The 121,896-nt window shown below is 43.6% G+C and overlaps 1 protein-coding gene and 1 long non-coding RNA gene across 4 annotated transcripts; both read left to right on the plus strand.

The window, feature by feature from the left end:
* The first annotated feature begins 4,703 nt into the window (after nt 1-4,703).
* On the plus strand, nt 4,704-118,084 carry LOC308480254. Its single transcript, XR_013987955.1, has 2 exons — nt 4,704-4,937; nt 114,152-118,084. It is a non-coding gene; the product is annotated as an uncharacterized lncRNA (long non-coding RNA).
* Nucleotides 64,043-112,470, plus strand: PTGIS (prostaglandin I2 synthase). 3 transcript variants are annotated; one of them, XM_081011323.1, is made up of 10 exons: nt 64,043-64,184; nt 80,154-80,277; nt 84,438-84,616; nt 90,477-90,620; nt 92,411-92,565; nt 94,739-94,920; nt 98,447-98,615; nt 103,147-103,328; nt 107,663-107,814; nt 112,141-112,470. In XM_081011323.1, exons 1-10 carry the CDS (start codon nt 64,099-64,101, stop codon nt 112,286-112,288), a joined length of 1,521 nt encoding a protein of 506 aa, XP_080867449.1. In that variant the 5' UTR covers nt 64,043-64,098; the 3' UTR covers nt 112,289-112,470. The 3 variants fall into 3 exon arrangements, with proteins under 3 accessions (XP_080867449.1, XP_080867450.1, XP_080867451.1); XM_081011324.1 differs by lacking the exon at nt 64,043-64,184 and adding an exon at nt 64,499-64,539; XM_081011325.1 differs by lacking the exon at nt 64,043-64,184 and adding an exon at nt 70,338-70,358.
* Nucleotides 118,085-121,896: the final 3,812 nt, after the last annotated feature.

The raw sequence follows: 121,896 nt of genomic DNA on the forward strand, positions 1-121,896 counted from the left end.
ACAGCTAATGTGCTCAACCCATAGCCCTTGCTGAGCATATGGGGCACCACCCTGGAAGGAATGAACATTCTTTATTAATCTCTCCTCCTCCATAGTAACTCTTGTATGTTTGATTCCATTTTAATATGTCCTAATGTTGTGAGTTATCCCTAAAATCCAGCTTTTGCTATAAAAATGTTGGGATCAGCATCTTGGAAAACCATGGCAAGTCTGAGTAAACAATATTCTGTGTAGGTGGGCATAAATCTGCCTTTACAAGTCACCATTAAACTATTGGTCCAGGGTGGTGTAGTGGTTGGAGCATGGGTTGGCAAACTAAGGCCCAGGGGTCGGATCTGGCCCAATTGCCAGACGGTCCGGGCATCGCCACGTGGATCTGATTCTGATTGTTTGGGCTGCGCCATTTCCCCCCCTCCCTCTCACACACCGTGGCGGCACCACCTCCCTCTTTCCTCTTGGCTTCTCCCTGCCCTGTGGAGGAAGGGGGCTGGGCTTTGATTGGTGCCAGCAGCAGCGCGATCGCTCGAGCGGCCACCATTTAACGCAGCCCCTCTCCGGAGCCCTTTCGCGTATCGCTCACTGTCCTTCCTCTGCCGCCACCAGCCCCTGATGCTCGCAAGACACAGGAGCCACAGTTGGCTGAGCGCCCCTCTTGAGTGGCCCCCATTTAAAGCAGCCCCTCTCTGGAGCTCTTTTGCGTGTCACTCATCGTCCCGCCACCATTCGGCCCCCCCAGAAGGTCGGAGGGACAGTGGACCGGCCCCCTGCTGAAAATTTTTGCTGACCCCTGGGAGACCAGAGTTCAAATCCCCACTCAGCCACTGGAGCTCACTAGATGACCTTGGGCCAGGCACAGTTTCTCAGCCTAACCTACCTCACAGGCTTGTTGTGAGGATAACATGGGGAGGAAGAGAACCATATATGCCACCTTGAGCTCCTTGAAGAAAAGGTAGGATCTAAATGCAAACAAACAAACAAACAAACAAACAAACAAACAAACAAACAAACAAACAACTCAGGATCAGAACCTGTGAGCTACCTGAAGGTTATAGAGAGGATCCATCTCTCTCTTATCCAAAGCAGCATGTTTGATGCTCTGAGCTAAATGTTCGGAAATGGTTTCTTGATGTAGAGATCTCTGTGAAATGCTTGAAATGAAAACAAAGGAATAAAAGAAATCAGAGTTTGGAGGAAGGGTTGTGTTTGTGTGTGCATATTAACAAAAAAACAGGTTTGAATGTGATTAAAAAACCTATTTTTGCTTAAGTCAAGATCAGACACCAGGTGTGAGTTGAGCATGTTAGCCCTCTACCCCAACATCACACCTGTCACCATTCATGGTTCTTTCTATACTTTTCAATGCATTTCCCAACCACTTTCCTAACCGCAAAAGTCACCTTCTTTTTAAAAGCAGATTGGTTGTGCTAGGGAGACAGGGGGTTCATCTGTACTGTCAGTTAATGTAGATAGTGAGCTTCCGGTACCTCCTCCATTAATTCCCCATTGCTCATGTGATGTTCCCCTCCAAATCACAGCCTCCTCACACTTTCCCCTCCTGATTTTCTCACACTGGGGATACTCTGAAAAGGAGAGGGTGTGAGAAAATCCAGACTGAGGGTGGGGGGAGGCCATGATTTGGAGGCGAATGTCATCTGGACAATTGAGAATCAATGGGGGTACAGGAAGCTTGCTATCCACATAAAACAACATTATGGATGAGCCCAAAGTCTTTCGTTCCATTCTAATTGTGCAAGCATAATTTCCCCAGCATGCGCTTGAGTCTGGAGGCACTGCAGATACTGCTAACTGTTGAAGGACAGCTTCCAGGCCCCTTCTCTCCTGTCCGATGGCTTTTTATCTTTAAACCAGATGTGGACTTCTAGAAGGATCTTCAAAAAGAGGATGTCCTCTGACAAGTCTTACTTACAGAGGATGGTCCACTGCAAAGAAGGATGCATGTCCCCCTAATTTTAGAAACCTGATTTTCCAGCACACTTGTTCCTGTGCTCACACATGCACCCAAAATGTTACATGGAAAGAACCCCTGAAGAACCCCTATAGGGACTGAAAGAGGAAGAGGTGAAGGAAAGAGAGAGAGAAAAATGTGAGCTAGAGGCTGGGTCCCTCTTTTCGGATAGAATACCTGAGGCTGCAGATTTGCTGGTTGGAACAGTGCTCTCTTTGCTTTTCTCTACATGTAGATTTGTCAATAAACCAAATCCTACAAAAATGCCAGAGGTTTATTCACAAAGAGAGCCCAACTTTGGCACGGCTGCTTCTGGAACTTTTCACCGCCTGGGGAGCCTGCAGCAACACTATTCAGCCTTGTCAACGTTGGAACTCTTCTACCTCTTCCCAATATTAGTTAAGTCTGTTTCTCACTTGCCAGACAATCACCCTTTATCTTAATGAGACTCTAATAAAGGCTGGGGGTGGGTGGGGAGAGAAATACCCACCAAGTGCAAATCCACTAAGCTTCAGATTAAACTACTGCACAATAGTAAACAGGACCTGAGCTACTCATTTACCTGTGTTAACATTACGGAAGTGCCACTGTCCACATTCTTTCCTCCTGTATCAACAGCCACACAGCTTTTCATCAAGGCTATTCACTTGATGCGGATAGGGGTGGCGGTTTTGTATGCAAAAGGATCTCCAGCAAACAGGTATATCCGGACTGCCTCCGAGAGGCCAAGGAGAGATTGAAATGCTGTTGAGACAGATCTGAAAAGTATTCTGTCTGTTTTCCCTGTTGCACAGGTTGTTATCTGCCCAGGCTTAATGAAAAGTTGCTGAGCCCGGCTTGTCTCACAGGTGAATGACCTCGGATAGCTGCTGAGGGAAGTCTTTTGCTTCTGCCAAAGGAAGAGACCGTTCCATTCTTGGGAGACATTTTGATATATGTCTTCCCGCTGCTCCGAGTCAGCCAGGGGCAAAGGAAGTAAGTTCAGAGAGAAGAGAGAGCCATAGTTCAAGGAAAGAACACATAGGACTCAGGTTCAGTTGCCAGGATTTACAGCAAACAGGTTTCAGGAAGGAGGGGAGGCCCCCCAGCTCAGATGCCTTGGTGAAGAGACACTGCTATATTACTGAGTCAGTGTGGTGTAGTGGTTAAGAGCGGTAGACTCGTAATCTGGGGAACCAGGTTCGCGTTTCCGCTCCTCCACATGCAGCTGCTGGGTGACCTTGGGCTAGTCACACTTCTCTGAAGTCTCTCAGCCCCACTCACCTCACAGAGTGTTTGTTGTGGGGGAGGAAGGGAAAGGAGAATGTTAGCCGCTTTGAGACTCCTTCAGACATCCAAACTCTTCCTCCTCCTCCTCCTCCTCCTCCTCCCTCCTCCTCTCTCCTTCTTCTTCTTCTTCTTCTTCTTCTTCTTCTTCTTCTTCTTCTTCTTCTTCTTCTTCTTCTTCTAGACCAAACTTCCCTAGCCTGAAGCCCTCCATCCAACACGGAGGGGGGGTCCTCATTGCTTGCGCATGATGTCACATGTGTGATGTTACTGTTGGGATACTGCCAGGGAGACAAAGTCCATCATGCCCCAACGCCGATGCCGGACGTCAAAGACTCTTCCGCGGCATCGAAAAGTCTTACTTTTCTGCACATACCTTCACAGTCTCTTTCTCAGTCTTACTCTCCTGTAAGTGCCGTGAATCTGGGCCCATAACCTGTTGTTGGGATACTGCCAGGGGGACATGTGCCATGAAGCCCCCACGCCGTCTCCAGACGATCCATTGATCTCTCATAGAAACGCAGTATCAGTCAATTAGCGACAGGAGCCCCAGAAATAGCTTGCCACATTCCAGAGCTCGTGCACGCTCTGTCAGCAGATACGTACAGCAAAAGGTGCACTCAGGAGAGCATATTTACAAGTTTATTCAGCGTTGGTCAGAAAAAAGAAAAACATGACTGCCTGTGTTGATGTCTCAGGCACAGAGAGAAAATGAAAGCAGAAACAAACAGAAACTTCCTGTGAACAGGAAATACGCAGACTCTGTGACTCACAAAGCCTGCTCCCTTTTAAGGTGGAACGGAAATATCCTAACAGTTACATGTGTCAGGAGAAGGCTGTGAGGCCCTCAATATTTTTTTTGAGAGGGGGCTCAGTCCTGTCACCACATATTTGGGGGGTGGGTAGGCTGCGTTGTCCTCAGCTCCATAGAGTTGGTGCCTATGCCCCCTTCTGTTGCTGGACTACAACTCCCATCAAACCTGATCATTGGCCTTGCCGGCTGAGGCTGATGAGAGCTGGCGTGCAGCAGGCTAAGGAAGGCTAAGCTATGCAGATGAACAGCATGGCTTTGCAGAAGTCAGGTCCAGCCAGTGCAGTGCAGTTGTGATGGAGATGGAAACTTTGACCTTCCAGGTGCTGTTGGACTCCAACTTCCATTAACCTCAGTAAGCACAATTAGTCATTAGGGATTATGGGATAATCATAATCATAATAATTTATACCCCGCCCATCTGGCTGGGTTTCCCCAGCCACTCTGGGCGGCTTCCAACAAAAGATTAAAAAATACATTAAAACATCAGTCATTAAAAACTTCCAAGAGATCTGGACAAGATGTGGCAGGAATGCTATTCAACAGAACAGGGGCAGTCATATTAAGAACACTGCTCTGAGTTACTGCAGAGCGGGCTTCTGCAATATTTGGAACTTTGGCGAGAAACTCTTCCACAGACTGGAGCGATCCACTGGGTATACAGTGGTACCTCAGGTTAAGTACTTAATTCGTTCCGGAGGTCTGTTCTTAACCTGAAACTGTTCTTAACCTGAAGCACCACTTTAGCTAATGGGGCCTCCTGCTGCTGCTGCGCCGCCGGAGCACAATTTCTGTTCTTATCCTGAAGCAAATTTCTTAACCTGAAGCACTATTTCTGGGTTAGCGGAGTCTGTAACCTGAAGCGTATGTAACCTGAAGCATATGTAACCTGAGGTACCAATGTATTAAGGATAAGACAATCTATAGCTCCTGAATTGTATAGGGCCTTATATGTTAATGTCAACTCCTTGAACTTGGTGCAGTAGCAGATTGGCAGCTTGTGGAAACACCCTAAGCAGGGTGCTATATGCTGGGAGTAGTTTGCACCCAAAGGCAACCCACTAGCTGCAGCCTCTGGACCAGCCTCAAAGATAGCCCCACATACAGTTCATTACAGTAATTCAGCCATAGGACTACCCATGCACGGTCAAGCTATCCTGATCCAGGAATGGCCATAACTGTGTTGCCAACAGAAGTTTCATTTACATTCTTTGTTCAACAGAAACTGTCTTTCCTAAGCCAGCCATTTGGGAAATGGATGGCAAAACAGTGGCTTTCTTGGGTTTGTAAATCCACTGCCCCATTTGAGACACACACTGACCTGTGGCTGGTTTACTGCAGGTTCTTGAGTGCCTCTCCTGTAAACTAATCTACTCAACTTCAGCCCTCTCGCTTTGATTGAATTAAGCATTTAATCCGGTTATCCATGGGATCACCGAGAGAAGCATCACACTGCAGCTAAAGCAGGATACAGCTTTTTCAATACCTATGACTCAATGAGAAGTGAGAGCTGGACCATAAAGAAGGCTGATCGCTGAAGAATTGATGCTTTTGAATTATGGTGCTGGAGGAGACTCTTGAGAGTCCCATGGACTGCAAGAAGATCAAACGCATCCATTCTTAAGGAAATTAGCCCTGAGTGCTCACTGAAAGGACAGATCGTGAAGCTGAGGCTCCAGTACTTTGGCCACCTGATGAGAAGAGAAGACTCCCTGGAAAAGTCCCTGATGTTGGGAAAGATGGAAGGCACAAGGAGAAGGGGACGACAGAGGACGAGATGGTTGGACAGTGTTCTTGAAGCTACAAACATGAGTTTGACCAAACTGTGGGAGGCAGTGGAAGACAGGAGTGCCTGGCGTGCTCTGGTCCGTGGGGTCACAAAGAGTCGGACACGACTAAACGACTAAACAACAACAACAACAACATGTCTCAATAGCCATAATCCTCTTTTTGTTAGCCAGGATATCTCCACCAGAGATTGTGTGCTTCTAGTCACAGAGCTGGCTGACTCTGCTAATTATGCAGAATTCAGCCAATTATTATCTAATAATGCACAGCACCGAAGCAGTCCATGTCTTCTCAGCCCTGCCTGGCGATGCTGTGCCAATGAGCTACAGCATTTGAGATAAGATGCCTACGTCTACCTAGTTTGATCAAATAGGTCTTTGTCACTCATTACTTTTTTTAGAACAGGGGTAGAGTGGGGAGCCTGTGGCTGTCTCTACAATGTTGGACTGCAGCTGTGATCATCCCGCAGCACTGAGCATACTGGCTGGGGTCAATGGGAGTTGGAACGCAGGGATATCTGGAGGGCCACAGGTTCCCCAACCCTGTTTCTGAAGTTGCTTCATGGTAACACAGTAAATCTAAATTATGCAAATTTGCAAACATTTTCATACTTGCATAATTTATTCTGATTCAAGGGAGAGTTCATGAGTTTTGCAGAGCCTTGAAAGGCGTGTGCTCTTTCTACTTGAAATCGTGTTGAGCTCCACTGTGACTCTGGAGAATAGCAAAATAAAATAAAATAAAATAAAATTTCCCCCCACATTCAAAAGCATACCTTGTAGGGCACTAAGGGCTAGAAACTTGCATTTAAAAAAGACAAATAAACCCAAAGCCTTGGGCCCTGGCATAAGAAAAACTTTCATCCCCTGCCCACACTACAAATCTGCACAAATGCTAGTGAGCATATTGGTATTGAGCATGGTAGAGTGTAGATATTGAGTTTGGTATTCTCAGTAGCAGAGCACATTCTTTTCATTCCAAAGTACCTGGGCTCAACCTCTGACATTATAATAATATATAATATTAATAATAATTTATTATTTATACCCCGCCCATCTGGCTGAGTTTCCCCAGCCACTCTGGGTGGCTCCCAATCGAGTGTTAAAAACAATGCAGCATTAAATATTAAAAACTTCCCTAAACAGGACTGCCTTCAGATGTCAGGATAGCTGCTTATTTCCTTCACATCTGAAGGGAGGGCATTCCACAGGGCGGGTGCCACTACCAAGAAGGCCCTCTGTCTGGTTCCCTGTAACCTCACTTCTCGCAGTGAGGGAACTGCCAGAAGGCCCTTGGCACTGGATCTCAGTGTCCAGGCTGAACGATGGGGATGGAGACACTCCTTGTTCCCCTCTTCTGTCAAACATCATGCAGTGAGTTTCTTTAATTGTAGACAGTAGAGTGTGCATGCACATGAAAGCTCATACCAATAAGTAACTTAATTGGTCTCTAAGGTGCTACTGGAAGGAATTTTTTAATTTAATTTAATTTTGTTTTGTTTTGACTACGGCAGACCAACACGGCTACCTACTTGTAAATAGAAAGCTGTTTATCAATTTACCTGTCTCTACTGAGTGCTGGGCAGAGAGCAGAAACCATTGGGGCACAGCTAGATATAAGATAGAATCTGGGTGTGATGCGCAGAGAGATGGGGGAATCTCAGTTTTGGGTTCTCTCACTTTCTCTTTTCCCCAATCTTCAGTTATCCACATTTCCACATCAGTGCATGATTTATTTATTTTCACAGTGTTCATGCCAATGCACCAGAATTTTAGTGCAAATTTGTTTCGGAACAGAATCATAGATTTGGAAGGGACCAGAAGGGTCATCTAGTCCAGTGTTTCCCAACCTTGGGCCTCCAGCTGTTTTTGAACTACAATTCCCATCATCCCTGACTGGTCTTGCTAGCTAGGGATGGTGGGAGTTGTAGTCCAAAAACAGCTGGAGGCCCAAGGTTGGGAAACACTGATCTAGTCCAACCCTCTGCAATGCAGAAATCCTGTCCACAGCTATCCCTGGTTGGGCTTAAACCACCAATCTTCTGGTTAACAACCAGACACACTGACCCATCGCACCACCTGAAGGGGAAGAAATGTCTCAGGATATAAGTCAAATTCAGAACAACAGAAGAAAGGAAAGAGCACATACAACCTCTAGATATGGCCTCTCTGTGTATTTAAATGATGCAAATAGTTCCACCTGTTAAAATGTCAAAGCTGTTACTGGACATGCATAGTATCAGTATGGTTTTTCCAGTAGCAGCAAAAGGCTTTTTTTAGAGAGAGAGATGCATGTTTACCAGTCTCTCATATATAGAATAAGCAAACAAACCTCTTTCATAAAAGAGGACCTCTCCAACTTCTGTGTTGCTGACACTAGCACTACTCCTAGCAACAAACTATTCTGATCACTACAATACTTGTTTGCACCCAAAGAGGAGAAAACACGGCGTGTTGTTTATTAAGTGTTACTGTAATGAAAACACGTTGCATGGTTGGGTGAACTTCCATCAAACTTTGTTTAGTAGCAGAAAAGGCGAACTATTTCCTCAACCTTATGAATACCACCAGAGCCACTCCTTTCGTACAGAGACTAATCTGGAAGCAAAGCTCTAAGATGAATGATGTGTTATTAGTGTAAATCAGGTAAGTCCATCTTTAAAGGGAACTGAGTCTTAATTTCCCCCCCATCCCTAGATGTGGTTGAGTTGGGTGGGTGTTCCATATTGTGTGTCAGGAGGGTGTGCCTTGGCAAGGTGAAAAGGGACACAACGTCTCCTGAGACTGATGGATGCCAACTCAGTATAAGACAGCCTCCTATGTTTCTAAATAAAGCCAGGGCACGGGTATACCTCTAATGACTGTGTGGCCTGTGGAAGACATTTTGGCAGATGCCATGTAGGTGCACCTGTGCTGAAGACACTCTCTTCTAAATAGCAAAGCAGCCCTGTGCCTTTTTGTATATCATCTCCCAAAGCATTATACATTGGTACCTCGGGTTAAGTACTTAATTCGTTCCGGAGGTCTGTTCTTAACCTGAAACTGTTCTTAACCTGAAGCACCACTTTAGCTAATGGGGCCTCCTGCTGCTGCCGTGCCGCCGGAGCACGATTTCTGTTCTCATCCTGAAGCAAAGTTCTTAACCTGAAGCACTATTTCTGGGTTAGCGGAGTCTGTAACCTGAAGCGTATGTAACCTGAAGCGTATGTAACCCCAGGTACCACTGTACCAAGTCAGACTGTTGGTCCATCTAGCTCTCTATTACTGTGATGCTAGCTCAATAATTGTCCTGGCCAGGGGCAAAAAACAGCAACAAACCAAGCAGTTTCAAGTTCTTTCGGATCCCAATTAAATGGAGGGCAACAGACCATCAAGAAGCAGAAGGTGCCAACATAGACTTATAATACAAAGCAATGATAGGCAAAGATACAGTTATGAGGCAAAGCATCCCATTGAATCAGCTGCTGGAGATCCTGGTAGCAGCCAACAGTTCCCCACATAGAGTAGTTAGATGGTGCCAGGCGCTCTCGGAAAGCCCATGGCTGAGATCTCGTAAAGCTTCTGGAATTATATACAGTTCTGTGAGGCTTCATGCCAGCTCTCCTCCTTCCACTGTCCTGTGAGTCTGCAAAAGTTCATGCTGTCAGCTCTGAGGACGAGCCAAAGTTTGGCAATCTGCCAGTTCATGGCTAGTTCATTTTTATTTTTATACCGGTTTTCCTTGACTGACAGCCAGAGGACATAGTTAACCAAAATTCACAGTTTACAAACAGAAATTAACTAAGAAAGCAGGAGCGCCCCCTGCTGGCCATTCCCTGGAAATACAATTGTCCACACTGGCTGGCAGAGAGTCTCTCCCAGGCCTATTTGGAGATGCTGGGGACGGAACCTGAGAACAGATGCTCTAACACTGAGCTGCAACTTTCCCCCAAACAACCCAGACATTGCCTTCTACAATCTTTGCAGCCCTTGCTTCTCCCACTTGTTCCATTCAACACCCATGAGTCATACCAGCTCTCCATAGCAGATGAGCAAGTGTGGTAGATACCAGAAGCAGGGAGAGTACCAAGGAGCTATGGCTCCTTTAGAGTTTAATAATAATAATAATAATAATAATAATAATAATAATAATAATAATTTATACCCCGCCCATCTGGCTGGGTTTCCCCAGCCACTCTGGGCAGCTCCCAACAAAATATTAAAAACATAATACAGCAATAAACATTAAAAAATTTTCCTAAACAGGGCTGCCTTCAGATGTCGTTTAAAAGTAAGGTAGTTGCTTATTTCCTTGATATTTGATGGGAGAGCGTTCCACAGGGTCCACTACTGAGAAGGCCCTCTGCCTGGTTCCCTGTAGCCTCATTTCTTGCAGTGAGGGAACCGCCAGAAGGCCCTCAGTGCTGGACCTCAGTGAACTGATGGGGGTGGAGATGCTCCTTCAGGTATACAGGATCAGGGCCGTTTAGAGCAGGCATAGGCAAACTCGGCCCTCCAGATGTTTTTGGCCTACAACTCCCATGATCCCTAGCTAACAGGACCAGTGGTCAGGGATGATTGGAATTGTAGTCTCAAAACATCTGGAGGGCTGAGTTTGCCTATGCCTGGTTTAGGGCTTTAAAGGTCAGCACCAACACTTTGAATTGTGCTCGGGAATGTACTGAGAGCCAATGTAGGTTTCTCAGGACTGGTGTTATATGGTATCGGCCACTCCCAGTCACCAGTCTAGCTGCCACATTCTGGATTAATTGCAGTTTCCAAGTCACCTTCAAAGGTAGCCCCACACAGAGCGCACATAGCCAAGAGCTGTGTAATAGCCTGCTGATTACAACATCCAGCACGCTCTGGCATGCTCCAGCACATGGCTAGATCAATCAAGGCATGCGAAGTCTGTGTTGCATGATGCTCAAGACAGGTGGGTACCACACCCATAAACTAGGGATGGGTGTACTCTGCACCTCAAAGATGCTGGCAGAACATTCTTGAGCAATTAGAGAGACCTCTGTTCAATGCTCAGGCATGGAGTTCAGGAGGGTTGGACATACAATCTACTGTGAATCAGATAGTTTGCAATATCAGATATGTGTAAATAGTTCTCCAGTCAGCACAAGCCATTGGGCTCCAGAAAATCATACTAGTTTTCTGGTTTGCTGCTTAAGGAGTGGTGATGTCACTGACCTTTGCCTGTAGAATAAGGTGCCACTCCCAACTCTGTGATTTTCTGGCCTGTGAACATGGTGCTTTTATGAGGGTCACAGGCCCAAAGGACAGGCCCTTGCCCCAAGGTGGGTGCCGCTGAGAAGGAGCCAATCATAACAGAAGAAAAGGGAAAACAAATAAGAAGAGAGGCAAAACAAATAAAGTAATACAAGCAGATCTAGTGTATGTGCTCTTAGGTGTTGTCGTGAACAAATATGAAGGTGTGAACCAAATGTTTCACAGGAATCTGTTGAGGTAATGCATGTGAAGTACTCTGAAAGGATTCTTCACACTCTCTTGCTCTCTTGCACGCCGTTTTTTTTAAAGACAGATTTTGAAAAGCAGGTCGGCTTCTTTAGCTTAAACACAGAGTAAACGCACCACCTGCTGGTAAGTTTGAGCTATGAAAATCTGGAGCAAGTCAGCAACTTCGTAACATAGGGAGTTGGCTGAAGCAACCCCAGTTCCTGTTTTCCTTATCGTGAAGCCATGGCTATCTGAGTACTTTTAAGATGAGCATTTAGCACAACCACACAAACCATTGGTTGTGTGAGGGTGGCACGAAGGTTTGCAATCTGTGCTCATGAAACTGGAGACAGCTGATATATTTCCTGGCCAACCTTTTGTGCAGCAACACAACAAGCATACATTCAGCAGGTGCACCCCTTGGCTCAGCGCCCTGATCCGGCGCTGAATGCAAGTTTCACAAGGACACCAAGGCAACTCCAGTTGCCTCCTTCCAGAGGAAACCAAACCTGCATCTCTGGAACTGTTCACTATTCAGAGGAGTAGTGCAGAGTGTTACTTTGGGAAAGGAATAGGAGCTCTTCAATAGACCAGTTGATGCATGCATTCACCACTAGATAGAGCCAGAAGATGGCTATACAAAACTCATGAAACTCAGAATGTAACATCAATCAATCAGAAAGAGGATGAGGGGAGGGGAACAGAGTCCAGAAATATCTCAAGTCAGGGAGGCAAGAACAGCAAACTTTTTCCAATGTCCTTAAAAAAAAAAAAGAGCAAAATAACCTCACTTGAACTCAAGAAATTGCACATTGAAACAAACAGAGTACTTGTACGCCTCCTTCCTTCCATTTAACACTCCAGCTTAAATGGGAATTCTGTTTACTTTAATACCACTGAAAGGTCCATGCGCTGAGTCTCAGTCTTCTCCGGGAGCATCTAATAGGTGAAAATGCAATATGTGACAGCAAAGTGTGTTGCCATTCCAGGGCCAGGAAAATGCAAAGTGCAATGATGTCACATGATTACACTTACTCGAGATTGTGGGCAGAGAAACTGTTTTCAGCAGCCAGCTATGCATCTGTTGTAATATACAGTTCTGCCATGAAAACATTCACTACCTTCATCAAAACAATATCCTCAGCTGAACCCAGACAAGGTGGGTCATGTCAGTTTCAAACAATAGGATCAAATGTGGGGAGTGGCACTTCAGCTACCCCAGTGCAGCCCAGAAAACTGGGCTTTTTAACATTAAAAATGATGATCTAGTGACATAGGAAGTTGCCTGAGTCAGACCCATTGGTCCATATAGCTCAGTATCATACACAGTACTTGACCGGCAGCCGCTCTCCAATGTTTTCAGGCAGGGAGTCCTTTCCACACCTGCCTGGGTATGCCAGGGATTCAGGGCCAGCGCAGTCACTGTTCTCCAGGGTGGGAGTGGAGACAGAGAGAATAATAAAAATACAGTGGTACCTTGGGTTAAGTACTTAATTCATTCCGGAGGTCCATTCTTAACCTGAAACTGTTCTTAACCTGAAGCACCCCTTTAGCTAATGGGGCCTCCTGCTGCTGCCGCGCCGCCGGAGCACGATTTCTGTTCTCATCCTGAAGCAAAGTTCTTAACCTGAAGCACTATTTCTGGGTTAGCAGAGTCTGTAACCTGAAGCGTATGTAACCTGAAGCATATGTAACCAGAGGTACCACTGTATATTGGAAGATCTCTGAAAATTGTATTCTGAGACACCACCCCAATCTCTGAGCAGTGTGAGATTCCAGGGGTTCTGGGCACCTACCCTGGGTTCATGTTTCCTTTGAGAATGAGGCACAGTGGAGAATGTGGTGTCTTAGCAGGTTGAGATAGACTTGCTAAGATGTATAAGACTGAATCGGATAAGTGCTGGAGATGCAATGAGGTCGAGGGCATGTTCTTTCTTATGTGGTGGACTTGTAAAAGGGTAAAAGAGTATTGGGAAATGATTTATAATGAATTGAAAAAAATGTTTAAAAGCACCTCCCCCCCCCCAAAAAAAAACCCAGAGTCCTTTTTGTTGGGGATAATTCAGACGGAAATTCCCAGGCGTCAGATAAGGTTATTCATCTACACCACTATGGTGGCCCAGGTTTTATTAGCCCAAAAATGGAAAACAAGCGAGGTCCCAACCAAAGAAGAATGGCAATTTAAACCAGGGGTCAACAAGGTTTACCTCGCCCGGGCTGGTTTACTCCAGTGGAGATCCCTACGTGGGCTGGATTGCGCACATGCGCCCGCAATTTCTGGCATCTGCGCAGACACGATTTTCAGCGTCTGTGCATGCACAGATGTGATTTCCAGCGCCGTGGAAGCAAGTCCCCGTGCGCTGTGCTGGTTTAGCGCAGCGTGTGGGGACTCGCTGAGCAGGCGGCTTGGTTCATGGGTGGCTTGTGGGCCAGTTAAATGACCCCCATGGGCCGCTTGTGGCTCATAGGCCTTAGGTTGCTGACCCCTGACTTAAACTGTTGGAATATGCACAGCTTGAGGATCTAACTTACAGAATACGAGAACAAGAAGAACACTCATTTAAAGAAAATGTTTATTGAATATATAGGGGATATATGTACACTTGAAAACATTGGCAGCATTAAGATAAATTCAACAGTGTAAATAAGTTTTGATGGAAGTAACAATGGAATACTGAATGGTTTAGTTTATATAAAATATGCGGGGATTTATGTTGTGCAAAATGAACCATGGAAAGAGAAGAAGGGAAGTCACTGATATTTTAAGGTTGTCTAAATGAATACAGTGGTACCTCGGGTTAAGTACTTAATTCGTTCCGGAGGTCTGTTCTTAACCTGAAACTGTTCTTAACCTGAAGTACCACTTTAGCTAATGGGGCCTCCTGCTGCTGCCGTGCTGCTGGAGCACGATTTCTGTTCTCATCCTGAAACAAAGTTCTTAACCCGAGGTACTATTTCTGGGTTAGCGGAGTCTGTAACCTGAAGTGTATGTAACCTGAAGCGTACGTAACCCGAGGTACCACTGTATTGAAATTGTAAAACAGAAAATGTAATACAAATTATATATATAAAAGAGAGAGAATGTGGTGTCTTTATGGTTTCTTTACACAGATATACAACCTGATCCTACAATGGAGGGGTTCACAGCATCAACACCCCAAGAGGTTCTTGTTTCCCTCATAGCCACAGCCTTGGAGTCAAGCAGACATCAAACATCGTTCTGCCTCTCTTCTTCCAGTTTGTTGCTTTACGTTTCACCCACTTCACTGCCACCTCTGCCCTAAACTGGCTTTGTCTGTCGAGGGCCCACCCATTTGCCATCTTACAACAAGCCCCTTAATCACCCCATCACCTCACCAGGAAGCTAGCTTGGCTAATCCGAGAATTAGAAGGCTTGATTAGCTTTTAACACATGCTGGATCCAGGGAGTAGATGGGGTCTGGTGTACAGTTTAACAACCCCAAATGCACAACACAAGCAACAGTTAATTATAAGCAGCAACCGTTTGAGAGAGCTGCACACATAAACCCAACAACAGATTTTCATCTAAGCTACTACTGCTGAACATCGCACTGAGCTTTGGTTAGCAAAACTCAAAGATTTGCTTTGAGCCCTCCCAGTAAGAACCGATACAGAGTTGATACCCTGACACACACATTCATATCAGTAAATGCACTAGAACAAATATTTATAGACATCGAAAATGAAGATACATTCAATATGCAGTTAAACACAGAGGGGAAGCACATTCTTTGGGCGGTTATCCTGAAATTTCTCATTCAAAAAATTAATGAACAGAGACCATTTTCCTAAAATGCGTCATTTTGTGAGTTATACTGACCTCTTGGGTAACAGGTCAGTTTTGTTAGCTTTTTTAATAATTCATTCTGCATCCATTGATTTCCACTGTTGAGCAAGACACACTTTTAGTCCAACAGCCTGCAATGCAGGAATCTTTTGCCCTATGTGGGGCTCGAACCCACAACTCTAAGATCTCATGATCTTCCAACTGAGTCATGATTACAGCAAGCCTTCTGGGTGCAGAGCCAGAACATTCCCCCCAGAACACTGAAGCCCGTCCCCACCCTTCAGCTGGCATCACCCAGAGACACCAGTGGATTGACAAGTGGTTTGGACAGAAATGGATTTGTAGGCCAAGACTGGCTTGCAGACCAGAAGTTCCCCATCCCTGGTTATTGTCTCTTCTCTCCTGTTCTGGCCCTGTAAAGGCAGCAAGTGCACAACTGGCTTTAACTGAGGTCAAAAGCAAACTCTGTCTTCAGCCTACCTCTCTCAGGCTCTTAAAGGGCCAGCCCTTTGGCTTGACAGTGAGCACAGCTCCTAGACTCCACAGCCCCATGGCTGGTGCGCTCCATGCAGCACTGAACCTGTGAGATGCTGTGGAAGACACCTGGGAGGGTCCTGGCTGTGGCTCTACAGACCCAGTTGCTTTGGGAGGTTGTTCCATAGACTCCTGACTGACAGCCTCGCAGCCAGTGGCCTACCAGCCTCAAGCAGCAGGCCCAGAGCTCTGAACCTGGCCTGGCCCACCAGCTGGTAACACACACTGGGGCCTTGAGCCCTGCATCCCAATCACTGCTGGACTCCAGGATCACGACATCATCCCACTGCATTCCTGAACCCTAGTCCAATTACTGCTGATGAAATGGCAAGCTCATACTCTCCAACATTTCACTGTTGAAAATAGGGACGTCCCTCCCGTTGCTCGGTCCCTGCTCCTGCCAACCTAGCAGTTCGAAAGCACGTCAAAGTGCAAGTAGATAAGTAGGTACCACTCTGGCGGGAAGGTAAATGGCATTTCCGTGCGCTGCTCTGGTTCTCCAGAAGCGGCTTAGTCATGCTGGCCACATGACCCGGAAGCTGTACGCCGGCTCCCTTAGCCAGTAAAGTGAGATAAGGGCCGCAACTCCAGAGTTGGCCACGACTGGACCTAATGGTCGGGGTCCCTTTACCTTTACCTTTATTCCATAATGATGTTTTTACTATTTATACCCCACACATCTTCCTGAGTTGCCCCAGCCATTCTGGGCAGCTTCCAACACATACAAAAACATAATAAAACATTAAACATTTTTTAAAAAACCTTTCCCTATACAGTATTGCCTTCAGTCAGCTGGGGGGGGGGTCAGATAACTCCATACCCTCCAACACTTGCCCTTTGCTACTGGGAGGCCCGCATGCCATATTGAGTGTGCTTGCGGCTGACGCTGTGAACAGATCGCCTGCGATGAAAGTTCTCTTATCAAGAGAGATAACAATAATATTTAGTTCCAACAAAGCAGCCTTATTTAGATGGATTCCAAGGTCAACCCACACAGTTGCGAGTTTCCTGGTGCCTGGAGCCCATATTTTCTCCTACGTAATAGCTGGAATACCTCTGATCCTCCCCCACAGCAAACAGTTTGGGAGTGGAGTCCAGACCATAAACTACTGATGACATAAGGTTGCCGACAGCCAAGGGGGTCACATAAATCTCCCTGGCTGGAAAGTGGGAGAGGACTAAAAAGTTTCCACTGCTAAAGATTATTTAAAGCCCATTTGCTTTTCTCCTAGCAGACCTCTAGTCCTCAAATGTTTTTCCCTCCTACTTCTTGCAGTTGCCCTGAAGCTTACTCGAAGGCGATGCTGCCAGCTATCAGGAAAGAAACAAGCTGAATTAGATTAGCCTGAAGGCAACAGAATCCCAACAGAAGCCTAGAGATGCACTCGAAGTGAAAAAAAAGTGTAGGGCTGCCTGTCTATCAGAGACAGTGCCAGATGCTGGAGGACAATAGCTTTTATGTACTTGGTTGTGGGCTCTCAGTCATTATGCAGTTGGTCAGTGTAGAAGGCAGTGGCGGAGAAAGAGGGTGCAGTGAGGGTGGTGTGCCCTGGGTGTCATCCTGCCTGTGTGATTCCCAAGCCTCCCCTGACTCCTGAGATGTCAAAACGAAGCAGGAAGCCTGGGGGATGGGGGAGCTGCGCCGCTTTGCTGGTGTCATCCTTGAGGGGGGTGTCATCCCTTGGGGAGGGTGTGACATTCGGCACACTGCCTGCCCACGTGACTCCTGAGCCCCCCCCAACTCCTGAGATGTCAAAACACCCCATGCTCCATCCTTACCCTATGGGCGCCGCATGCCCACACCGTCCTGTCCCTATGGGCACCAAGCACCCCATCCCGATGGGCGCTGAGCACCCCGTCCTGTCCTTATGGGCGCCATGCGCCCTGCTCCTATGGGCGGTTCTCCCTGCCCCAGCCGCGCCACCCCAGGTGCCTGAGAGGCTTCCTCCGCCGTGGGTAGAAGGCAGGATGCTGAACCCTCAGTGTGGTCCATCAGGGTAATTGTGAGAATGCCTGATTATCATTTTCCAAAGCAACTACTCTATTCTGAATTTAAAAAGCGTAATGCTAGGGGTCAACAAAAGAGGTTTAAAGACTCTCTCAAGACAAGTCTTTAAAAAGTGTAGTATAAACACAGACAACTGGGAAACACTGGCCTGCGAGCGCTCCAGTTGGAGAACAGCCTTTACCAAAGGTGTCATGGGCTTTGAAGATGCTCAAACTCAGGACAAAGGGGAGAAACGCGCTAAGAGGAAGGCATGTTTGGCTTCCTTTTAGCACGTTTCTTAGCACCATGATTAACTCCTGCCCGGAAACCTATGTCCCCACTGTGGAAGGATGTGTGGATCCAGAATTGGCCTCCACAATCACTTATGGACTCACTGTGAAAACCATGTTTATGGAAGACAATCTTACTCGGCTACGAGTGATCGCCAAAGAAGAAGTTTCCTATGTCATATGAATAGAAGCTGTGTATAATTTTGGATATTGGACTGCTTCCTCTTTCTAAGTGAGTGGAATAGAGACACCCTCACTATGGACTTGGGCATGTGTCCAATTAAAAAATGTTTGATAAATGGACCGATCAAGTATTTGTAGTTCCCCTATTGTGATAGCCCTGTGTGGGTGTTCTAGCTCGTCTTGATGAACACAGAAACAAAAAGTGGAATCTCACTGAACAGGGCTGCCCCCTATCTCTTATTAGAATTTATATCCCCCCCATCCTTCCCAGGGAGCCCATGGCAGCAAACAGATACACAATTGAAAAGCAAAAGCAAAACAAAATCTAAAGGTAGTTACAGTTAAAAAACATTCTCCTACCCAATGATTGCCAGGAACAGTAATGCCAAATGCTTGGGTAAACAGGAATGCTTTCAGATTCCTCCTGAAAATTGAGGATGATACTGACAGGTGCACCTCACTAAGGAGGACACACAACCAGGGGACCATCACTGAAAAGGCCCTGCCATGGGTTAGTGCCAGCCAGGCAAATCCCAGTGGCAGCTCCACCAGCTAGGCCTTCCCTCAACATATTGGAAACATCTAATGTCTTTGCAGTTGCGGTATGTTTCTAGTATGGATGATGGCTAGCTCAAAGGCATAGCATATTTTGGACTCAGATCACTGCTGTGGTCCAGGCCCAGTGAAACCTTTGTAGAGTTAAAGCTCAGTAACCTACTGATCATCATCAATTAGTCCTCAGTTTTTTTGGCAGACAATAAAAACATCTAACCCCCCCCCCCCTCCTCGCCATGGCACACACTCAGCACCATTAAAAGGCTATGCACTCCAATTTTTGCAGCTTGTAACTAACTGCTAATAAACCATAACCACTTAGTGAAATTTATGGCACTTTCTTGGCAAGCAGCAGAAGTGATGTACATTGGAGGTCATGTACTTAATGCCAGCAGTGCTGGGTGGAGGAACCACATTATACTTCTTGTTGTATTCACTTGGCATTGGGCAGATTTATGAGCCCCAGAAAGACTGACATTACATGAAAGCAGACAGTAACTGTCAAATATTGTCAGTAATAGTCATAAATATATTTAAAGACATTAAAAGAAAAAAGCCTCTTGTTGTCTTTCCAAAACTCCTACGGAATATATTCATCTATGGAAAGAGTCCTATATTTTAATTCTTTCTTTCTTTCTTTCTTTCTTTCTTTCTTTCTTTCTTTCTTTCTTTCTTTCTTCTCAGTGAATAGATAGCTGGAGTGGTATTCAGTATCTTGTTGGGGGCTAAGCTACAGTTCAGCAGCTGTGAAAGGGGAGCAATAGTGACTCACTCACCTCAACTTTTGCCAATAAACAGCACTACATTAAAATTTCACAGCTAAATTGTTGCATGATACGTTTTCTTCTAGGCTGGATCTTAAGAATCTTGCTGAGTTGTATACCCTCCTAAACCAGGATGCTGATCCTGGGGAATTTTCTTCCTCCAAATTCAGCTGGGTAGCAGTGATTTATGATTGCAGATACACACACACAACCCAAAGTAGTAAACAGATGTGACCTAACCCCTTTAAACTTCAGTAGCTTGTAAGCAGGCTCCTATTTTTAAACCAGTAAAGAAAGCACAAGTTGAGTCTAAATGAAACATTTGCAACGTATTCAATTACACTGTAAGCGGAGGTGGGGACAGTTTGAAAGCCTCTTTAAAAAATAAGCAAACAGATGAGGAAATTGTCATTCCAGAAAGAGGGAGGGAATATTGTCTTAACAAACAATAAAGAATGACTTTACATACACATAAATATGTTTCTTTTAAAAAAGAATTACTGGCCATGTCACAACATATAGAAATTATAATAGATGCTCCCCTAGGCTTTGACAGCTGAGATGCATATTTTCAGGACTCACCTGGCATTTTGTGATTGCATTGTAAGTGTTTGAAACTGTTTTTAGTATCATATTTTAAGTTGCTGAAACTCACTCTGTGACCTTAGGATGAAGGACAGGTAATAAATTAAAAAAAGTATTAACAGCACCAATGTTTATTAATTTGTGAATTGTTTTTCATATATAAGTCCCAAGAGATGTCTGTCCGAAGATGTACAGACATATCATTAAGAAAAGTACAAAAACAACAAAGTATAGATTGAACAACAACACAAAATGAAACCTAAGGCAGAGAGACCTTTTCATCTACTTGTCAAAACAAAAATGTCTTCAGGTTTTCTTTGGGAAGTACAGGAGATGGGGACCTTTCACATCTTGACAGGAATACTTTTCTACACAACAGGGGAGCCACACTGAAAACCTTGCTCTGAGGTACTGTGAGGCAGGCTTCCGATATTGTGTGAATCTTACAAAGAAAATTTCCTGCAGAATGCAGTGACCTCCTAGATATATAAAGGATAATTCAGTTTCTCAAGGAACCATCTTGGGGCAATTTGGAGAAAGGCCTTTTCCATGGTGGTACCTAGTTTGTGGAAAAGTCTCGCTGCTGAGATAGGACAGGTCCTTAACTTAATTGTCATGAACTGGCAGGACAACGGGGAGGATGAACAGGTTCCTGGTGAGGGGGGAAGCTGGGACTCAGACACACCATGGCAAGCAGGAGATGAGGAAGGAAGTTCTCACAGGGGGATGGAGGATGGTGAGGGGATGGGGTGGGGGTCAGTGCACAGGTACCAGAGTAGCAGGACTCATCACCAGAGCCAGAGGAGCCCCAGTCTCCACAAAACAGCAGGCTCTAAGGCAGTCTTTCTCAACCTGTGGGTCCCCAGATGTTTTGGGACTACATCTCCCATCACCCCTAGCTAGCAAGGCCAGAGCTCAGGGATGATGGGAGTTGTAGTCCAACAGCATCTGGGGACTCATAGGTTGAGAACCACTGCTCTAAGGTATTTGGGCACTTTAGGAGGCTGAGGCAGGCAAGGGCCCACAGCCCAGCTCTCTAGCTGGCCAGGTGGGGCTCGCTAGCTCTGGGAGGAGGTGTGTGATTCCTCAGCTGGAGTAGGCTTGAAACAGGTGAAGGTCACATGTCTCATCAAACCCAGATGCTGCAATCAGCATGCAAAGTAAATAGTGGTACCTCGGGTTACGAACCTAATTCGTTCCAGAGCTCCGTTCTTAACCTGAAACCGTTATTAACCTGAGGCGAGCTTTCACTAATGGGGCTTCCCGATGCCGCTTCACTGCCGGCACATGATTTCCGTTCTCATCCTGGGGCAAAATTCTCAACCCGAGGTACTACTTCCAGGTTAGTGGAGTTTGTAACCCAAAGCGTTTGTGACCCGAGGTACCACTGTAAAAGGGAAGCAGAGCTGCGATTGTACAACTACCATGTTGATGGACCTTGACTTGGATGTTCCTGGACCTCTATAGCAGTGTTCCCCAACCTTGGGCCTCCAGCTGTTTTTGGACTACAATTCCCATCATCCTTGACCACTGGTCTTGCTAGCAAGGGATGATGGGAGTTGTAGTCCAAAAACAGCTGGAGGCCCAAGGTTGGGGAACACTGCTCTATAGGACTGTGCTTCAGGTGTGACTCTTGACTCTATCCTGATTGCTGGACCTCAAACTTGGACTGCATTTCCTAATCTTTGGACTTCGTGTGGACTGACCCTCAGATTTTGAACTTGGCATATTGCCTTGTTGCCAGGTAGGCCAGGGGTTCAGGACATTAATGTGCTTTTGGTGTCTATTAAAAAACTATCTATTCACTCAGGCACTTTTTGAAGACTCCCTGGAAAATACCCTGATGCTGGGAAAGATTGAGGGAACTAGGAGAAGGGGACGACAGAGGACGAGATGGTTGGACAGTGTTCTCAAAGCTACTAACATAAGTTTGACCAAACTGTGGGAGGCAGTGGAAGACAGGAGTGCCTGGTGTGCTCTGGTCCATGGGGTCCCAAAGAGTTGGATATGGCTAAACGACTAAACACCACCACACCTTCTTGTAACAATTTTTCTACTTACTGTAATTAGGCAGTGCATTTTATTTTCCTGTAGTTTTATTGCATGGTTTTTGTTAAGGCCATTCACAGCCTATATTGCTGATAGGGGATACATTTGTATCAGGCCCCAAGATGGCATGGGCCCTGGACCCTAAGCTTTCATTTTAAGAAAAGTAAGTCAATTGGACATCTGTAAAGAAAGTTAAAAAGGAAAATGTGGAGACATTCTAAGGCTTATTAGAGGCAGATGCAGAGAAGGGGCTGTTGCTAAAGGTGCTTGCAATCACTTAATTACCGTTGCTAAGCAATCACAGGAAGAAATGTTGGAAACCCCACCTGGGATGTGGAAGGGGGATTTCTAGAGCAATGGGGGAGAATCTTGCAGTGATTATTGCTAGCATGACACTAGACGCAGAAGGAGAACCTGACTGTGAACTGGGGTATGTTTGTTTAAACTCTTTCCTCCAAGTCCACATTCTTTTATGTACTCCCCAGGTGTGGTGTCTGTATAATATAAACCACAATTGGCTGGCTTGGGTATGTTTTACTTGGAAGTAACTCCTTGGAGATAAATGAGGCTTCCTTCCTATTGGGCGAAAAAATGTGATATTGCAAAACCTACCACTACATATTTTCCTTATCCCCCCCACAGCTGCCATCATCACTAGGCTGTTATTTATCAATATACAGCAATTATTTTAAAAAATGCAAAATGAATTGGCACATAGCTTGTTATGGCTTGGAAGAAAAGGACTTTAAAATTGTGTCAGCTTTCAGACTTGGAAGATTTATAAAGAAGGAGAGGCCCAGAGACTGTTTGATAACATTGAGATCAAAGGAGGAAAGGGATAAGATTTTGGGACTACACTTTGTAAAATCACTGGAGGTGTTGGATAGAAGAATTGAAATTTATAAAGATATCCCAAGACTACTGCTTGATCTTAGAGCCGCCTATTCTGAACTTGTTAAACTACTAAGGAGCAACGCAATTCCATTCAGGTGGGAATTTCCCCAAGGATTATCTTTTACCTTTAGAGGGAGAAAGGTCAAAGTGAGAACACTTGAAGAGAGAGACAAATTTCTGTCTACATACGGAGAGGACCTTCAAAAAAGAATTGAACTACCTTCTGGGCCTGAGGCAACGCCAGTACCAACATCAGCATCTGTGGAACCTGAAGACCCTGAGAAGATACCACCCCTTGAAAAATAACCAGATAGTTCAGGATGTCTCTGCAACTGTTAAGCTGGAATATTAATGGTTGTAACATTCCGGAAAAAAGGAAGAAAATATTTCATATATTAAAAAAAGAACAATTGGACATTATTTGTTTACAAGAAACACATGTGACGAGGCTCCACAGAAAAGTGTTAATAAATAAAAGATTGGGTCAGGAATTTGTATCTTCGGACAAAGTTAAGAAGAGAGGCGTGGTGATATATGCAAAAGAGAGCCTGTCACCTAAATTCCTGTTTAAAGATGAACATGGAAGAATTTTGGCTATTGAGATACAATATCAAGGAGAGAAACTGCTGATATTAGGAATTTATGCACCTAATGAAGGGAAATCGGAATTTTACAAGAAGCTGCAGGAGACAATGCTGGACTATCTAGACTACAACAACATCATAATGATGGGAGATATGAATGGGGTCGTATCAACTAACATGGACAAGTCACAAAGTCAAAATGTTACAAAAGACGGCAGACTACCTAAAACCTTTTTTGAAATGATTGACAATATGGATTTGATTGACATTTGGAGGACAAAGAACCCACTAGGAAGAGAGGGAACATTCTTTTCTGAAGCCCAACTGACCTGGACAAGAATCGACCAAATATGGATTTCTAGAGGCCTGGCGCCTAAGGTCAGAAAAGTGGAAATCTGCCCAAAGACCTGCTCCGACCATAATGCAGTAAAGATGGATATGACACTATTACCAACTGGATCCTTCAGATGGAAGATGAATGACAATTTGTTTAGAGATCAGGAAATTACCAAGAAGGCCCAAAAAGTTTTGAAGGACTATTTTGAGATAAACATGAATAATATGGTGGAAAAAAGAATAATCTGGGACGCAAGCAAAGCTGTAATGAGGGGATTCTTGATACAACAGAATGCAGTGAAGAAAAGAACACAAAATGAGAAAAAAGATAAGATTTTGGATAAAATAAAAGAATTAGAGAAGAAATTAAGAGTGAATTCGAAGTCACAGCCAACTCTGAGAGAAATTAAACTTTATCAAACACAATATTCTAAATTGATAAATCAGGAAATTGAATGGAAGGTTAAATTAATGAAACAAAAAACGTTTGAGTCGGCGAATAAATGTGGAAAACTGCTAGCTTGGCAGTTGAAGAGAAGACAAAGATTAAATACTGTTACAAACTTAGAGGTTGATGGAAAAAACATCCAGAATCCAGTGGACATTAGAAAGTGTTTCCAGAGATACTTCAAAAAACTATACACCCAAGGGCCACAAGATGAGGTTGAGATTAAACAATTTTTGGCAAAAAACGGACTATCTAAATTGTCACAAGAAAATAGGACAACCCTGAATTCTAAAATAACACGACAGGAGATCGAACAAGCTATCCAGAACATGCAACTTGGCAAATCTCCAGGACCAGATGGGCTGACCTCCAAGTACTATAAGACATTGAAAGACTATTTGATACAACCTTTGATGGAGGTCAGCAATGAAATTATGGAGGGGAGGAGGGCACCGGAGTCGTGGAAGGAAGCGTTTATCACATTAATACCAAAGTCGGAAGCTGAAAAGACACAACTTAAGAACTACCGTCCCATCTCTCTTTTAAATGTGGATTACAAAATATTTGCAGACATTTTGGCAAATAGATTTAAGAAAGTTTTAAATGAAGTAATTCATAAGGACCAGGCTGGCTTTCTCCCAGGAAGACATCTGTTTGCTAATACAAGGAACATTATTGACATTTTGGAACTTTTGCAAACAGACATAAATACAAAAGCAGTTTTAATTTTTATAGATGCGGAGAAGGCCTTTGACAATATCTCCTGGAAATTTATGATGGGAAATTTGAAAGAGATGGGAGTGGGACGGGGTTTTGAGAATGGGATTGAGGCGATATATTCAGAACAGAAAGCTAAACTGATAGTTAATAATGTGGTTACAGAAGAGTTTAAAATTGAAAAAGGGACACGACAAGGTTGCCCTATCTCCCCTTTGTTATTTATTTCGGTTCTGGAAGTGCTATTGAACATGATTAGAAGGGATCGGTTGGTGGAAGGAATTCAGGTCGGTCAGAAACAATATAAATTAAAAGCTTTCGCAGATGACCTGGTTTTGACCTTGCAGAAGCCAGAGCCCAGTACGAAAAGAGTATTACAATTGATTAATGACTTTGGTCGGGTGGCTGGATTTAAATTAAATAAACAGAAAACTAAGGTTTTGGGGAAAAACTTGACTAATACAGAGTCAGAACGGTTTCAGAATGAGACGGAACTTAATGTGGTTAAAAAAGTAAAATACCTAGGGGTAAACATAACAGCAAAAAATCTAAGTCTATTTAAGGACAATTATGAAAAATGTTGGACAGAAATTAAGAGAGACTTAGATAGTTGGTCAAAATTGAAACTTTCTTTGTTAGGCCGAATTGCTGCTATCAAGATGAATGTATTGCCAAGGATGTTGTTTTTATTTCAAACACTTCAGGTTTTGGACAAAACGGAGTGCTTTCAGAAGTGGCAGAGAGACATTTCTAAGTTTGTCTGGCAGGGCAAAAAGCCCAGAATTAAGTTTAAGATATTAACCGATGCAAAACAAAGAGGGGGCTTTGCCCTGCCAGACTTAAAGTTGTATTATGAAGCCGCAGCGTTCTGCTGGCTAAAAGACTGGCTACTTCTTGAAGACACTGATGTGTTAGATTTGGAAGGGTTCAACAATACCTTTGGATGGCATGCATATTTATGGTATGACAAGGTTAAAGCAAATAAGGCCTTTAAGAACCATATTGTCAGAAAATCATTGTTTAATGTCTGGACAAAATATAAAGACTTGCTGGAAAATAAAACACCAAGGTGGCTTTCACCTTTGGAAGCCAAGGCCCGAAAAAGACCCAATATGGAGGCTAAATGGCCAAAATATTGGGAAATACTAGAAAAGGATGGAGACAATTGGAAATTGCAGAGTCTGGAGAAAATGAAAGACAAAGTGCGAGATTGGTTACATTACGCTCAGATTAAAGAAGTTTTTAAAAATGATAAGAAACTAGGGTTCCAGGTGGAGAAATCGAAATTAGAAACAGAATTGTTAGAACCAAAGATTAAGGTACTTTCAAGGATGTATAACTTGCTGTTGAAATGGAATACACAAGACGAAACGGTTAAATCGGCTATGATAAGGTGGGCACAGGATATTGGGCATAATATCATGTTTGAGGACTGGGAGAGGTTGTGGAGTAATGGATTGAAATTTACTGCATGTAACGCCCTGAAAGAAAATGTAATGAAAATGATTTATAGATGGTATATGACCCCAGTCAAACTTGCTAAAATTTACCACCTGTCTGATAATAAGTGTTGGAAATGCAAAGAGTGCGAGGGAACGTTCTTCCACCTCTGGTGGACTTGCCCTAAAGTGAAGGCGTTCTGGGAAATGATTTATAATGAACTGAAAAAGGTATTTAAATATACCTTCACTAAGAAACCAGAGGCTTTCCTTTTGGGTATTGTCGGCCAAGGGGTGGCAAAGAAGGACCAGACATTTTTTATGTATGCAACAACAGCAGCAAGGATACTTCTCGCAAAACATTGGAAAACTCAAGATCTACCCACACTGGAAGAATGGCAGATACAACTGATAGACTACATGGAACTGGCTGAAATGACCGGCAGAATCCGTGACCTGGGAGAAGAGAGGACTGAGGAGGACTGGAAGAAATTTAAGAACTATTTACAAAAGTATTGCAATTTGAGTGAATGTTAAATAAGATGCTAGATCAAAATAACTGAGCACCACTAAATTTAGAAGTTTTTAAGAAAATAAGTAAGACTGTGAAATTTAGCTTCTTCTGAGAATTATAAGATTAGGAAATATAGAAGGGATATAAGAATTTAAATAAGATGATAAATTGCTGACAAAATGTTTTAACGATGAAAATGGGAGCGGGAGATGTGAGGAAGTCCAAAGAAAATGTGAAAATATGTTAAGATCAATGTTACATTGTTTATCATGTTTATTTTTATTGTAAAACTTAATAAATTGCTTTAAAAAAAAAAATGAAATTAACACTGGACTAATTCAGGTTTCCCACTTCTGGACATATACATTTCCACAGGTCTGCAATTATTATCTACATTCCTGGTTTTGTAATTTTCTAGTAGTTTGTGTTGGTCAAGTGTACAAATCTGACTGAGGAAATAGCTACTTGTAAGCACTTCACACTGGCAAGTTGTGTGGGAGAAATCTCCTCTTGGGCTCTTCTCCAGTTAGTCATTTCAGGTTTGTTCTCGACTGAATCATTGCAGGATCATAGACATCATGCTACTTTTTTCTATGAGTGTTGATTTTTGTCTGGCTTGAAGCAAAGCCATTCAGGAGGCAACATCTGTGCAATCCTTATGAGAGTCTTTACAAAGAGCGAAACCAAGGCAGACACTACAGCAAATTGGTGAGCTCAGTTTCTCACTAGAGGAAGAATCCTTACCACAGCCTCTTTTGTGTGATAACATGGCTTGCATAATCTGAATTAATTTTGGGGGGAGGCACAATGTTCCATTGTTTCTGATCTTCATATGCTATTTCCAATGGCTATATAGGCTTGATATGTCTCCATTTACCAGGAGACAATTGTCCCCTGCCAACACATACACACACCTGGCTAAACTAACATCACTATTTTGCCCCTGTCTTGCCATGACACCAGGTAGGCAAATGGGTCGTCCAAGCTGTGGGAATGTTCAGGGTGGCAGGAGAGGATATAATGTTTATTGATATCCTTCCTAACTTGTGCTAGCAAGTTCCTTCACTTAGCAGAGTGCATTCCCCTTTACACAGCAGAAAACTTGTTGCAAACTCGTGTGAGCTTCTTAAGACAATACGCAATTCAGTCTGGCTTGTCCAGATTGAACTGTGTTCTAATATTTTCCTGGTAAGACCCCTTGAATCCCTCATAAAAGAATAAAGACACCACAGTCTTATTCATAAGTAACAAAAAGAAAGTTTACTCACGATCAGGCAGAGCACAGTGTGATCGAACAGTGTGTTCAACAGTGGAATTTGCTGCCAAGGAGTGTGGTGGAGTCTCCTTATTTGGAGCTCTTTAAGCAGAGGCTTGACAACCATATGTCAGGAGTGCTCTGATGGTGTTTCCTGCTTGGCAGGGGGTTGGACTCGATGGCCCTTGTGGTCTCTTCCAACTCTATGATTCTATGATTCTATGATCCCTGAAGGCAGGCTTTAGGCTTAAAGTTTGAAACATATACAAACAGGTTTACCCCATAAGGGAGATTTACCTAGTAACTCAGGCTAGCAGTCCAGCAGTTCATAGGATGAAAGGAAGATGGAAAAGGAGAGATAGTGGCCACATGCCTTGGCCTTTTACTAGGTCTGGAAAGGTCACACCCATCCACTAGTCACATGCAAGGAAGGATGCTCCAGGCCAGGAGGAAGAGGAAGTTTCGACTGGCTGGACCAAACATTCCCTTGCATGTCGACTCTAGCAAAATGTTGTATTTGACTGCTCCCAGTGGATTACATCCAAACCACCTGGCAATGTTGGCTTGTCAAGTAGAGACAGATAAGGATCTGGCCTGCCCCTTCAACTCCAGCGAATCCTCCTGCACCGTAGTCCTCTCAGAGCACATTTTCCTTGGTCTCTCCCAGTTTCTCTGTTTGGGGAGTGGTAAAAGCAACTTGCTTTGTTTCCATAGTGCTCTGATTGTTAAAGGCCCATTTAAATAATCTTCCCTGCAATTTACCCAATTACTTCTTATCCCATCTTCAGGGCGAGCTGAAGAATGGCTCCCTTTCTCTTTAAAACACTTTTGAAACCGACAACATGTCAACACACTTTCCCCTGAGGCCTTCATTGCCTTCTGAGCCTCTTAAACTTTTCCTTTTAACTCTCCTTTCAATCCTGAGGAAGTTGTCAACATCCACATTCTTCTCAAATTATGGCAACTAGAACTGAACCCAATTCTTTGAAGCAGTGCCTTTCTAGGACAGAGTCTGCCACATCTGCTTCCAGGGCCTTGGCTTCCTTTGTTTATGTTCAGAAAACCTAAAATAGCATTTTTTTTATTTGCTCCAATGTGCCGTGCTATTGAATAACTCATTTGTTATGCCCCAAAATGCCTAGATCCCTGACAGCTGTTCTAGGGCACAGACAGTTGGCCTCCATTTTAGATTTCTGCACTTCCCATCCTCGAAAAAGGTCTCTTGCTGCTGGGGGTGGCTGAATCTGACCATTTCGGGTTCTCTTTTTTCCAGCCTGATGTTCAGTTTTCTACAGTTCAACATCATTTGTGCAAAAAATTGCTTAAAGTCCTTCTGAAAATTCATCCTCATTTTACTGCAATTTTCTCCTGATTTATACACTTTTGTTTTGCAATTTTGCCTAATATGCACATTTTTGCAAAGGAATGATCCATAGTATAATGCATCTTTTGAATGTTATTTTCACTAACATATGTCTTTCTAGGCACACTTTACCCCTTGCATGATGTGCAACTAGAGAATTAGATCTCAAAACATGGAGAGGTGAAGGATGGCTGTGATTCAGTTCATGTATTATTTTGGAAAACGCAAAAGAGGTAGATTTGCCTTCAAAAGAAAACTGAACTGAATTTTTCCCCAATTACGAGTTGCCATATTGGTATAGCAAATGGTAGTCCTTGATAATGTGGCTAAAATGAAAGCATCTCCTGCAAAGTCTTATGGGGGATTGCAACTATAGACTCATTCTATTCCATTTGGCACAACTTTATCATCTTTGTGAACCACAAAAACGACAGGACACAAATATCAAGTTGAGGGTTGTTGTTTTTTTATGAACAAGGTGATTGAATAAATACTATGGTGGCTGTGGATCATCATTGGTGGTGCTCTGGAAGTCATCCTGAATGAGAATTCAACGCCACCTGAGAAGGAACTGTTGGAAGTACAATAGCAAGGACCATTTAATTAATAACTGTACTCTTTTTTGGCACCTGCGAAATGCTGATGTGAATTTTAATCAGTTTTAGATCTTAACATTTGTTTGTTGTTGGCATCCATCTTCTCCGGAGACAATGGAGGAGTGCACCTTTGGGGTGAGGTGAAACCGTTGGAGGGTTACAGCGCCTGTTACAGTGGCTGTAGAGACCGATGCAGGAGAGATGCAGGAGAGACATGTTTTGTTGCAGCTGGGACAGATCAATGCGTCCTGTTGTGCTGCTTCAGATGCACCATGGCATTTCTGTTGGGATACTGCCGGGGAGATGGGGGCATCAGGCAGGCACCCAGCTGGCTCCAGCCACCGGTCTCTCTTGGAACAGCATCAATCAGCGACACGAGCCTCAGATACGTTTAGAGACCCGTAGAATGAATATATCTTCTCACAGCAGAAATGGCGGACAGAGAAATGTGTAAGCATATTTACAGCATTTATTCAACATAGTTCAAGAACAAAGGAAAACATGTCTTCTTCCCTTCGTATCCAGCAAAACAGCTATAAGCAAAAGCAATATACAAACGGAAGTTCCCAGTAGACAGTGCTGGAAGTAAACAAGCATGTGACACACAACAGTCATGCCTGTACCCTTTTAAGATGGAATGGAACTATATCCTAACAATTTCTTCTCCCTGTGCTCCTCCGAGTGGTCATTTCTCCTCTGGTCACGGCTATGGATGCATGACCTAACTGCATGTTTCCAGGCACTGCAGTCATCTGCAATGGATTCCCACAGGGCAGGGTTGATGTTGCCAGCCTTCATGTCACATTTGTAGATATCTTTGAGGTGCGGGCAAGCACTCCATACATTAGCATTGTTGACCACACGCTTGAGGCGGTAGATGATTTTGTCTACCAGGTCTCCATCATTACCGGCAACCTCTTCATCGACTCTGCACTGGACAAGTATATTAGCAAGGCAGCTCACCTCTCCAAAAAGGTATGGGACAATGTGATGCTAATGCCCAAAGCCAAGATGGTTTACCAAGCTTGACTGTTGAGCATGCTGCTTTATGGAAGTGAGTCATGGGCAACTTACAACCTCCAGGAGTATTGTCTCAACATCTTCCACCTGTGCTGTCGGGAAGATTATGGGATTCAAGTGGCAGGACAAAGTCTCAAATAAAGATGTGTTCTCCCAAGTCCACATTCCCAGCATGTTTGCATTAAATTTTGTATGCTTTAAAGTATTTTCCTTTTTTATTTTATTGATTTCATCTTTTTGTAAACCACTTTGAGGGTTTCATTTCTACAATCGAGCAACATATATCTTTTATTAAATTGCCTAGCAACCAGTCAGATTGGCATGATCGTTGCTGAGGTAACTCAAGTTTTTATTGGCTAGTTTGTGCTAATTGCATGCTTCAATGCCCACCCTAGCTAAAAGACAAACTCTCTTTTGGTCATTTCTCTTCCCATTATGTACTGTTTTTCTTCAGTTTATCCACTAGTAAAGTATTATCAAGTTTTTGTGCATCTGCATTGCCCAAGTGACTTTGCAAACAGGAAACAAAACAATTATTCCGGATAAAGTGTAATGATCTCCTTCTCGATACATATTCTGTAATTCCCATTTGCAACTATACATATTTGTTACATCTGTTAGGAAGTTTGACTGGGAAAAGGGTTTTTGCAGTGAGGCATATGCCTGTTATCAGTCCCCACTGTCACAAAGAAAGCTAATCCACACTTCATTATTTCCTTTTATTTTGACAGTTGGAATCGTTCTAGTTCTGGAGTGGGGAGTCTCAGGATTGGGGGTTGGATGCATCCCTCTAGGCTTCACTGTCCAGCTCTTGGGACCTTCCTAAGGTATCCCGTAGTTAACCATCCAGGGGACCTTTTACCTTACTCCCCACTTCCAGGCTAAGCTCCTCACTATCCTGCACCAAACTGTCTTCCAATGTGCTTGTCTAGTTGGAAAGTGTCCCTGAATAATGTGCCTTGTTTACCTGGAGAGACAGATGAAACCTCTGATGTTTGCATGGCTGGAGTATAGCCTATTTTGCAAAGAGTCTCAGCTGTTGTTCCTTATACTTTTGCCCCTGGCCCTCTTCATCACTGTCATGGGGCCCTTGGAATGTTTTGCATGAGGTTCCCCACCCCTGCTCTCGATAGTGTCACTGGGGTGGGGCCAGATTTGGCCAAATCAGTTCCAGATGACAACTCCTATCTCATTGAATCCAGAGCTTTCCTGAAGATCATATGGCTTGGCCTCATTGACTGGTCCCCTTTTAATTCCTTTCTTTTATCTAAAACACTGCAACGGTACATGGAATGAATTTCTCCCTGATGTGCTTAAGAATCATGACCGAGAACTGAAACTGGTCCAATGTGCAAACAGAGAATAATTTTGAGATCTCTGACCAGTTTTCTTAATGCCAAACAAATGTCTCTGGCATTTTTGGTTATAACACGCCTACAGACTACCCCACCCAGAATACCAGTTCTGTTTTCAGCCTTCAGTGTTTCAAGAACTATTCATTTCCCTTCCAGTAAACACCATAACCCGTTAATTTACAGCCAACCTTGGAAAGCTTGGAGGCATCCCGTACTTCCAATCCACAGTGATTAAACTGCAAGATCGAGAATCCCTAAAGCAAGGAGAATTCCAAATTCCAATGGCAGATCCTCACAGCCTATAAATGTCACCACACTGATAAAATTGCTTCAAATGAATTTGGGTTTAAAATGTGCAATTTCATTCCCCCCCCCCCCGCAAGGTCTTGCCTGTTTTCTTCTGGATGCAATGTAGCTGTTGAGTTTAATATTCAAAGCTCTGGTGGTTATCTCCCAGTTATGGAAGTTCTCATTGAAATCTGTAGGACTCAAACGATGGCTAAATTTTCGCACTGATTTCAGTGGAACCAATTTTTAGCTAACTTAGTCTGGACGCAATCTTATGCATATAATGAAACATATTCAACCTTACAGACTCAGAAGTACCTTGTAATGCTAACCTGCTGCATGGAGACCACTATTCATTTCAGATCTGTATGTAGTTGGCCAATAAGATGCCTTGGGAGTCGGCAATCCAAACCTACATATATCAGTGTGGAATGCAATGAGAGTGGATCCTCTGACTTTTGTCTTTGTCCTGTGTGGGATCGTCTGCGTGCTCCACAAACATTTTCTTTGCAAAGGTGCTGGCTTTTTATGGAGACAAGGATGGTTGCAGAGCACAGGGGGCTTGGAGGTTGCATTGGAGGAAGTGGAAGACCACATATGGTCTGCAGGCTGAAGGTTGCTCATTTGTGCTTTATAGCACAAAGAGTGTCTTACGGAAACTCCAAGGTAGATAACTGGACCTTTGGAAACCAATATGCCAACAGGACATGGACTTCAGTAGCAACCATGAAAAATTAAAAACTTATACCTCAATCTTGTGCTTGTGAATTTTGCTTGGAGGCAGGCAATAGCTTTTAGCTAAAGCTGTGAGTAGTTTAAGAAACGTTCCACTCCCTGTGATGTACACACCTTGCTTTTGCCCCACTGTTGCCCCCTGCTCAAACATGTTTTTGAAAGAATATGAAAACCTGCCATTCCTGTTTACTGGAGGTGAAAGTGTGTCAAACACATACGCAACAGGCAGCAATCTTGGCTGCAAGCTGCCTTCAGCTCCCTAAAACAAACACCACCTGACTCTTAACATAGCCACTGTCGACTCACATCAGCAAAAGGGGAAATTGAAGTCTCTTGAAATCTGACTCAAACCAAAGAAATAGGAAATGTTTCATGGAAAGGAACTATAGGGAGAGAAGAGTAATAGCCATTGGCAGTGAAGGGAGAATTGTAAGGATTGGGAGGATAACTGGGCTGGAAAGAGATGTTGAGCAAGCGGGTGTGATGTCAGAGGCATATAATAGAACAAAGCCACAGAGGGATTTGAACTTCAGAGCTGAGCAGGAATGGTAACCCGAGAAAGTGACAAGGGAGGGTGTGGTAGTGTTAGTTTCCTGAAGTGGAAAACCCACAACATTCCATATTACCTTACTATTAGAAACGAAAATAACGCAACAAAGGTTATTTAAAGCATGAAGTTTGGTGAAGCTCGGGGTAAACTATAGCAGCATCCTGGAAAGAATCCCCACCCCCAGTCATTCTGAGGGCTGCTTTTCAATGGCGTCACTGGAACTGGGCTACAGAACAGAGATCTGGGACCCCACATTCCCAGAAGGCCCTCAAATGATGGTGCCACAGCAGTTTTTCTTCCTTGTGGGTTCCCCATAGGCATCTGGTTGGTTGGCCACTGTGAGAACAGGATGTTGGACTTGATGGGCCTTTGGACTGATCCAGCACCAGACACTTATGAATGGGACATCTAGGAACCTCATGAACACTCCCCACTTATGATTCAGGCAACTGATATTCAGAGGCATAGTGCCTCTGACTACGTGCTGCCTTGTGGGACATCTTCAGAAGAAGTAAATCCTACCCAAATCCAGAATGGAGTTCCCAAGACATATTGTACACCCTTTCTGCCAACTCCTTCAGCTGAGCTGGTGCCAAACATACTGCTCTGCTTTCCTTTGGACTACATCAGCAAGGCCGAGAGGGGAGTCTTAGCATCTGGGCAGCCCAGAACCTCCATACACCTTGTTTAGGCTCACATCCCAGGGAGGTCACTTTGGTGCTGCTAATGCAGCAGCAACAATGTGGGAGGCAGCTGTTATAATTTACCAGTGTCTGCAGCCACAGCAGGCACTGCGATTCTCCAGTGGTTTGGCTTCACTTCCGGAAGTGCTCTCCATTGTCTCTTGAACAATGCTTTGGACAGTGGTGGTAGAACATACCCATCAAGCTTAGCAGCTGTTGATGGCCTTATCCTCTATGAATTTGTCCAATCCATTGGGCACAGACCAGATCCAGACCTTTTTAATTTCAGCAAAGCTGCCGCATCATGTGCAGGCTGCAGGCCAGGCCCTAAACTCTGGCAAACAGTTGTGACACTACCTCAGCCCTGAAAAATATTTCGACTTCAGTGCTCATACGTTTTCCCCGGGCAGAATCTGAGTTGTGAATTGCACCGGGGAAATGGTGTGCTGGGAGGTGGTCGGGAAGAGTCTTGTTTTATTTACATAATTTATACCATATTTGGTATAAATATTTGGTAGAGGAACGAGTAGCCTACCTCTTGATCTGGATTTCATGTCTTGGGCCAGAAGCTGGGGCTTTGACTAAGGCTGTGCCAAATTTTCATAATGTTCCGTTTAAAAAACAACGCACACAAAAACAGAAAAAAATGTTTTCTTTTCAAAAGAGAAAACATTTGAGCCCATTGTTTCCTTCACATATGAAGTCACATCCTAGCTAAGGAAGGTTGTGGGAAGAGCAGATATGAAGCCTCATTTATGTCCTGCAGCAGACAGCATTTTCATAACCAAAAACTTGGGGCTAATCTGTCGCAGATGTAGATTTTTAAGAGAAGGGATATTTCCATTCTGTCTTTTGGTGCAAAGCAATGCAGTTGATTTCCTCCTGCATGGGACAGCTTTGAATAACGTTTGCACTCAGAACATCAACAGTGCTTTTCATCTGATCATCTTGAGGCATTCTGGAGATTGAAAGCAGGCCTCTTAAGTTTTCCTGTGTGGTGGGTGCTTAACCACTTTCTTGTCTGATTTCAAAGTGGATGGGTTGTGGTAGACAAACACACACAATTATCTAAAGTAGATGGCATGTTCTTGTTATACTTTGCAGCTTATATCATGCAACCAGCTGCTGTAGATGACAACGGTTAATGTTAGTACTGCTCAAACCTCGAATCTCGTCTGCTGCTGAAATGAGTACTTAGAAGGGCATAGCTGAGAAACAGAGCAACATTCCCTAACTCAGGGCTCAGGCCAGGCTGACCTCCTTATCCATAATTATTAAGTCATGGATTTTATTATGAACCAACCTGGCTTTCAGTAATGGCACCAGCAATCCTGACGGCAAGTTGGTAAGGCAAGTAAGTAACTTTTAGTTGAGAGACTTACATAGGCACAGTTTTCCATAGACTTGTAGAACTGTAGACTTGGAAGGGACCACAAGGGTCATCTAGTCCAACACCCAGAAATACAGGAATCTTTTGCTTGAACCCATGACCTTAAGATGCAGCAGCAAAAAAGCTAATGCTATTCTAGGCTGCATCAACAGAGGTATAGTGTCCAGATCAAGGGAATGAATACTACCACTCTGTTCTGCCTTGGTCAGATCACACCTGGAAGGGCAACCAAGATGATCATGGGTCTGGAAACCAAGCCTTATGAGGAACGGTTGAAGGAAAAGAAGAGACGGAGAAGAGATAAGGTAGCAGTCTTCAAATACCTCAAGGGCTGTCAAATGGAAGAAGGAGCAAGCTTGGTTTTTTCCTGCTCTGGAGAGTAGGACTCGAACCAATGGCTTCAAGTTACAAGAAAGGAAATTCTGACTAAACATCAGGAATAACCTTCTGTGACAGTAAGAACACTTTGGGAGGTTGCGTACTCTCCTTCTTTGGAGGTTTTTAAACATAGGTTGGCTGGCCATCTGTCATAGATGCTTTAGTTGAGATTCCTGCATTGCAGGAGGTGGTGGAATTCAGTGGCCCTCCTTTCTTGAAACCATTGGTTCAGATCCTACCTCTGGAACAGGGGGAAAACAGCTTGCTCAGTGTCCTCTTATGCAGGCTAAACATACCCAACTGCCTCAACCATTCCTCATAAGGCTTGGTTTCCAGATCCTTGATCTTCTTGGTGGCCCTCCTCTGCACATGTTCCAGTTTGTCAACTATCTATTGCCAACTATATATTGCTACTATATTGGGGTGTCTTTTGTACTGTTTAATTTGGATTTGTTACTGTCATTTTCTTGATTTTATTGGTGAGCTGTTTTGAAGTCTCCAAAGTAAGTAATCAGCATATTAATGCTTAAAACAATGCACATCTCCTAATTTTATTTTTAAAATAATCTTTTGATTGAGGAAAGCCAGTTAAGCTTCCAAGGAATTTCCGGTGTTCTTAGAAAATGATGCATTAGAGCCAAAAAAGAGAGATAAAGATGAAAGTATCATATTATTTCAAATGATCTAATAGGTGCTGAGGAGAACACCCAGATCCCATTGCTTCATGTCCAGGAACAACACTGGAAGAAAAAGTTAACAGAGTCTGTACTACGAAATGAAATAAACCATGGGAAATTCCCCAGGCTAAGCACTTAAGGAAAGAACATCTACAGAAGGACAGTTGTTCCTTGGGCTGAACTTCTGATCCTTATTTCCCTCTGGCACATTTCTTCAGTGCATGAACTCTGACATCATTCATCTCCGTCAGGGCTTTACTTACAAATGCATTAGTCAATAGTAGTAGTAGTGGAGTCCAGGAAGTATTTTCAGATCATTTCTTTCCCTAGAAAGTATATACGGGCATAAGAAGAGCCTTGCTGAATCAGGCCAGTGGCCCATCGGGTCCAGAATCCTGTTCTCACAGTGGCCAACCAGATGCCCACAAGCAGGACCTGAATCCAAGGCCACTCTGTCTACCTGTGATCCCCACCAACTGCCTCAGACAGTGGAGGCAGAACACAGCCATCCTGGTTTGTAGCAGTCATAGTTTCAACCCACTCGCCTCATCCTGTTTCAAAGCCCTTCACTTTGGTGTCCTCTTGTGGGAACAAATTCCTTAGTCTGACAATGTGCTGTGTGAAGAAGCACTTTCTTTTGTACGTTTCAAATCTTCCTGCATTCAGTTTCATTGAACAGCCCTCAGCCTAGCAATGAATAGGAAACTTAGCGGCATGTTCAACCACAATGTCCCAATCCCTGGGTAAGGGGTAAGCAACGAGATTCGGCCTCCTGCAGCCTGGTGCTGCCCTCCCGATGTTGCTGGGCTACAACTCCATCACCCCTGACCATTAGGCAGGCTGGCTGGGGCTGATGGGAGTTTGAGTCCGACAAGCATACCTGGGATAGTCAGATGGTAGATCATGAGATTCTTAGAATCATGAAGCTGGAAGGGGAGGAAGGGAATGGAGAATGTGAGCTGCTTTGAGACTCCTTAGGGTAGTGATAAAGCAGGATATCAAATCCAAACTCCTCCTCCTCCTCCTCCTCTTCTTCCTCCAACCCTACAATTCTATGATCGATTCTCACCAGCAAATAGCAAGAGTTTGGAAGCACCTTAAGGTTTCCTAGAACAGAAGTATGGAAACAACCCAGGGTCCCTTCCAACTCTACATTTCTATGATTCTAATATGAAGGATTCATCAGAAGAAGACAATGCAGAAAAGATTTACCGTCTGGAGAAAGTTTTAATATCCCGCTCTTGTGTATCTGTTTTCCATGCAGGCATAACACTATAATTTGAGGGAGACAAAACCCTTTTGTTGCCATGGGATAGTTTGTTAGTGAACCGCTAAACCTGCAGATCTTGCTACATGTCCCTGCCAATGTGTAGTACAATAGGAAGTGTGCTTAAAATGTCCTACAAACGAAAACTGACACCCCTAGGTTGGAAATACTGAACTCAAAAAGTTACACAAATTTTTCCATGAAGATGATTTCATAACTAGCATGCAATGCCAAAGGTGTGTCTGAGCCTCATCCAGATTTTGAAATAAATTTTTTTACCTTGTTCATACCATCCTTCACAATAGTTTAGAGCTTGCTATGATTACACACAAGATAAGCGAGGGAGAGGTTGAGTGAAGCTGGCATGTGGTGTAGCCTTCTCCGTATAGGAGCATAGATGTTTGGCATTCAGCTTTCTTGGGGGTTACAGCCATAAGAGAGCATATCAAATTTGCACCTGTTTAAAACTAAATTAGCACCTCCTATTTGTGAGGACAGGATTGTGTTGAGATGGCAAGCCTCAGATTGGGAATTCACGAATGCAAGATTGTTTCAGAAACGTCAAGTGATGAGAGGTCAAAGTAAGATGGACATGTTTTTGGCAGTCAGCCTAGTATTTGTTTATTGGTTTTATAAACAGCCAAGAACCTGGTGGAGCAGTTTCAGCTACACATAAAATGGTTTGTGCTTTAGTTGAGATTCCTGTATTGCAGAGATTGGATTAGATGACCCCGAGAATCCCTTCCAATCGTACAATTCTATGATAGATTCTCACCTGAAAATAGCAAGTGTTTGGAAGCACCCTTAGGTTTCCTAGAACAGAAACTTTGCAGAACAATGGTGCGTGAAGCCAGAGGCAAAAACGAGGTACATATTGTTGGCAAAACACTCTTGGGGAGCCAGTGACCCCCCAGAACCTCTAAGCATCTCCTGGTACGCACATCTCTGGAAGGGCATGTCCCTTCACTCCAGAGTGCCTCTCTGTGACACTTTTCATATGAGAAGTGCACACAAGTCTTCTGGCATCTTGCAACAAGAAGAAAGAAACATCCATAGATCTAAACTACGTTTTATTTACATTCTGTACAGGCAATGCATAATCATGTCTGTGTTCTCCAAGCTATGGCAGAACAATTGTTGCATACTGCAAAACTGAAAGTACAGTTCCAATAACACGCTCAGATGGAAGAGATAAGACAGTCTTCCATTCCCACACTCTTCTCAGACATCTCATGTGATTTATACTAATCACTCTAGCAGCATCAGCTGCATAAAATCCCAACATATATATCCCATTACCTTTCTATGGTAGGTTACACTCCAGCCACTGTAAAGTCAGAAGCTTCTGCAGGCAAGACAGAGATGCTACCATAGTTGAAGAACACACTTTAGCTGAGCTAAAGCACTTGGCGGGAGAGCCAAGTGGGGCGGTCCAAAGGGCTAGATAGAGAGAAGAAGAAGAAGTGTGTGGATTTGAAATCCCGCTTTATCACTAGCCTAAGGAGTCTCAAAGCTGCTAACAATCTCCTTTCCCTTCCAGAGGTCTGGAGGTGAAGTCTTCCCCTCTTGGGGAACAATGCTCATGTGAAGGGAAGGATTTTTATTTTTTGCAAGGGAGAAGACAGTAAAACAAGAAAATCACAGGGATCAATTCTGAGACCTGCTATATAGTCTAGAAGATCTGGGAAACTGATCAGTTTGAGCGGCAGACTGAGCAATCATGGCTATATTTTTAAACTACAGTGGTACCTTGGGTTAAGAACTTAATTCATTCTGGAGGTGTGTTCTTAACCTGAAACTGTTCTTAACCTGAGGTACCACTTTAGCTAATGGGGCCTCCCGCTGCTGCGCTGCCGCACGATTTCTGTTCTCATCCTGAAGCAAAGTTCTTAACCCAAGGTACTATTTCTGGGTTAGCGGAGTCTGTAACCTGAATTGTCTGTAACCTGAGGTACCACTGTAATTAAGATGGGGGTAAGGGGCAGGGGAGAAGTGGCAAGGAGGTGAGGCACTTAACCTTTTTATTGCCCACTGTTTTGCACAGCAAATCAACCCCAAATGGCGACTACCCAAATGTGGTATCAAATTGTGTTTTGAATTTGAAGTGGGGGAGGTGGGCGAAACGGATGGGGTGACATTTGAGCTGCCAGGAGGGTAAGGCTTTCACCCTGTCCCGTTGTTCCTGTTCGATTCAATGTAAATTTAGATATCCTGCCTGCCTTTGCTACTGGTCTGGTTACAGAGGAAGTCAATGTTGTACTTTTTTTTTTTTAAAGAGCCAAAATAAAATAAACTTACTGAAATTAACAAAAGATGGTTTCTGCAAAAGATGTGCCTCCCAACCAGAAGCAGGATGTGAGATATTTGATAATAGTTTTTAAAAATAAATGGTTCCAAGAATCTGCTCAGAGAGTCTGGACTTCACATGAAGCAGGAATGAAAAATGGTCCCAGCTATGGTCAAACATTTTGTCTGGGTGTATGCTAACTGCAGGAACAGTCTTTGTTCCTAGTGGTCTGCCTGATGCTAGAGATAACCACCATTTCAAAGAATTTATCTTGGCTGCTTATGTTTCCTCCTAAAGCCAATGGACCATTTGTGTTTTACCTAATTCCCCTCAATCTTTACAAAACAGACCTCCCCATACACATTTTCAAAACAGAAGTGGATTCTAGCATACTTGGAATAAGGCTCAAAGAACTGCCTTACTGGGTCAAGCTAAGGATGGATGTAGTCTGGGATTCCAGCTGTTGTCCCCACCAGACTGGTAGTTCTCTGAACTTCCTTCCAACTGCTCATTAGAAGGATAATTAAGTAACTTTGAGCCCATCCAGGCTTGGCAGGGGGGAGGGGGTTGCAGGTGTATTCTGCAACCTGTCATTGACACAATAATAGTGTGTTTGTGGTGAAGTTATAATGGACCATTCACACACCATCCCTCTTTAGTCATTGTTTTGCAATGCTTCTCCAACGTTACTGCATTATTGCTGTCTTGAGGGACAGTCTTGCACTGAGGCCCATTGGCAGACCAGCTCTGTGTTACAAAGATGTCTGCCAATGTGGCTGACAAGAAGATGTGGAACGACCACTGGGAGGTATGCAGAGAGAAGAAACACCACGATGCATCTTTAGCAGCACAACCAGATGCCTTCATTTGCCCCAGCTGCAACAAAACATGTTCTTCCCTATTGGTCTCCACAGCCACAGCAGGTGCTGTAACTCTCCAATGGTTTGACTTCATCCCTGAAGGAGCACTCTTCCATTGTCCCCTGAGACAGATTGATGCCAACCAACCAATCCCATGCCACTAAAAGCTACCACATCTCCATAATTTTCAGCAGCTTAATGCTGAGGGAGTCTACCAGGTTATTACTGCTATTGTTATTTACTATTCATCTGCTCATCCCAGCCACTGGACCTTTTGTGTTCTTGACCAAGTCCATCACCAAAGGCTCCTGAGTAAACTTAGCAGTCAGGAGATAAGAAGCACAGGTCCTCTTGTGGATTGGTAACTGATGATCAAAGATAATCAAAGAAGCATACAGCAGTAATAAATGGGTCTCACAGTGGAGGTACCCAGAAAATGGGCTCCTGAAGAATCTGAATTGGGACTGGTGCTTTTAAACTTATATATCATCTGAAGTAGGGGCCTGATGGAATTTTTTTGCTTTCAGAACTTTTGTCATTTGTAGCTCTAGGAGGTTTTGATTTTCAAAATACGCACACTAGTAAAATATCAGGGATCTATCACACTGCAAGTAGAAATCAACTGGAGGTGAATGCAGACAACAGTTACTATCTCTGTAACTGTGTAAGTTTCACCCCACTATTATAAGAATAATACCTAAAAGACAATTGCCCAATATATCTCATTTTTAAAATGGCACAGTCTGAACAGGGAAATCCAACCAAGTACTCAGGGTCTGTCTGACCAAAATTCTGGATTACTAAAGTATTTTTATTTTTAGTCAAAGGAGAGTTTCTGCTATAATTGAAGGTCTGATGGAGACAAAAGGATCACAGTTGTCTAGGACAAGCTCTGGAAATTTTCACTGTCTTTGATGGCCTAACCAGACCCTCCATATGGAAGTATTTTCATGTTAATTGCACAAAGAGATAGTGGTTTATGTTCACTTAGAACCACCAAGTATTTCATTTTCTCCAAAGGAAGTTTGATCCTTATCCAATATAAACCTCTTGGTTTTTAAGATTATTATTCATTCTTAGTGTATGCTGTTAGTTGTATGTAGTGACAAACTGAATGGAAGGACAGGGGCCTATTCCCTGCAGGATACTGTTACACTCATTGAAAGTGTCTAAGTGGTGAAACATTCCAGGGCCTAATTTCCTTTGTGAAGAGGTCAATGGAGACTTTGTAGGCATTTTAAACTTTCTGGAAGTGAACGGAGCATGGAGTACAGCCACTGGCGGAGGAAGAGGAGTGTGGTGGGAGCGCACCGCCCCTGGTAACGCGATCCCAGTGGGGTGCCATCACGGCTCCTCCCCGCCTGTGCTGGGTGCCACACCCCCACAGGTGGCATGCCATGCCCCCGGGACTGCGCCAGCCCTGCCCCTGCTTGCTCTCCGTCCCCGGTGCCGGAGCATGAAGCTCAGCCACTGAGTACAGCGGCCAATCACTGATGTCCAAAACTAGCTGGTGAACCAGCTGGAATAGTAAAAAGGTACTCTTAGCCATCAGGGTCACCTGAGCATCCAGTAACCACATTGGATTCATGAGCATCCCCAGGCAATGGACCTGTTCCTTCCAGAAGAATGCACCCCCCCCCCATCCAGGACAGCCATTTCCTCATTTCCTGGACTTGAGCAACACCCTTCTCTCTTCAGGATTCTGCTTCCATTTATTAGCTCACAGCCAGGTGATTACTGCTTCCAAGCATTGGTCTAACAATCCAGCCACTTCTGATTCAAATGGAACAGTGGGATGAAGATAGATGCCATCTGCATAGTGATGCCACGTCACTCCAAATCTCCTGATGACAGCTCCCAGTTGGCTTCATACAAATATTAAATCACACAGGGGACAAGATGGAGCCCTGCAGAACACCACTGGACAGTGGCCTCCCATAACTACCTTGTGGAAATAACCCTGGAAGCAGGAGTAGAAACACATAAGTGCAGTCCCCCAATCCCTGCCTCCATGAGATGCTTCAGAAGGATACCAGAGGCCATAGTATTGAAAGCCTCTGAGAGATCAGGGAGAATGTGCATAGTTGCAGTCCCCCATTTCTCTCCTGAAAAATGCCCTTAAGCAGATTATCAACACAGTTTCAGTGCCATGGCCAGGCTTGAAGCCAGACTGGATCAAAGTAATCAGTTTCCTCCAAGCATGCCTGAAGCTGGGCCACCACCACTGTCCTGAGCATCTTGACCCCAGAGGGGATATTAACCACGAGGGAATAGCTGTTCAGCCCTTCTGAGTCCAAGGAGGTCCTCTTAAGAAGGGAAGGCATCACCACATCCTTCTAAGCAGAAGGTACTTCCCCCCTCCCCCTGATGGTTCGCTGAGGCTTTTATTGCTTCCTTTTTTACAGTGGGAAATTATTGCTACTTTTAGTTCTGAAAATGATGACTAATGTGGAATATGATGGAGGTTTATTGTACCATAAATGGCAAGAAGTGCCACTGAAAAGAGAGAAACTCTTTTGTCACACAAAATGTTAGAACTTGGGAGCATTTGGCAGAATGGGTTAGTAGCCGAAAGATGCTAAACAACAAGAAATAGTTCTTTGTGGAATGTGCAAGCAACAGAATAGCATCCCATGCCACAAAATGTTACGACAGGCAGTAGAGATGACTTTAAAAAGGATTAGGCAAATTAATGGAGAAAAGGCTTATCAATGGTGATTCACTATGATAATAAAGGAATGAACTTTCATATGGGGTGGCCTCTCATCCATCAGAGAGTAAATGCATTGCCTCAAAAGAGGCTAAAAGAGGTCATGGATTTGCATACATATTTCACGTGCTAATTTATATGGATAGATGCAAATTAAGCCCAGCCCACATCTCAGTGTTGGCCCCTGCAGGGTGGTGGACAGAGGGATGTGTCCCACTGGTCAGATCCAGTTCCCTGCCTCCAATCTAGCCTGGCATTTTCTACTCTGGTGGGCAGTGGGACATCACCTGCTAGCTGACTCTTTAAGCTGGAGATGCCAAAGCATCTTCTCTACCTATGCTTCCTGGAGTGACACCTGTCTGGTTCATGGGACTTATCGCCAGAAAACCAAAAGTGACTGTGAAGCCCATCTGTGGAAGGAGGCATCATGATGCAGCTTTAAATCCCTTGAACTGCCCAACAACATAATTTTCGCTAGGGATGGAAGATTGTACCCTAATCCAAAACAGACTTGCCTAATCTGGTCCAGAGGGAGCATGATGCAGATCAGATCAATGGTCTAGTTCAGAATCCACCAGATAGCCAATTCTATTGTGTGGCAGGTAGTCTGAAAGGTTGCTTTTCCTCATCATTCTCCCTTCCCATCCTGCCCCCTTTCAAAACTTCTGTAATAGTCTATCCAGCTGCCCACAGTCTGGATGAAAGAATCAGGACATTCACAGGAGAACCAAAATGCATGTTTACAAAGCTATTGTACTATCAACCTTACTATATGCTTGTGAAATGTGAACCATTTATAACCACCATCTCCAACTCCTCCAAATATTCAATCAACAGTGTCTCTGAAAAAATTTACACATCACCTGGGAAGACAGGCAAATTATTGTATTCCTGATTATTGTCTTCCAAAGCAACTACTCTATTCTGAACTTAAACATGGAAAGTGTAATGCTGGTGGTCAACAAAAGAGGTTCAAAGACCCTCGCAAGGTGAATCTAAATAAATGTAGTATAAACACAGAAAATTGGGAAACACTGGCCTGCGAGTGCTCCAACTGGAGAACAGCCTTTACCAAAGGTGTCATAGGTTTTAAAGACACTCAGGACGAAAGGGAGAAATGTGGTAAGAGGAAGGCATGCTTGGCAAACCCTCACCATGATCAGCTCCCACCTGGAAACCTATGTCCTCACTGTGAAAGATGTGTGGATCCAGAATTGGCCTCCACAGTCACTTACGGACTCACTTTTAAAACTGTGTTTATGAAAGACAATCTTACTTGGCTACGAGTGATTGCAGAAGAAGAAGAAGAAGAAGAAGAAGAAGAAGAAGAAGAAGAAGAAGGAAGCTATGTGCTTCGCTATATATACAGCAAGTCTCTCTGGGAGTGTTTCCATGGGGGCAGGCCTGTTTGTTTGTTTGTACTTCCCCTGTGAGTGACAGGGTACCATAAGGTACCATAATTCCCAGGGGAACTTGCTCTATGTGCACTGGAAGTGCACAGTGGCAAGGAGCTCCTGGCAACTAGGTGTACTATTTAAAATGTTCTAAAAGGGGTGGGGGAGGATGGCGGAAAGAGGCAGAGGTGGTATGCAATCCTCAGACTACCTCATAAGTACTTTAAAATGTGTGTTTTTGTTTTAATTATATGTTTTCAATGTGTGTTTCTGGGTGGGTTTTTTTTTTTAAAAAAAGGGTTTCCCATTAAAAATCCACCTGGAAACAGAACAAAATGGACTTAGCCCTGTCGCCTTTGTGGACCATAATGGACCAAATTTTAATGGGTTCATCCATCCCTAATTGTCACAGTCCCCAAACTTGGTATGCAAGAAGTTTGGCACAGTGCTCGGCCCTCTGGGCACACCCTGACTCCAAAATCTGCATCACTTCTGCACAATTTTTCCAGTTTAAGTCTGTGCCAACCAAAATAACATCTGGATTATGTTTCAACATCAGAAGCAAAGGAAGGGGGGGGAGAGATGTATTTTCAGAAAAGCAACTGTTGGTTCAGGGAACATTGACCGACTGTGTCCTTAGGATAAATAGCTTCAAAATCATGTGGCTTTTGATTAAAAACAAGAAAAAAGGGAAAAAATGATTTATGCAAGTGACCATAAAAAAGAGAGATAAATTATTTGCTAGGGTTAAAGCTTGCCTGCAACTAACCTCTTCTTACTTAGAAGCTTCATTGTCAATGGCACATTATGAAGAAATGTGTGTGTCTTACTGAGCCCCGTCTCCCTTCCATCTTTTTGCAAATGTATGGCTGGGGATGGAAGGCACAGTATGAACCAGCATTTAGCATTTCCTTACCCATAAAAGCAACAGCCAGTGAAGCAGAGCAATATGACACAGAAATGCTAATATGATGATGTTACGCTATGCAAGTTCCTGCCCCCTTCCTGCCCCTTCAACTGCATGTTACCATGAAGGTGCAGATTAATGGAACCCAGTCATGTCTCTATAATTTATAGTTTGGGCCTGGGTGCTCCTGAATCTCAATCGTTTGGGAATTGGTAATGATTTTACAACGGGAAGAGGGAGACTCTGTGAATATGCTCAGAGGCACCTTTCTTTATTAATATTGCACATGTTTAGGGTTTGAGTGTTTCCTCTTCCAGATCAATTCCTGATTCAGTTGTTTAGTAATGGGAGCAAGACTGAACAGTAAATACATAAATATACAAGACTAGCGACGGAGGGTAATGTCTGCTCTCAGCATTTTTCCTGCATCTGATGCAGTGAGAAAATCATGTTGACCTCTGAGCTCTGAAGCCACATTGTGACTTGGGATAGACACTGTAAGAGAGCGACTGTAATCCGTTGAGAACTCCACGGGCAAAGGCTTTCCTCGCAGTATCCAGCAGGGAGATTCCATGGTAGTTGTTACAGTCATGGCGGTCACCTTTGTTGTTGTAGAGGGTCACAATATTGGAGTCATGCCCAGGTGTCAAAAAAGACTATTTATGCATGCTACTACTGTGGCCCATGTTTTGTTAGCCCCAAAATGGAAAATGAGCGAGGTCCCAACCAAAGAAGAATGGCAACTTAAACTGATGGAATGCGTGCAACTTGCAAATTTAACATATAGAATTAGAGAACAAGAAGAATGTACTTTAAAGAAGATTGGAAAATGTTTACTGAATAGATGGGTGAAAAATAACATATAGAATAAGAGAACAAGAAGAATATACGTTTAAAGAAGACTGGAAAATGTTTACGGAATATATAGGTGAAAATTGTGTTCATTTAAAAATGCTGGTAGCATTAAGATAAATTCAACAGTGTACATAAGTTTTGATGGATATAACAATGGTTCACTGAATGGTTTAGTTCATGTAAAATATGCAGGGATGTTTGGCACGCAAAATGAACCATGGAAAGAGAAGAAGGGAAGTCATTGGTTTAAGGTGTTTAAATGAATATTTTCAAATGTAAATTAGAAAATTTAATTAAAAAATTATGTATATAATGTTGAAGTCATGCATGTATCGCAGCATAAATCCTTATTCAAAACCCTGCAAGAAGAGGCCATGGAGGTGGGACATGAGGGAGGAACGGAAGCTGGATTTCAGCACTTCCGTTGGGCTTCTGTCCTCTCCTGGTTCTTTACCACATGCCTGGGAGTGGATGGCATTCTTCTGCTAATGAAGAGCTCTTTATTAAAGATACCTGATAATGGATCGTTTTGTGAACAATACAATAGCTTATTTAAACAGAGCTTTAAAGTAAAGGAATTTGACAAGAAAACTTTAGTTCTTGGGTGACTGCAGCATGAAGTCACTAATTAACGGTTCTTCCTTCAACAATTGGACAGCTGATGACACTATAGTAACATTTTTATTTAAAAAAATGAAATGAGAAGTTTATTATAAATATTCTGACAATGTCGCTGGCTTCCTCCCCCATAGCTTTTTAAAGCTATTATTATTGTTACGTAATCCTCAGTGATTTTGGGTGTGAAGTATAACTTTGGATTTTCAAGGCCTAAAAGACATTCTGGCAAGAAAAGGTGAAGAAAAAAATATTCCCTGTGGTTTGGTTGATTCTGGCCATAACATGGTGTTAATGGTTTGCTGTTCAGTCCCTCTTGGAGGTTTCATAAAAAACCTCAGATGGGGTGGGGAGGTAGCCGGCAAACCTACATGTAGAATCAGAGTCACAGCTGGAACTCAATCCTGCTAATCTAAAGGATTAACAGAGAAAGTGGGGGATTTGTGGGAGCTATTGGGAATATAGGGATGCAATGGCGCTGTGGTCTAAACCACTGAGCCTCTTGGGCTTGCCGGTGGGAAAGTCGGCAGTTCAAATCCCCGCGACGGGGTTAGTTCCCGTTGCTTCGTCCCAGCTTCTGCAACCAAGCAGTTTGAAAGCACACCAGTGCAAGTAGATAAATAGGGACCGCTGCGGTGGGAAGGTAAACGGTGTTTCTGTGCAGTCTGGCACTCATCACGGTCCTCCATGTGCCAGTAGCCATTTAGTCATGCTGGCCACATGACCCGGAAAGCTGTCTGTGGACAAACGCCAGCATCCTCAGCCTGAAAAGTGAGATGATCACTGCAACTCATAGCCTTTGACTGGGCTTAACCATCCAGGGGTCCTTTACTTTTACCTTACCTATTGAGGAGCTATTTATAGTTTCAATCTGGGGGGAAGTGTTGGGCTTCCTGGAGTTGGTATCCCTGTCCTGAAGGAACAGGTGCTTTGCTTAACATTTCAGTTGCTAAATTGGGGACTTTTAGCTAATTTTGTAGGTCAAATATTTCTTAATGGACCATTAAAAAAAATCAGCACTAATGTCAATGAAACAGTGACTCAAATAACTTTCTTTCACCCACCCAAATGTTTTGCAACCTTTACACCCAGAAGAGCTGGCAAGTAATCTGATTGCATCAGACACAAAAACTGAGAATTTGTCTGACGGTATTATTCTTACAGTATACAGTACTGAGGAAATGGATGCTTAGCTGTTAAATACAGCAATTTCTCAGGAAAGACTACAATCCCTTTCCCCCCTCTCTTGGTGAAGTATTTTCAAATGGGCTAAAGAGGGCAAGGAATACCAACTAAAGAACAAGGGCAAGAAAAATTGATGGAATACGCTGAAATGGCAAAGCTAACTGAAAGACTAAGAGACAAAGACAATAGAGAATTTAAAAAAGAACGGGAACCATTTAAGTTGTATTTACAGAAACAATGCAAAGAAGTGGACTCACTAGTAGGTTTTGAGTAAACACTTACAATGGGCAAAATAAATATACAAAACACCAATAACATTAGAATGATAAGAGGATAACAACATTTAAGTTAAGGAATTTAATATTAAGATTTAATAAAACAAGCAGGGGAAGTTTATATGCTAAGAAACCAGAAGAGGAAGTTGAAGGAAGTCATGGGGGGGGGGGGAGGAATTTGGGAATTGTATGTTTTGTTATCTGATATTATTATGATAAAAAATGTAAAACTTAATAAAAATTATTTACAAAAAAGAGGGCAAGGAATGTTCTGCGGATTGTGCAGTTCAATTGGCAGCATTAACACACACACACCCTTCTAGCATGGATAGGGGAAAAATTTGGGTCACTTCAGATTTTAATGCAAACCTACCCAACTTGCACTTTACGAAAGAAGTTGCAAGCTGAAACACAACTGAGATTCGGAGTTTCCCAAATTTTGTGATGTAGTTCTCCAACTAAATAATGTAAACAAATATGTGATTATTAATGGAAAGTGTGTGTAACATATAGCAATGCACTTTATTTTGGGAAATGGTTAAAAAAAATCTGTACATTGGACAAAATTGCATTTCGAAATATGTGGCAAATATATATATTATATACAGTATATTAGTGGTGATAACAGTGTTTAAATGCCTTCTGCGAATATGCTACTATTTGCAATTCTTAGTAAGTTCTCAACTTACTAAGACCTCGAGGACAATATCCTGATATTTATAAATAAAACAAATATTTTTAAAAATCTTACTATCCCCCACCAAAACACTGACAAGATTAATCAATATTTTCCAAGGAATGTGCATGAAGCAACCCAAATTTGTATTTTTAGTGTGAATGCTGAATTTCCATTTCCATTCTTTTTCTCTGTTTTCTTTTGTTCTTGCGTGTTATTTTAAGTGTATGTTGATGTTTAAATAAATAACAATACAATGTATATATGAGGAGATAATTTACTGCAAAATTATGAAGAATTTTTATGAGGACTAAAAAAAAAAAAAGCAAGCAGACTCAGAACTGTGGAGAACTGAACTTAAGACTAAAAAAATAAGAAAGTGAGAGAAACTAAAATTGCCAGATTTCTCCATTCCTACTTTCAAGGCCATTTGCAGGGCGGTGTGTGTGTGTTTGTGTGTGTGTGTGTGTGTGTGTGTTCCCAAAAGGAGAAGGATTAAGTTGTGCATTTCAATGGCAGAGTGCTTTCTGACTGAGGGCATTCTACAGAGTGATTCCTTCCCTATCCCTTGGCAAAGGACTCACAAATTTATTAGAGGGTTTGAGGAATTGTATGGTGAATAGTTGTGTCCCCTTTAATAAACAATTTGAAGAGAGGGTGGGTTTTTTTGTAACTGGCTATAATGTTCATGAACAAAGCAACTACTGGGGCCCATTATCAATGCCTTTAAAAATGTCACTATCACTTAGTGCCAGATGGCCAAGCAGCTGCCATTTTATTTTCCCACAATGCCCCTGGTGCAGTCTCTCTCTGATGCCACCTCATGCTACCTAGAGGAGCACTCTCTACCATAACCTTGAGGTCCAACTTCCCCTGTCTGGGGTACAATATATAGTTCTCCCCCTCCCATTTTACCTTAACAACAACACTGTAAAGTCAGTTAGGTTGGTAGACAGTGTTTGGCCTAAGTTTGTCTTGTGAGCTTCATGGATGAGTGGAGATTTTAACCCAAATCTCCTGAGCCTTCCTTGGGCAATGCAAGGCAGGGCTGGGGAGCCTTGGGGGGGGGGACAGGCTCTCTGATCCTCAAGAGCCTCCCAGATCACACTCCCATCTTTTCAGGGCACACGCCCCACCCCCAACCAGTGTGGGACAGGCTGAACTGGGCGCTCTCGGTGCTGTAATTATTTCCCATCCAATACAAAACTATCATTGGATCCAGAAGACTCTGTACCATACAGTGGTACCTTGGGTTAAGAACTTAATTCGTTCTGGAGGTCCGTTCTTAACCTGAAACTGTTCTTAACCTGAGGTACCACTTTAGCTAATGGGGCCTCTTGTTGCTGCCGCGCCGTTGGTGTGTGATTTCTGTTCTCATCCTGAAGCAAAGTTCTTAACCCGAGGTACTATTTCTGGGTTAGCAGAGTCTGTAACTTGAAGTGTCTGTCACCTGACGCGTCTGTAACCCAAGGTACCACTGTATTTCAATTTCAGATGTGAATTTGCACAATTCATGAGAAAGCTCCTGTGTTAACCAGAGGTACTTCAGTTCCCCTTTGTGTGTAGATCCTTTAGTGACTCGTGTCTGAGACTGCAAGCTGGAAACATTCCATGAATTATCTGATTCAGTACACTGGTTTCTAGCCTGTAACAGAATCGCCAGTGTGGTTTATGTTTTTTGGTTTTAAAAAAGGAAATTCCCTCCATACAGCTCAGTTCAGATACAGCAGCAGCCACCTTTACACATCCTTATGCAAAATGTGGCCGGGAGAGGCGCATCCGCTTCTGCTTAGCAGGATGCTTGTAGAATCAGATTCATGGTCTTTATGGGGAAAGAACCACCACAAGACCAAAACACAGACAACCTTGTGTAGGCAAACATTTACTCTTAGGCTTTTTCCCGTCCAGTCACGGACTGATACATTAACCCATCCAATGACTATAACTAGCAATTAGTGCCAAACATGATTTCTCAGGGATGGATTTCTCGGATGGTTTCTTTATTTATAACATTTTATGCAAATACATTTGTGCTCAGAGCTGTCCACAGAAAACACTCTAACTACTATCAACCGCTGGGAAAGTAGAGGGCAGAAAATGAATAACTTCCAAGCGCCCTAATGAGGACTGAGCATGTTTGGGGATAGTAATTGCTGGCTTAAATCCACTGATTTCATTTTTTAAAATATTATTTTTATTGCTTTTCCAAATAATTACAAATCAGTCCAAATTATTTAAATTTAATGCAATTTCTTTAAAACATCAGGTTTCCTGCTCCTGTTGCAAACATATGTCCATTACTTCCTGATGTAGCCACTTCATTCTTCTTTAATCTCCTCTTCATCCTTCTCTTGATGTTAGTCCATTCTAACATTCTAACAACCTTTATAGTTTCCTTACATGCAGCGCCTCTGTTGCTTTTCATAAATATAAAATCCATTTCACATGTGCAGTCCTTCATAAATGTTGTTTTCAGACCCTTTGAAATCAAAGGGTCTACTCTGATTATGACTTGGTTGAATGCCACCCATAATATTTATCTCAGGAATGTTCCTATGAAGGCTGGGAATCTGTGGCATTCCAGATGTTGTTGCACTCCCAATTGCATGAACCCTTTGCCAGTTGGTGATGATGGGAGATATAATCCAACAACGTTCGGAAGAACCTAAGCTGTTTGAGAGTGGAATGAACTACCTTGGAAGGTGGAGGTTTTTAAACAGAGGTTGGATGATCATCTGTCAAGGATTATGTAACTGTGGTTCCTTCACTGCAGGGAGTTGGATTGCCCTCGAGGTCCCTTCCAACTCTACAGTTGATTTTGTGAACGAATAAGGAGCCACAGGGTCTCTGGGTTACAGTATCATTTCCTCCCAGGAATGGTCAAAAGCAGAGGTCAGCAACCTTTTTCAGCCATGGGACAGTCCACCGTCCCTCAGACCATGTGGTGGCCTGGACTATATTTTGGATAAATAATAATGAACAAATTCCTATCCCCCACAAATAACCCAGAGATGCGTTTTAAATAAAAGGACACATTCTACTCATGTAAAAACATGCGATTCCCGGACCGTCTGCGGGCCAGACTGAGAAGGCGACGGGTCCGCATCCAGCCCCCAGGCCTTAGGTTGCCTATCCCTGGTCAAAAGTCTATAAAGGAATCTGGGTGAGCTACCAAAAATTTTAAAAAACAGGCATGTCCTCAGTAAGCTTGGAAACAAAGGATTTTCCTTAGATGACTTTTCCTCTATTAGATGAACTTTAAAACTGGTCTAGTAAAAAAGAAGAAGAAGTGTTGACAAATATTTACACTTCTTGGTAATAGGGTCGTAGTGCTCCTTAAATCATGGGATATACACTACGGGGGTGTGCAGTGTGTGGCCGTTTACGATAGGCAGAACTGAAGAATTCAAACAAAAATGGAAATAACTTTGATAGGGGGTGGGAAGTCTCTATTAACATCTTATGTATATTTATCTGCAGCGTACCAGAAACTAATCTCCCAAAGCTTCCATTCACTTCTGTACAGTTCTTGACGTCTTGGTGGTTTGAATCTCCATCTTCAGTGCAACCAGCACCTTATGAATAATGGTTGGGACCTTGCTCGTTTTCCATTTTTGGACTAACAAAGCATGGGCCACAGTAGTAGCATGCATAAATAGTCTTTTTTGACACCTGGAATTTCCCTCTGAATGATCCCCAACAAAAAAAGACTCTGGTTTTTTTGGAAAGGTACTTTTAAGCATTTCCCCCCCAATTCATTATATATCATTTCCCAATGCTCTTTTACAGTCCACCACATGTGATAAAACGTACCCTCAGCGTTGTTACAACTCCAGCACTTATCTGATTTGGACTTACACATTTTAGCAAGTCTATTCAGAGTTAAATGCCATCTATAAATCATTTTCAGGTAGTTCTCCTTCAAAGAATAACATGCTGTGGTCTAACTCCTTCTTAAATATATGGAGCCATCAGAACAGAGGGCAGGAGGGGTCTGAAGTTGCCCCTGGACAGCAGATTGAGCCCATCTGGGCACAGTCCTCTCCACTGCGGTGAGAGGTATTGCACTTCTATTTAAATTATAATGATTCTTTTATTCTATTAGGAGAAATCTCAATTTTAAAAATCTAACCATAAATTATAGTGGTTCTTTCTAAATTAGCAGCTAGACATATAAATTAATGTATGCAAATTTATGCAAATCTTTGACCCCCCCCCCTTATTTGTCAGCTCACCCCTTCTTTTTTTGATGTCACCTCAGTGGCCATCTTAAGAAACGTACATTGCGGGCATTGCTGGTTGTTAAATTGGCCTTGAAGACCCACCAATTCTGAGCTGCTTTTAATTTAGACAGTTGGCTTTGGATTGTTCTTGCCAACTGCTAAGGCTAATTTTATACACGTGTGGTGCTGGCTTTTGAAAGCTCCTGGTTTAATTTGGGTTGTATTTTATTATTATTTTTAAGTTCAATCCTTTCCATGAAAGCCACATTGTCCTTTAAAAGAAATAATAATAATAAAAAACTAGAATGATTTTCATGAACGGCTTTAGAGTTTTTAAGATCCATTCATATCAACACTGTCTTCTTAACAGGTTTATAAAATGTACCCTGAAGAGTGTTGCATCAAGCGCACAAAAACATTGGCATTTTTCTTGAAGTCTGGGGTTCTTATGGGTTAGATTCAAAGGACGTTACAGAGGAATTCTAATGTGGGTCCGGGAAGATACAGAGTGGCAGATTCACCACCACAGCCAAAGCTCTGCTGGCCGGGATAGAAGTCTCCCTTCCTTCCCTTCCTTCCCACTTATACCAACTCTAAGTTGAGGGGCCCAATGATCCCAAGCCTCTGGCAGCCCACTCTAGTATGCCCCATTTTGAGGTCATTTGGCTGACTACTTACAGTAGAAGGATCACTGGTGGTAGCTCAGGACAAAGCTCAGAGCTTCCATTCCAGCAGAGTCGCAGCACCGCCTCTACCACCACAGTGGCAGTGTTCCTCTCGGCTAACAGCGAGATGACTGCTGTTTCATCGAGAGTCATTCTGCAATGTGTTCTTGATGCAGCAATACGGTGTGGCCGCCGCTCCACTTTAGTCTCACAACAACACTGTGAGGTAGGTTAGGCTGAGCAATAGAGGATGACCAAAGTTCACCCAGTGAGTTTCATGGCTGAGTGGAGATTTGAACCCTAGTCCCCCAGGTTCTAATCAGAAACTCTAACCACTCAAGCCCCTCAAGCCCTTCTAAGCCTGGGGTTGGGCCAGGCAAAAGCTACGGTCAGGCAAAGGATCAAAGACACTGAGCGACAACATGACTGCTCAAGGTGCCCCGACTACAAAATTGGCGAAATCGAGAGATATATATCTGCACCGGCAGCATATCTCTTCTTTCTCGTATCTAAAAATGCAAGAAGGGCCTTTACACTCACCAGAAGCTCGGCTCTGCCCTCGCCGGTCCTGGAAGGAGCCTTTAAAAAGGTCCCATATGCTCAGAGACTTTGCGCTTCTTCATTGGGGGCAGATAGGAAGCCCAGAACACTTGTTCCTTAGATGTCCCTTTTATGAAGAGGCACGTAGTGAGACCACTGATCTCCTACTGATGAGGCTCGGTGACCCCCCGGAAAAGCAAAAATCTGACCTTTTCCTGTTAGGCAAAGATCAGAAGACGACCTGGATGGTTGCCAGATTCTGTGTACAGACCTGTAGGCGCAGACCATCTCCCAACTCAAACTAATTCGTTAAGAAAATCCCCAAACTTGGTTCCATGGGTGACTCTGGGTCAACTCCCTGCGGTAGTTTATTGTTGTACATTGTTTTTAAATTTATTGTTGTACATTGTTTTAATGGTTTATTTTCCTTCTGTGACTATACCCCCAAGTGTGTTTTATAATCTGGTCTCCAACTGTAATAAAAAATTATCTATCTATCTATCTATCTATCTATCTATCATCTATCTATCTATCTATCTATCTATCTATCTATCTATCTAACCACTATACCACACTGGCTGCACTACACACTACTCTAACTCCCCCTCCACCAGCCCCCAAGCCATCAATACTGGGAGGTTGGGATTGTGATCCTGGTCACACTTTAGCACCAATGAAATCCATGGGATTCTATTATCCATAGTTAATGTTTCCCACGTTATTCCACTGGAACTAAAGTGTCACTACTTCGGGATGCAGCGCTATGACTTTAAGAATTTATCTTGGGTATCTATGCCTGTCAGTTATAAAAGAGGCTTCTGGCTGGCCACTGTGAGCATAGGATTCTGGGCTAGATGGGGTATTGGCCTGATCCAGTGGGCTTTTCTTGTCCTCTTAGGATGTTGCAATTGCTTTTAAACGATGCTGGAGTTACAGGACTGGGTCAATAACTGGACATTAAAACCAGAACCACAGTTATTTAATCTACCCTCCCTCCCCTCCACAAATGGGAACCTTATGAGAAAAATCAAGGGAAACTACTATTAAAGTGAAGCAATATATATTTCATCTGCTAAATTGTGCAGTAATTTAAAAACAAAGAAAGGAACCACAGCAGCCAGCATGCACTCTGGGAAGGAGTCCACAACAAAACACTGTTAATTTCAGCATCACTTTTTCCATTCAAAATGACTCAAACATTTTGATCCTCTGAACTGCATTTGCAACTAAGCCAAGAAACAAGTGAATGCGTGCGTAGTGCCTGCAGTTTGAAAAGGTGAAATGTACACAGACAGAGGAGTTTGCCATTTTGTGGTTGTTGTTATTTTCTCTCCAAAGGCAAAATCTCTCTCTAAAAATACTTCAGAATGAAAATTGGTGTCGTTGGCAGACGTTTTGAAAAAGTTCCACAGTTGTGTTACATGGCAGCCATTTTGAAATGGTAGGAATTCTGGATAGCAATCAACAATTATTCTTGATGTGTTGATTATGCTTGTCCATGTTCCACCTGCCCCTTCTGCTAACTGATACTCTCTGTTTCCAGCACTCCCTCCATTACAGATCCCCCCCTTTCATCCACTTAGAGAGAGCCAATTGGCAGGTGGATGGATGCAATCAGCTGTGGGATGCTATGGAGTGATAACTGCAGGATAACCAGCCCCATATAACCAACATGCTTAAGTCTAGTTAAGGTATGAAGGGGTTAAGATAATAGAGTAAGCTGTCCTGCCAGGCTTAGCTCACCTTGGGAGGAACTAGGCAACCAGGCCTATTGTTTTCTCCCAATCTACCAGAGAAGCTCAGTGTGTAAAGAGGTCTGAGCTTGGAGCAACCAAAGGCACTGATAAGCCTTTATTGAGTTCCTATACCAATAATTTAGGAACTTTCACTACCGTAACCAAACCAAGTTTTACTTCCTGTGCAGCCTATTCTGAATGCTGTATGGAAAACTTTGAAACTCACAATGGCATATTTTAAAGGTCCAAGAACCTATATTTCCATGTTTTGCTTTGCTGCATATCTTGAGATTTTTAATCTCTGCTGGGTTTCTTTCGCCAAAGAGTGCTTGCCCCAAACCTGGATCTTGGCATCCAGGAATTCTCCTTTTATACCTAATTTTTTTCCTTACCACCAACAATTATAAGGCAAGTTCACTTGCAGAGCAGAATCACAGCTGGAATGCAGCTGGCAGATGTTGGTGGGTGGAAGCCGGTGGAGTTAGCATTCGGAAACCGGTGGATGCCACAAGGCTGAAGCAGGCTAATATTTGTGGGTGTAAGCTGGTTGAGATTCACCTCCAGAAGCCAGTTTACTGCATTTAGTTTTGGAGATGTTTCTGCGTCTGTCTAACCAAAAGCTACTGCATGACCTGGAGATGGACTGCCGTGCTGAGGCCCACCTACAAGTGAGCTGAGCCTCACTTAATGGTCCCTAGGCTTCAGTATGAGAAACATTGATCTATGCTATATAGTTTTGTTCTGCTTTTATTTAGCTGTTTGCAAGTTTAATTTCACTGTAGTATTTTTATATGGATTCAAATTGATTTCTTAAATTTTATATTTTATGTAAACCACTTAGAGATTTCTTTTTTATATGAAGTAGCATATACATTTATGAATGATAAAGCAAGTAATGCAGGAGTGGGGAAAAGCTGAACTGGCTAAAATTCTTTTAAAGAGACAACTGTAAAAAATAATAATTACAGGCATCCTCTGTTCTGCCTGCTTACCTGGAGATAAGTCTTTATAAAAGTACTTTTGAGGGTGGAATCTGCTTTCAGTGCAGGGCTGCTTCATGTTGTTTTGCAATTTCTGAGCAGTGAATGGGATTTTTAAAAAGATATTTTATTGCTGAGCTATCTGCACATGCCAAATTCCCCACATTGCACGTTAAAATTATTATCCTTTTTAGCTGCCAAAATATTGGGGATGCCAGTTGGCTGCATCTATTATTTGCAAATCTGCTATTCAAAGCAAAGCAAAATCCGAGAGCATGAATGTGCAAATGCACTATTTGTGTTACAAATGTCTCAGTGAGGCTGCTGCTTTATTTTTATAACACCCAGTAGCTAACTGTGTGAGGCAGAAATGAGATAGATGCAGTTACCTCATACTGCTCTATCTTTAGTCTAGGAAAAGCCATAAGTTTCAAATTGCTGAATTTTGGGAAGACAAAACACAAGTTGCAAAGCAAAAATAAAAAAATAAAAAATAGAAATCAAACAAATCAAAATGACAATAGATAATACCATATACAAGAAAACGATCTATTCTATACAATACAGTAACAAGGCAAAAGTTGGGGGATTCCCCCCCCCCATTAAGATACTTTTCCAGTTTGCACACCTGGATGACAGCATCAGAATGTTAAATACTAGTAAATCATTTTGATCTTATTGCTTTTAACTGTTTTAAGTCATCTTTAGCAATGCAAATCCATGAAGAGGGCAGAATATAATTTCTTTAAAAACACACACAAATAAATGAATCTGTACAGGAGAATGATTTCAGACCTTCAAGTTTCAAATAGTACTTTTCATATCTACCACAGCAGGCCTGTCCATCAGAGGGGAATGGGGCTCTGCCCCAGCCTACCCTCAGCCAGCCCCTATCTGCCTGCCTTCTTACAACCAGTCCAGAGGGTGGTACTGGTTGTCGGCATCTTGCTCCTTCATAGAACTCAACAAGGAAGGGGATGGGGACAAAGCTAGAATGAGTTGGTTCCAACTGTCATTGGCTCTGGCTCCCCCTACTGTTGGCCTCCCTGCTTTGTATCCTACTAGTTTCAGCGTGCAACAACAACCATGGCCATAGTCCAGTCCTCTACACTCCAGTTTCCTGCTGAACCAGGAAGTCTCTTCTTGCTCACCTAAGTGGGAATGATCAGAAAAGGCATTGAAAGGAAATAGAAAGAGAAATAAAACGTTGATGTTTTAAAAAAGTAATAACTGAGAATAGAGAAGAAATTGATAAGATAAGGAAGCTGTTATAGGAGGAAGAAGTGAATGTAAAAAGAGGAGGAGAAATGAGAAACTGGGAGTTTGGAGGTGGGCATGGAAGTGCAAGTGAAATGTAATAAATAGAAAGAAAGGAAAATGGAAGAAGTTGTAGGAGAGGAGTAAACAGTGTGAGAAATCAGCAGGTTGCAAGTGGGAATAGGGTGAAAATTAAGCATGAGAAGAAAAGGGGAGAAGAAACAGCAGGAAATGAGTGAAATTACTTTGAGAGAAATGTGGCATGGAGAGGAAATATAAAACCAAAAGCCTCTGCTTACTGTAGAGGTCAGGTGGCCAGTCCTCTTTTTAGCTCATGGACAAAAAAATTGGTCTCATCCATCCTTGATCAACACTTGGGTCAACAGGAATGGGGTGGGAGGTGTAGCTAAGGAGAAGGTTATTGCCCTCTCACTGATCAAATGACCAATCTGATGACTAGAGAGGGCAGTTGCCATCCATATCACAGACAAGTTTAAAACTCCATTTTAACCTTTCCATAAACTCCAGCAATGCTTTACATTTCCACCTGCCCCTTTTGCCACTGTACAAAAATTGGTGGGTTCTGACCAATGGTCCAGGGGTTAGCTACCACTGACCTAAACTATCTGGATCAGGAATTTTTGCCTAAATAGGATGGCTGAGTATTAATACCACAAGTAAAGAAAAATTGGGACCAGAAGAATATATACAAACTAATGCATATGCTGTACAAAAATATCTTAATGGAATATGGCACCTACTAAAAATAAACAATATTTATGCCTCTTTTTATACAAATAAAAAAATTACCAAGTTGTATAATATAAATACATCTAAAATCAAGAAACGGAATACATGTGACTCATGAAATAACACAGAGCACACAAAAATGTGAATAAACTGAAAAATTAAAACAATGAACGCTAACAAAACCCTAGTGTTATTTATTACTTGCATCATAAAACTATTAGTGCCCATCCTAATTAGTTCAGGAAAAGTGAAACATTGGAACTCTCTGCTACAGTGAAAATCTGTAAAATAAATTAGTAATTGTTTAGTCATTCTTAAAGAGAAGTGAGATATACCTGAAGGAGCGTCTCCACCTCCATTGTTCTGCCCGGACACTGAGGTCCAGCGCTGAGGGCCTTCTGGCGGTTCCCTCGCTACGAGAAGCCAAGTTACAGGGAACCAGGCAGAGGGCCTTCTCAGTAGTGGCGCCCGCCCTGTAGAATGCCCTCCCACCAGATGTCAAAGAGAAAAATAACTACCAGACTTTTAGAAGACATCTGAAGGCAGCCCGGTTTAGGGAAGCTTTTAATGTTTAATAGGTTATTGTATTTTAGTGTTTTGTTGGAAGCCGCCCAGAGTGGCTGGGGAAACCCAGCCAGATGGGCGGGGGTATAAATAATAAATTATTATTATTATTATTATTATATATTGATATTGAGAAAACACCAGTCATTGCCCACTAATTATGCCAATCTCAATCTCCATCCTCTGCCATTTTATTACTGTCTTTGTCCCTGCACTACTGTTTTGTGACTGGTGAGCTTCAGACCTGACCCTCTCAAGTGCTACCTAAGGGTGGAAAGTTTGAGAACCTTTGCAGTAAACAATACTGGACTAGGTGGATCATTAGACAGTTTCCTGCATTCCTGTACTTTTAGTTGAATTATCCTGTAATATCCATGTACTGCTAAGCCAGTCCTGAACATCTGGACATGCTTACACAAGGAACAACTTGCAACCAGGACATTGTCACAGTTTGCATTTGGCAAGAAAGGGAGGACATTAACTCAAACGGAGACTGGGGTTTTTTGGTGGTCAGGTATTTGTTTCTACAACACACACTGGTGCCATCATATCAAAATATAGCAGTGATTGTAAAAATAAATAGAGAGAGGAATATATCAAGATACTGTATATAAAACCAGGAATTGGATAACAATGTAAAATCTCTGAAATGCATCTGAAATCACTTAAGTCAAGTGCAAAAATAAGGAATGGGTGAATGGTGAGCCAGCGCTAAACATCTGTTCTGCAGACGTTAAACAAACAAACAAAAAATCTAAAAAATAATGGGGAGGGAGGATTAACTGAATAATGACTTTCTCTGTAATTCATCCACTGCACTGCAAACAAGGCTGCAGTCTGGTAACCTGCTTGCTTCTGAACAAATCTCACTGAATTTGTCAACATCTGCAAGTGAAAGTCCATAGAATCAAGCAACACAATAATTTAATAATAATAAAAAAAAAGTCCAGTAGCACCTTAGAAACCAACTAAGTTTGTTCTGGGTATAAGCTTTTGTGTGCATGCACACTTCTTCAAATACGAAAGCTTATACCCAGAACAAACTTAGTTGGTTTCTAAGGTGCTACTGGACAATTTTTTAATTTATTTATTTATTTTGACTGTGTCAGACCAACACAGCTACCTACCTTAATTTTTTTGCTATAAGCTTGACTAATTTTCTTTTAAAGCAATCCAAATTGGTGGCCATCAAACTTGACTACCTCACTCAGGGGCAAACAATCTTTCTGTAATATGTCACCCTGTGTGAGGCCAAAATTTGGCGCCCTCAAAATGGATCTGATCAGTTATATGAATCTTCTCAATTTTACACCCCTTGGCTCAGCTCCCTGTGTGTGGGTACTGCCTACGCCATCCTAAATCCGCTGCTGGCTCACTGCTAACCCCTAACTATAGATAAGCAAGATAAAAAGCACAAGTCCCATTCCCAATACTGTTCCTTGAAGGATTCCACCGTCTACATTCAGCAAATTGTCTGTTCCTATTCTCTGCTTCTTGTTTCTTAACTTAATCCCTATGAGAACTTCTGCTCTTACTCTATAACTGCTAAGCTTTAATCGAGAAGAGACTTTGCTGAAGTACCTTGTCCAAAGCTTTCTTAAGGGCATGTTCACAGTACTACTTCAGAAAGCAGTGCAGTTGCCCCCCACCCCACCCTGCATTTCACAGCTCTTACCCCATTAAAGGGATGCAGGTGGCACTGTGGGTTAAACCACTGAGCCTAGGGCTTGCCAATCGGAAGGTTGGCGGTTCGAATCCCTGCGAACGGGGTGAGCTCCTGTTGCTCGGTCCCTGCTCCTGCCAACCTAGCAGTTCGAAAGCACAAAGTGCAAGTAGATAAATAGGTACCACTCCGGCGGGAAGGTAAACGGCGTTTCCGTGTGCCAGAAGCAGCTTAGTCATGCTGGCCACATGACCCGGAAGCTGTACACCGGCTCCCTCGGTCAACAAAGCGAGATGAGCGCCGCAACCCCAGAGTCAGACATGACTGGAACTAATGGTCAGGGGTCCCTTTACTTTTACCTTCACCCCCATTAAGGGTTCACATCAGCATGGCTTCATTAGGGTCAAAATCGTTTCTGTTTCTTTACACGCTAGGGAACATTGACAGGCATTGATGTTTTTACCCTATACATAGGTATTTTCACCCCTTGGCTAGAGATGACTGAACATGAAGCTGGTTTGAGAAACAGTAGTATTTTATAATAAAGCAGAGAGAGAGAGAGAGAGAGAGAGAGAGATGCATTTTGGATAACGTGGTCGTGTGAACAGGGATTGAAAACCCAGCGCTGGAAATGCAGTGAGCTCAGTGCAAACGGGAGTGTGAACCCAGCCAAAGAGGAAAGTGCCAACTCTGGGCTTAAGGACACTCCCAGAGACCTCTGAAGGCTTACCACGGTTACGCGTTTACGCAGGGAACGGTGCACCAACGGTGCGTCCTGCGGTCCTGGCACTGTTGTTTGTTTGTTTGTTTGTTTGTTTGTTTTTGTTCTTGGAGGCCTGAGAGGGCTCCAGTGCGACCCATACCCCAAGAGCGATCCAACCACTCCCGGGAAGAAATCGCAGCCTCGCACCCGTCCAATGGGCGAGGCTGGAGGTTGTTCGTGTGGCATCCACGCGCTCTGGGCGCGCGACGCCCACTGGAACCGTTGGCTCTTCTCGCCGAAATGGAGACGAAGTGAAGCCCGGGAACCGACGTTGCCTGCCCCACCTGGGATCGCGGCTGTGCCTTTCTCCCTTTTCTGGAGCTTCTGGAGGGAGGGCGGGGGTCGGCGAAGGCGGCTGCCACCAGCACCTGCCTTGGCGAGAGCCAAGGGAAGAGAGAGCGCGGCCTCTTTTGGAGAGGCAGGCAGAGCTACGCTCCCAGGCGGTGGGACGGCTTGAAGGCGCTGCTGCTGCTGCCGCCTTCGAGGAGGGCTTTGCGGTCTGTCGGCCAGCCAGGCTGCGGTTGGACGGGTGGGGGCAGGCAGAGAGGAGCCTCGGGGGCGGGGATCGAGGGACTCAAAAGCGCGTGCAGAGGCAGCGTGCGCGCAAGGCTGAGCCCGAGAGCAGGAAGGTCTCCATCGCGGCGCCGGCTTCTCCTGAGCTGCCCCGACGTGCCATGGCCTCGCTCCTCACCGCCGGCTTGCTGGGGCTTCTGCTGGTGCTGCTGCTGCTGCTGCTGGCTTCTCGCTTCGGCAGAGCGCGGTGAGTGAGCGGTTGGGGTTCGCGGCGGCTTCCACCTGTTCTGGAGGAGGCGAGGTATGGGCTGAGGACGCAGGAGAGCGCCACTCGGCTTCGCTGGAGCTCGCCAGGTCTGGATGTGGGACATTTCTCCTGGGAGATTTATAAACATCTTACCTGCGAGGTCGCCTTAGACCCATGGATGCCCATTCAACTGCTTAAAACGGGCACTGTTACATGTGCCCCTTAATACTCCATCAACATTTGTAAGAAGACGGTATTTTAGGGTGACAGCGTGGCGGTCTACACTTTGGAACTCCCGGCTTATTGACTCTTTGGCACCTGTTAGAAACATGTTTGTTTCAGCAAGCCTATCCAGGCATGTAGAATGTTGGCACGTGTCTTAGCCTAGTTTTTAGCTTATTTTTTATCTTAATTATTTTGGAATGCTTTAAATAGCCTTTTTAAAAAAAAAAACTGCTTTCACTTATAATTTCATTGCTTTATTCTTTTTGTGAACTCCTTCGAGAGTTGCGTGTTTTCTGTTTCATTTTTTGCTTTTGTATATAAAATATGTTTGCAGTATTGGGTTCCATAATGGAACAACGTGGCATAATAAAGTAAAAGGACATAAGGAAATACATAAAATGGGATTGGACCTGAGGCAGGATTGAAGAGGCAAATCAAAAAGTTGGTCTATTATTGAAGGGGGAGCATTTAGTGTTGGTCATTCGTTTTGTATCTTTTTTTAAAAAAATAATTTTAGTGTGTTTTAATGCTTTGATTGAACACCATTAGGATAGCTCAGCCAGTAGTGCATGAGACTCTTAATAATGCCATAATCTGTGGGTGCTGGATGTTACTCCTGTGTTTGCATGTGTTTTAACAGATATATCTATCATCTGAAGATAATGCTTAATTAATCTGATGAAGCTGCTCTGGTCTATGACAGTTTATGCCATAAACCAATCTGTCAGTCTTTACCATGTGGCAAGAGTCATCATTTGAGGATCAATAAACGTGCATGACAAAGTAATAAACAGTCTTGTGGTACCTTAAAGACTGTGATGAGGTGGGCTGTAGTCCACAAAAGCTTGTTCCATAATACTGTACAGTTGTTAGTCATTCAGATGCCACAGTACAGTGGTACCTCGAGTTACAAATGCTTCAGGTTACAGACACTTCAGGTTACAGACTCCGCTAACCCAGAAATAGTACCTCAGGTTAAGAACTTTACTTCAGGACGAGAACAGAAATCGTGCTCCGGCGGTGCGGCAGCAGCAGAAGGCCCTATTAGCTAAAGTGGTACCTCGGGTTAAGAACAGTTTCAGGTTAAGAACGGACCTCCAGAACGAATTAAGTTCTTAACCAGAGGTACCACTGTACTCTGTTGCTTTTGCTGCAACAGAGAAACAGGGCTACCCCTCCAGCATATGTGTGCTAGATTTATTTGCCGGCATGGAACCACCTAGAGAACTCAGTTTTATGTTTGTTTTTTTTTTTTAAATAATATTTATTAAAATTTTCAAAAATACAGAAAGTAAAAATTAAAATACATTCAGATCCTTTTTTTCATATATCCACTTTCTGGGACTCCCCCCTTCCCCCACCCCTATCATATTCCTTTTTCATGTTGTTGGCTCCACAAGCTCTCGGTTCTAATTAAAAACTTAATTTGTTTAAACCATTATTCGAATTTAAAATTTCTACACTCCTCATCAATACCCTTAATAAAAAACCAAAAACTTCTTTCCCAGGGCCCACCCCATTTTCATTCCACAATTTCCCTTTTTTTTAGTAATAAAAACACCCCACATAATAGAAATATCAGAAATAAGAAATAAAAGATATAATAGATAAAACAAAGCCAGTTCAAAAAAAAAGAAGTTGACAAGCCTTTGGATTTTAGTTCTCCCCCTCTGTCCCCGGTTTAGTTTCCCCCTGACCACCAAACCATGTTATCCGCCTGGAATTCTTACAATCCATAAATCGCCTATTTCCCCCAACTCCTTGCTGGCTTTTTTTTTTTTTTTTTTTTTTTTCCTTTCATAATTATTTTTTAAAACACTTAACTTCAGATCTTTAATAAAACTCCCCCCATTGTTCTTTCCAAATTGTAGTCCAGTTTCCTCTTGTTCCGCTGCTGAAACGTTCTAATTCAGAAGCTTAGTAAGTCTGCAGGGATTATTGTTATTCAGGAACAAAAACTTGCGTTCAGTCCCTTCCTTTCTTCAATAGAAAATTCTATTGTCTCCTTTAGCTGAACACCCTGTAGACAAAATATCATTTCCGTTTTGCAGCTTTCCCAGAAGATAACCAGTTCTGTAAAATTCCAATGGTATTTTTCCACTTACGACCATCTTTGTAATGTCCCGAAACTCCTCTAGGGGGATTGTTGTAACTTTGTTTTCTCTAGTCCAAAAGTCCGATTGTTATCCATATTTTCGCCATTTTGTATCCAAATTTTAACAAGTTGTAACAAATTGTATCAAATTTAGCCAGCAAAGTTCTCATAATAAAATCCTCTCTGCTTTCCGACTTTGACAGCTACTTTGACAGCTGTCAAAATCTCCGACTCTTTTCACCAGGCTCTCTCTTCAATCACCCCGGTTCCCGGGGGGGGGGTTACGTTTCTTCTCCCTCAGTTCGTCCTCCAGCACAGTTCTTATAATTCCCCATCGTGGAATTCTTAGTTTTTATCAGCAATACCAATCTTTTTGGACCTTGGTTTCCCCGTCCTTGTCTTGGAAGGTTTACAATAGGGGGGGGGACTGACTTCCTTTTTGGATCCCCCCCCGCTCGTGTCCAATTCAAAAAGAAATTCTTTTTTTTTTTCCTCCTTTTAAACCCAGTTTCCAAATTACTCACGGGTTGTTGTTAAAAAGTCCGAATTTTCAATGGAAGAAGTCAGCGCTCTCCGCCGGATGGCATGCGGCTGCGCTCGGCAGGGATAGCAGAGGACTCAAAGCACCACGCTTCTCCCCGGCACCCGATCCGTAGCCTTTAAAAAGGCTCCTTCACGAGTCGGGAGGGCGCTGACGGTGCCAGCCGAGTCTCCATGTCCACGGCCCTCGTGGCCGTGGTTTTTAAGGGTCCCCGCATCGCCGGTGCGGTAGGACCCAGCCCCTGCCGAGCAGGCTCCCTCCGGAGCTCGGAGGGAGTCCGCCATTCGGCGATGGCGCCAACCCGGAAGTCTGAGAACTCAGTTTTATGGGTAGTATACAAATATAGGTTTGTGGATTTGCATTGCGGACATGCCGTCCAAATGTCATTTCCAAGTTTTCTAGATAATATGTACATTTGAGCCGCATTGTCTTCCTGGCCTGCATTTAGCATGTTAATGCATGCATGGAAATAGGATAGAGGCGCAAAGTTATGTAGGGTTGTAGTCAACTAAGTTTTACGCGGGATAGACTCATTGAAATTCATGGACCTAAGTTAGCCATGCTCATAAATTCCATGGGTCTATGCTGAGTAGGACTAGCACTGAATAAAACCTTTTGAGTTTAAAATGCCCAGGAGTCCACTTTTATATATAGAGGGCATCCCTATCCCATCCAGTTCCGTTTCACACCTTGAAGCCAGGGATGTGTCCAACCACCAGCATAACAGACAGAAAGACCCTCTGCAAACCATTCGAAATATACCATAGTTGATAAATCTGCTGCATGCAAAGCTTTATCAAGAGGGAAAGAAGTGATCTCTCTACTGCATGCTGTATATGATGGTGTCCTGTATTGTGGATTTATAGTAAGAAAGAACATGTAAAATAAATATTTGTTTACTCGGATAAGTGGAGGTTCTCTAGGGTCTTAGGAGAAAGGTTTCCCCGAGCTGTTTCTTGATGTACATTTCAGCAAGCCTGCCAAGGATTAAGCCTGGAATGTGCTTTCCCACTGATGTGTGGTCCCCCCAGAGTATTCTTACCTATCCACAATTCTAAGAGCATTTTGTTCTGGAATTATGTGTCGAGGGAGCTTCTGGAATTTCCTTTCCTGATGCTTCCAAGGAAGCTCAGGGCAGGCAGACGCCAGAGAAGATTTAGATAGGGACACCTGTTTTCTTATGTTCCTCTGTAAAGTGCTATTTACATAGGTGGTACTATACAAATAAATAAAAATCATTTATTAAAACAACTCAAAATCTTAGGGCTCCTTTAAGACTCTTCCTTAGTTTTCTTGCAACAGGTTAACAACGTTAAACCCCTGGAAGAGTTTGCTATTACTATTTTCCTCCTCCACCACCACCTTCTTTAAGAAAATAGCTTTCAGGGTAATGGGTAGCCTAATGCTCTTACAGTGCAATCTCTGCATGTATACTCAGAAATAATTCCCACTGAGTTCAATGAGACTTACTTCTGGGAAAGCATGTTTAACACAGAGCACACCCATTGAAATTAATGGCTCTAAGATAGTCATATTCATTAATTTCAGTGGTTCTACTCTAAGCAGGACTAGCATTGGCCACAACCCATAAACCATAATTCTCTTCATGTCTACTCTGTGGCAGGTCCAACCTAGTTCAGTAGAGTTTACTTCCAGGTTAACAGTGTAAGGCAGGGGTGCCCAAACTTCTTTCAAAGAGGGTCAGATTTGGTAAGGGAACATGTGTGAGGGCTGAGTGAAGTTGGGGTTTTTTAGGACTGAAGTAGTTGAGCTTTTTGGGGGATTTTACCCCAGGACATATACTGCCACAAGGGATGGATTAAATTGAACGGCAGGCCAGATTAGGCCTCCAAAACGGACTTTGGACATGCCTAGTGTAAGGGTGCAATTCTATATTCAGTAAGTCCTATTAAAGTGAATGAGACTTAATTCAGAGCGGACGTGAATATTGTTACTTCCCACCCAATTTTCAAGCAGATACCTGCACTTACTGAGGTCTTGATTTCCTTGGAATGAATAGCTTTATTTTATACAACCTGAGCATAGGAAGAAGGGTTCCCAGCATTAACGCTCTCATAGATCTTGCTTCCCCTTTGGGTTTTCAGCCCACAGTCCACCACCGAGCAGCAGCGCACTCACTCACAATTCTGGCTGTTGTTCTCCTATGTAGCAGTTAGGTGAGGAGTGTGGGGGGAAGGCCTACCCCAGGGGTCGGCAACCTTTTTCAGCCATGGGCCGGTCCACCGTCCCTCAGACCATGTGGTGGGCCGGACTATATTTTGGGGGAAAAAATGAACGAATTCTTATGCCCCACAAATAACCCAGAGATGCATTTTAAATAAAAGGACACATTCTACTCAGGTAAAAATACGCTGCTTCCCAGACCATCCGCGGGCCGGATTGAGAAGGCGATTGGGCCGCATCCGGCCCCCGGGCCTTAGGTTGCCTACCCCAGGCCTACCCATTTGTTCTGTGGCACAGAGAAACTTCTTTGGTGGTGCTCAATTGAGGTACAGTCATATCTCATGTTACGTTTGCTTCCTGTTACGTGTTTTCAGGTTGCGTCCCGCGGTGACCTGGAAGTACCGGAAAGGGTTACTTCCGGGTTTCGCCTCTCGCGCATGCGCAGAAGCACAAAACAATGTCACGTGCATGTGCAGAAGTGGCGAATCGCAACCCACGCGTGCGCAGACGCGTCGCTGTGGGTTGCATTCCTTTCATGTTGCGAATGGGCCTCTGGAACGGATCCCGTTCGCAACCAGAGGTATCACTGTACTTAACTGGGCAGCAAAGGCTGGTTTGACAAGCTTCTTCTTATGCATTCTATCCTCACATGTACAGGACTTGTTGAGAAGTCTGAGCTTTTAAAAGTATACATAACCGACTTAATGGGTATTATAAGGAAGAATCAGCTGGTGGCAGAAGACTATAAGTTTTGAAAACACTGAAAGGAGAGGATCTGACCACACTCTTGCCGTGTGAATTTCACTTCAAGACTGAGCCAAGCTGTTCCTGCCCCATTCCATGCTGTGTGTGTGAGATTATCTGCTCAAAAGATTGTTGGCAGTCAGCTTCTGTCATTGTCCCAGTGATCTGCATAAGGAAGCCCCTAAGGCGAGAAGGGGAAATGCGGCCAGCTGTCTGCTAGCTCCACAAAACCAGCAAAAGAATTTACCAACGCAAACTGGGCAACACATCTCCCTTTTGCACTTGGCACCAGAGAAGCAGAAAGCAGAGGTTGATGGGAGGATTAAGACATTTCCAGTTTGCACATTGAAGATCAAGGAAGGAGATGGGACATTGAGGAAATAATGTAAGAAAGAATGGGCCAAACAGCACAGGGGTTTAAGATACAATTTCACAACATTTCTTTTCTTTTTTGTTTTACTGGAACAAAAAAAAAATGTTGGTGGTGTGGGGGGTGGTTGTGCTTATGTGGGGGGTGAAAGGGTGTATCTGTGCTTTAGTACTGAGGGCGGGAGGGTTAACTCTTTCTCTCCTGCCATTTTCCTAATCAAAATCACACCAACTCCATAGCTGTTATTTGGTCTCACTGAGGGAAAACAGAGCAGAAATAAGAAAATAAATCGGGGGAATGCCTCCCCCCCCTTTTAAAAAAAAGAGTAATAGTCATGAAATGTAAAATCCTGTAAGCACATACAAAGTGCCTCTATGCACCAGTCCAGCTCTTCAGAACTGTTTGTTAATCTTGGAATAAATTGAAATTTCCCAAACTAGTAGGACAAATAAAGAAGGAAGCAAAGGGGGAGAAACAGCTTTGCTTGCTAGATGCCCTGTAAAGCACTGTATTTTAGTATTTAGCCTTAGTGATTGTAGTATTATATTTTAAAATAAATTGTTGTTGATGATGGTGATTTCTTGTTTCGAGTAGTTGTACATTGGTTTGAATATATTGTACAATTCGGTGTTGTTAATAAAGAGATACCATATGCACACACACATATGGAGTGGGTGGAGAACCTCCACATGTTGTTGGACTCAAACTCTCATTATCTGGACTCATTCCAGTCTGGATCTGACCTGGAATTGGCCCTGGTCACCTTGATGGATGACCTTTGAGGGAGAGCGAAGGGGATCTCTCAGCAGTTTTCTATATCATTGATGATGGTGTTCTTCTGGACCATCATTAAAAATTCAGTAAACATACCTAAACTTTATTATTTACTGTTGCTGTTATAGAAAACTTTTTTTTTTAAATGCACTACTGGGGACGGACCTTGAGGAAAAAAAAGTACTATCCCCATTTAGTTTTGTGGCACCTACCTTTTGGAATGCCTTCCCCTTGAATATTAGACAGGTACTATCTCTTTTTGTCTTTTTGGCCCCTACTGAAGACCTTCCTCTATAAACAAGCCTTTTAAGTTGAGATCTTTCCCTGTCTGCTTTTCGTTAGAACTGTTTTTAATATATTAGAACTGTTTTAAATTTCTTTTTTAAAAAATAATGATAATAACAATTATGTGTTTGTTTTGCCATCCCAGTCTCCATGGGGAGGAAGGTTAGGATATAAATTTAATTATTTATTTAGTTAATTAATAATATGCTCTTTCCATCGGCTAATAGTGTACAATGTCTGGCCATCATATTTTCCCACTGACATGACAGAATGTATTTCTTTGTAAATTGTCTTGTACAATAGAAACTGGGGGTGGGTGGGGGAGACAGTTTATTTCAGGATTCCTGCGTCCTTTGCTTTATTTTTTCTGGTAGCCAAAACCAGAAAACGCAGTGATTATGTAAAGTTGTGGCATGCCAATGTACAGGCGTTAATTCAAGCCATCATATTTAATCAAAATAGGGAACTGAGAAACGGGCAGCTCGGTTTCCAGCATGTTTCTTGGGAAGTAAGTCAGTGGGTTTATTGTCAGGAAAATATACAGTCTAAAATGATATATGAGTTGAGGGTCTAAACTATGGCTAAAAGGTTTGGGGCTTTGTCCTTTTTTGAGGACCTGACAGGGCTTTAGAAAATTGTGAATGTTTGGAGAGAGCAGACAATCTTCTTATTTGTCAGTAATAAGTGCTGCAGGGCATGCGGTAATAGTAGTAGTAGTAGTAGTAATAATAATAATAATAATAATAATAATAATAATTTATTATTATTATTATTATACCCATCTGGCTGGGTTTCCCAGCGTTAAACATAAAAAACTTCCCTAAACAGGGCTGCCTTCAGATGTCTTTTAAAAATAGGATAGTTGCTTATTTCCTTGACATCTGATGGGAGGGTGTTCCACAGGGCAGGCGCCACTACCCAGAAGGCCCTCTGCCTGGTTCCCTGTAACTTCACTTCTCACAGTGAGGGAACTGTCAGAAGGCCCTCGGAGCTGGATCTCAGGGTCCAGGCTGAACGATGGGGGTGGTCCTTCAGGTATACAGGACCGAGGCCGGTAAAGGTAAGCACCAACACTTTGAATTGAACACACAGTAATCTGTGCTGGCAAAATAGAGAGCAATTCAAGATTGGCAGAAGAAAAGGCCTTATGCACTGTCCGTAACCACTGGAAAGATTACCATTGGGCTAGATAAGCTTTAACGCAAGGATGAGAGTCTGTACTAAACCTATCTTCCATGCATATTAGCTATGATATTTAAATGGAACTCCAAGTCCAGAGGTAGTAATACTATTCAGAGGTATGTTTCCTTTGCATGTATTTATTTATTATTTATTATATTGAATTTGTATCACACATTTCCACCATGGAGCTCAAGGTGGTCTCCCTGCTCCTAGTCCGACGCTCTAACCACTACACTATCATTATTCATGACCTTCAATAGATTGACATCCATGTGCCTAACTCTTTTCATTTTGTTAATGGGGTGGCTATCTCTTTCATGTGGTGTAGTGGTTAAGAGCGGTGGACTCGTAATCTGGTGAACCGGGTTCGATTCCCTGATCCTCCACATGCAGCTGCTGGGTGACCTTGGGCCAGTCACACTTCTCTGAAGTCTCTCAGCCCTATTCACCTCACAGAGTGTTTGTTGTGGGGGAGGAAGGGAAAGGAGAATGTTAGCCGCTTTGAGACTCCTTCGGGTAATGATAAAGCGGGATATCAAATCCAAACTCTTCCTCTTCTTCTTCCTTGTGGCCTCTGGCTGTGATCTTTTCCCGTTTCATGGATATAAAACTCAGCAATAAAAATCTAAACAGAGACAGATATGTTTGTGGGCATTGCTTTGGCCACAACGATCTTGAGGCTTTGAATGTATTCTTTGATTTATCATATCATACCCTCCAACATTTCTCCTATGAAAATAGGGACGTCCAATTCCATAACGATAATTTTACTATTTATACTGCACACATCTTACTGGGTTGCTCGAGCCACTCTGGGCAGCTTCCAACGTATATAAAAACACAATAAAACATTAAACATTAAAAAAAAACTGGATTGCCTTCATATGGCTCGGGGGTTGGATGACTCCATACCTTCCAACATTGTTCCAAAGAGAATACGGACATCCTAAGGAAAAGTGGGACATTCCAGGATTGAATCAGAAACTGGGACAGCTTCTCTAAATCAGGGACGTCCCTGGAAAATAGGAACGCTTGGAGGGTCTGTCATATTGATTTCCCACCCTTCCTTCTAAATAAGCCTGGAGTGGTGATTTGCATGCTTTTTTAAAAAAGTAATATTTATTATTTTCTATACATAAATATAACAAAAGAAAAGATTGACAATAATAAAGAAAAAAGAGTAACACAGAAAAAAAGAAAAGAAAAGAGAATATAAAACATAAAATACAACAAATCTTCCCAACACTAACAATTAATTAAAATCCATCTTCATAAACATATTATTTGACTTCCTCAAATCTCTTCCATCTGAATTTCTTAGTAATTATATATAGCAGTTTCCAAAATCATTATTTCATAATACCATATCACAGTCATAATCATATTTCCTAACTTTTCTTATCGTATATTTTCTTGTTTATATATTTAATCCTAATTTAATCCTAGGCCTAATTGATTCTTTCAAGTGATTACATGTCTTTAATATTACAATATTTATTCAAATATTCTTTAAATTTCTTCCAGTCTTCTGGAAGATTTGCATGCTTGGAAAGAGTAGCTCAACATGTCGTGATCTGAACTAGCCCTACTCTAAACAAGCTAGACCTCTCTGATTTAGGAAAACCAGCCGTGTCCAGTTCCTCATTTGGGATATGGAAATGCCCAGTGAGCCCACTGTTTCGTTAGATCCACTTCTTCTTTTTGGTCCTCTGAAAGAAACAGTTTGTGTTTACTTCTTACCCTCCAACATGTTGAGTCCCAAAACCAGGAGGCACATCTTCCCATCCATGCTCCTGCACAAGTTGCGTGAGCTGTGTGAGATCATGAAGCCCAAATGAAGCACTTTATCCTGGGTCATGCTCTCACTGTGCCCCAAAGCGTGCATTTTGGGGCACTGTGCAAGACTGCAGCCCTGAAAAAAGGGTGAAGTTTCAGCGCAAAGTATTGAGAGGTCACGGCACCCAAAATGGTGGTTGTGCTCTTGTGGGGAGAAAAATGGAAAGTCCTGGTTTTCCCAAGACCCTTGCAGGGTAAGTTAACTCTGAGTAGGTCTGAGGATCCCAGGGTATGGTCTGAAACATTTTTGTTCCCAGATGCTTAGGAAGCTGAGGTAATTTTAATCTGTTTTAGCATTTTAACTTTTGTATTTGTTTTTTTTAATAACTTTTATTCAAAATTAAAACAAAACATATTATCCAGAAACATATCATCCTTATTTCCCCGCCCCATTTTTCCTCCCTCTCCCTCCCTCCCCCCACAGAACCCCCCCCCGACTTCCCTCAGTTCCAGTCTTTGATTTCTCTAAAAATGCTGTTTTCTGCATGTTACACAGTTGTATAAATCCTCAAACTATTTAGCTGATTATTATCAATAAAAAGTTTGTGAATGTTTATTCAAAACCAGCCAAGGAATCCAGTTTGCTTTGTTGTATCTTCAAATACTTTGTAAAGGGTTCCCATTCATCTTTAAAGTCACAGTTATCCTTGTCCCGTAGCTTGTATGTCAGTTTTGCCAGTTCTGCATAGTCCATCAATTTTTCTTGCCATGATTCTTTGGTTGGGGTTTCTTCAGTCTTCCATCCTTGTGCTACCAGAACTCTTGTGCTACCTGAACCGTTGTCACATACATGAAGATGTTTTTCAGCTTTTTTGGCAGATCTTTCCCTACAATCCCTAATAAAAATGCTTCAGGTTTAACTTTTGTGTGTTTTAAAGTAGAGTTGTGAATTTTTCTTGTTGATTTATCTTCTTGTAAACCACTTTGAAGTTTTTTAAACAATCAAGCTGCGTATAAATTTAACGAAATGATTAAATAAAATGTTTGCTGCTTTGGATTCCATGGTAGGGCTATAAATAGGAATTAATTCAGGAGTTTGGAGAACAACCCATTCCAGAACGTTCTGCCCCACTTTTCTTTTTCTCCAGTGTTTTCCTGGAAAAATCTAGCATGCTTACCTGCCTGCACATAGCTTCTACTGACTTTTAAAAGAGCGTACAAAATGCAGGAAAGGCCTGAGGTGCTTTCAAATCAAACTGAAATAATAAATGCCTTTTTGTAATGCTGTATTTTTAACATTTTGGTTTTGAAACTGCAGGAAGGGTTTGGAGCCAAGATGTCACCCTGCCCATCCATTTTTAGAATAGATTAACCCACAGTTTACGTAAGCTAAGCTATTGGTTAGCAGCAGAATCCTGTGTGGCCTGCTGGTTTTTGGCTAACAGAAAAGTAGATTTCCATTCCCCTTAAGCCTTTTATTAATTCAACTAATCACTGTGATTTAAGACATAGGTAAACAACTGAGATTGGGTTGCAGTATCAGCACGGGCTCTTGCAGAGGAAAACGATAATCACTCCCCCATTTGAACACAGACAGTATGCACATTACTTGATTTCATTACACGTGGTTACTGTGTGTCTGAAAGCTGAGCACAAAAAGCATTGTGTAAGAGAGCAAATGCGACTTCTGCCTGGGGTGTTAATATCTGTGACACTGCAGATGACCTTCAATTAAGGTGGCCATTAATGAATTACCAAAAAAGAGAGCAAATGAAGACATGGCTTTGCATAAACTTTGCCTTGGCTACTTTATATGTATAGGTGCAAATTTAGAAATAGTTATTTAAAAAAAATTACAGTTGAAATCTTGATTTTTTTACGACCCACCCTATTCTTGTGACTGTTAACTTGTTTTATTTTATTTTAAACTATCAATTCTTTATGGATTAAAAAATTTGCATGTCTATACAAACATTATGTACTATCTCTTAACAGGTTAAAAAAAGAGAAAATTATATAAAATAGAAAATTTATAAAGAAAAAAGAAGAAGAAATAAGGAAGTAACAGATAAGTAACAAAGAAATCAAATAAAAACAAAACAAAAAAGACAAAGTTATTTACATAGTAAAAGTACTCATCAGCACAATCCTTCCCATCTTTCTCATTATACTGTTTGAGATAACATTCTTTTTTACACAGGTTTACATTGTTTAATATAATTTCTTTCTGCTTTGTATACATTCCTTTGATCTTTTTCTTTATAAATATCATTCAATTTCTGCTAATATGGAGTTATTTGTACAATAAAGTTTTGCATAATTCTTAAATATTATCCATTCTCTAGTTGTTGTTGTTTTGTTTGTTTCGATATTCCTCTAACTAATCCCGTCAGTTTTGCTAACTGTAGATATTCTAACATGAGTATCTGCCAATCTGTAATCTCTCGGAGCGTTTCATTCTTCCAGTTCCTTGCTATAAGGGTTCTAGATGCTGTTATACCGTACATAAACAATGTTCTTATATCTTTTTAAATTTCTGGTGGTAGTATACCAAGTAGGAAAATCTCTGGGGGGTTTTTGAAGGTGATTTTAAATAGTTTCTTAAACTCGTTATAAATATCATTCCAGTACAGTGGTACCTCGGGTTAAGTACTTAATTCGTTCCGGAGGTCCGTTCTTAACCTGAAACTATTCTTAACCTGAAGCACCACTTTAGATCGTGGGGCCTCCTGCTGCCGCTGCACCGCCGGAGCCCGATTTCTGTTCTTATCCTGAAGCAAAGTTCTTAACCCGAAGCACTATTTCTGGGTTAGCGGAGTCTGTAACCTGAAGCCGATGTAACCTGAAGCGTATGTAACCCAAGGTACCACTGTATTTGCCAATGGCTATACATATCCACCACATACGATAGAATAACCACTCCTCTTTTTCGCATCTCCAACAGGTTGATGTTTTCCCTTTATACAGCAAGCTTTTTGGGAGTAAGATACCATCTATATACCATTTTCATGGTGTTTTCCCTGAGATTATAGCATGCTATGAATTTAATGTCTGTTGTCCATAATCTCTCCATAAGTATATTATGCCCAAAGTCCTGCACCCATTTAACCATAACTGCTTTAACTTGTTACAGATAGGTAGCCGTGTTGGTCTGCCATAGTCAAAATAAAAAAAATCCTTCCAGTAGCACCTTTAAGACCAACTAAGTTAGTTCTTGGTATGAGCTTTTGTGTGCAAGCACACTTCTTCAGATACACTGAAACAGAAGTTGCCAGATCCTTCTATATAGTGAGAAGGTGGGGAGGGGTATTACTCAGAAGGGTGGTGGGAATTGGAGATTGGCAGATAGCTGAGATGAGCCTGCTGACGACTCTTAACGACTGTAATAGGTCTTACAGGAAAAGGCAAGGGGTGAGAAGGTGAGAAATGGCTTAGTCATGTATAATGGGATAAGAATCCAATGTCTTTGTTCAAACCAGGTCTCTCCATGGTTTTAAGTTTGGTAATGAGTTGCAATTCAGCAGCTTCTCTTTCCAGTCTATTTCTGAAATTCCTTTGTAGTAAAACAGTTACTTTGAGATCTTGTTACTTACAGTTACTTACAGAATATCGAAACAGTTACTTACAGAATATCGAAACAGTTACTTACAAGATCTCAAAGTAACTGTTTTACTACAAAGGAATTTCAGAAATAGACTGGAAAGAGAAGCTGCTGAATTGCAACTCATTACCAAACTTAAAACCATGGAGAGACCTGGTTTGAACAAAGACATTGGATTCTTATCCCATTATACATGACTAAGCCATTTCTCACCTTCTCACCCCTTGCCTTTTCCTGTAAGACCTATTACAGTCGTTAAGAGTCGTCAGCAGGCTCATCTCAGCTATCTGCCAATCTCCAATTCCCACCACCCTTCTGAGTAATACCCCTCCCCACCTTCTCACTATATAGAAGGATCTGGCAACTTCTGTTTCAGTGTATCTGAAGAAGTGTGCTTGCACACGAAAGCTCATACCAAGAACTAACTTAGTTGGTCTTAAAGGTGCTACTGGAAGGATTTTTTTTATTTTGCTTTAACTTGTTCCTCTTTTGTTTCCCATTCCAGAAGATACTCATACACTCGTGAAATATTTTCCTTTTTGTTAAATATTAATTCTCTTTCGAATCTAGATGTTTCCTTTGCAATTCCTTGTTTTGAATCTATAGTTAATCTTTGATGTAGCTGGAAATATTGTAGCCAATCTGTTAGCAAGTTTTTAATTTCCTCATATTTCTTCAATGTTGGTTTATCCTTATCTACTTCCAAGACTGATCTGTATGTCGCCCATTCTCCTTTCATGTTTCTTTTTTTAACTGCCATGGCTTCTGTGGCTGAGGTCCACAGGGGTCTCTTTGGCTCCAATATTCCTTTGTATTTAATCCATATTTTGTACTGTATAATGATTTCCTTATCACACGGCTCAAAAATCCCCTGTGGACTTTCACTTTGTCGTATACTAAATACGCGTGCCAGCCATACCTATTATCGTGGCCTTCTAGATCTAACACGTCAGTTTCTTTTAACGTAATTCAGTCTTTTTATCCACTGCATTCCTGCAGCTGCGTGATATAATTATTTTAACTAGAAATATAATCCATCAGTTTGTTCCCGCAGTGCTAAATACTGATAGGCATATTCAAAGCCTCCATTTTCCCTTCTTTGTGGTCCTTTTCTTTAAATAAATCATAGAATCACTGAATTGTGGTGTTGGAAGAGACCACAAGGGTCACCAACTCTAATACCCACAATGCAGGAATCTTTTGCCCAGCGTGAGGCTTGGACCCACGACCCTGAGATTAAGAGTCTCATGTTGTACCTACTGAGCTATTCCAGCAGACTGGTTGGACTGGAAAACCCTTCAAAGAGAGAAATCTTTCAAATAAAGGACTGTCTTTTATTCAGAATAATTGTCACACACAGGAGGAATAAGGATATAGAATGCTTCACCTACGGGTTTAAAAATAATTCAATGTATCAAGATGAATAGGTAAAGGTAAAGGCACCCCTGCCCGTACGGGCCAGTCTTGACAGACTCTAGGGTTGTGCGCTCATCTCACTTAAGAGGCCGGGAGCCAGCGCTGTCCGAAGACACTTCCGGGTCACGTGGCCAGCGTGATGAAGCTGCTCTGGTGAGCCAGCACCAGCGCAGCGCACGGAACGCCGTTTACCTTCCCGCTATAAAGCGGTACCTATGTATCTACTTGCACTTAAGGGTGCTTTCGAACTGCTAGGTGGGCAGGAGCTGGGACCGAATGACGGGAGCTCACCCCGCCGCAGGGATTCGAACCGCTGACCATGCGATCGGCAAGTCCTAGGCGCTGAGGTTTTACCCACAGCGCCACCCGCATCCCTAGAACCCGCGTCCCAAGATGAATAGATGTCATTAATATCGCAGTTGTTGTACAGTCATACCTCGGGTTGAATATGCTTCATGTTGAGCGTGTTCGAGTTGCGCTCCGCGGCAACCCGGAAGTAACAGAGCGCGTTACTTCAGGGTTTCGCCACTCGTGCATGCGCAGATGCTCAAAATGACGTCACGTGCATGCGCAGAAGCGACAAAAAGCGACGCGTGCGTGCGCAGATGTGCCATCGCTAGTTACGTTTGCTTCTGGATGCGAACGGGGCTCTGGAACGGATCCCATTCGCATCCCGAGGTACCACTGTATAAGGGAGTTTGGAATGATAATGATAAGAGTTTGGAATGATTAAATGCCAATATAGTTAACAGTTTCCATATTGGCCTTATTTCCAGGCGACCGGGGGAACCTCCACTTGACAAAGGTTTCATTCCTTGGCTTGGGCACGCGCTGGAATTTGGCAGAGATGCCGCCAAGTTCATGACTGGCATGAGGAAGAAGCATGGGGATATTTACACAGTGAGTACCAAGTCCTCTGCGTGAGTCACCTTAGCATTTAATTTTATATTACTGTTTTTTGAAGGTGATGAATGGGTGGCACCATGACTCAGGCCCTGGTCTCCTGCTCCCCACATCACCAGGGCTGTTGGTCAGAGGATGTGCCTGTAGCAGGGCAGGAGATTAGCAGCATTTAGCAGAGAGATGCTAGGACAAATGTCACCAATATGGGGTCTGTGGACACAATAACACCCTTGGGGGGCCTAAAAGGCCTCTGATCCTCTACCCACCCACTAGCTGCCCCTCTTTATCATGAGTGGTGAAGATATTTACCTTTGTCTCCCTTGAGTACATAAAGCTGAAGGAGGAAGTTGGTAGGGTGACACACATTCCCTCTTTCTCTTTTGATTGTATTTGCTTTCCAAGGTTCAGATTAATTCTAATGGGTCCAACTTTTACCCAAATTACTTAGGATATGTGTATGCACTTTCTCTTTCTGTATCTCCATGTGTGTGCACTGTGTGCATGTAATCTAGGGAGTAAGGAAGAAAGTGACCAGAGAGCAGGTGTCCATGGGACTCACTCACAAGTCTAAAGGAGCCCATAGGTCTAAAAAGATGGGTGAGCCCTGTGCTAAGGGCTGGGGAGAAGCAGCGAAGTGTTGCCTAACAGAGCTGTGTGTGCCCGGTGGCCAGTCCAGCACCCCTGAAGCTGCTGCGGTAGATGACACTGTCCCACCACCAGGGTTGAAGTAAGATTTAAATGCCTGCCCTGTTGAGTTTGAGAAGAGCACTATCTCTATCTTGTCCTTTGCCTCGGGCATCTCAGTGTCTTGAGCCATTCCTGAACTGTTGACAACTTGAGACCCTAGTTTTGTGGGAGAAGCCCAGAATTCCCTTGAGTCCTGTGAAGCAGGTGATCCCAGAAAGCTGGTCTAAATTTAGAAAAAGTTCCTAGATCTTCTGCTTTCCCTCACTCTCAATAACCAGTCTCCCATTTCTCTCTATGCTTTCATTCTGCTCTAAGTACTTTACTAACAGACCAATCCAACTCTGACACTGGGTTGTGGGGCATTTGGATTGAGTGGACGTGTCTGTCCACCCAGCTCTCCCAGCTGAACCAGACCTCTCATTTGCCCAGCTCCACTTGGTTCTGAATAGGAGGGCAAATGAGAGGTCTACTGGCACTATCTCCACCCAGTGGAAAGCCCTGAAGGAGGGCACTGGAGCTGAAGCCTGGATGCACGGTGCGATGCAGCAGTGCGGCAGGCGGCGGTGCTGCGGTGCTGTGCATGGCAGTCAGCTCAGTGGAATCCCTCCTTCGTCGCCAGTGAAATATACTCGGAATCGAGTGTGAATTTCATGTTCTTTATTCAGCTCATAGTAGCAATGAATGAAACTTTCCCCAAAATGTCTAGCTATATATACATTATTTACACAATGGGCCCCGCGTGATTGGCTAATTCCGGGCTGCTCCTGTAGGCCAATCAGGTTGCGGATTCACCTCCTCCAGAAGCCTGATTGGCCACTCTTGCAGGCCAATCAGGTTGCTGATTTACTTCATCCAGAAGCCTGATTGGCCACTCCTGCAGGCCAATCAGGTCGCTGATTCACTTCCACCTGGAGCTGGATTGGGTGGCTCCCGCGGACCAATCAGACTGCTGCATTCTGGATCCTATTGTTCTAGGATTCAGTTCAGTACATAACAGGTGGGTAGGGCTGAGCTGGCCCAGGATCTGCTGGATCCCAAGCTGATCTCACTGCTATCACCAGCCAGCATAAGGCCCATTCACGACCCAAATGCATTGTATGTAGTGCTGTTTTTCTAGAAAAACCATGAACACCTCCCTTGTTCTCTTATAATGGTGCCCTCCTGAGAGGTGCCGGAACTGAGTTCTGGCGAGTTCCAGTTGAAGAAAAAGCCCTGATTGTATCCCAAGAGCCAATTTCACACTCCAAAAATCAAGAGAGAATGCAGCTGCTGTGCCTTCAATCCTCCTGTGCCTCTTCCACTTCTTTCGTGCCTGTGCCTGCAAACAAAATTCTTCTTTTGCCTCATGGGAGATGAAGGTGGGTGATGGGATAATTGAAGCAATGGGGTGGGACAAGGCAAAGCAGCTGCATCCTGTCTTGCAGCTTTTCGAAAGCCAGGCACCATCTCTAGATAATGACCAAGCAACTTTAAATGTGAGAAGCTTTGTGTACAAAATAGTCTACACAGGGATAGCTTTTATGTGATCTTCCCTTTACAGGTCACAGAGCAGCGTCAGTTTTACATAATGACACAGTTCCTTCATGTTTAGACAACTCATCTATGCAACCTCCTGTTGCTCAATACATAATTCTTCAGAGAGAGAAATAAACTCGTAGGGAGATTTTGCACTATTAGGGAACACCAGCCATTCTTGCTGACCCACAGCCTTCTTCTCTTCAAGCATTGCTTCAAGGGAAACCCATGGCGACAGCCCTATGCACAGGAATCAGTGAGCAAAGTTATGACACAGTTTTACCATTTGGGAAACCCTTGAATTTTATTCATTGTATCGCAGAGGTAGCTAACCCCTTTCCAGCCTGGGGGTTGGACTCTGGGCTAGCCAACTCTCTGAAGGCCAGTTGTGAGTGGTGGTTGCGGGTGCTTTTGCCACTGAAAACATGCTCTGGCTGGAACGCATGGCGCCACCGCACATACAGCTCATATAAACCCGCACGAAAGCACACACACTCACCAGAATTGAAACAGGCACCAAAGGCAGATCAGAAGTCTTCCTCTGTGACATTATCTAACACAGACATGCAGACCACTCACATGTCACACAGACAGGAACGTGCCACACTGTTGTGCGATGTGCTGCTGGTTTTTTTTTTTAAATCATTTTTATTAAATTTTCCACTTTAACAATCCAAGCAAATCACATTAAATATTCCAAATTATACATACCAAATAATCCAAATATTCTGCCAAATTATAATTTTTTTAATAGGACTTTCCATGCTTCAAGTTCAGCAGGTTCTGATCACCCCATATCTCTTCTGCTTTTCATAGTCATTTCCGATGGTTCCTCTAATTCTTCCTGTTGTTAACCTTCCTTCTTTCACAGCCTCTGAGTTGTTCCCACAAGCAAGTGAAACAAGCAATCATGTGTTTCTGTGTGGATTTTATGTCTATGATTCCCCTCTATAAGTTTGCAGCATCTCCTCACATGCTGGTGTTTCTGCCGAATCAATCCAAAGGTCTTTTCGCTGCTGGCAGCCGCCATCTTCACTCAGTTCCGATGAAATCAAGTCTAAGCGTCTGCTCATTAATTTCCCCAGACCGGTTGCATCAAACATTAGCCTTTCCGAGGGAGATTTACCAAATCAAACTGGAAATACAAATATTAAAGGCTCACCTCCCCCTATGGCTATTTGTAATTCTGCAGCTCGGTGTTGACTTCCATCATGGTGGATTTCCAAATTTAAAAGTGCGACACAGCTCCTACACAGATTCTAGGAAACCGTCCAAAGATTTTTAACATCTCTCCAGTGACTAATGAGATCCTTCTTCTGTCTAATATCAACAAATTGGAGAATCTTTTATCCTCTTCCAAGCAAATCAAAGATCAAAAGCCTTAATTATATAATATTGCAATGTGCTGCTGGTCTTGGAGAGGTTAGGTTTAAATCTTTCTACCAAGCTCAGGGCTGCATTTGGGGAGATCTCTGCATCTCAGCATGGGATTGAGGTTCTAAACTTCTCCTCCAAGCCCAGTGCTGACCTGGGAGAGGGGAATCGTCACCTCTCCTCTTCCCAGAGTAGTCTCTGGAGAGCAGTGACAGATATTTTCCCACCCATCACAACACCATGCAGGGAGAAGAGGAGCCACCCCTCCCAGTGCAGTGCTGTGATGGGGAAGAACACGGGGCTGATAGGAACCATATTGGCTCATTTAAGAACCTCCCCAAGAGGGAATAATGGAAAGTTCGCGGTGCAGCTGTTTCGTTTCTGGTGCTATAAATATATGGCACCTAATTGCATTTGCTTTTATTTCTTGGGGGTTTACAATGCTACTGGTTAAACATGGATTTGGAAAGCAAGTGTACGATACATTTATTTCTAGGGCCACATTTATAGTTCCACTTCCTTTAATGAATAACACACAAGTTTCGTATTTTCGTGATTTGCTTGGCTTGTTTGTATTTCAGGTTCAAGCTGCAGGGAAATTTGTCACCGTCTTACTGGACCCCCATTCCTACGAAGCAGTGCTTTGGGAGTCACGTTCCAAGCTAGACTTTGGCCAGTATGCCCGCATTTTAATGGACCGAATGTTTGAAGTCAAGCTGCCGGATTACGACCCTAACGCGGAAAAGGTCATGATGAGAATGTAGGTGCCTTTCTTACGTGAACAGTGCTTGCAAAAGCCAAGCCGCTGTACCATGGACCATCTATTTATTTGTTGCATGTGTGTTCCACCATTCCTCCAAGGAGCTCAAGGTGGTGACCCCCTCCCCATTTTATCCTCACAACAACCCTGTGAGGTTAGGCTGAGCAGCAACACTTGGCTTAATGTCATCCAGTGAGCTGGCTTGGCCTAAAGGGACTTGGCATCAAACATCATAGAAGGGACCAGAAGGGTCCTCTATAGATAAAGTAAAGGTAAAGGGACGCCTGACCATTAGGTCCAGTCGTGACCGACTCTGGGGTTGTGGCGCTCATCTCGCTCTATAGGCTGAGGGAGCCGGTGTACAGCTTCTGGGTCATGTGGCCAGCATGACTAAGCCGCCTCATGGCGAACCAGAGCAGAGCACGGATATGCCGTTTACCTTCCCGCTGGAGCGGTACCTGTTTATCTACTTGCACTTTGACGTGCTTTCAAACTGCTAGGTTGGCAGGAGCAGGGACCGAGCAATGGGAGCTCACTCCGTCACTGGGATTCGAACCACCGACCTTCTGATCGGCAAGACCTAGGCTCTGTGGTTTAACCCACAGCACCACCCGCATCCCTTCCTCTATAGATAGATGGATTGAATTTATATACCGCCCTATACTCGGGGGTCTCAGGGCAGTTCGACTCCTGTAAGGCAGGAATCTTTTTGCCCAGAGTGGAGCTCAAATTCATGACCCTGATATTAAGAATCTCACGCTCTAGCAATCTGGAAGGCTGCATTTTCCTCATCCCTACTTTAAAGGTCCTTACAAGAAGAATTGGATAAGCAGCTTGGCTTTGTAAATATTGTTGTTTTCAGAGTCTTCCTGTAGAATCTCAAATTTTGAATGGTGTCTGGGTTTTAATCTTTTGTACCGGGGGGGGGGGAGGTGGGTCTCTAGCATAGCCACAAACTACATTAAACCCTTAAAACTGAGGGGGAGGGCAGAGGGAGAAGGCAATAGCAGGACATAAACAACCAGACCTCAGAGTTTATGCTGGCAAATGAAAAGGAAAAAACAACAACACTGAGGATAAATGCTCATTTGATGGAGCTGGAGTCACATGACTGGAAGCATCAGATAACTCTGTTTACAGCTCAATGCTTGGGTGGGGGCAGGGACTGACGCTGCTTGACAACTTGAGCACTTGCTTGACAACAACCTTACAATGCCGGCACTTAAATGAATGCTTTGTAAAGGCATATGTAACTTTGGGCCTGGATAGTTGGGAGAACAGCTGATGTCATCTGGTTATAACTCTCCAATTGCTGGCATCTGCGAGAGAGGCTCTCTTGGTTGCCCTGCCTTTAGCTGATGCTTATTATGCAGCAATATGGGGGACAGCCTTCTCGGTGGTGGCACCCCAGTTCTGGAATTCCCTCCTCTACAAGATACAACTGGCACCAACTCTCTTGAGTTTTTGGCACTAGCTGAGGAGCTGGTTAATTATTTCTAAATTTTGCAGAAAGTGGCTTGTGTCAGGTCACTTGGTGAGCTCATAGCAAAGGTGAGATTGGAACCTGGGGGGACTTCCGGGTTGGCGCGTCTGTCTAATGGCGGATTCCCTCCGAGCTCCGGAGGGAATCGGCTCAGCAGGGGATCGGGTCTTACCGTGCCGGCGACACGGGGACCCTCACAAACCACGTACACGGGGTACGTGGACATGGTGACTCGGCGGGCATCGTAAGCGCCCCCCGACCCGTGAGAGAGCCTTTTTAAAGGCTAAGGATCGGGTGCCTGGGAGCGGCGTGGTGCTGTGAGTCTTCTGCTACCCCTGCCGAGCGAAGCCGCATGCCATTCTTCAGTCAGCGCTAACTTCTTCCTGCTAAATTTGGACTCAAAACTAAGAGCAACAACCCGTGAGTAATTTGAAAATTGGATTATAAATTTTTCGGATTGGATTTGGTACGAACGGAGGAGATGAAAAAAAAGGGAAGTCCGCCTCCTCCATATTGTTAATAGTGCAAGCAAGGATTTGACAACTAAAGTTGCGGGAAAACTTGTGAGATTGGATAAAAAATACAGACCTCACGGATTTAAAAGACCTAAGCTAAGGTGCTGGAGGACAAGAGATTATTTTGTTTGAAATTAAGTATCACCCTACTCAAGCCCGGGAGCAATCCGAGCTAAGAGCCTGCTGAGACATAGATACTTTTGACAGCTGTCAAATTAGCTGTCAAAGTTGAAAGAACTGAAAATTGAAACTTTAACCGATTAAATTGCTACAAATTATTACAAATAAGGAAAGATCGACACAAACAAGTCTGACTTTTGGATCGGAGAGGGAAAGATCATTAAAACCAGAATCCCTCTAGAGGGGACTCTTGGACATTGCAAGAATGGAACTAAAACAAGGAATACAGGAAATACGTGCTGGTTTGAAAGAGCTGATCTCTCTTGTGGGAAATTTGATACAGAGGAATGAGAAAGGCCTTGTTTTGTCTATGAGCCCACCAGACCCGAAGCTATCTGAAAATACACTAACTGATTTGGAAAGGGACTCATCGTTTGAAACACAGGCAGCTGGACAAGGGAAAGAACCCAAGATTGAGGAGGAAAAGACACCTGCCAAGCAAAAGGAGCTGAAGGAAGGGAAGGCTGAGACACCACATAAAGGAGAGGAGAGACCAAGATCTGCTAAGAAGAAATCTAAACTGACTAAGGTGAAAACAGGACTATTTGGGACATATAGATTTATGAAACAATGTTGGAATATGGGACACAAGCAAACAGGTTTAACTGAAAGAATCATCGCCAACATTGAGAAAATAAGTCTTCGATCCTGGGAGTTAAGCATGAGAGACTTTCGAAGGAATCGGCTGAAAGGAACTGTGAGAGACTTGCGCGCCTCGGACGTGAGATCACCAGGCTAGAAAGATGGACTAAATATACTTTGATTAAGGATTGAAGCCGGGGGAGAAGGGTGGGACTTAACAGTCCGAAGGGGGTTGAAGTTTTTTTTTTTTTGTTCTCTACCTATTAATTTTTATAGAATAAAGAATATTTTATAAGAATGGGGAATCCGTGGGGGGGAAAGGGTGGCAATTTTAGGAAAGGTATCTTTTTTTCTTTTTTAGAAACATGCTTATATCTTTTTTCTGTTCTTTTACTCTTATACAGAGGATTAAGGGGTATACGTTAATAAAATGCTAGCACAACAAATGAATTAAAGTATAATTTTATAATTAAAATGAATTTAATCAAACTAGGGTTAAGTAATTTTAATAAAATAAGGTACAGGATGTTTAGGGGAAAAACTTGCTAGAATAAATAAATTGGAGTTGGGAAACAATAGGAGGAGACGTGGGGAAGTCCTCAAAAGAAGTTATTGAAAATAAGTGTAAAGAGGTGAACCTCTTTTTCTTTTTCCTTTTTTTCTTTTTTTTTTGGATGTATGTTTCTATGTTCCTGAGCTTTGATTCTTAATGTAATCTTTTCTGGAAAATTAATAAAGATTATATATATAAAAAAAAAAGAGATTGGAACCTGGTCTGCATTTCTGTCTCTTTGTCTCAACTCAGGGGTGGGAAACCTCTGGCTTGCAGGATAATCTGTGGGAAGCATGCTGTTGAAGCAGACTTCTGCAGCCAGCAGGATGAGTGGACAACACAATCCTGCTCAGTTTGGCGGCACCTGCCTGTTCCCCTGCTGAGAACAGGTGTGCACAGCCTAAGTGCAGTGTGGGGCTGTTTGAACGCTCTTTTGCAAACAGTCCGGTGCTGCTCTTTAAACTTCTGATTTTGGAGATTCAGAGAGTCATTTGGGGGTATTGTAAAGGGGTTTTCAAATAGCTCCATGCTGCACTTTGAAGTTCTGACAGCAGGGGCTACAAAGCACCGCATTACTTGATGTCGCTATGGTTTCAGGTGATTGACAGGTGTGTGGCCCCAGCCACATATACAATTTGGCCCTGCAGGGGTGGAGAAATAAGGATATGGCCTGCTGGTTAGAAATGGTTTCCTATTCCTTCCCCAGCCGATGATTCTTTTATTGTGAAGTTGACACTATACAAGGGAATCCTGTTGCTTCTGGTTTCTTCTGATATTAATAATCGGGAGTACTCTTATTACACCTCAGTTGAATGGATCACAGAGATGTGCATTACCACCTCCTTAGGTAAAAGCATAACCAGCGGATCGAATTAATGTTGGCTAATGTAAACAAGGAGTGGCTCTGCTGGATGCAAGTTCCTTGTGAAAGCTTTACTTGTGGAAGTTTCCCAGTGAGCGGGCCAAGAAAAACAGAGTCATTTAGTCCTCTGAGGTGTTCAGTAACAGAATGGTTCTCAAAGAAGCAGTCGATGTAGCTTTGGGTAATGAAGGCTGCATGGTGTATGCAGCAGAATGAGGAGAGTTCATGTCTCAGTTCAGTAGTGAACCTTGCTACGGAATTTAAGGGCCAGACATCTTCTCCCTGCCCAACCTACACTGCAGGGTTGTTGGGAGCATAAAACAGACAGAAATGCTGCCTGACCTCTTTGGAGGAAAGATGAGGTGCAAATGTGACAGATATGTAAATAGAAGATAGTGGCTGCTCAAAAGGGCACCAAACCATACAGTAATGTTGGCCACACTGTCAGCTTTGGGTCTTGTTATGTGGGGGCCTTTCTCTGTCTCTTCTCAAGGCCTTATTCCCTCAGCATGTTATATTCTGCCTGTTCCTTTACACTTGTTCTAACAAAAACAAGCCCAAGAGCTACAATTTCCAGAGCTCCCTGTGAGGAGGGACAGTTAAACCACTCTGAAAACTGTTGCTCCATGAGGGGAGCAGGTGTCTCCTAACCTATTCTCAGAACCCATCAGAGACTGAAGTTCCTAGAATTCTTTGGACTGTTGAAAGTGGTCCAGGTGGGGCCTGCCTGTATGTGCAGTGGCTCTGATGCGTGAACATCAGAAATAAATTCTAGGCTTTCATGTTCGGTACAAAAAAGGGTATGTGGCAAATTGGCTGCCATTAATGAACTAATAATGCACCCCCAAGTACACCTGCCCTCTCCAGCAGTTGTTGCAGGGAAAGATTGGTAATGGTACGTAGACGTATTTTAGGGAATCTTGCCAGCTCACTTGGGACCTCTGAGTTCATCCAAACTGCTATCTATGCTTGCTTCTCCATTAGCCCTTTTCTCTGGAATTGCCACCCTTTGGTCATATGCTTTTTACAGAGAATCCAGATGTTGCTGTTGTTAAATTGCTGCAGTCCAGTATTTTCTGTGTTGTCCTCCTGTATTTTTCAGATCTCAGTTGTGGGCATTTTTAGCTGCTGTAGTCGAATGGGACTGCAGCTCAGGCAAAGCACTATGGAAGATCGTGTCATTAATTTAAAAACTCCTGTTTGTAAGTCCTGCTCTTTGTATTGCTTCCTGTTGCTTCCTGCTGAGAAATGTGAGAGAGCCCCTTAACTGGCGCATTGACAGCTTCTCCTCCAGATGGGCTGGTGGGGAGCTTTAAGTTACTGTATTTAGGAAAAATGACTACAGCAGAGGGAGACTCTGAACACTTTCACCATTAACAGTAGTTTTGTGAGTTCAGTCCTTCAAGAATTCACAGTGTGTAGCAGCAGATAAGAAAGCCAATGTCACATGTGTTGCAGTTTTCAATGGGATTGCATTGTTCATGACTGAAACATTCTAAATCTTGCCTCTTACTGTTATTTTAATTGCTACTGTCCCTGATTTAAATTCTACACTTTGTAACAGGGCCTGTAACAAAAGAAAAGGAACTTATGTCTTATGAATGGTTAACCTACACCTTTAATAACTCTTGCTTTTATTCTTCTAAAGTAAAGAGGTTTGTTTTGTCCCACTTTTCCTTCCCCAGGACTCTGCAGAACAAGAATCTCCCCACCCTAACAAAGGCGATGTTCTTCAACTTACGAACCATTCTGCTTTCTGACCCAGATAGAGCCAGCCAGCAGTGGAAAGAGGAAGGTCTGTTTCACCTCTCCTACAGTACAATGTTCAGGTGAGCACAGCATACCTAAGCCCTTTCCTCTGATACAGGAAGATGGTGGTGAGGTCTACTCAGGGCCAGCATATATTTATTCAGACAGTTTATATACCGCTTAGTTGCCATCATCTCGAAGTGATGCACAAAAAACTCAGTATAATCAGTTAACATTATAAAGTCAGAATTCAATTAAGCTGCCTGCTGGAATAAAAAAGTATTCAGTGGGTGCTGGAAGTTCAACAGGTGGGGAGAGGGCTGTCTATCTCAACTAGAAAGGCATCTCATAAAACTGGGCTCGCAATACCAACCCAATGGCTCCTTGTGGATACAAGCCATGCATCTGAACCATGGGCGGCCACCAGTAGTGACTTGGCAGGGATATAAGGGATCAGGTGGTTCCTACATCAGATACCCCAGTAGTGATGTATGGAAGTGAGAGCTGGACCATAAAGAAGGCTGATCACCAAAGAATTGATACTTTTGAATTATGGTGTTGGAGGAGACTCTTGAGAGTCCCATGGACTGCAAGAAGATCAAACTTCTCCATTCTTAAGGAAATCATCCCTGAGTGCTCACTGGAAGGACAGATCGTGAAGCTGAGGCTCCAATACTTTGGCCACCTCATGAGAAGAGAAGACTCCCTGGAAAAGACCCTGATCTTGGGAAAGATGGAGGGCACAAGGAGAAGGGGACGACAGAGGACGAGATGGTTGGACAGTGTTCTCGAAGCTACCAGCATGAGTTTGACCAAACTGCAGGAGGCAGCGGAAGACAGGAGTGCCTGGCGTGCTCTGGTCCATGGGGTCACGAAGAGTCGGACACAACAACAACAACAACAACAACAACAACAACAACAACAACAACAACACATCAGATACCCAGTGGCATCACTGGGTACCAGATGGGACTCCTAACTCACCAGGGGACCCATTGCCAACCCTCTGCTTTTCTTCCTCCCTGCTCTTGCTACCTGTTTGCCATTCCTCACAAGGAAAACGAACAGCAACAGGAAGGGAGAGAAGGAACAGCAGCATCCATCGGACCTTGTCCTCTCCCTCCGAGTGAGTCTGCAAACTGGACCAGCCCATAGGTTGAGGGCCATTTTTTGAATGATGTCACAACATTGGTCATGGTGGCTGAGATTAATGGGAGTAAGAGTCTAATAGCATCTGGAAGGCCACAGCTTCCCCATCCTGCTCTAAAGACTGCTGGCCCTCACTTTTTTACAAAAGTTATCAAGAGTTGTAACCCAAGGTGACTTTGCACTTGTGGAAAGGACTTCTGCTTCCACATTGTGGGACACTGTTTTCAAAACAGATGGAAGCTGGTTTGAGGGAAGATGTGCCAGAGAACAGCATTTCTCCAGAAGCAAGAGCATTGTGGCTGATGTTGTGTGTACTCACAGGAGTCTGAGTAAACAGCAATGTGTACACAGTCATTGTACACATTGTACACATAGTGCAAACCATAGATGGTGATATTGTCAATAGATGAGGAGACTGATTATGAGAAAAATGGGATGGAAGAGATAAAACTCAGCTTTGGATATACTGAGCATGAGACAAGCAAGAAGAATAGCAGAAAAGCAGATATTTAATATAGATATGAATTTTCAAAAGGCACGCATAATGAGTTGAGGATGAAAGGGTTTGAATAGAGAGGTAGAGATGCTACCATTTCCATATAAATGGTACTGAAAGTCATTGTAATTAATACATTTGTTCAAGATGACTGTGATATTTATATTGCAAGAAAATAATAGTATTTTAAAGAGGATTTTTATTGTTTCTATCCCCACTTGCCAGAGCTGGGTTCCTGACACTGTATGGCAATGAAGGCAAAGATTATGAGGATAGCAGGAATCAAGCTAAAGACCTGGCCTTCTCCCTGGAAATATACACTGAGTTTTATAAACTGGACCGTCTTTTGATGAAAGCTGCTCGCTCCATCTTGAGTGCAGGTTGGTGTGTCTGGTCAAGAACAATCATTCCCCAAACTCTGGTGCTTGGTAAATTGGAAGTGGTGTGTGGCTTGGCCTCCAAAAACAACGCTCTCCATCACCAAACCTGGAAATTCATCTCTCAGCCTTTGTAGGCAGAGCTAACTGCTTGAGGCACCAGACTTGGGGAGAGCTCATGGGACTCTGGAGAATTGTAGGAGGCTGCCCCGCCCCAGCATTTGCTGTTTGAGGTGGCTGCCTCAATCTGCCTAATGGTAGGGTCGGCTCTGCCCTATCCCCCAACACACCTTTCTTTATGTAAATTTATTTTTTGTATTTTAAAATTAAGTTATGTATATTTGCATAAATGCATATGTTTATGTGTGCGCATGCACACACACACACACGAGCACACAGATCTCTAATGGATCTTGGATAGCCTTAGGATTTCAGAACCGGAAGGTAATTTGAAAGCAATCTACTCCAGCTTCCCTGCTTTGTGCAGGAATTTTGCAATAACAGATTCCTATGCAGATGGGCCTGATGGGCCTCTTAGTTCATCTAAGTGAAGGCAAGTCCAGCACCTCCCAGGGAAGCTTTCTATACTGTCGAGAAGCTCTTGCTGTTAGGACCTTCTCCTCATGTTAAGCCCAAATCTGCCTCCTTGCAATTTCCACCCCTTTGTTTTGTCTTGCCCTCTGGACCAAAAGTACACAAGTCTGCACCACTGTCTAGATCTGGTGACCCATCACCATTGAGCTTTTTTGCTAAACCAGCAGAGCTTCCATTCCACTCCTTTTGCACCGCTGCCGGAGCCATCTCTACCTTGGCAGCATTTTGGGTTAGGCCGTGTCCCTCAAGTTTCATTCTCATGTCTTCAGAGTTTTGGCGGCGGCAGCTGCTGCTCCACTAACCAGATGTTCCCAGTTGCAAAAAATAAGCCCATAACACTGCTGCATAAATGTGATCTGACAGTAACAGAAATGTAGCTTCCGAGAAGGACTAGACTACTTAATGTACAGAAGCTATTATGAGCAGTAGATGGTGCTGTTGTGCAACCTTTCAGGTCATTTTGCCTTGCAGGGAGTTGTGGTTTGCTTGTTTTTTTAAGGAATAGATAGATCTGGTTTTTCAGATCTTTTTCACCGTCCCTCAGACTTTGTGGGGGGTCGGACTATATTTTTTGGGGGGAAATGAACGAATTTCTATGCCCCACAAATAACCCAGAGATGTATTTTAAATAAAAGCACATATTCTACTCATGTAAAAACACCAGGCATGCCCCACAAATAACAGAGATGCATTTTAACTAAAAGGACACATTCTACTCATGTAAAAACACGCTGATTCCTGGACCATCCGTGGGCCGGATTCAGAAGGTGATTGGGCCAGATTCAGCCCCCGGGCCTTAGTTTGCATACCCATGGGTTACCCATTAGAATGATACTTGCAGAATAGTGGAAAAACTATGAGGACTACTACTGAAACAGTGGAAACCTCCATGGCAGCAGAGTTCCACCACTGGCATAGCCCAGCAGAGGGACCACCACCTAATCCTAACTCCTCTCTTCCAATAGTGCTTATTATGGGGTTAGGATTCTGCTCTGTGCTGTACACATATCAAAAGATAAGACAGTCCTTTTCTACAGACTTACAGTCTAGTAGACATGATTCAAAAGGAAAGGGGAATGGGGAGGGAAGAGGAATGCAAGTATCCGAACAGTTCCTCCTCCTCTAGCTGGTTGATGGGGCCCAACTAGTCCTTACCATGCCATTATACACCTCCTGGGAGGCAAAGGTTTCAGCCTCTGCTCACTGACAAAGACCAGAGTGTGCTTCCCTTTATCTCTGCAATCCCAGGGTACTGCTTAGAGTTCTCCTGGATTCAAATTCTTTCTCAGCTATGAATGGTGGCATTGGAGAATCTTTCAGTATACCTACTGATTTATGAAATCATTTGTCTCCCACCTTTCATTCTTAACAAGGACCCTCAAGACGGCTAACAATTAAAATTGGAATTAATGCATATAATGCAATAATCTAAGGCAATCTAAAATAATCTCACAGGGTTGTTGTCCGGATAAAATGAGACGGCCCCATATGTGCTGTTCTGACCTCTTGTGGGAGGAGGTATATTAGTGCAATCACAATAATACAACATTCCTATTGATGCCACTGGCTTTTCTATGTGCAGCGGAAAAGAAGGAAATCAACAGCCTTAGGAAGCACCTCTGGAAGTTACTGTCTGTGAAGAGACTGGATTGCAGAGCTAACCGAAGTGTTTGGCTGGACAGCTACAAACAGCACTTGGTAGACCTTGGAGTAGATGAAAATATGCAGACAAGAGCAATGCTGTTGCAGCTCTGGAGCACTCAGGTAGGAAATTCCACCATCCCACTTCCTCAATCGACACTTTTATTTTGGAGTTTAAACGATAGGCATGACTCTCCACTTCCAAACTTCCATGCAATATTATATACATAATATTGTATATAAACAGTAGAATGTATCATTTGATGTAATAATCCAGAAATGGTAGCTGAGGGAAGTCAACAGGGAGGGGGAAAATTGGGAAATGTATGTTTAACAATGATATTGGATATTTGTTTTGAGAAAAGAAAATTAATAAAAATTATTTTAAAATAATAATAATACAGTCATACCTCAGGTTAAAGTAGCTTCAGATTGAGCGTTTTCAGGTTACGCTCCGTGGCGACCCAGAAGTAACTGAATGTGTTACTTCCAGGTTTCGCCGCTTGCGCATGAGCAGACACTCAAAATGACGTCACACGCATGCACAGACGCGGTGAATCACGACCCGCGCAGACGCGGGTTGCGTTCACTTCAGGATGTGAACAGGGCTCCAGAACGGATCCCATTTGCATCCAGAGGTACCACTGTACTGACCAACTGGATAGCTCAGCTGGTTAGAGCGTCTTGCTGATAACGCCAAGGTTGCAGGTTTGAGCCCCATATGGAAAAGCTGCATATTCCTGCATTGCAGGGGTTTGGACTGAATGATCCTCAGGGTCCCTTCCAACTCTATGATTCTATTACCTATATGGGCTAAAGCCTGACTTGGTATAAAACAGTTTACTACTAGGGGAGTATCAGTAGTGGCAGAAGAACATTGTATTCAGGAGCCCCTAATCAGTTTCCAGAGGAACCTTTGTGAGCACACTCTGAAAACCACTGCATGCAGCTTGCTTTTCTGCTTCTTCCACCTGTAAACCCCGCCCCCTGTACACACACACATTCCACACGCATTAGTGCATCTGCCCCAAATGACATTGCACTCTACAGTTTCCCTACAGCTTCCCTAGGAGATGACAGGAATTTTCTGGAATGCAGTCTCCAAGGAGGCGGAAGAGACTTTATTCCACCACCACCCCGAGAAGCACGAATAAACGCATTTGCTTGCAACATGAATGATTAAAAACCTTGTGCACTTTGTCCCCTCCTTTAAATGCCTGCACTTTAATTAAAAGAGCAGTCGCCCTCCTTGAAAAGTTGTGCGGAATAAACTTGCATCCTCTTCTCCAAAAACAGTATGAATTATGTATGCCCTGCGCTCTTCCCTGTTAGGTTTAATGTACTGTAGATGCACTTGCCATCAGCGATGGTGCTATATTGCATTTCACTTAATCATCACAATTTTAAAAAGAAAAGCAAAGGAAAAGTACACAAAGCTTGGTCCGCCGGATATTTTTTTTACCCTTGATTTTCCACGGAGTGTATTTTCCAGATTCTGAAATAGATTTGCCATCCTGGGTGCAAAGGGGCAGGTGGAAAACTTCCCTATGCAAAGACAACCTGTTTTTATAATTAGGAAACTCTGAAACCCTCTTCAAAAGTTCACCTGCTACATGATTAGGATAGTGCATGGAGGAGAATGGAGATGAGCTCATCAGCTCCATCCTTTTATGTCACCTCTTGAACTCTCAGATCGGTAACTTTCCATGGCTTGGGAACTGAACTTCTTTGGCAAGCAACCTTCTCTACTTGTGTCAGCTCTCCACACATTTTGAAAGCCTGGAAGACCAGGGTTCTAGATTGTACAGCGCATGTGTACAGCAGGCTCCCTGCTACAGAAATTCAGCCCCAGACATGCGGAGGGCTATGATGAGAACATGGTGGAGGGGGCATGTTCAAGCTAGATGCTAAAAACTCGAGCGGAGCTGAAACTGTCCCTTGCATGATTCCAGTTACATGGAGGAAATGTACTTCCAAAGAGGGCTTGAGTTCTCAGCTGTCCATTTAGCACTGATGGTCAAACTCTCGCTCCAGGTTCAACACATTTAGGAAGGGGGCTTAACATTGTAAACGGGCCATGGGGGTGAGGGGGGTGGTACGCCCCAGGTGCCATCTGGGGGGGTGACATCGCAGCCACCCTCACCCCCTGGGACTCTCGCTGCTTGCTGTACACCCCCAGGACTTGCACTGCTTGCTGTGCATGCCCCGGGATGCACACTGCTTCCTGCACCCTGATGCGTGCCACGCTCCCTGGGACGTTCGCCAGCCATGCCCCCAGATGTACACCACCCCCAGTGCTGGAGCAGGTAGCTTCGCCACTGCCTGGAATTGAAGCTGGCACCTTTTGCGTTCAACTTTCCTGGCACTTTTTCTCCATATGGCCGTTGGCTGCAGCAAGCTTAATGATGTGTATCAATACAAGCCAACTTCATAAGCTAGGTCTAAACAAAGCACAAGACTAGAGCAAAAGCTGTGAGGTTTAGGAAAAATTGGGGGGGGAGCAAATATCTCACTTTTTCCTTTTTTTACTCCCTTTTGCTTTGTTCAGCCTTTAGAGAGCAGTATAACCATTCTTTTCCAGATTGTTCCTGTAGTTCAGATTGCTAGAAGCCTTGTTTTTGAACTGGAAGTGAGATGTAGGAATTGTATAGAGAGAAAGGGATGTTCTGTGGCTCAGTAAAAGGACACACACCATGCACGCAAAAGGTCTCGCGTTGCATCTCTGGTAAGGGATGTGAGAAGGCAGTGATTTCTATACTCATCACAATCTGTTCTGCTTCCATTCTGCAGCACTTTGGTTTCCACCAAATACTACATTATTCACCATGCTGTCTGCTATGGCTGAATTTATGTCGTAATTTCTGTTACCATTATCTCCACGTATTCAACCATGCTTGGTTCGGGTGCATGAGCTCTGGCGCACCGAAACCCTTAGGAAAACTGACATAATTTGCATATGTAATGTAAGGGAGGTAGATTAAGATGCAAAGTTATCCCCCCCCCAAACACACTCCATCCAAACTCTCTCCAACATAGTCAATCAGGTTGAGCTTGCCCTGCAACTGGTTCCCATTGATTTCAACAGGTCTGCTCTAAGTATGACATGGGTACAAGCCTTCATGTTCTGCTTCCAGCTTTGATTCAATTACAGTGGTACCTCAGGTTACATACGCTTCGGCGGCGCAGCGGCAGCAGGAGGCCCCATTAGCTAAAGTGGTGCTTCAGGTTAAGAACAGTTTCAGGTTAAGAACAGACCTCCAGAATGAATTAAGTTCTTAACCCGAGGTACCACTGTATATGCCTAAATTCACAGGGCTTGTCCAGGCTCCTCCTGTTATTGTCTTCCTGATAAAAGAATTGTCAGATGCTTCGAGTTTCTGAAGGAGCCGATTAGGTCTGGGAATACTACCATTAATAATGCACAAGTGCTTGAAAGGTATTTATCAGCCTTTCAGGGCAATCCTTCAAGAACCATCCTCTTGTTAATTTACTTTCATGTTATGGATGCAGTTGGTGTTCTTTACAAATGAAAATGATATTTACAGTGACTTGTGTTTTGTTTCCTTATGTTGTTGTAGTAGATGCTTTATTGATTCATGAGTTGTTGTTTTGTTGTTGTTGACAATCTTGTTGTTGTGTTTATTTTTAGAGTAATGCAGGGCCTGCAGTTTTCTGGCTTCTCCTGTTTCTTTTAAAATACCCTTCAACCATGGCAGCAGTTCAAGGTGAAATGGAAGGAATCTTTCAAAGTAGAAGACAAAAAATTGGACAAATGCATGGAATCAGCCAAGAGATTTTAGACTGCACACCCATTTTTGGTTAGTAATCTCACATTTGGAGCCAGCTTCAGGCAATTTGATACCTTCCATGAAACTTTTTTTAAAAAAACAAACATGTTATTTATTATTACATGTATATCCTGCCTTTGCTCCAGAGAGCAAGGTAGCATATATGGTTCTCCCCATCCCTATTTTTTTGCCTCAACAATCCTGTGAGGTAGGTTAGGCTGGCAAATGGTGTCTGGGTCTAGGTCACCCAGTGAGTTTCATGGAGAAGTGTGGATTTGAACTCTGGTCTCCCAGGTCCTAGCCAACACCCTAACCGCTAGACCACACTAGCTCACAGCAGTACCACTGGCTCCTGAAGTCCCTGCACCCATTCCATGTGCCTCTTTGACATCCAATTTCCCTTCACATATTTCCCTTCACCACCAGATTCTCTACTGTCCCTACATTTCTGTGGTCTGAGTTGCACTGTTTCCAGATACCCCTATCATGGTTATAGCTGTCTCCATGTGCTGCCCAGTTACTCAGTCTTTCTGAATCTGTGCAGAGCCAGCCCTGTCATTAGGAAGAGTAAGGCAATCATCATTGGGGCAGGGCCTACATACTTAAAGCTGGATCCCTGCTTCAGACCTTTCGCCTCAACATGTGGTCATGAGGGGGCATAATGGTGGGGGCAATAAAAGCATCTGCCCCTCAGACAACCATAATCACCTGAGAAGAGAACAACTGAAGCAGCCTAATATCTGCACTTCTGTGCAGGAAATGGTACATAACTCTCATATGATGGCACCAGCTCAAGTATTCTATTACATGTGTCCTGTTTCAGTCATGCTGGGAACCTACAGGGAGCTGAGCAAGACTTGGAAGGACTGGTTTTGAATGGGAGACCAACAGAAGCTGGTGTTACCATTAAACTTTACAGGACCTTGGACAGGTCCTAGGCACCCATGAATTACTTCAACAATGCTCACATAACCAACTGAGGTCCTAAGTCATGGTGGTGGCTTCTTCAGTGCTTGGGCAGAACCCTGGTTTGAGAACCCTGGCATTCTCCTGGTACGATTTCTATCTTCTCATCCAAAAGATTGGAGGACTTTTGGTCCATGACGAGTTGGTGGAGTTCCTCATTGGAGGAGCCTGAGACTACTTCAGGGATAGAGTCAAAGATCAAACCTCCCTATGCAGGGTGATCCATGGAGTGTTATTAATTACTGGGCCTCAGGCACATTTGGGAAGTGCAGGGTCCCTGAGGAAGACTCATATTTGTAGAAGGCTCGATCAATATCTGAAGAGCAATAAGTTGGCAGGCACTTAATACCTCTTTCACTCACTCTCACTCTCACTCTCTCTCTCTCATTGCCCCCTAAATTTCTCTGGAATGCACATCTAAATTGCTGCTGAGCCTCCCCTGCAAGATTTATGTGAATGTGTGGTTATTCTTAATGTGTAGTCATAAAGGGAAGAGAAATACTTCCTCATTAGCATCTGCCAAATGTAGGACTCCAACATGCTCTTATATAATCATTGCACAAGCGTCCGATTCAACATCAAATTTATTTGCATCTCTCAAGAGAAGTAAGGTTGTGCCTAATGTTCATGGGTGGATATTTCTGGCATACAAAGGTCACATTCTACACCACCCCCTCCCATACCTGTACCTTTTCAGATTGGTTCACTGTACCTCTGTGGAGCTGCTTCGGCACCATTTTTAAAATCCTTATTCTTTTTGGCTGCCTGATCCAGCCAGTCAAGGAGCACAAAGCCAGCGTGATATCACAGTGCCACATAACCAATCAGGGCTGGCTACGTGATGATGTCATCAATCCAATTAGAGCAGCAGCCATGCCTCCTGCCCTCTCTTTGAATGGGCAACAGTCTTTGTCATATTTTGCATGGCCTCCCAAGCTATCACAAAATCCCTCCACCTACATTTCATCTCATTGAGCAATGGAGGAATGCCCAAATTTCCTTGTTGGCTTTTGGAGGAACACTCAGATAATTAAGGTATTAATTTACACAGCATTTCTAACTGATGGTGGACTTTAAAACTCCTAGTTTAGTCATCTCTTCCCTTCCGAACGTGGAGAAACAGTGGTGCAGCGTTGCCAACATTGTGATCAGAACTGAGAAATCTAAAAGACAACAAGGTAGCCCTAGACCACCATGTCCTTTCATTAGATTACTCCTTAGGCACAAGGAGTATTTTAAGTCACTACATCTTGTTCCAAGCACTGCAACTCCTACATTTGCACCATAGTGCCTTTGTCACCGACCATGTTTCCTTAAAGAGGAATGTTCATTAACTCTGTTCAAAACTGCTATTAAAACAGGGTTGATTTGTCCCGGCAGTGACACATTTTCACACCATTCTTCCTGCTAAAGATCAGCATATGCCGTGTAAGGACCTTTTTCAGCTGCTAGGGAAGATGGGCAATAAACCTGTTCGAACCAAGAATGCTCAAGGAGGATAAGACTCTACTAAGCACAACTGCTTGGAAGTACTTGTCCCATGGCAAAAAAAGAAGAAGCAGCAACTCCAAAAAATCAGCAGATCCACACTATACACTTAAAGCATATTCCATGTACAAACTACAGCTCCCAGTATTCCCAGTTGTTGTTGTTGTTGTTTGGGGGGAAGCCACTTGCTTTAAATGTGTGTTGAATAGCCTTGGAATGTATGGTGCGGATCTGCCCACAGAAAAGTACGTAGTTTATTGGGGGGGGGGGAATCCTAGCCTGGCTTTCACCCTGCCATGAAGTTTTCTATGTACAGGATTTGATATTCATTCATAATAATAATAATAATAATAATAATTTATTATTTATACCCCGCCCATCTGGCTGGGTTTCCCCAGCCACTCTGGGCGGCTTCCAAAAGAATATTAAAATACTATGATACATCAAACATTAAAAGCTTCCCTAAACAGGGCTGCCTTCAGATTCATTCATTCATTCATTCATTCATTTATAAAGGGTCATTCCATTCTTTGCCAGCTAGAAATTGTAGCGGTCTAGTTCAGGAACTTTTTAATTTTACTATAAACTAGTTTTTCAAAACCGCCTCTAAATTCTGGTTCCACAGGGAGCTCGAAGAGATATGGATTGTTTTCCCCACTTTCATTTTATCTTCACAACATCCATGTGAGATAGGTCACCCAGCAAATTCCATGGCTGAGTAGAGAATTAAAACCTGAGTCACGTGGCTCCAGTCTTTACTTTCTGACAGTGACCCCATACTGGCCTCCCACACTATTAAAGAACATAAATCTGTGTTCTTAAATAATTGGAGGGAGTTCTTAAGTCTTTGAGATGTAGGTACGAGGTATGAATGGTCATAGTGCTGTGCGATAAGTATAGTACAATATATGTGCATTACTAGTAGTAATTATTTTTTAAAATATATACATATACCATTTTCAGCCATCAAGATGGATTTAAGGGTAGAACACTAGAAATCTAATGCCGTGAAACAGAATATCTTTCAATCAAACAATAAAAATTAGGCTGTTTATGTTATGTACTAAAATGTGGATATGTACTGTTTTGCTATAAACTGTAAGGAATGGGATGGTGGTTTTATAAAGAAATGGAGGGGAATAGCACACACCTGCTGTTTGCACTTAATGTATTTGCAGCAGGAAACCTTGGTGTAACCGTGATGTGCCTCTGGCAAATGTAAGGAATTGCAAATAGAAGGAATCTAACGGACTGGCAAATGTAATAGAAGGAATCTAAGGAATAAGGCAAATGTAATAGAAGGAATCTAAGGGACACGGGTGGCACTATGGGTTAAACCACAGAACCTAGGACTTGCCGATCAGAAGGTCAGCAGTTCGAATCCCCGCAACGGGATTGCTCGGTCCCTGCTCCTGCCAACCTAGCAGTTTGAAAGCACGTCAAAGTGCAAGTAGATAAATAGGTACCACTCCGGCGGGAAGGTAAACGGCGTTTCTGTGCGCTGCTCTGGTTCACCAGAAGCAGCTTAGTCATGCTGGCCACATGACCCGGAAGCTGTACGCCAGCTCCCTTGGCCAATAAAGCGAGATGAGCGCTGCAACCCCAGAGTCGGCCACGACTGGACCTAATGGTCAGGGGTCCCTTTACCTTTACCTAAGGAACAGAGGAGGTTGCTTTATACTAAGTCAAGACCCTTCCTCCATCTAGCTCAGTAATACACTGACTGACAGTGGCTATCCCAGATTTTAGACAGAGGGTCTTTCTCCCAGCCCCACCAGGAAATGCCCAGGATTGAACCCAATATTTTCTGCATGCAAAGCATGTTCTGTACCATTGAGCTACATCTGCAAGCCTCTTCCTTTTTCACTGGACTAGACTCCTTATCACTTTTCCTTTGCTGCCAGTCCAGTTTTTCAGGAAAGCGTAGGCAATCTTGCATTTCCTAAGGGATATCTCATGGTGGAATTTTCTTAAGTGAATTTGCAGTGTTAGAAAAGTGAGCCATCTCCTTGGCACACAGAGATAAAGGCAGCTGCTCCTACCTTTGCTCCTTTGCATGTTTATTGGACGCAGTAATTTCCCCCCTTTGCTTCTCCCATTTGTACAGACAGCGCATTGAATGAAATGCTACGTTTGACAGCAGCTCCTTTCATCACCAGAGAGGTCCTTCAAGACATGCGCCTGAGACTGGCAGACGGCAGAGAGTACAGCCTGAGAAAAGGAGATAGGCTTTGCCTCTTTCCATTTATAAGCCCTCAAATGGACCCTGAAATTTATGAGGAGCCAGAGGTAAAGCTGCACTGTTCTGAATCATGTTCCTCCTGACAGTTTCCTCCACAGATTCCTTTTACTGTGTGGCTTATTTAAACCCACTGGGTTGAGTATTGTGACAATGCCATGTTCAGCATCTTTAAGACCACAAGAAGATCCTGCTGGCTCTGGCCAATGGCCCATCTAATCCATCAAACCTCTTCTTACATTGGCTCACCAGTTGCCTATGGGAAGCCAGGACCCGAGCACAGCATCACCCTCGCCACTGGTGATTCCCAGTAACTGGTATTCAGAGGCACACTGCCTCCAGTGATGATGAAGGTAGAACAGAAACTTCATGGCTAGTCACCACTGAAAGCCTTAACATCCACGATTCTGCCTAATCCTCTTTCAAAGCCATCCAATATGGTGGTCTTCATTCTATCTTGAGGGAGTGAATGGCACAGTTTAGCTGCCTACTGTGTGAACAAGGGAATCTATCAGCTTTCTTGGATGAACCCCAAGATCTGGCATTATGACAGAGGGAGGAAATATTTTCTCTCTCTACTTTCCCCATGCCTTGCATAGTTTTGACCACCTGCATCACGTCTCCTCTTAATTGCCTTTTCTCTAAACTAATAAGTCCCGAATGCTGCAACCTTGCAATCCTTCCTCAGTGGGGGATTGCTCCATCTCCTTGTTTACTCTCATCTCCCTTGCAGCCTGACATGGGCATAAAACCCATGCCAACATGTCGAAACAGCACAATATTGACAGAGTCACAATCCCATGCCTAAAAACAACCTAGCTTTCTGGGGAGGATTGCACGTGTTTCAGGATTCTTAACGCCATGCTAGCGTACAAACTGGTACTGCTACCAGTTTCTCGAGGATTTCCATTTTCTTCTGAAAGAAACAAGTTTTAGCCCTTAAAGCTAGAGAGATAGGTTTGAAAGCGCTTGTTGACATCTCAAAGGGGAGGGAGGTACAATTTCCAGTGATCAGGAAAGGCAGTTGGGATGCTCAGCAGACTTTTTGCCCCACCAAAGACTAGCTGAACCAGAAGTAATGCTTCACCCTGCACCTAATGACCTTAAGCCATTAGGTGGGTAGGCAAACTAAGGCCCGGGGGCTGCATCCAGCCCAATGGCCTTCTCAATCCGGCCCACAGACGGTTCGGGAATCAGCATGTTTTTCCATGAGTAGAATGTGTGCTTTTATTTAAAATGCATCTCTGGGTTATTTGTGGGGCATAGGAATTCATTCATTTTTTCCCTTCAAAATATAGTCTGCCCCCCCCCCCCCACAAGGTCTGAGGGACAGTGGACCGGCCCCCAGCTGAAAAAGTTTGCTGACCTCTGCAGCTTAAGTCATGTTTGCTTATGGAATTCACTTCAACAGGACATGGAGATTGCCACCAATTTCGGTTATTTTAAAAGGCAACTGGGGGGAAAGGGAGGCTAATTGATGGAAGATCATGCTACCAGTGGATGCCTCTGAATATCAGTTGCTGGGGAACAACAAGAGGAGAATTACCCTCATGTCCTTCTTGAGGGTTTCCCAGGGCATCTAGAATCATAGAATCATAGAGTTGGAAGAGACCACAAGGGCCATCGAGTCCAACCCCCTGCCAAGCAGGAAACACCATCAGAGCACTCCTGACATATGGTTGTCAAGCCTCTGCTTAAAGACCTCCAAAGAAGGAGACTCCACCACACTCCTTGGCAGCAAATTCCACTGTCGAACAGCTCTTACTGTCAGGAAGTTCTTCCTAATGTTTAGGTGGAATCTTCTTTCTTGTAGTTTGGATCCATTGCTCCGTGTCCGCTTCTCTGGAGCAGCAGAAAACAACCTTTCTCCCTCCTCTATGTGACATCCTTTTATATATTTGAACATGGCTATCATATCACCCCTTAACCTCCTCTTCTCCAGGCTAAACATGCCCAGCTCCCTTAGCCGTTCCTCATAAGGCATCGTTTCCAGGCCTTTGACCATTTTGGTTGCCCTCCTCCGGACACGTTCCAGTTTGTCAGTGTCCTTCTAGCTGGCCATTATAAGGAAAATGGATGCTAGACTAGAAGGGTCTTGGATATGATCTAGCAGGGCACTTCTTATGTCCTTAAGCACATTCTATATGAAATGTGTTGCTTGACAGGAGTGCCAAGGCAGACATGGAAAAACAGACTGTCCTTTTGCAATTCATCATTTGGACATACTGATCTCACTTATCTCCCGGCCTGCCATGTGAAATAGTGGAGAGCAACAGAGAGGGGGCAAAAGTCCTCATGGTTTGTGGATGTCGCATACACTGTATTAGCTTGGCTGGAAATGGCAAAATCCTCCATCCGTAAGTGCCTGAGCTGTTACTGTCAACACTGATCTGGCTCACCTGTTCCACCCTTGGTAGAGCGCCCGGAATTACTCTTGCGATAGAAATCTTAATGGATCTACACAGCCATTGCAAGTTGGATATTCGATATGCCAACAAGCCATGATTTCTTGTATCCAAATCACAAAGAGCTTCTGGTTCACATAAACATATGGACACCCCGTGGTTTTCCTACACCTTATTATTCTGTCTTTGGTGACTGGCTGCTGAATGGGTGAATTGATTTGATTGGGGGAAAAGATGGCGTTGGGTGATGACAGAATTTCCATCTGTGATGTTAGATCTGAAGTGGCTCATTCGCACACGCAGCATCTGTTGGTTTTACAGTCACCTGTGAACCTGCTCAGGTAATACGTGTCCCTCAAAAATTGGCTCTCAGGACCAATTCCAGGAGTAAAAATAATAACTCTCTGGATGTAAAAATAGAATGATGTAATCCAGGAGTTCCCAAACTGTTGTTCCTGGACCACCAGTGGTCTACAAGATGGCATATCTGAATTATATATTCATACCAATTTTAATTGTATTTTTATTGCTTATTTTACAATTATGCTGGCTGCAACAGGTAGAAAAATCATTAATGGTCTGTGAAGACCATCAGTAATTTTCAAATGGTCAGTGGGGTGGGGGGCAAAGTTCAGGAACCACTGATGTAAAGAATGCTAAGTGTAGACCAGAATTGATAAGTGGAATTCCTTTTTGGCTGTTGCTGTGACAACCTAAGGCAATTCTTTAATATATCAATGAGTTTCTCCTTCTCTGTCTTCCTACCTCCCTTGCACCAGCACCACGCTAATTTTCTCTTTGTTAACAAAGAATCAAACTGGGATTGCTTCCTCTTATGAACAGCCTCCCAGGGACCATTATGGCAGAAACGATGCTGATATTATTGTAACTCAAGTCTCATTAAATTATTGTTTGTAAGGTTGCATGAGGCTCACCTGCCTCTCAATTAGCAAGTAAATTCCTGTGTTCTATTTCAGGATCCAAAAACAACAACAAAAACCCAACAGCATGTTTTAAAGTATTTCTCAAAATGCTCATCAGTGCCTTACATGACAGATTTAATTTGGAGCAAGCAGAGACTCTCTGAGTAAGCTTAGAAAAAAGTAAGGTTGTTAACCTTAATTGCAATTAAATGTTCCACTTTTGCCACATTAAGCTTCCAGGCATCTATGATTTGAGAGCAAACATCTTTCAGCTCCCTAGGCACTTCCATCCCCTGCTAAAGGATCCAGATGTGAATTCTGTAGAGGAGAAGGAAATGGTCCTAAATGCCTAAAGCAATGCCAAAGTGGCGCTGTAGCCATGAGACAGGAGACTGGTGCTGTGGGCTGACTGGAAGGGTGTAGAGGAGGTTCTGGCTTTGAAATGTTGTTCCATTTTCCCCATTCCACTCCCAAGGACAGCCAAAGAGACTTAGACTGAGCATCAATACATCCAACAGCCAATTCTAAATGCTCTTCCTCCTTTGTCATAGAATGGGCCTCAGGCAGACAACTGGCTAGAAGAAAGCAATGCATCAAAGATGCATTTACTTCCATCTGCCCCAAGGAAACCCCCATTAATTTTAACAGAGTTTGTGGAGGAGAGCTTACTGTGGATTTTCCCCTGTGTTGCCACTCTAAGTTTCCTCTTGTATCTTGTGACTGTAAACGGTGCAACAGGAGTAGCCAATATGATATTCTCCAGATGTTGCTGGACATCAGCCCCAGCCAGCAAGGGATTATGGGAGTTGTAGTCCAATGACATCTGAAGAACACCACATAGGCTATCTCTAGTCTACAAACCAAGGATGGTCATGTAAACAATTGCCTTGTCACAGGAACTTTTATTCTTTTATTATTGTTGCTATATATCTATATATCTATATCTATATATCTTCCAAACAGATTCCTGCCCATGACTCAAAATCCTTGCGCTCTGCATTTTTGATGTTTCCTAAAAGAAACATTTCCTCACTTTGAACCTCTTCTTTTTTTCAGAAATTCAGATATGACCGATTCCTTAATTCGGATGGCACAGAAAAAACAGATTTCTATAAAGGAGGGGAAAGCCTCAAGTATTACTCCATGCCATGGGGAGCAGGAATAAATGTCTGTATCGGAAAGTTCCTTGCAGTCAATAGCATCAAACAGTGAGTGAATTTTTCATGTTGATATAATGACCGCCTCTTGCAATAATTTCGATCGTAAGAAGCTAGCGCTGGCTTGTAACAAAAAATGACAGGATGGCGTTTACTCAGAAGTAAGTCCCAAAGTGGTTGATAGGGATCACTCCCTAGTAAGTCACATTGCAGCCAAGCACTGGCCATGATGGCTGGTGACCAGTGAGAGTTAGAGTCCATCAACATCTGAAGAACCACAGGTTCCATATCCCTGGTCTGTCTGAAACGCTGGAAAATTAGTTGGTGTACACTTGCCTGGTCCTTGACCTGGTGCCCCCAAGTTGGACTACAAGTTCCATCATTGCTGGCAATTGGTTATGCTGGCTGGGGCTGATGGAGACTGGGCCCCAACAACATTTGGAGGGCTCCAGGTTGGTGAAGGCTGGTGTAGACAATATTGAGATGGATTAATATGGCAGCTTCCTATCCCATACAGGATTCCCAGTCACATGGAAGGGGCCCTGTGCATGTAGGCATATTGCAGGGAGATACGCAACCAACACATGGGGGGGGGGCAGAGCCTGATCCTAGCCGTCCTCCCAGCCATATGCATAGTTCAGAGGAACAACTTACATTGTTATTAATTCGATTTATGAGCTGCTTGACACATAAGGACTCTCCAAGTGACTTACCGAATTTCAAAAGCATAAAGCATGGCATGAAATCAGGAAAAAACTAACAACGTATTGCAATAAAAGCGGTACAATAGCCTATAAAATAAACCCAATAAAATAGCAGCGAAAACGTTCCATCAATATAGAGAAAAGCCATCGGAGTTCTGCCAGGCACAGAAGACAAACTTCCCACTCCTTTGCTGTCCTGTATTTCCAATCAGATACTTAAAGCATGCTTAAATTTTTTCCCCCCTGAGTTAGCAGGTTGACACCTGCAACTATCTAGCCCTGGGGTTGTCAGCCTGGTCCCTACCGCCCACTAGTGGGCGTTTCAGGATTCTAAGTGGGAGGTAGGGGGTTCTAAGGCACAAGCTGAATCGTCTTTCCATTGAGCACTGGTGGGCAGTAAGGAAATTTTGCCATCAAAAAAGATGCATTAGGTATAAAAAGGTTGACTACCCCTGATCTAGGCAAATGGTGCGTACACAGTGCGTGTACAGTGCTACTCAGTAACTTGTGGGGCTGGCTCCAGCTTGAATATACTTGGTATAGCTCCTCCTCCTGCCCAGGTGGACCCCTCTGGCAGGTTTGTCTAGTGATGTTGCTCCTAAAATTGGTGCCAGGTACAGTGGTGCCCCGCAAGACGAATGCCTCGCAAGACGGAAAACCCGCTAGACGAAAGGGTTTTCCGTTTTTGAGTTGCTTCGCAGGACGAATTTCCCTATGGGCTTGCTTCGCAAGACGAAAATGTCTTGCGAGTCTTGAGATTTTTTCCCCCGCTCCCCCCCCCTTATCTAAGCCGCTAAGCCTTTAATAGCCTTTTAGCAGCTAATCCGCTAAGCCAATAAGCCTTTAATAGCCGCTAAACCGCTAATAGCGCTAATCCGTTAAGCCGCTAATAGGGTTGCTTCGCAAGACGAGAAAACCGCTAGACGAAGACACTCGCGGAACGGATTAATTTCGTCTTGCGAGGCACCACTGTACCTGCTATTTCTCACCTTGATTCCAAGGTAGCACTGCTCAAGGGGCATTGTGGGAAATTTAAATGGAAGCTGCCTGGTCATCCAGCACTGCACAGCTGCAGGGGGTGCAGAGGTTCCAGGGAGTTCAAGGCAGTGATCAAATGTGATGTGCCACCTTTCAGCTCATGGCCACAATGACCTTCACAAAGGTGAAGGTAAAGGGACCCCTGACCATTAGGTCCAGTCGTGGATGACTCTGGGGCTGCGGCGCTCAGCTCGCTTTATTGGCCGAGGGAGCCGGCGTACAGCTTCAGGGTCATGTGGTCAGCATGACTAAGCTGTTTCTGGCAAACCAGAGCAGCGCACAGAAACACCGTTTACCTTCCCGCAGGAGCGGTACCTATTTATTTACTTGCACTTTGACGTGCTTTCAAACTGCTAGGTAGGCAGGAGCAGGAACCGAGCAACAGGAGCTCACACCATCGCGTGGATTTGAACCGCCGACCTTCTGATCGGCAAGCCCTAGGCTCAGTGGTTTTAGACCACAGTGTGCACAAATTGATAGAAAGCAATATAAGACCTACATTTCTGAACACAATTCAAAGTGTTGGTGCTGACCTTTAAAGCCCTAAACAGCCTCGGCCCAGTATACCTGAAGGAGCATCTCCACCCCCATCGTTCAGCCCGGACACTGATGTCCAGCTCCAAAGGCCTTCTGGCAGTTCCCTCACTGCGAAAAGTGAAGTTACAGGGAACCAGGCAGAGGGCCTTCTCGGTAGTGGCGCCTGCCCTGTGGAACACCCTCCCATCAGATGTCAAGGAAATAAACAACTATCTGACTTTTAGAAGACATCTGAAGGCAGCCCTGTTTAAGGAAGCTTTTAATGAGTGGCTGAGGAAATCCAGCCAGTTGGGCGGGGTATAAATAATATATCGTTGTTGTTGTTGTTAATTCTGTGAGCCTTCTATTTGCCTCCAGACTGTCAGTATTTTGCAGTAGGGATTCAAGCACATCCCAGGAGATGCAGGTTTACACAGTTAAAGTAGATTAAACCACCCAGTTGCCCTAGTGCCACAAATCCACTTTAAAAAAAGAATCAGTGTGGCAGTGACAGGGAATTGCACTGAAAAGTATGGGATGGGCATGTTATTAGCAGGAAGATGTATGAACACCCTGAAGGCAAATCGGGATGAATGCAAGTTCAACGCTCATTATCAGCGCTCATTATCTCAAATAAGAATGAATGCTCAATAAAGACTGGATATGATTTAACTTCCTCTTAAGCTTTGGTGCAAGCAAATCGGGATGAATGCTCAACTAATATGTCATTTGGAGGAGCCCTAGGTGTGACCAGATGCTGCCCCCATCTGTCTTGAATAATTTAAAATGAGCAGGTCACAAGATTTTCAAGTTTATCTAGACCATCCATTTATTTTTCCACAGAAAGAAATGTTAGGTAGCATTGCTAAGCCATTGAAGGCGGCAGCTTTGATTCCATTAAAAGAAAATCATACAAGCTTATCACACTGTTTTATGCACACTTAGCTATGGTTTTCCCAGTAGTGATGTATGGAAGTGAGAGCTGGACCAAAAAGAAGGCTGATCGCCAAAGAATTGATGCTTTTGAGTTATGGTGCTGGAGGAGACTCTTGAGAGTCCCATGGACTGCAAGAAGATCAAACCTATCTTTTTTTTTTTTTTATATAATCTTTATTAATTTTCCAAATAAGATTACATTAATTTTCCAAATAAGATTACATTAAGTGGTTTGTGAGGGTCCCCGTGTCGCCGGCACGGTAAGACCCGATCCCCTGCTGAGCCGATTCCCTCCGGAGCTCGGAGGGAATCCGCCATTAGACAGACGCGCCAACCCGGAAGTCAAGAAGATCAAACCTATCAATTCTTAAGGAAATCAGCCCTGAGTGCTCACTGGAAGGACAGATCCTGAAGCTGAGGCTCCAATACTTTGGCCACCTCATGAAAAGAGAAGACTCCCTGGAAAAGACCCTGATGTTGGGAAAGATTGAGGGCACAAGGAGAAGGGGACGACAGAGGACAAGATGGTTGGACAGTGTTCTCGAAGCTACCAGCATGAGTTTGACCAAACTGCGGGAGGCAGTGGAAGACAGGAGTGCCTGGCGTGCTCTGGTCCATGGGGTCACGAAGAGTCGGACACGACTAAACGACTAAACAACAACAATCTGGGAGTGAGGCCCACTGAACACAGGGGAAGCTATTTCTGAGTAGACATGCCTACAAGATTACTTTGTATGGCTGCAGCCTTTGCACACTTATTCAGGAGTAAGCTCCTCTAGACTATACTGTTAAACTGTAGTTTCAATTGCAGTTAATAGCTACTGGATAAAACAGAACTTTCTTCATGCTGTATGTATACAGCAATCTGTGCATCTTACAAAATTGGAATTGTTGGAATGCTCTGTTTAAAGTATTGCTCTCCTGGTTTATATTCATACTACCTATTTTACAGAGTACAGAGCCAAGATCTTGGAGGCCACTACTTCCATCTTTCTCTCCCTCCCTACCCAACAGGCTTCTTGGCGTGGTGGGTGGCAGCTGGGGGGATAGATTGATCTTGCCAGAGGTCTAACTGATAGCTCACCAAATGCTTTTGTGAGGATGCATGAAATCAGGCCCAGGGCCACATGTTGTCACATCCCTGTCTTTGGCTCTACTGACCAGGTTATTTTTCTCATTTCAGGTGTGTTTTCCTCCTCTTAAGCTATTTTGATTTGGAGCTGAAAGATCCCAAAGCAGCAATCCCAGCCTTCGACAAGGAAAGATACGGCTTTGGAATGTTGCAGCCAGAGAAAGATGTCATCATTCGATATAAACTGAAAGCTCAGTAAAATTGTATATTTCTTCCCCTTATTGTCAAGCTCCTCTGGATATCTCTTCATGTTCTACAAGAAAACAGCTGCTCACTGGTTTCAGTTGAAATTTATTTTGACATGACATGGGTTGCTAAGGTATATTTATATGTTATAGCTACAAAGAGGGCATAATAAATTGTTCTCTGTGGCATCTGCAAGCTGTTCATTTGCAAAAGCTCACCGGATGGCTATTGGGGCCCCTTCAGACAGGTGTTTTCTGCAACATGTCATTGACTCAATAACAATGGTGAGCTTATACCGGACCAATCCATACATCATTCCCCTTTCTTATTTTGTGATGCTGCCCCAATGCCATCTGGGGGCGCACTTTTAAACTACCGTATACTGCAACAAAAGTGGAACATTTAAAAAACCCCAACAACCTTGACAGCATTTAATGTATAAAAAGTTACAGGATTTCATCAGGAAACTACAGGGCTTGTACGTATTACAAGCAAAGCAGTATGTTTCCCCAAAACATTTCCATGCACAAACTATCAAAAGTGGGAGCATGTGTAACTGCCCCGATACCATCACCACGGATGCATGATAACAAAAGAATGTCTGGAGGAGTTTCACCACACCATTGCAGGCCAATATGTTGTATATATAAAAAAAAAACTGGTGGAAAATTGCAGATGCCATGTGGAACCTTTTGAAGTGACTCCCATGTGACAGGCACAAGAAGACCATCGGCCCCACTTTGATCCACAAATAGTGGGTCATAGAATCATAGAATTGCAGAATTGTGAGGGACCCAACTGGTCCATCACCCTGGAATGTAGTGGATGAAACCTGCAACCTTGGCATTATCAGCAGTATGCCCTAACCAACTGAGATAGTGGCTGAAAAAATGTTTGACACAAATTTGTCAGGTTGACCTGTACTTCTTAGGTTAGTGATTTATGCTTTAGGGCTTTTCCAGGACTCAGGTGTCTGGAGATTGCAGAAGAGTGATCCAGACAGCAGACCAAGAAACTGCCAAAGCTAACCTGAACGAAACAGGCCGAGTGTGGGTCACTCAGCTATTGTTTTCCAAATCCCTAGACATTTTTTGGGGGGGATCTCTTCCCCTCACTTCCTGGTCTGGTTTTGCCCACCTTCTGTTTTATCACCAAGGCTGCATCTACACAGCTATTAAAAAAACGCTCTGAAAAAAGCCGTTTTAAAATTCACAATGGAAAATTTCACAGACTTCCGATTTCAGCTTCACACCACCATCTGGTGTCACAATGTTATAAGACATTGATAATGTTCTATTTTTAGTAATGTAGATGAGTCCTAAAAGCTTGCAAGCCTCTGTATAATTACTTTAGAGTAAGTCTCATTGAGGTGGGTGGGACTTACTTCCAGGAAAACATGGAAAGAAACCCAGTCATGCTCTGGATCACACAACCTTATGAGGATGTAAGTTCTATTGAACTCAATGGAACTTTATTCTGAGTTGACATGCATTGGATTGTCCTGTTAATTACCATAGTTAATGGAGGAGATTCAAAATATTATATAGTGATAAATCACCAAACAAACAAACAAACCTCTAGCCACCTTTAAAAAAAATAACTGGTGCACTTTTTGCCTTCCGTTTCTAATGTTTTAATAAATCCAGCCATCAGCAAGTACAGTGGTACCTCGGGTTAAGTACTTAATTCGTTCTGGAGGTCAATTCTTAACCTGAAACTGTTCTTAACCTGAAGCACTACTTTAGCTAATGGGGCCTCCTGCTGCTGCCACGCCGCCGGAGCACGATTTCTGTTCTCATCCTGAAGCAAAGTTCTTAACCCGAGGTACTATTTCTGGGTTAGCGGAGTCTGTAACCTGAAGCATATGTAACCCGAGGTACCACTGTATATGTAGAAGTGTAGAGTTGGAAAGAGACCCCAACTGCAGTGCAGAAATCACTGCTATAGAATCTGTGGCAGATGGCCACCCAACCTCTGTTGTGGGTGGGTGGGTGCTGAGTACAGTAGAACAACAAAAACCATTACCGTGAAAAACCTTCTCATTGTTTTTGTTTTCAAGTTAGGGTTTGCATAATGCTCGTTCTACACAAAGTAGACCTGTTTGAAATTAATGGGCAGGGCTAACAGGTTCATTAATTTCAATGGATCTTCTCTGAGCTTTGAATACAACCCTTAAAATTTCACTTTGCACAGCGCTTCCATGGGCAGGGCTGACTATGCGAATCCCCCCTAAGCATCCTTGGGGCAGCCATTGTCTCTCAGGCCTCCCTATCTACAATACAGAGATAATAAATTAATAGTGACCTACTTTATAGGGTGCTGTGTAAGCATGACTGAAATATGAATGTGAAGTACTTTGAATACACTTAAAAGGCTGCCTTTTAAGAGAGCCAGCACAGAGTAGTGGCTACAGTGTTGGACTCAAACTGGGGGAGACCTGGGTTCCAATCACACATGACCCAGTCACTACGGCCAGACCCTCAAAGTGTCCCTCAAAGGAACAGTACAGGATTTTCAGAAGCTGTCCCAGTTACTGATTTTGATCCTGGAACGTCCCAATCTTTCCTAGGATATCCCTTTTTTCACCTGAGAAATGTTGGAGGGTATGTACAGCTATGGATAAAATAGAGGAGAGGCCCACATGCACCGCCTTTAGATGCTAGGTGGAAAGGTGGGGCATAAAGTTAATACTGTAGTAATATATCCCATGATTATACAACCACTGGGCTTTTTTGACAACTTGCCAGTTGTTGTTGTTCTCAGTTAATTGGCTCTGAATTAGTGTATTGATTTTCTTCAGTCGTTTTTCTCTCTTCCCTTTAGTCCTGCTCGCATGACATGTCTGTAGATATGAGTGAGAGGATGGGTGGAGAGGGAAGAGGCAAGATCCTGGTCTCCATTCTTGCATCTGTTCACCAACCAATCTGAGTAGCAGCTGTCCATCAAAAAATAGCATCCTTGGAGGCTCTCTCTGTGCAGCCAGGATCTCTGGAAAGGCGAAGGTCCCAGATGAAATAGTCAAATTACAGTACTTATTACTTTTCCTAAAGCCTTAGAAATGACACTTCATTCCATAAGCTATTACTGTTTACAAAATAGTCATGTGAGGGCAGGTTAGCTTTAAATACACCAGAGGTCGTGCGGATGGAAGAGTGAAACCTTATGATTGGGGATGTGTACGTTAAAAACACAGCTTGAGCTTTTGTTACAAATACCTTTATTGCACTAAAATGTTTTCAGTAGCAGAGTCAGATGTGTTTCACAATTGAGTAAAGGCATCTTTTTTTTAAAAGGCGCAAAACTTTAGAGGCAGTGTGGTGCACTGGTTGGAGTGTTGAACCTGGACTAGGAAAATCTGGGGTTTGAAACTGCTCAAAAACAAAGCGCACTGGGTGACCTTCGGCCAGTCATTTCCCCCCTCAGTTTAAAAGGTAAAGGGACCCCTGACCATTAGGTCCAGTCGTGGCCGACTCTGGGGTTGCGGTGCTCATCTTGCTTTATTGGCTGAGGGAGCCGGCGTACAGCTTCCGGGTCATGTGGCCAGCATGACTAAGCCGCTTCTGGTGAACCAGAGCAGCACACAGAAACGCCGTTTACCTTTCCGCCGGAGTGGTACCTATTTATCTACTTGCACTTTGATGTTCTTTCAAACTGCTTGGTTGGCAGGAGCAGGGACCGAGCAACGGGAGCTGACCTCGTTGAGGAGATTCGAACTGCCAATCTTCTGATCGGCAAGTCCTAGGCTCTGTGGTTTAACCCACAGCGCCACCCGCACCCCCTCCCTCAGTTTAGCCTACCTTAACAGGGTCAATTCCATATATGATTACTATATAATAATGGGCCCTGCTATGTGTCTCCTTGGTGTTGGAAACGGGTACCTGAGACGGAGCCTTTTTGTCAGTGGCACCCAAGATCTGGAACAGCCTTCCAAAGGATGCCTGCCTGGCTCCATTGCTGCTTGCTTTCAAACAGGCTATTCCAGTGAGTTCCCATCGAGTACCGCACTTAACTAAGCTAAATATGTCTTCTCAGAAGTGAGCACCATTGAACTCAATGGGAGTCGCTTTTCAGCAGACATGGTTAGGATAGCACTGCCCATTGTGTTTATGCTGCTGCTGCTTTTTAGTTTAGATTGTTTCTGTGAGGGAGGAGGTTGTTCTTTTTATTACTGTATATTTTTGACTATATGTTGCTATAAATTGCCTGCATATTTTATAGAAAGGCCAAATATAAATCGCAAGAATAAACAATCTCAACTTAGTTACTGGCATGTAGACTTTGCCTTTGCTGATTTATAGAGCTCGGTGCCTTTCTCCACAACCACCAAGCAAGGGAACCCAAGAATTACGTGTGTGTTAAAAACATGCATCATGTATACTGTACTGGCAAGGGTGACAGAATTTCCTTTTCCTCCTTGGCATCGAATTGAGGTTGCTTTCAGGCAGGCCCATTGCTCAGAGGTAGAGAATTTGGTTTTGCATGCCAAAGGTCCCTGGTTCAATCCCTGGCATCCCTACATTTGAAGGTGACCTGGAAACTACAACTAATCCAGAATGCGGCAGCTAGACTGGTGACTGGGGGCAGCCGCCGAGACCACATAACACCGGTCTTGAAGGACCTACATTGGCTCCCAGTACGTTTCCGAGCGCAATTCAAAGTGTTGGTGTTGACCTTTAAAGCCCTAAATGGCCTCGGTCCAGTATACCTGAAGGAGCGCCTCCACCCCCATCGTTCTGCCCGGACTCTGAGGTCCAACGCCGAGGGCCTTCTGGCGATTCCCTCATTGCGAGAAGCAAAGCTACAGGGAACCAGGCAGAGGGCCTTCTCGGTAGTGGCACCCGCCCTGTGGAACGCCCTTCCACCAGATGTCAAAGAGATAAATAACTACCTGACATTCAGAAGACATCTTAAGGCAGCCCTGTTCAGGGAAGTTTTTAATGTGTGACATCTTAGTGTATTTTTGGTCTTTGTGGAAGCTGCCCAGAGTGGCTGGGGAAACCCAGCCAGATGGGTGGGATACAAATAATAAATTATTATTATTATTGGTAGGGCTAGGAGAGATCCCTGCCTGAAACCCTGGAGAGCTGCTACCAGCCAGTGTAGACAGTATTGAGCTAGATGGACCAGTGATTTGACTCAGTATAAGGCAGCATCCCATGCTCTTGATAGCTGCAGCTTTTACACTTGCAATTTATTTAAACTTGATCTAAACTGGCCCAGAAGCTGCAGCCAGTGTGGAATGCGCTGGCCAGGCTGCTGATGGGGGCAGGCTGCCCACAGCATGGGACCCCTCTGCTAAAGCATCCTCACTGGAAGCCCATATGCTGCCAGGCCAGGTTCAAGGCGCTTGTGCTGATATACAAAACCCTGGACGACTGAATATACCTTATTAACCTGGATACCTTAAGGACAGTCTGAGCCCTTGTATTCCAGTTCAATCACTGAGATCATTTGGAGCAGTATTGCTAGTTGTCCCCCATGTTACAGAGGCCTGGCTGGCCTCAACTGGAAATTGAAGATTTAGATCCTAGGGAACACTCTTCCACCAGAAATTTGTCAGGCATCCTCTCCATTAACTTTCAGGCATCTCGTGAATACGCTTTTTATGCCAACAGGCCTATTCTGTTTATTCCCTCCCCCCATCAAAGTTAGCCAGTTATTTTAATGATTACTTTGTATTGCTTTTGTTGTATTTTTAAAAAAATGTTTTATTGTATTTGTATATTTTGTTGTACTCAGCCTCAGTATTTTGCATTAGATGGCAGTACAGAATTATTTTTGCAAATAAATGAATAAACAAACAAACCCAGCCACTTATCAGGGTGGGTTCCTGTGTGGCTCTCCGCTTGGTCCAAGAGTCACTCAGTAACAAAATGCTTCAGTGCAGAGTGCTGCTCTTCACTGTGCCAGCCAGTCAGCCCGTGTGTCCATTTCCAGGTTACTCCATTCCATTCCCACTTCCGAAAAGCAAGTCAACATTTGCGCCTACAGTCCTCACTGGGTTTTGGGCAGGGAGAAGTCACCTACTCCCCTTAAGGATTTTTCCTAAGGTTTTTTTTTGGGGGGGGGGAGAGATTTCATCATTGCAGTTCTGCAGACTTTGTGGTTTCCCGTATGCTTGATGATATCTCCCACTTTTGTGTTTCTGGTGCCTATTTGGCTATATAAGCTATGGCACTCACAGCCTGAACACTGAAATAAAGGGTACTGAACTAGATTATTACCCCCCTCCCTTAGAATTTATTTGTCCTCATTACAGGTCTTGGCCCAATTCACATGTTTTATAGTTATTCTGGGAATGGGCACATTAGCAAATGCCCTCTGTGCCCCTGTAATCATAGCTTTGAATCTGCATGAAAAGCCAAAGCTTCTGGTTTCTAATGGCTGTAGCAGTGAACCTTTAAATTACAACTGCAAATAGCAATTTAACAGATCTGTAAATTTCTGCATTAAGTAAGTGGAATGTTTAAATCATGTCAGGAGGAAGAGGTTCGTGGTGAAGCTTAATCTCCAGGATAGTCAGATCTTGCTGATGTAAGTGATGGCGCTCAAGATGGGGAAACCGTGCCCAGAGCTCCTGTCTGTTGCTTTAAGAGATGCAGATCAGCAAGTTATGGTGTTTCACACCCCTCTTGGAGCTTAAAAAGGTAAAGGGTAAAGGGACCCCTGACCATTAGGTCCAGTCGTGACCGACTCTGGGGTTGCGGCGCTCATCTCGCTTTATTGGCTGTGGGAGCCGGCGTACAGCTTCCGGCTCATGTGACCAGCATGACTAAGCCACTTCTGGCGAACCAGAGCAGCGCACGGAAATGCCGTTTACCTTCCCGCTGGAGTGGTACCTATTTATCTACTTGCACTTTGACACGCTTTTGAACTGCTAGGCTGGCAGGAGCAAGGACTGAGCAACGGGAGCTCACCCCGTCGTGGGGATTCAAACCACCAACCTTCTGATCAGCAAGTCCTAGGCTCTGTGGTTTAACCCACAGTGCCACCCGCGTCCCTAATCAGCCTGTATTCACAATCTCACTTGCTACAAAACACATGTCAGCAACCTCTGGCCTTCCAGATGTTGCTGAACCACAACTCCCACCAGCCCCATTAAGCATGACCAATGGCTTAGGATGCTGGGAGTTGTAGTTCAACAACATCAGGCTGGCCAAGGAAAACCTGCTATAGAACAAGGATGGGGAACCTATGGACTTCTGGTGGTACAGCAATAAAACTATTGGCACATTGCAAAGCTAAGCAGGGTCTGGTATGGTTTCAAATTGGATGGGTAACCGTATGTTGAGATTCCTGCATTGCTAGGTCAGCTTTTTCCAACCTGGTGTCCTTCAGATCCTTGGGGTTACAACTTCCACCAGTGGGTTGTGTGGGGAAGGTGGGAGTTGTAGTCTGGGACTCCAAAACATCTGGAGGGCACCAGGCTGGAGAAGGCAGAGGAAGTGATTATTTTGGCAACCCCCTTCCTTGTAAACAGCGTGACTAGAGCAAGCTACAGTTTGATACAGAAATCATTAGGATCCAGCCCTGTGTTTGTAAATCTGAACAGTTGTCACCTTTTGTAAAGTAAAAGTAAAGGGACCCCTGACCATTAGGTCCAGTTGTGACCGACTCTGGGGTTGCGGCACTCATCTCGCTTTATTGGCCGAGGGAGCCAGCGTACAGCTTCTGGGTCAAGTGGCCAGCATGACTAAGCCGATTTCTGGTGAACCAGAGCAGTGCATGGAAACGCCATTTACCTTCCCACCAGAGCGGTTCCTATTTATCTACTTGCACTTTGATGTTCTTTTGAACTACTAGGTTGGCAGGAGCAGGGACCCAGTAACGGGAGCTCACCCCATCGTGGGGATTTGAACCGCCAAACTTCTGATCGCCAAGTCCTAGGCTCTGGTTTAACCCACAGCACCACCCACGTCCCTGTCACCTTTTGTACATGAGAACTAATTCATGAATACAGAACAGAAAACAATCCCTATCCTTTTTATGGAAAAAGTGGTGCATGTGCTTAAATTGGGTGGTTATTGTTTAGTCTTGTTACCACACAGAGTACTTGTGGGGTGAAAGTGGGGTGACTTATATTCAGGTCGACCACTCCAAGCTCAGGGTGGGATGCAGCTGTCAAAACAAAACTTAAGAAATAACTAACAGTTTGCTGCCCTCTTATAGTGTGTATGCACACACACATCTGGAACCCAAGACACGCTGCCTCATCTTTCCTAAGGTAAGGCCCGCTATTCGGAGAAACTCTCCCCAACATCATTGCACACACATCCTAAATAAAGTAGAAGATGAAATATGGGGGGTGGGGGAAGGAACTGAAAACACAAAAGGGGAAAATAAGATTGACAGTCCTTCCAGTGTGGTGTAGTGGTTAAGAGCGGTAGACTCGTAATCTGGGGAACCGGGTTCGCGTCTCCGCTCCTCCACATGCAGCTGCTGGGTGACCTTGGGCTAGTCACACTTCTTTGAAGTCTCTCAGCCCCACTCACCTCACAGAGTGTTTGTTGTGGGGGAGGAAGGGAAAGGAGAATGTTAGCTGCTTTGAGACTCCTTCGGGTAGTGATAAAGCGGGATATCAAATCCAAACTCTTCTTCTTCTTCCCTAAAATGTCTGTTCTGCAGTTACTGCCAGGTAACTGGGTACTTATGGGGCTCTCTAATATTCAAGGAAATAGCGAAGAGGCCGAGAATTGGCACATCTGCACCATATTTCTAAAGCACATGGCTTTCCCCAAGGAAGCCTGGGAGCTTACCCCTCACAGAGCTACAATTCCCAGCACCCATAGCAAATTACAGTTCCCAGGATTCTTTGCAGGAACCCATGTACTTCAAATGTATGGTGTGGGTGAATTCTGTGTATTTTGTGGAGAATAGAGAAGCCCCAGAAAGTGTTATGACTCACTGTTGCTTAACAACGCAATTCTACATGTGTTTACTCAGAAGTAAACTGAATTCAATGGGGATTTCTCCTGCTGAATTGCATATAGGATCGCAGTCTAACTTGGCAAGAAGAGCAGGATGGGAAACCCATGGATCTCAAGAGGATATCAGACTCCATCTCCCATCATCCCTGACCACAGATCATGTTGGCTGGGGCTGATGGGAATTGGAGTCCAACAACCTCCAGAGCACCACAGGTTCCTCAACCATGTGAGAGAGGGAGACAGCAAGCCACATTCTGTCAGTGTCGGGTCAAAGGAAAATGTGAAGTGTGTGTGAGGTTCTGTAGAATTTATCCAGGTTCTCTTGAGAAAGAAAAATTAGCCAGTAGCTCATTATGTTATGGCTATGATGGCTCAGAATGGTTTTTTAAAAACAACAACAACATATGTTATTCCCTTAAATTAATTAGTATTTTTCACTACCCATCTTGGCAGGGGAATAAAAAAATATATCTTATACTTTGAATAACAAGCAAAATCATAAATAAATGATGGCAGTCTTTTGAAGCTTGGACCCCAAAAAGATGCCTGCCTCTGTTGTAGACCTCGTTCTTGGTTGGGTTACATCTGTCAGGCTTCAGTTTTCTAAGTCACTCTGTGAACAAATTATTTTGTGCCAGCCTTCCTTTGCACGTGGAGAGTGAATGACAATGTCTGTGTTTTAAGATACAAAGAC

This window comes from Podarcis pityusensis (genome assembly GCF_964106645.2).
Source record: "Podarcis pityusensis genome assembly, chromosome: 6".
Taxonomy (NCBI): Eukaryota; Metazoa; Chordata; class Lepidosauria; order Squamata; family Lacertidae; genus Podarcis; species Podarcis pityusensis.

Coding starts and splice junctions, on each gene's coding strand:
- PTGIS (XM_081011323.1), top strand. CDS start 64,099: ATGGCCTCGCTCCTCACCGCCGGCTTGCTGGGGCTTCTGCTGGTGCTG. Junction 64,185..80,153: donor TCTCGCTTCGGCAGAGCGCG/GTGAGTGAGCGG, acceptor CCTTATTTCCAG/GCGACCGGGGGAACCTCCAC. Junction 107,815..112,140: donor GCAGTCAATAGCATCAAACA/GTGAGTGAATTT, acceptor TTCTCATTTCAG/GTGTGTTTTCCTCCTCTTAA.